This window comes from Schistocerca piceifrons, chromosome 5 (genome assembly GCF_021461385.2).
Source record: "Schistocerca piceifrons isolate TAMUIC-IGC-003096 chromosome 5, iqSchPice1.1, whole genome shotgun sequence".
NCBI lineage: Eukaryota > Metazoa > Arthropoda > Insecta > Orthoptera > Acrididae > Schistocerca > Schistocerca piceifrons.
In genome coordinates, this window is record NC_060142.1 from 234,139,969 (window position 1) to 234,284,147 (window position 144,179).

Here is a 144,179-nt window from a genome sequence, read left to right on the forward strand (position 1 = left end):
AGAAAGTTCCTCTGCGTGACTATCTACTGCTCACCCTTGCAGTCGCTTACGGTGATCTAACTACAAATATCGAGGAAGCCTCCTAGTGCGCTCACCTTATTTTCTCTCTGAGTAAAATTGATGAATAATGCCGAGACTGGTTCTGTATGAAGTTTTCTGTCGACAATTTTCTGAAGGTCGCATTTCCATAATGCACCTCCCCACAGGCCTGTAGACGCAAACACTGGACTTGCGGCGGAGAGGCAGAATTCGTCTGTTGTGCGAAGCGCTTTCCCTCATCGCGGCTGCAACGCACAGCGTAAATATTTCATAAGTCGCTATTTTGCGCGCTCCCATTGTCCCGCCCTCCAGTGCGGGAGGAGACCTGGACAAGGGCTGGATGCCCTTGCCCTTGTCCTTTCCCTTTGTGTACCGGGTCGCTTCTTCGCAGAATTATTCCGTTTTACTGCTTTCGACTTCGTCATCTCCATAAAGTCGTGTTGGTTACCTGTAATTTCCAAAAGAGCGAACAACAGCGTCAAGGTGGAGGGATGAACAGGGCGGGAAATATATATATGGCTCAACCAATCTAAATCACGCTCTCCGTACCCAGGACAATTAATGCAAGTTCTGTTTTGCTCTCTCTGAAGTTCAGCTGCGGTCAAAAACAAAATTTAATTTGAATGCGTGGCATCTGGTTCTATAGAGATACCCTTAGATATTGGAAGATGGAATACGATGTCTTGACAAAAAGTTTGTGATCAAGAAAAAAAAGTGGGAGGAATAATAATAAATAACACAAATTAAATCAGAAGAACTAACCGATAAGGCTGACTAAAGAATTTTTACAGAAAAAAATTCTTTTACAAACATTAAAAATTAACCGAAATTTCTGAAAACAGATATTGGCAAGGTTGAAAATCTTAAAGAATTTGAATACCTTGAGGAGATAATCGAACAAAATGGTGTGGAAAAAACTGCAGTAGAGAACAGGATGCATAAAATGGGAAGAGCATATGGTGTGACTGGAAGTCTTTTACTCAAAGAAAGAAAAGAAAAACATGCCTGTCCGAAAAATCAAAAATAAGGCTTTACAATATAACAGTTACAACATGTCTTTTGATAAAACAGCAAAGTTATATTCCTGCTTATGGACTTCCCTGACCTAATTTCAGTTAAAGTATTTGTAAAGTTGTGATAACTACGTTGAGTTGACGGTAAAGAACTATTTCTTTTAACTGTTTTACAAAAAGACAAAATCTTTTGGAAAATTAACATCGGTAAACCCCATATATGATACTAATTTTTTTCCACTAAGTTTTAATTATTTTGTCTAAGAAAAAAGCGACATTAGAATGTTTCGTACTTCTTTTTCTGGTAGTGAAGTTTTGTCAGTAATAATTGGACTATTATATTTTAAACTTTGTTTTATTTTATAAACTTACCGACCTTCCAGTTTTGCCGTTTTAGTTATATAATGCAAGCAATTACTGGAGATTTAAACTAGGTTGTAAGCGATTTGCTTGATGACTCAATGATCGACTGTCATTAGCGTCATATCGTAAATTATTTTATTTTTTGAAAACTGAATCTGCATCATAATTCAAAGTCCGATTAAGTTTTTGCAAAGTAATTCGCTTTCTGTGAACATTATCTGCGTACACGGTTATACATCATCAGGCACGCCGTTAAGCAACATTGAGCATTTTCGCCTGAATTTAATTGTCATTCAAGCTAGTAAAGGCAATGAACTCCATTTTACTCAGACAGAAAAATAATCAATACTTGCAACATTTTCAATAATGAATGAGAATAATAGTACCTTCTCTTTTTTACCGCCTATGAAGTGAATCCTTTTGTTTGACACTTTATACACATTAGCAAGAAACTTGATCAGCTTCTACGAAAGGAATACTTCACAGTGAACGCGGAATGCCTTTATGCAAGCGAATTTCTAACATTAAACTATAATTTAGACAAATTAGAAACACTATAAAGGCGAGCCATTGGGAAAATATTCGGCCTACAAAAACTATGGAAGGTTGGAAATTACGTAGTAATGATGAAATTAATCGAAATATAGAAAACATATCATAACTAATCAGAAAAATAATACTGGTATTTTTTCGGACATTTGTATCGAATGCAAGACAGTAGATTAAGTAAAAATATCTTCAGATATTTATGGGATAAGAACTCAACAGCGAGTTGGATCCATCAAGTAAAAAACTTTTTATATAGAGGTAGGGTGAAAGCTGACAGAAAAGGCTCTAGGGAAAAAGTACTAAATGTGAAAGCATTCCCAGGCCGAAGAGTGAAAAACACTGGTCTTCCATTGGTCAGAAGAAGAAGGGGAGAAAAAAGATAGTCAACAGATGAAAGAGAACTGGATGTTAAGAAGAGAACAACCAATAACTAACTGAAATTGGCATGTGATCCTTCGTTGGCCCATCCGAGAAGAAAATATGACGGATAAGGTCAAAAAACAACAAATCTCACAAAGGAAACACGGAGACAAAATGGAAAGTAATATTTATGAAAGAACTGAGCAAATAATGTAGGTGTGAAATTTAAAATAGTAGTATGGCAAGAGAATAGCCTACCCCTACTAGTATTGTACTGATCCCTAGAGAAAATTGTTGACCTAAAATTAGATTGTAAGAAAATGAGACAGCTGCAGCCGTCCTTATGTTGTCATTTACTGTCCAGCTACCAATTTCGGCGCTTCGATGCACTATCTTCAGGCCTTAGCAGATGCTGAAGGAGTTATCACGACCCATATATATATATATATATATATATATAACGCATCAGTGACCAACAACTGGTTTACGCAGACTACCTGTGTGGTATCGATAGCCACGATGCCACGGCGTAGGTTGGCACTACGACACCAACAACGACGACAGCGCCCTCTAGCCGGTGCTGTGCTCTAAGAGCTCCGCTCCAGATTCACCCCATTTGATGAAGAGCAGACGACCGGGACACTTCGCACCTCATTGCAAAGTTATGTATTCTTTTTGCTAGAGTAAAGCTGATTTAAATTAATACTGCAATACCGACGTGTAGTACCTTTTCCTGCTCCTACCCACGCGCCGCCTTCCAGGTGGGATACAAAAACCTGTAACTGTGATATCGCCTTTCCAGCCATCAACTGTCAATTGACACCTGATGGTTGGAGAGACGACATCACAGTTACAATATGAGGACGGGTATAGGTATTTCACTTTCTTACAATAGTGAATGGCTGTAGACCCCAGACCTCTCGGCACAAGGATGGACACACAAAAACTTAAAATTAGATTGTCTAACCTTTGTGAATGACACAGGACTAAACAATACTGACGCACAAAAACGACCTTAAAATGTGAAGGAACACGCAGAGAAGACTGGCTACAAATTTCGTAAAAAAACGACATAAGTGATATAAAACAGCACCGAGCGAGCTTAAAATTAGCGATTAAAAGTATTTCGTGTCAAAGAAGTTAAATACTAAGGTGAAAACGGTAAAGAAAAGACGATAAAGAATCCAGATTTAGAAACTACAAAGTGGATTTCAGTTTTCAAAAGATAGCTTTTCTGAAACTGTAAAATACGCCATTATACAACAGTGGTCAATCCAGAAGCACTCAACTCTTCATAGACGCTTACTCTTCAGCCAAACATTAAACCAGCAATTAGAAATAGAAGAAACTAAAATTAAGAGAAAATTCCTAAGACTAAGAATAAACAATGGAATATATGTTGTAAGAGATCCACATTGAGCTATCACTGAGAACTCACACAGATCACTTGTAGGTACAAATATCGAGTATCAAGGTCGGACCGCCGAGATCGATTGGTTAGTGGTCAGTTGGCAGAGAGTAGTCGGTGAGGTTGTGTAGTGGAAAGAGTGAGTGGACGTAGTAGCTGTGTCGCCCTTGCCGCGGATAGACCTTCACTAGACCGACATAATTATACAATTTAGAGAGAAAAATGTATTTTTTTTATTAAAAACGAATATCAGTGTCTGGAACGAACATTGCCACTGTTCGCGTCAACCGCGCCGGACAGTGAATTACAGTGTTGACCCCATGAGGGTATCACGAGAATATCGCACCACGAAGGAATTATGCTAATGGGATGGAAATCGGTAGATGTGATGCACAAGCACAAACAAATGAGTACTATTTCAGAAAAACTGGGTGATTTATTCAAGTGAAAGAGCTTCGCAAATCGAGCAAGTCAATAACGGGTTGGTTCTTTTTCATCCTGAACATGTGTCTCCTGCTTACAAGGCCCTTATGCAAGCAGCTATTGGACTTGGCACTCATTGATAGAGGTTGTTGGAGGTCCTCCTGAGGGATATCCTACCAAATTCTGTCCAATTGGCGCGTTAGATCATCGAAATCCCGAAATGGTTAGAGGGCCCTGCCCATAACGCTTCAAAATTGGGAAGAGTCCAGCGACCTTGCTGGCCGAGGTAGGGTTTGGCAAGCACGCAGACAATCAGTAAAAACTCTTGCCGTGGGCGGACGGTTATTCTGTTGCTGAAATGTAAACCCGGGAAGGCTTTCCGTTAAGAGAAACAAAACGTAGAGTATCGTCGACGTACCGCTGTGTTGTAAGGATGCGGCGGATAGCAACCAAAGGGGTCCTGCTATGAAAAGGAATGGTACCCCAGACCATCACTTCTAGCTGTCGGGCCGTATGGCGGGCAATAGTCACGTTGGTACCCAACCACAGTCTGGGGCGTCTCCAGACACGTCTTCGGCCTGGAATCTCATTAACTGGAGTAGAACTGTCTTCATTAATGAGTCCCCCTTCTAACTGTGCTCCGATGACCAGTGAAGACTTGTCCTCAGACGCCGCAGACAGCGGTAGGAGTCTTTTTGTCTTAGAGTGTAGTTCAGTTTACTTGCCCTGTTTAGAGATTACAGGTAGGTAATCTACAAGACAAAGGGATGACTGTCTCCCATAGTTTCTAAAAAGCATACATTGATTTACGTAGTGCAAGCGGAAAGGTGAATCAAGACAAGTGCAATTTGGTTGAAGACAAGAGCAGCAAGAATTCGTTGAAATAGATGGAATGAGGTTGAGGAGAATTCACCAGTCCAAATGCTTGGGACCTTGGTTTACCAGTGACAACAGTACAGAAATGGGTATCAAGGAAAGACTAGCGGTGGGAATGAAATTCATGAATTTTCTCAGAGAGACACTCAGTTCAAAATCAATGTCGGCAAAACCACTAAAATGAGAATCTATTACAGAGTGATATGTCCAGCAAACATGTGTGGTTCAGAAACCTGGAGCTTGAGTAAACCCGAGAATGAAAAACTATTAATATCTGAAAGCAGAGTAATGAGGGTGGTACGGGGAACGATCCTAGATAAAGGACGATGTAGGAGGAGGAAGAATGAGGGAATCTGTCTCCTCACACAACAACCAACATTTCCACAGAAGCTTAAGAGCAAAAGCATTCCAGCAGACGGGCCATGCAGCTCATATGCCAGACGAAAGATAGGTGACGAAGGCATTTGAGTGGAAACCAAAAACCAGGCGCCCCGTAGGACAACCAAGGCCGTGCTGGATGGACGACCTGGCGAAGGGCCTGACAGCCTTGTGGACTGAATACACTCGGAGGAATCGAGCATAAAACAGAAAGAACTGGAGGCAGTTTGTGGAAGCAGCGAGTGGTCTGCAGGATCTGTGATCGCTGGATATGTATAAGTATGCATTAAACCTAAAAATGACCTTGATTATCATAAAATCTAAATTTTGAATCCAATATTACTACGCTACCAAAGTTTTGTTGGAACATCTCCCGTGCCAAAACCGACCATCTTTACTCATTGGGCACAGTCACAAAAATCAAAAGTTAGGTTGCTTTACATTCTACAAATTTTTGACAATCAGTTAGTCGGTTGTCAAATCTCCAAATAACTAATGTATATATCTACAGGCAAATTCCTACTGTTCCAGATAAACGCATATGCGAAGTAACCAGCTCATGGGAGGCGTAGAAAGAATGTTTTCAAATAGCCTGACCAATCAGATCCAAAATGTTTGAAAAGTAAAATTACTAAGGCCCCGCTAGTACACACAAACGTAAAACGCCTTAAGGAATTAGGATCGCCAAATTTACAGCGGCAATACGCAATCAGAAAAATTACACAAAACGAAGTTTAGAGGAAGAAGTGAGAAGAATCAAACTACACAGGGGAATGGAGCAACGGAAAAACACTCAACCATATGTAAGACTGGAAAGTAAATTACACAAAACGAAGTTTAGAGGAAGAAGTGAGAAGAATCAAACTACACAGGGGAATGGAGCAACGGAAAAATACTCAACCATATGTAAGACTGGAAAGTTACGCAGCTCATACCAAAACTTAAGAAAAGAAACAGGAGTAATCCGTTCAATTACTGGCCCATATCACCGATGTCGATTTACTCGCCAAAGTAGCCGAGAGCGCTAATGCGCTGCTTCCTGGACTTGGCTGGCGCGCTGGCCCCGGTTCGAATCCGTCTGGCAGATTAACGACGACAGCCTGTATGCCAGCCAGCCTGGATGTGGTTTTTAGGCGGTTGTCCACATCCCACTAGGTGAATAACGAGCTGGTCTCCATGTTCCGCCTCAGTTACATGACTCACAGACATTTGAAAATGTTCACACTATTACATGGCTTACACTAGACGCAGACAGTTGGGGTTCACTAATTCCTCCCGGGGGGGACGGGGGTTCGGGGTGGTGGCAGGAAGGGCATCAGGCAGCCCTCTGTAACTGCCAAATAAATAGTAACACGGCTGACCTCGCGTTGAAGCGGAACTAAGGCCCTTAGAAATAAAGAAAGATCACCGATTCGATTTGCAGCAGGATATTGGAACGTATTGCTGTGTTCGAACATTATGAGATGCCTCGAAGAAATTTATTGACACATAGTCATTACGGAATCAGAAAAAGCCGTTCTTGTGAAACAAAACTAGGTCTTTATTCACCCGAAGTAATGAGTGATAGCGACGGGGGATCTCAAATTGAATCCATATTTCTAGACTTCCTGAATGCTTTTGGCACCATTCCTCACAAAAGAATACTAATCAGATTGCGTGCCTCTGGAGTATCGCTTTTTGTGGGACTGGATTCGTGATTTCCTGTCAGAAGGGTCCCATTTCATAGTTTCACCTCGCGTTCGTCAAGGAAGTGTTATAGGTCCTCTGCTGATACTAATCTATATAAACATGTTAGGAGACAGTCTGGGCAGCCCTCTCAGATTGTTTGCAGATGATGCTGTCATTTAACGCCGTGTAAAATCATTTACCGCATTACGTGAGCGGTCGCCTTAACCGCTTTGGCATTCCTTGCACGACTCACGCCAGACCCAGACTTCCGTATTTCGTTGTTCCTACCTCACAACCTTTACTCGTGCACACATTTTGTAATTTCCATTCACAGCAGGATATTTCAATCGAAAGTCGCTGCCTGGTTTTGCCGGATAAATACGATCTTGCAGTATCTGTGTTGTTAAAGACCGATGCAGTGCTCGAGTACAGGTTACGACACAGGAACGACGACACGTAAATTTGCAGAGGGTCATGAGACCTGCACTGATGGCCAAAGCTGTTAAGTCAACCGCTTGCGTAAAGCAAGAAATCCAGGTTCGAGTCCCGGTCGGGTACAAATTTTCATTGTTGTCATTCCCTTACACAGCTGATGGTTGTTCGTATTTGCAACTGTGAATACATTTCATGTACAGATTTTTCTCGTTGCTGCGAGATCTTTTCACGAAATATCAATCACCAAATGTCTCCTCCGAATGTATTTGTCTGTTGTGCTCAAAGAATAGTAACCAACTGTCTTTCTAATGTACTTACTCCGTAGAGAACCGTAATATTTATTTATTCTGCCCTGCAAGATGTTTTCTCAAGAACAGTAAGAATTTCCATATCAAGTCTTTACTATTCTTTTATTTGCTGACTATTAATATTAATAAATTGTTGTTGAAATTTTATATGCTTATCTCTCACCCTACCAGCTCCCTGACGAGTTTTGCTACTTAGGCAGCAAAATAACAGATGATGACAAAGCAGATGGGATATAAACTACAGGCTGGTAAAGCAAGAAAAGTGTTCCTGAAAATGAGGAAAATGTTAGCATCGAATATAAATGTAAGTTCTTGGAAAAGGATAGAGACTGAATCAATGAATTAAAATTAGTGCCACAGCTGTGACCTTTCATTATTGTTTGGAACCTGTATCTCCTACTTACAAGGTGAGACGCCCCGCTAAACCTGCAGGACAGGACAGATAGTTTAAGTTGTGGAAAGGGGCCAAAATAAGCGGCTGTCAGTTACACTCGAACATACAACCTTTTATTTGATCAAACATTACAAGCGCTGAAAAAAGTTTTTGTTTTAAAAAAAGAAATACAGCTTTAGTTTTGGAACTTAATTAGCGACTGAATGCGCCGTACCTTAAGAGCAAGACCACTTTAATTTAGAAACAGCTGAAAGCCAAGAACTTGAAGCTCAACCAAAAACAGAAATTTAAAAGGCAAAGCCTTATCTTAAAACAGTTGCTTAATTAGGCTGAAGGCTCAAAGAATCTGACACTTTAAGAGCAAACAACTTAAATTCAAAATCGGCTGAAGACCCAACACTTAAAACTCAATAGCATTAATTTAAAAAAAAAATGCCAAAGTCTTACATAAAACAGTTCTTAAATTAGGCTAAAGGCCCAAACCATCTGATGCCTTAAGGGCAAAACAACTTTAATCTAAAAATCGGCTAGAAACCATACAAGTATAAACAATAAGAACAAACAAGAAAAGGCAGTACACCCAAGGGCGCTCAGAAGTTCTGAGGGTCGGCCTGGAATTCAAGCACTAACGCTCACTTAGGTGAGATAGGCAGTCGGCCCAACCATCGTCGACCCGACGACAACCCAACCGACTGACAGTCAACGGACCCACCGACAAGATAACCTCCGCTTCACCCGACCAGCACACAACAGGGAGTTCAATGGAACAACACAGAAGGTATTGGCTCCCACAACCAATTACACATTGAGCTGTCAAACCACACACTGTGCTGGACAGTGACAACACGGCGAGGAAAAGACACTGCCTGAATTTACGTCAACGGCCAGGGCAGGTAACCGGAACGTTAACGGCCACAAGGCAGAAGATTCCGCTGGTGCACTTCAATTAAAATAACTAAGTACACTTAAACTCCACCGGAGGGTGGCTAAAATTTGTGAACTTGAAAACACACGTTGTTGCTCGCAGGTATATCCCAACAGCCAACAACGAACTCCAAACGAAACAATGTGAACAGTCGTGACTTGCTGGCAGATTAAGTCAAAACTCAACTTTCATATCCAGGATCGGTGAGCCACGAATCTCGTAGCAATGGGAACAGCACTACACACTCCGGCACTGTATAGAGGCTGTCAGCGGGCCTGGCCAAACTACGCTCCGAGGAGGTTTCCTCGCTGTTCCACGCCAACCGACCAACTGCCCAGGCCCGGAAACGGCGAAAGGACCAAATATACGTCGGCCGATGAGACTACCAACCGAACGACCGACGAACGGTCGTCCCACTCCAATCTGCCTCCGTCGGTCAGTTCATGCGTGTCGCCAGCGGTCGGCGAGCTCTGGCTGTCCGCGCCTCACTGGCGCTCCGTCCCCGGCTTCACTGCTACTGAGTCCCGACTGCACTGCTGGCCCGTCTCCAACCGACTGCCAGACACACGACGACCCGGAAATACTATCGGTCGCTCCAGAGATGGTACGACAGTGCACTTATCGATACGCGCTGCTGCTGCCGCTCACGGGCAAGTAAAGCAGGAAGTTAGTGACGCCAGTGAATGGAATAAGAAAACGAGGCGGCAGTACCGTAATAGAAGATGACAAACAATAAAAAAACGAGAGCCGTGCACGGCTCACAAGGCAGAGATGCCAACTAATATATCACTGAAGATTGTGGCGACCATAGCTGCTCGCACTATCCTAGTCCAATGACCTTAACGTCACTTACACCAGGCAGGATTACCCTATTACATACAATGCCGGGATGCTATTGCAGTGTCGGAGATCCTTGGTAATACGATTTAAGAACGGGAAAATGGGGTGTAGGTGTGAATTGAAGCTTGTGTTAGGGAGGAAATTGGACTATGGTAGTTCATGCAGTGATAATAAACGCAATCCTGTAGTGGTTAGCGCATCTGCCTAACAATTAAAAGACTTCAGTTCAAGTCCCAGCGCCGGCCGGTGTGGCCGTGCGGTTCTAGGCGCTTCAGTCTGGAACCGCGTGACCGCTACGGTCGCAGGTTCGAATCCTGCCTCGGGCATGGATGTGTGTGATGTCCTGACGTTATTTAGGTTTAAGTAGTTCTAAATTCTAGGGGGCTGATGACCACAGATATTGTCCCATAGTGCTCAGAGCCATTTGAACCATTTTCAAGTCCCAGCTGTGGTGCAAATTTTAATTCAATGTCTCAGATTCTATTCTATTTCGAAGATAAAGTCTGAGACTCCCATGTCCCCAGGAAAATGTAATTCCGTAACATCAATAAATTTAACTATTGTGAAGTTTCTTCTGATGACATTTGTCTAGAGTATAGTCCTGCACGGAAGTTAAATGAGGGCGATAAGTTGTTTGAACAAGAAATGAGGGGCCACAGAAGAATGTTCAAGATTATATGGGTAGATGGAATAACTAATGACGAGGTATTGTAAATTGAGGAAAAAAGAAATTATGGCACAACTCGACTAAAAGAAGTTTCGAACTAGAGGAAAGTAAGGGGGGTTCAAAAAATTGCAGAGGGAGGCCAAGACCTGAATACAGTAAGTATGTTCAAGGGGGTGAGGGCTGGAGTAGTTAATTGGAAATTAAAAGACTAGCAGAGAATAGAGATAGTGTGGAGAGCTTCAGCATATCGTCTTTGGACTGAAGATCACATCAAAAGCCAACTCTGACCGGCTTGCCTTTCAGTTTAAGCACATTTCTTGGATACAGCAAAAAGTTTCAATATCGACGTTAACGAGCGCTGTGTCACTAAACTCGCGTTTTCAGTAGCTTTCTAATACCGTTGTATCCTACCTTGAAAACGTACTTGCATCAGTATCCCATACAAGAAAATTGTGCACCACCATGCCTAGTATCATTTACTGAAAACATAGCTCAGATACCTCGAACACCCTACGAAACAGAAAGGATGCAACATTAGGTCTTCCACCATTTGTATGGTACACGAAAGAAAGATCAGAATGAAGACACGTTTTCAAAATCGTTCTAAAAAGTACTATTAATTGATATCAGTATCATATAAAGATGCAATTTTAGGGTTCAAATGGCTCCGAGCACTATGCGACTTAACATCTGAGGTCATCAGTCTAGGGGACCTAGAACTACTTAAACCTAACTAACCTAAGGACATCACACACATCCATGCCCGAGGCAGGATTCGAACCTGGTATAATCATACCAGACTGTAGTGCCTAGAACCGCTCGGCCACACCGGCCGGCTGATTTTAGGGCAGCTGCTATATGGATACAAACAGCGCTGCAGTAGCCGTACGCTGAACACTTCTTTGATGTGACCGAACGCAACCCTCTGCCGAGCAGTCAATACGCGCGCCGCTTTGGTGTCTGCCTTTGCGCTGCTACGGACGCGCCATTGCAAACGGTTGCATTGTTAAGTTTATGGGAGTGCCGTCGGACAGGCGCACGCATACTGCCGCGTGCCTTGTGTTCCCACATGTGCCGCACTACAGTATAATCATACCTTAACGCAGGCTACTGCGGGTACAACTGACTCAGCAGAGGACAGCCCGAACTAGTGTAGCTAGTTCACCGTAGATGGCTGGCACAATTAATGACTTACGTCACAGAGGTGTAAACGGTGGATGTGTGTTCGGCTTCAAAATCTATAATGGAAGCAAAGTATGTAAGAATAATTTCGACCTCATGATTTTCTGAATTATTGACATCTAACATTACAGAATACTTGTAGGACTGGCTCGAATTACACACTGTCTGATCGAAACTGTCCAGATAGCTATCGGTAGATATTAACATGTTTCGTCTTTATGACGGCATGAACTCCATTTGGAACAATTCTAATGAAGTGTCTGAATGTCTGTGGAACAATGGCAGCCGATTCTTCCTCAAGAGACGAAACCAGAGAAGGTAGTGTTGTTGGACGCTGTTGTGTAGAGCAAAGTCGACGGATTAACTCATCCCAAAGAAGGAGATGGAAGAGGAGGCCATTAATGTTTAACATCCTGTCGACAACGAGATCATTAGAGACGAAACACAAGCTCGGATTAGGGAATGATAGGGAAGGAAATCGGCCGTGCCCTTTCAAAGGAACCATCCAGGCATTAGCCTGATGCGATTTAGGGAAATCACGGGGAACCTAAAACAGGGTGGGCGGACGCATGTTTGAACAGTCCCAATGCGAGTCCGGTGTGCTAACCACATCGCCACCTCACTCGGTTCCATTGGTTTCAGGTCGGGTCTCTGGGCAGGCCAGTCCATTTCAGGTATGTTACTGTCCACTAAAAATTGCTTTACAGATGCTGCTTTACGACAGGCACACTGCCACGCTAATGCAAACAATCATCGTCTTTGAACAATTCCTCTACCGTACTCAGTACATGATACTGTAAAACGTGTTCATAATCTTCCGCACAATTTTCTTAGGTGCAATAAGGGGACCTAATCCCAACATCGAAAACGTTCCCCATTCCCATAATGTAACACCACTCCTTCGAACATCACCGTTGGCGCTACTCAAGATTGCAGGTAAGGTTTTTGCCAAACCGTTCCATGGGATTGCTACAGGTATAGCGTGATTCGTCCCTCGGATCACTTGTTCCCAGTCATTCTCTGTCCAGTGGTGTCGCTCTGTGTTCCATAGCATTGACTGCAGAAATGTGTGGCTTATGAGGAGTCGCTCGACCATTGTACCCCATTCTTTGTAACTCCCTACCAACACAATGAAAGAGAAATTTTTAGATCTTAGCTTCTTAGGGGTATTGCATCAAATGCAACGACGACATGTGAAAATTTGTGCGGGACCAGGACTCGAACCCGGATGCTCTGTATCTCAGGAATGGTTGCCTTAACCGCCTCGTCCATCCAAGCACGCCCCCCTCTAGCCCAAATTCCCACATGTCGCACACTGCAGATCATTTATTTTCCGTCCATTATCACCAGTTTGTTCGCAGCTATTCAGACGAGTCCCGCAAGGATTCGGACAAGTGAGTGCATCTATAAATAATATATCACTTCACCGTCAGGGCGCATATATGTATGTATTTGTATGCATGGTGTCTGTTCTTTCCGACACGTCCGAAAGAATAAGCACCACACATACACTGAGCTGGCTAAAGTCATGGGATAGCGTTATGCGCATATACAGATAGTGGAAGTATCCCGTACACTAGGCATAAACGGGCTGTGCGCTGGCGGAGCTGTCATTTGTACTGAGGTGATTCATGTGAAAAGGTTTCCGACTTGATTATTGCCACACGACGGGAATTAACAGTCTCTGAACGCGGAATGGTAGTTCGAGGTAGATGAATGGGACATTGTGTTTCGGCAGTCGTTAGGAAGTTCACAATTCCGAGATCCACTGTGTCCAGAGGGTGCTGAGAATAGCAATTTTCAGTAATTATCTCTCACCAATGACAACGCAGTGACCGCCGGCCTTCACTTAACGATCGAGAGCAGCAAGATTTGGGTAGAGTTGTCAGTGCTAACAGACAAGCAACATCACGTGAAATAACTACCGGGATCAATGTGGGACGTACGAGGAATGCATCCGCTAGGACAGTGTGGAAAAAGTTTGAGTTAATGGGCAATGCCAGCAGACAACCGACTCGAGTGCGTTTGATAACAGCACACATCGTTTGCAGCGCTTCTCCTGGGGTTGTCACCATGTCAGTTGGACCCTAGTCAGCTGGAAAACCATGACCTGGTCGGATGAGTCCCCATTGTAGCTAGTAAGAGCTGATAGTTGGGTTGGAGTGAGGAGCAGATTATCCCCCCCCCCCCCCACCCAACCAAGCCAAGCACCCAAGTATATACTTATATGGATATGTCCGAAAGAACAGGCACCATATGGATGTAAGTATAAAGTTCTGGCAATACCGGCCATGACCTTCCTCTTCTGTGCGGATGCACACATATTACCCGAACTCTTACGGGACTTGGTAAGAATGTCTTCCACGAGTAATGAGTGTGTTGTGTAGGGACACTAGGAATGTAGTGTGTGGACATATCAGGTGAGATTGTGGGTCTCGCGGGAGGCGTGTGCGAGATAGTCCCTGCAGTCGCACTATCCTCTGTGCCCTCGGTGGCTCAGATGGATAGAGTGTCTGCCAGGAGATCCCGGGATCGAGCCCTGTCGGGGCACACATTTTCACCAGTCCCCGTTGATATATTTCAATGCCCGTCAGCAGCTGAAGGTATTAATATATAATTCTAATTTCATGCACCCAAGTTGTCAACAAGGCACTGTGCCAGACGGTGGTGGCTTAATATTAGTATGGGCTGTGTTTACATTTAATGGTCTGGGTCCTCTGGTCCAACTTAACCGATCATTGACGTGAAATGGTTATGTTCGAATGCTTGAAGACCGTTTCAACCATTCACGGACTTCATTTTTATCAATGACAAAACGCCATGTCACTGGACCACAGTCGTTCGCGATTGGTTTGAAGAATATTTTGGACAGTTCGAGCGAATGATTTGACCACGAAGATCGCTCGACATGAATCCCATCGAACATTAATGGAACATAATCGAGAGGACAGTTCGTGCATAAATTGCTCCACTGGAAACTTTCGGTATTGTGGATTTATATAGAAGGCAGCAAGGTTCAGTATTTCTAAAGAGGGCTTCCAACGACTTTTGAGTCCATGCGACGTCGAATTGCTGCAGAACGAGTACACCGGAAAAACTAGGTCCGACGTGATAATTGGATGTAGCCCATGACTTTCGTTACCTCAGTGTATAAACATGGCCCTAAAAACAGTTATTGTGGTAACTTGGCTGCTGGTAGCACTTTTGATCTTACGAGTGATTCCTTCCGTTACTGTAACAAAAAATAGTTAGTCCAGATAGAAAATGGTGTTTATTTTGAGCATGGTAACTTACTTCGATCAACATAGACCATCTTCAGAACAGTAATATCTCCAATGGTAGCGAATGGAATTGTGCGGTGCGGTTGTAAGGGGCTGCAGTTGACGACAGTTGCATCTTTGCACTTGAAACGGGTGTGTGCGTCTACTCCAGGCATTACTAGTGGAGATATTCTTGGTCCATGGAGATTGAAACCGGTTACCATGCTAAATATGAACACCATTTGCGATCTGGACTGACTGTTTTTCGTTACATTTACGACCCAAGATCGCTAACGTTCTAATTATGGCTTCGATTTCTTCGGCTGATTTTTACGATCACTCTCCGTATTGTTCGTCGGTCTCTGCCCGTCAGCAGAAGATGTCTGCCTGGTGTTGGTTTAACCGTGGTTGTTTCTTCACGTTTCCACATCACAATCATATCACCAACCGTCCAGTAGGGCAGCTTTAAAAGAGCTGCACTGTCCCTGATGGATTTGTTACTCAGGTGATATCCAATGACTGGTCCACGTTCGAAGTCGCTGAGCTGTCCTGACCTACTCATTCCGCTGTTATGCTGTTACTGCTTATCTACTAACACCTCCCGCCCGCCTCCGTTATATAGGCGATTACATTTCCTGGGAGCGTAACATCTATAGTCAATTCCACAATATGAATTTGAACAGTTCTCGGGTATCTGACCGGGTAGCGTCGTAATTTATGCACAATATTTCGGCAGACGTACACGCTGCCATCTTCAGGTGGTTCCTGACGAATGTTGTGCTGTTCCTCTCCCCGACCTATATATACTAGCCGTTCCCCCCTCCACCGTTTCTCTCCTGGTGTCTTCGGTGCGGCCGGCGCGGCGACTATTGGAGATGGTGGGGTCTGCAGTCTCCCTGCTGCCGCCGTCGGGGACGGTCCTCGATCTCTGGGACCGCATCTTTCTCAGCAGGCTGAGTGCAGGGTTCCAAGCGTGACTAAGTTGAAGGCCGCTGTCTTTATTAATTAGATTGTCCTGTAATCGGATTTCGATGGCCTCTTTAGTAACGCAGTCCCAGAAGTAGGAAGATTGACAGAGTATTTTTGTTTTTTCATAGTCCATAGTATGGCCAGTCTTTATACAATGGTCAGACACGGCTGAATTAGTGGCCTGGCGTAATTCGGTATGGCGCTTGTGTTCGCGGCACCTCTCTTCTACGGTGCGGACTGTCTCCCCAATGTATGATTTTCCGCACTGACAAGGAATTTGATAAACGCCTGGTTTTCGAAGGCCTAGGTGATCTTTCACTGAACCCAGTAGAGTCAAGGTTTTTGCAGGGGGTCCGAATACACATTTCACATTGTTTTTCCCAGGATTCTACCGATTTTTCTTGAGGTGTTTCCGACAAACGGAATGCACGCCAATGACTTGTGTTCTTCTGTTTCTTCTTCTTGATCTCTTGGCGCAGTCTGGTTCAAATGGTTCAAATGGCTCTGAGAACTATGGGACTTAACATCTGAGGTCATCAGTCCCCTAGAACTTAGAACTATTTAAACCTAACTAACCTAAGGACATCACACACATCCATGCACGAGGCAGGATTCGAACCTGCGACCGTAGCGTACACGCGGTTCCAGACTGAAGCGCCTAGAACCGCACGGCCACCACGGCCGGCGGCGCAGTCTGAGTGCGTGTCTTATTTGCTTCTGGTTGTTCCCATTTTTCCGAAATGTTGTCTCGAGGTGCTGCAGTTCTGCTGGAAGGCTCTACTGATCGCAGATCGATCGTGCCCTGTGAACAAGTGTGCGCAGAACTCCTTCACGCTGGGAGTTGTGGTGGCAACTGAAGGCATTTAGGTACAAATCGGTGTGTGTAGGTTTTCTGTACACATAGTGACCCAGCTTGCCCTCATGTTTCCGTTTCACCAGGACGTCAAGAAACGGTAGGGCACCATCCTGCTCCACCTCCATCGTGAGCTGTATGTTGGAGTGCAGCGAGTTGAGGTGTTCGAGAAATTCATTTAAGCTGTCCTGTCCATGTGGCCAAACAACGAACGTGTCATCCACGTAGCGGAAGAAACAAGATGGTTTTTGTTTGGCTTGTTCTAGTGCCTTCTCCTCGAAATTCTCCATAAAAAAGTTGGCTACAACCGGTGAAAGCGGGCATCCGATGGCGACGCCATCTGTTTGTTCATAATAATTTCCGTCGTACAGGAAGTATGTTGAGGTGAGCACGAACTCGAAGAGCCTTGTTAGGTTGTTGTCGAATTTCATGATTATCAGATCGATGGAGTCTTTCAGTGGTACCCTAGTGAAGAGGGATGTTGGATGTACTGTGCCAGTTGTACAACGATGCCGGTATAAACGGTCACGTGAACATTCACAAACCCATAGACGAGATTCTGAACGTCCACGCATCACAGACGCCCGCCAGGATCGTTTTGTTGTAAGGGCAACAGTTACCACAACACAAACAAGAGAACTTGTGAGCCGAACCGATTATTAGCAATGGGACTACGGACATGCACCCAGGATCGTTTTGTTGTAAGGGCAACAGTTACCACAACACAAACAAGAGAACTTGTGAGCCGAACCGGTTATTAGCAATGGGACTACGGACATGCACATCTCTAGCCCGTCTTCTACTCACGCCACAGGCCTGACGTGCAAGGCTCGACTAGTGCCGATGGAGGATCACCTGGAAGATGGAATGTCTCGCCGTGCTCTTTAGCGACGAAAGCAGATTCTGTCTGCACAGAAGTGGTGGGAGTTTCGGAGTATGACGTAGACCTGGCGAGTGCTGTCTCGTAGAGTGTACATGTGCGATAAGCTACAACTCTCGTTCATCTTTGGTGTTTCTGGAGGGGACGGTAACCAGCGCTTGGTACGTGCAAAATGTTGTTAGACCCGTTCTTTTTCCATTCATGCAACAGGCAGGTGATGTGTTGTTACAACAGGATAATTCTCACCCACCCACTGTCCGTGAAACTCAACGTGCTCCGCAAGACATGCAGCTACTTCACTGGCCAGCACAATCTCTGGACTTCTCTCCAATCTAGCACGTGTGGGATATGATGGGACGAGGAGTGACTCGTGCGACTCGTCAACCAACAACCATTACAGAACTACGTGAACAGGTCGAGCAGACGTGGCATAACGTATCCATGTACAGTATTCGCCTTGATAGACAGGATGCCACAGTCAGTGCCTTCATTGCTGCCTGTTGAGGCTACACCACGTACTGACAGGGGTGTTTCGAGATCGATCGACACCTGGTAACTCAGAACCACTTGTGCTCTTGATTGTGAATGTAATCATTTCATACATTCCATATACGCTGTCACAACAACAAAACTCGAATGAATTGAAAATCTCTGAAACGGTGTACCAATTTTTTTCCAGCAATGTACTTAATTAATACTTGCTGTAGTCTAGACAGTTAAGGATATTATAATCGTACATTAATAAACATTCAGATACAGTGGGCGAACTTATTCCCAAGGTCCATGCACCAATTAAAGTTCTGACCGTGAGCCTACGACGCATGCTCTCTCTATTCTTCCACACTGTTGTGTGATTCTGGCCCTTCCAAAATACACTATTAATAATGAAGAGAGTGTAATATGTGAGCACTTTCGTACGATACAGTTAATTTTATTCCACTTGAAATTCATATAACAAGTCCTTATTGGTACTGATTGCACTCACTCTACAATAACTCTCATTCATTTGCCACGTGCTTGTTTGAGGCTGCCAGTGTTGATTCAGTACTGCACGATAGCCTTTCCTTTACGTAATAATCCCCTCGGTATGAAATGTAAATCTGACTTAAAAATTATTGGTATCGAGCGGTGGTATCGAGATAAAGCCAGACGGCTGTAAATGCCTCACGTTACAGGACGTCGTGGATCTGGACTGGACTGGGATTGACGCCACTCGAGTGGAACAAATTAGTTCCCGCGGCCGGGGTGCGGCTTCCCCGGTCGCACCTTTGATCAGCGCCGCCAACTTGGAGCGATCTTTCCTCGCCTGGAACGGGGCGAAAATTAATTCCCACCCAGCGTCTGACGCAAAGGCCGTGTGCCGCCCTCCACCAAGCCGTGCGAGCGCCCAAAAATATTCCTGGTCTCCTTTCGGGAGCTGCTGTGTTGTGAAATACCTGCGTAACACAGCAGCGATCAGTGGTGGTGGGAGAGGTTGGAGGGGGGGGGGGGGGGGGAATAACTACAGCTCACGCGCCCGGTCCAACGAGCATCAGTCGCGAATACCTTACTTAACTAGCATTAGCAGAGACCAATACGGCTAGCTAGCACTTCACTGCGTGGGCCAAAATTTCGGTATTGCCGACAGATACACACACACACACACACACACACACACACACACAGGTTTCCACTGTAGCTTACGGATCAGTTAATCCCTTCCTCAAGGAGGAAACGTGGATACTTTGCAGAAGGTTAGGCCCCAAGAACTCCACTTGGGGAGTGGTGGAGACCGAGAGAGAGAAGGAAGAGAGAGAGAGAGAGAGAGTGTGAAGGGGGAGAGACATGGGGAGAGAGGTGGTGGAGAGAGAGGGGGAAAGGCAGGGGGAGAGAAGCAGAGGGGGGTGGGGAGAGTGAGAGATGGGAGGGAGGGAGAGATGGTGGGGGTGAGGGAGGAGAGTGTAAGACAGGGGGAAAGAGGAGGGAGGGGAGAAAGAGAGAAGGAGTAGAGTGGTAAAGGATAGGAGTGGTAGAGTGGTAGAGAGGATGAGTAATATAGGAGGGGGGGAGAGAGAGGGATAGTGGGAGAGGGGTAAGGAGAGAGGGGAAGAGAGGGAGAAGGGGATAGGGGGAAAGGGCAGAAGAGGCTGAGAGGGGGAGAGGGGTCAAAGGCGAGAGGGGTGGAGGAGAGGGAGGGCGAGAGTGGTAGAGAAAGGTAAGTGAAAAGCATTAAACAAGTAATGAAGTATTTAACAGGAGGAAAGGTTTGAAATTGTTAATGGAGGGGAACGGGATGAAGTGCACATGCGAGCATTCAAATGTTTCATGTAGATACTGTGGTACCTAGTAGTACCTAGTTCGCTGCTTTAAAAATTGAAAAGTGAGAACAAGTTACTAAAATAGTTCCAACCGCCTATTGAGACATACGCCACGTAAATCGGAAGCAGGCATATGTGAAAGTAAATGGGAAATTTGCTCTAAGTTTTACATTGATCAAACAGGAAGGCTTCCAGTTTAAAGAGCACACAGCGATATGTGACAATAGTCCTTCCGCCTTTGCTGCATATTTAGAGGACTCAGGTGGAACAGTGTTATTTCACATGGCTCTTGGTGTGTCATAAAGCTATGAATTGATTGGTGTATAAATGTGTAATGATGCTCATATAGATGTAATCAACAACTTGTGAAACGATAAGATTTTTGAAACTGGGTAATTAATTATTGTTATAGCCTTAAATATACGTATAAATGAACACGAAATATAAGTGTCTGAGCTCATCCCAAAGGTAATTTAATTAATTGTTATGCAATGTATAGTATTCTGCTTTGGAATTGTGGCAACCATCGGGCCTGAGGACGGCCGAACCGTTCCCCTTGTCGATGCGTTCACGAAACACCTTTTCTACGAGGAGAACAGTGCAGCAGGTCGTCCTGGTGGAAGCGAAGAGAATGGGTGGCGTTTTTTGTTCCGGGAACGCCTTCTTTCCAGGAGGAGGTATACCGCAGACAGAGTTGGGCAGAGGCGTCTGCTGGCAGTGACAATGCGAGGTCGTGTTGCTGTGAACTCTGCAATATATGGTGTATTTTGACTAACTTTGCTGCAATTGATAGCAACAAGTAATGACTAGCTCTTCTGCAAATAAAAGTCGTCCCTACTATATCGTTGCCGTGGGTGCAAGACTTTTCCCGTCATTACTGGATGTGGGGAATGTTGCAACTTATTGTTTCAAGTAAGCTGATCAAGGATAGCCAGTATGGTACTGCGGAAGGCTGACGCCAAATTGTTTTCGAACAGACATCTTGATTCTCATTAGCAGCCACTGTGTTTATGCTACAGCGGGCATACTGATTCTCATTAGTTGCCATCTTATTTTTGCTTAGCGCAAGTGCCGATTCCCATAAGATACCTACAGTGACATAATAATTCCATTCCCATTTGACACAGACTTAGGTATATACATGCAGCAGGAATCGCAAAAAAATTGTTTTTTTGATATTCTCATAATATAAGTACAGTATAAGCAAAGTTGCAGTTATCAAGCATAATTAATAAAAAAAACATAAGTAATAAAAAACTTGTAGCAAATGTTTCGAAGATATTCATGCCGGATAATTGGTCAATTAGACAACTTTTCCATTTGTTCTTTTATGTACTTTTGTTTGTACAGCATTTTTTTCGGAGTAGTTTTATTTTCGCTTCTAATTTTAACGCAAGTTTTAGTTTGAACACCATTTAATTTCCCCGACAGACGGAATATGATTGAAACTGAGCGTTCAGTTCAGAGTGGAACGCCTCACAGCAATTAGTAGTCCGTTCAGAACTACTACTAAAGTCGGTACACGAAATGGGTGGAAAGTCGCTATGTGCAAAAATATTAGTATCAAGTCAATAATCAAAAAGATATCTAGATGTTCCTTGTTAGGCTTGATGGAATTAGGTCCTCGACGAAGCAATCTTCAGTTTGATAGGGAGCAGGAAAGGCATGCCAAAAAAGTTTGACATTGATATTTCTCCTTATTCGAACCAAATCGTGAGCTATGAGAGTGTCAGTATCATCATTAGCTAACTAGAGGCGCATGCGTTTGGAGTGGGGCTCACACAAATTTTCTTCATCCTTTCTCCTGACACTTAACTGACTCTCTGTGCCTGTTTCATATACTAGAGACATCCTTTTCACGATAGTGGTCCATTTGCGAACCGCCAATACAATTTAAGGAATTTAATATTACAAAAGACTTACCTGAAATTGCAATGAAATCCAGACCATTAGCTGCTTACAGGCGTTGATAATTATCAACGGGGACAGTGTACCCCGACCGCGAATCTAACCCAGGATCTCCTGCTTACATGTCCGACGCTCTATCCGAGTGAGCCACCGAGGACACAGAGGACAGTGCGACTGCAGGGACTTACCTCTGGCACGCTCCCCGTGAGATCCACACTTAACAACTTATTGTCGACACACTACATTTGTAGTGCCCCTGCCCACTATACTCATTACTCACGGCAGTCAATCCTCCAATTCTCGTAAGAGTTCCGGCAATGTGAGTGCATCCGTACTGAAGAGGATCATTGGCAGTTAAGCCTTATCTATATGAACATGGTATCTGTTCTTTCGGACATGCCCTCTCCTCGTACACTTGTATCAATCAACGCCAACGACGAGACACTTATGGCAACAGAGTTTCACACAGGGCACTGTCTGCTTACAAGACTGACCTGTTTGTGTGGCTGTGGAAAGGTAAAGCGAGGCACTGCAAGCCGAAAGGTAAGGGAATCAATACGGGTGTTATTGTTCGACGAACTTAACGAAAGTGGGCATCAAGTAGTTTGCTATTCGACCGTAGGGGGACAAAAAATGACAGCAACGCTTTGGACTACACAAGTGAAGAATATGCAGGAGTATCTTACTAGGAACCTCCCCAACGCACCCCCATCAGATTTAGTGGTAAGACGGCCAGGTGGATAGGCAGTCTGAAATTTAACACAAATCAAGCATGAAAAAAGGAAGAAGGTGAACTATGTAAAGCAATCAAAACAGAAACAGTGAATGGCTCAAGCTCAACAAACGCAACATAGAGGGTAATAGTTTTGGCGTCATGCTTAAGTGATAATGGTGTTCGCCTGCGAAGCGGGTACTGAATTCCCTCGCGCCATCTATTTATTTTTTTCACAATTTTATGAACTGTCCGTCTGGTTATCGAAACGTTTGTTCTCTTTCTGTAATCCTGGCAGCTGTCACGGTTATAGAATGTAAGCCACTTCGTAAGAGTACATTAGCATCGCAAGTAAATGTGATTCACAGTGAGAGCAGGCGAGATACCACATAGTCGTTTCACAGAAATGAAAACTACAAATAAACGGATGTGAACTATTTTACAGCAAAGGGATTCAAGAGTCAAAATTTCCAAAGCGGAACGAAACCTCAAAAACGTTGAAAACATATGTCTTGACAGAGCGCAGAGAAACTGGCGATTGTGGAACTGTTGAGTTTATTTGTTGCAGCTTATGTGACAAACTATTACGTTTTCCTCTTTTCCTTGGGAGCGATCACATTCACATGAACACCTAAATCGGGCAAGGAGACATATATCACTCACCAGGAGTTCAAATTATTTCCTATTATATGACACAAGTACTGTCACTAATGCCGTGTACGATACACCAGACGTGTTTTCCATTGGAGGATTACATTGCTTGTCGTCTTGTCATCAAAGATTTGTGGTTCCCATTCGAAGCCATTTCCTTTCGTCTGCTAATAGAGTAGTTGTGCAGAATCAATTTTCATTTTAGGTCCCTTCCTTACGTCTCACTGTTGCAAACGGACGTTACACCAAGGCACAGACACAAATTTGAATACTGCGAACAGCGAAAAAATATAATTAAAGAAAACGAGGCACAAGGTAGCTTTGAATACGGCGTGCCCGCTTTGCAGTCCATCACCGTCACCACTTAATCACGACGCCGTTGCTTCACTGGCCGCTAATATTGCACTTGTTAAGCTTGGACTGTTCACTGTTTCTATTTCGCTTTCTTTTCTCACGTCAGTACACCTTCATGCCGTTTTAATGCTTGATCTATGTTCAGGTTTTGACGGGCGGTCCATTGGGCCGTCGTACCACTAAATCTGAGTCGGGTGCGCAGAGATTCGAGTCCTCCCTCGGGCATGGGTGTGTGTGTTTAGGATAATTTATGTTCAGTAGTGTGTAAGTTTAGGGACTGATGACCTTAGCAGTTAAGTCCCATAAGATTTCACACACATCTGAACATTTTTGGGGTGCGCAGGGGAGTTTCCCTTGTTAACACCACGTCCTCATCTGCACTGCTTCAGGCCAAGACGAGCTACAGACAATGTATCCTCTGGCAATGTCTAGAAGAGCCGGACTTTTTAATTCGACAGGTGTGAGAAGCGTTTTGATTGAATACACCAACTATGAAAATTAGCGAGTGCCTACATTTCACTTCAAGCATCTATTTCATTTATTTTGAATTTTGTCTTAAAACTACTAATTTCTCATATGAAAGTTTCACCAGTAAAAGCGAAGATGGTGGCCAGTATTAATTTAAGAAAATGAGAATTACAAGTATCATGGGACGCATTGTATCAGTCTCTGCTTGACTTTCAGTGACAAATTCATGCACTCAAAATTCAAGATTAAAGAACTTTTAATTAAAGACCATTGTTAAAATCAGTTTAGTTAACAAGTTTCTTAAAGTAACACTTGAATATGAAGTAATTTAATATCTGTAAGTTCCATTCTGATATAACAAACATTAATAACATTAATAAAATATTAAATTCCATAACTGTTCCAAGCCGAACTAACAAGTTGGCTTCTCCCCTACTTGTCACTTCACGAGGTGGCGAGCGTTTATAGCAAGTATAAGGGGCAGACAAGAGAAGACCGGACAGATGGAAAAAAGTAAGTAAACTGTTTACTGTTTTAAAAGTAATCAATATAATTGTTAATACGTTTATCCCAGTGTAGGATGGTCAGTGCCTTCATGAAAAAATGTTTGCGGTTGCCCATGGGGCCTTGACTGTACCCAGACGTGTAACTCTTCGTCCGAAGCAAATCAACGGCATCGAATGACTATCTTAAGGGCTGAAAAAATATGGTAATCGCATGGAGAGATATCGGGACCATATCAAGGGTATGTAAGGGCTTCCCAGTGAAAGTTCTGCAGCATATTCCAAAAAGCTCGGCAACGCATGGGCGGGCATGTTGCTGGAAGGTTACAGCATTCTTATGTCGACTCCTTGGTCGTGTCTTCTTCCTTCTACCCTCAATGCTCACCAACTCATACAAGAAATTCGTTTCCTTTATTAGTACTCACTGTTTAGTTCACTGTTAAAATTCTTTAGGTCGTCCATTGCTAGATGAGTCAACCAGTGTGTTGCTTCCTCCTGCGTATATCTCTCGAAACGACTGTGAAGATAAAGTTAGAGAGATCGGAGCTCACACGGAGGATTACCGGCAATCGTTTTTGCCGAGCACCGTTCGCGACTGGAACAGGAAAGGGAAAGGCGACAGTGATAGACAAAACACCCTCCTCCTCACACCGTGGATAACGGATTATAGATGTAGGTATAGACACTTTAACCTTCCCGTATAAATAAAAAATATATAAAATAATGAAGTGTAACCTTCCCGAACAGAAAATAAAAAAATAAAAAAAATAAAATAAAATTTGGATGATTAAATTCCGACGTATGAAAACTGATAAATCTTATGAAAAACTGACAAATTTTGACGTAAGCAGTGCTACGCTCTGGCCCTGTGAAATCAATCTGAATCTGTACGTGAGAAACAAACTGAAAATTTCTTACCTCGTGATGATGTCGCCGGATAACGCTGTCTGTATATCTGCTCGTAAATGATCCAGCTTAGTGCAATGCTGGTCTATCTTCTAATACTGGATAACATTTGTCTGAGAACTGAATTACTAAAAAAACTAACTTTACTCAGTGACACAGCTGCACAGCTGGTCGTCTGATTACTAAAGGGCACGTGACTATGATCTGACAAAAATTCTGGAATATTTTAATTTAGATAAATGACTGGATCGGGACTAGCAATGACTTAAGGCGAAATTATACTTTTATAGTTGACTGGTAAAAACAATTATATTCTGAAAATTTTTTCCGTTGTTGATAAAGATCTACTATCCACTACACGGTAAAATTGAATACACTCCTGGAAATAGAAAAAAGAACACATTGACACCGGTGTGTCAGACCCACCATACTTGCTCCGGACACTGCGAGAGGGCTGTACAAGCAATGATCACACGCACGGCACAGCGGACACACCAGGAACCGCGGTGTTGGCCGTCGAATGGCGCTAGCTGCGCAGCATTTGTGCACCGCCGCCGTCAGTGTCAGCCAGTTTGCCGTGGCATACGGAGCTCCATCGCAGTCTTTAACACTGGTAGCATGCCGCGACAGCGTGGACGTGAACCGTATGTGCTGTTGACGGACTTTGAGCGAGGACGTACAGTGGGCATGCGGGAGGCCGGGTGGACGTACCGCCGAATTGCTCAACACGTGGGGCGTGAGGTCTCCACAGTACATCGATGTTGTCGCCAGTGGTCGGCGGAAGGTGCACGTGCCCGTCGACCTGGGACCGGACCGCAGCGACACACGGATGCACGCCAAGACCGTAGGATCCTACGCAGTGCCGTAGGGGACCGCACCGCCACTTCCCAGCAAATTAGGGACACTGTTGCTCCTGGGGTATCGGCGAGGACCATTCGCAACCGTCTCCATGAAGCTGGGCTACGGTCCCGCACACCGTTAGGCCGTTTTCCGCTCACGCCCCAACATCGTGCAGCCCGCCTCCAGTGGTGTCGCGACAGGCGTGAATGGAGGGACGAATGGAGACGTGTCGTCTTCAGCGATGAGAGTCGCTTCTGCCTTGGTGCCAATGATGGTCGTATGCGTGTTTGGCGCCGTGCAGGTGAGCGCCACAATCAGGACTGCATACGACCGAGGCACACAGGGCCAACACCCGGCATCATGGTGTGGGGAGCGATCTCCTACACTGGCCGTACACCACTGGTGATCGTCGAGGGGACACTGAATAGTGCACGGTACATCCAAACCGTCATCGAACCCATCGTTCTACCATTCCTAGACCGGCAAGGGAACTTGCTGTTCCATCAGGACAATGCACGTCCGCATGTATCCCGTGCCACCCAACATGCTCTAGAAGGTGTAAGTCAACTACCCTGGCCAGCAAGATCTCCGGATCTGTCCCCCATTGAGCATGTTTGGGACTGGATGAAGCGTCGTCTCACGTGGTCTGCACGTCCAGCACGAACGCTGGTCCAACTGAGGCGCCAGGTGGAAATGGCATGGCAAGCCGTTCCACAGGACTACATCCAGCATCTCTACGATCGTCTCCATGGGAGAATAGCAGCCTGCATTGCTGCGAAAGGTGGATATACACTGTACTAGTGCCGACATTGTGCATGCTCTGTTGCCTGTGTCTATGTGCCTGTAGTTCTGTCAGTGTGATCATGTGATGTATCTGACCCCAGGAATGTGTCAATAAAGTTTCCCCTTCCTGGGACAATGAATTCACGGTGTTCTTATTTCAATTTCCAGGAGTGTATATTACAAATCTGGGTCAACTGGTGCTGACGAATGACAAAAGAAAGGATTGAAACAAACTCGTATTAACATCTCAGACAAGTGACTTAACTATGCGCATGCCAATAAAAATAATAATATTTACTTGACAATCGATGGTTGACTTAATTACACTGTTGATTTTTCATTATATTAACAATTATTCATTTGTTCATCATCATCTCATTCCATGGCATCATTTACCTCTGCGGCTGATCACAATTATTATTCAGTTCCATATAATAAAATTTTACAGTTTGTTCTGCACTGTGACTTTAACAACTACTAACTACAAACTGCGCTGTACCAGCGACAGATTACAACTACACGGTAGCAGCCAGCGACTGCAACTGCGGCAGACTGCTCTGACCTGCGACTCTATTGCAGCTCTCTTTTGATAGGGTCAAAGATATTTTATGTCTCAAGCAGCGCCTGTGAATTGTCGTTCTAGCAAGTGAGCAGTACATCGAGATTACATTTGCTCCAGCAGTGTGGTGAACCCCTTACAAAACGTGCTATAAATAACGTGGGCAAGCAATGGGGCAAATCATTCTGACGACGAAATTAGTTTTACTGCAAGGGACAATCAAATGAAAACGAGACAGATTGGAAGAAAGTAAGTAAACTGTTTATTATTTCAAACGTAACCGCAACTATAACTGTTAATACTCGTTTCAAACTGTGAGGTAAGACGATCAATGCCATCATGAAGAAACGTTTGCAGGGACAACTGTTAACACATTTATCCCACGGTGATGACCTAAGATGTTGAGTCCCATGGTGCTCAGAGCCATTTGAACCATTTATCCCACGGTTACGAGACGCTCATTGCATTAACTATGTTGTATCAAGGTGTGCATCTCTTCTTCTGAAACAAATCGACAGTCACGAGTGTCTTTCTTCAGGGCTTCAGAAACATGGAAATATCATGGTGAGAGATCGGGATTGTGTGGACGGTATGTAAGATCTTCGGAGGGAAAGTTCTGCAGCGTACTCGAAACAACCTTGGCAACATGTGGGCGGGCAATTTCTTACACGTTGCATTGATTAGCTGCAGACGTTTCGCTGCGAAGCCCTTACACATCTCCACAGTCCCGATCCCTCCCCATGCGACTATCATATTTTTGGACCCCTGAAGAAACACATTTGTGGCCGTCGTTTTGCTTCTGACGAAAAGGTGCATGCCTGGATACAGCATAGTTAACGAATTGACCGTCTTGTCACAGTGGGATTAAGTGTTAACAGTTATAGCAATTATTTTTGAAATAATAAACATTATACTTACTTCTTTCCTATGTCTCTGGTTTCCATTTTACTGCCCATTATACAATAATGGAGAGTGGTAGTCTGTCACTTTTAAACTGTTGCTGTGAGCTTGACTTTCTTCATGTCGATAATATTCAGCCAGCCTGCCACAAGAATCTCTGCAAACTTTCGTGTTACGGTGTGACTTGCAGGCGTAACCAGATACGCTCACTCGGGCAGCTTAATTTTTTGGCCCAATTACAAAAATCAGCCTTTCCTTTATAACTTGAGCGTCCTCATCACTTATCATCGTAATATTTATCATAATCATCATCATCATCATCATCATCATCTGTATACGTTTCTGATTAGCGTGCTAAGAACTTGGATGTAAATTTCATCTAGTTATTTTACTTTGCCGTAGTGGAATTTTGAGCTCAGTTGTCATCCTTGTAGAAAATAATAATGAATTAAGTTTGGGTCCGCCTTTTTGCAAGTACACAGTTATTGTTTTGATTTAATACCTAAATGATTCATCACAGTCGTGGCAACCTCAGTGAGCTTTTTTCTTCACCTTTCTGTAATAGATACGTACCGATTACGTTTAGGTTAGGAAGTATGTGACATGGGATTCTGTTGTTGTTTAAATTACACAAGCACTTTGCCTTTTATTGGACGTTGTGTGTAACTTGGCTGTCAACCGAAATCTGTCGCAGCTCTAAATTAGTAAACCAGGTCATCTGGAAACAGAAGGGATGTTAACAAATCGTCTGCTAAAAACATTCAACAGCCTAGATTGCATAAGCATTTCTGTCTTTAACGTAAAATGAACACGTTTCACAACAACAAGATTTGTAAGACCTGAAGATGACAGCAATGTCTGTCGATATAGGTTTCTTAAACAAGAAATTTTTATGCGGTCTAGGCTGCTGAATGTTTTTAGAAAGTTAAACAGATCACTCCTTCGGTATTCTCGAAATTAGAAATTCAAACAAATCGCCTGCAGTTAATTTCTGTTTGTAATCTAACCTATAAAATAAGAATCCCTGTGAAAATCATGGCGTATGCCCCTTTTATGACCTTTGACTTGTACTGAGCTGTGGCTGGTTTGTATTTGTGTGCTCAACGAGTTTCTGTTGTTTTGCGTATTTTGTTATTTTGTGAAATAGGCAAAAATTTTGTGATGCTATAGTATGAAGAACTATTTGCCGTTGTTTGCTATTCATGGCTCACGTTTCGCGTTTTAACAGCGTTTACCTTTGTTTTCTGCTGCTGATTTGTGAATTCTGGGCCTTGTTATGTTGCTGTGACTAGGACACAAGTTTCATTGCACAATTTACGTTTATGATGCGCTTTTTGACAGTCGTTTGTTTTACTGTTTTTGTTTGACGGTTTCAAACTTTGAATTTGTTCCGTTGGCTTTCGTTTTGCTCGAGGTGCGCATGTGCGTGCGTGTGTGCATTCGCACGCCCCCGCGAGTGTTTGTGTGTGTGTTTTATGTTGTGTTGTCTGATAGTTCGTTTAGAGTGGTGAATAGTGTTTTGCTGCATAGTGCTGTTGGCTCACTATGACGTTTGGCGTGTGTGATGGGTTTTTAAATTTGGTAATTTTCTTCTGTTGTTAAAAAAATGATACAGATGATTACTATGATTTAGGATTTGGAGGTCTGTTTCTAGCCATTGTGGGTGGTGAGTGTTTTTAATGAGACAGTCTTCAAATGTGGAATGCGTCCTGTCAATTTACAATGCTCTTAAAAATTTCGAGTATCTTATCCTGAAATTTCTGCTTGTCTGTCCGACGTGTATTGAATCAGTCTTTACACGCTAACTGGTATATACCTGCTTTGTTGAATTTAGCTGTGGTGGTATGGGTATTTTTAAACTTTTCTGCCGTGTTTGCTTATATTATATGTCACACGCACACCTAGTTTTCCGATAATATATGGTTCAAATGGCTCTGAGCACTATGGGACTTAACTTCTGAGGTCATCAGTCCACTAGAACTTTGAACTACTTAAACCTAACTAAGGACGTCACACACATCCATGCCCGAGGCAGGATTCGAACCTGCGACCGTAGCGGTCGCGTGGTTCCAGACTGTAGCGCCTAGAACCGCTCGGCCACCCAGGTCGGCCTGATGATATGTCCTATTCTGAGTGTTATTTTGTAGTTTGTGATTTCTTCATCCTGCGTATTTTCTATTGAGTGGTTGTTACTGGTGTGTTGTGTTGCGATACTGTTCGTGTGTTTGGTGGCAGTTACATTTTTATTTTACGGTTCAATTTGTCAACAATATCTTGATTTTCTGTGGAAACCAGTATGATTATGTTTATTTCTCGTGCGTAGCTATCTTTGTCCATTGGGATTCTGTTAAGTCTGTGCAGGAGGTGTCTGAGGCTGAACTCCTTGTGAGCTGTCATGTGGTTTGGCCAGTGGTGAATAGCTGTGCTGGTTAATGTAGTTTTTATATTTAGAACCGATGTTTGTGGTTTTTGTTTTCTGTTGTAATGTCTAGGAAGTTTACTTTTTTATCTCTCTCAGGTTCAAGGCGAAGTGTATTTCTGGGTAGTTATGGCTACTATATATGTGTAACTGTAGAACCCGGTTATGTGCTTGATCTGCGAAGCAAATTATGGCGTCAACATTGCGGTGCTAATACATTAATTCTTAGTCTTTTATTTTTATTAATACTTCAGAGATTTTGTTTTTAAGGTGATTAAGGAAGATGTTAGCCAGCAGACCACGTGTAGGGACTCCTTCCTAAGAGATGCAGAATTCATCTTTAATTTTGTCCTGTATCTGTATTTGTTGGGGTAATGTTTGTCTGCCTTAGAAGTTTTTCGATGATTTTGATTGTTTTTTGGGTTGATATGTACGTGTACAGTACATTGATGTGATGTAAAATGACAATAGTGTACGTGTGATGGGTATGTACATATCTTCGATTTTGTCTATTAGGTCATTTGTGTTTTCTAAGCTTCTGTTGTTTGTATATGTGTAGTGTTTTTGTAGAATCGTATGCATTTGTATAGCTAAATAATGGGGCTTGTGACTTTTTTCCTTGTGTGTCTGTGTTTCAGAAGAATAAAAGAAAAAAGCCCACCGAGATTACCACAATTGTGATGAAACATATTCGACTATTAAAGCAAAACGATAATTTTTGTACTTGCAAAACGGCGGACTCGTCCTAAATTCGTTATTGTTTTACTTTAAATCATAAACACATAGTCTATGTCTTATTTTCAGTGCACAGGTATCACCCTTTGTGTATTTTTATATTTTGCTACTGTAAAATTGTAAATAATTCTAGCTGGAAAGCGATTGGCCATTTTGAGCTGCCAACCAGGCTAAACCAGAAGAATTTACAAAAAATTAAGAGAGCAGTCAATTTTACTTTTTCCGTGAAACTGCGAAAGAACCACCGTTTACCGTTATGTCATCAGTGTGCTTGACGTTATTGTCGCAACTCTTTACCCTATCGCTGAACGTAACTGTGGGTAGGCTTGTCGTTTAATTAAACCGTAGAAGTGTGTTACCTCCAGTCGAGATACTGAAGTTCTTGCTTAAAATATTGTAGACGTTTGTGTACCATTAGAGATCGCACTAGGAGGAGCTCTATGCTAGTAGGAAATGTAAGTGAATAATAATTGCTGTATTTCTATAGAAGCTGGAGAACCCATAGAAATATGATAAATGACAATATCAATAACATTCTATTGGAAACCCCTCAAGACATTGCAATGACAGAAAAATAATTAAATATACTTTCAAACGCTGTAGAAATAACACCACTGGTCAGAATGACGTCAAATTGCAACGGAATATTATCAGAGAAGGGAGAAAACGTATGGCAGAAGAAAAAAATAGTGTGGAAACTGATCAATAGGTGGCGCTGTATGTGCCAGATACGTAAATGAAAATACCTGTCATGTGTACGACCCAATGAAGTTGGTATAAACACGCCGGGCACACGGCTTTTCCTCGTTTCGCGCCTGCGACGTTCGCCATGATTGTGCTAATGCAGGATCGCGCTCTGCTTGTAAAGTTGTATTACAAGAATGATGACTGTGCACACGTCGCTCTGCAGAAGTTCCGGACACTGAAGGGTTTGAAAAAAGGCGTTGGTCCGACAACTGCCCCGGGTCTGGCAAAAATGATTCGGAAATTCGAAAAGGCGGGCTCTTTTTGTGTGCAACCTGGTAGAGGGAGGAAACGAATTGATTCGACGTCAGTGGGAGCAGTGCTCACGGCAATGCAGGAGGGGACGAGTGGTGGTGTGCAAACGTGAAGGGCATGGAGAATTTCCCGAGTGTTGGACATACCCGTGAGCACGGTGCGTAAAATCCTACGAAATATCATTCTTTGTTATCCATTCAGAATTACCAATGTGCACTAGTTGCTTCCTGTTACCTGCCATCAAGAGAGACCTTTGCTTTAGAATTTCTTGCTCACATGGAAGTGGATAATGATTGGCCGTGGAAAATTTTGTGGACAGACGAAGCCCACTTCCATCTGACAGGATATGTCAATACAGAGAATTGTCGAATGTAGGAATGGAAAATCCACACGCAAATCAACCAGTACCACGTCATCCTGAAAAGGGCACTATGTGGTGCGGGTTTACGGCATAATTTACCATAGGGCCATACTTTTTCGAAGAGACAGGTGATTCGGGTCCTGTCACCTGTACCGTCACTGGTAAGCGCTCTAAGTGTCTTTTGCACAACCACGTCATTGCAGCTCTCCAGAAGCGTAGATGTGTGGTTGGGATCATTTTTATGCAAGATGGCGCACCTCCACACATTGAAAATCCAGTTAAGCAGCTGCTGAAGCGCCATTTCGGAAATGCTAAAATTATCAGCCGCCATTTCCCTATAGCCTGGCCGTCCCGATCATCTGATCTTAATCCGTGTGACTTCTGGCTGTGGGGCTATCTGAAAGATATTCTGTTCAGTGTTCCGATTGGAAACTTAAATGCATTGTGGACACGCATGCGCAACACATTTTGAACGTGACCCCGGAAACACTTAGATCAGTTGTGGAACATTCATACTGAACATGTTTTGCGCCAGTCACACGAAAATTAATAATCCGATTTGATTTTGACTCATGCTTTTATGCAGATTTTGACCTCAGAACAGTTAAAAACCGATTTGATCGATGCTTTTTATGCAGGTTTTGGCCTCACGACAATTAAAAACCAGTTTTTCCCATCCGATGTGGTATGACCTTGTCGTGGCGAATGGGCTTACGTAACTAACAGTATCACACCTGTACACCCATGCACACTGTGTAACACAGTTTGTTTAACGTCAGACGTACACCTTAGGCATTGTTGTATGATTAATTTGTCATTTGTAGTCGACCACTATTAAATGATGATGCTACATTTTGTAACTATTTATTTTTCTTCCGCCATACGTTTTCCCCCTTCTCCGATAATGTTCCGTTGCAATTTGATGTCATTCTGACCAGTGGTGCTATTTATACAGCGGTTTGAAAGTTTAATTTTAATCATAATCACCCTGTATTTGCAATCCCTTGCTTGTAGGAACTGACAACGATACCTTTATGTAATGTACTGGTAATCTTACGTCAATGTATACATGAACTCTTTGTGTAATGCACTGTCATTGCTATTCCAAAATCGCCAAATGGTTTCGAAAGTTCCCAGTAATGATATAAGAAGAAACATGTAGATTTTTATGTCACGTCAGTGAAGAAATCATTAGACACTGCAGGCACAAGTTCGGATTAGACAAGAAAGAAAAACGAAATATGTCATGTCTTTTTCAACGGAACCACCCTATCATTCACCTTATTCGATTTAGGTAAACCATGGAAAACTTATAACGGAACCTCACTTCTCCTGAATGTACATCACTTGCCTTAACTATTGCGCCATCTAATTCAGTCCAAGAAAACAAGGGAAAAAATAAAAACAAATTAAGGGAAACGCAAAGGTTGAAGAGCAGAAGGAAATTAAGAGTACACGGTAATATGAGAGCAATAGAAGTTTCTGAACTAGACAGAAGCATTTATACTTTACAAGAAAATGGCAGAAGGAACCATAAGAATATCATGATGGAGACAGTGGAGATGGTTCAAATGGCTCTAAGCACTATGGGACTTAACATCTGAGGTCAGTAGTACCCTAGACCTAGAACTACTTAAACCTAACTAACCTAAGGACATCACACACATCCATGCTCGAGGCAGGATTCGAACCTGCGACCGTAGCAGCAGCGTGGTTCCAGACTGAAGCGTCTAGAACCGGTCGGCCACAACGGCAGTGGAGAGAAAAGTGGAGGGAGGAAGGAAACCGAATAGTCACTCATATTGCGCAGGCATGTCATACCTTCATTCTGGATGTTACACACCACTGTATCGATTATCAGGGAGACTACTAGAGTCTGAATATTTCCTTAAAGTTTAGTGTTTTTCACCCTGTGAAACAGAAGCTTAATTAAGAGATTGTGAAATCATATGCGTTCCAGGATATTGTCACAGCATGTAGGTAAAAACGAATCGAGATATTCGAAAAAGGAAAAGAGAGAACGACCTTTTGATGATGTATTAATAAAAAAAGTTGATGCAAACAGTGGTTGGAGGAAGGAGAGGAAGAGAGGGTGTACTAAAAAAAAATTAGCTTCCCAAGTAGGCGATAACTGACATCTGGAGCATCTAATTAGTTAGTTACATGTCGTCGGATCGCTATAATAATTCATCGGAATGTAATGGAACGAGTTAATTTGCAGGTTATTACATTGACTATCTGTTAAATCCAGCTGCATAATGACCATTTAGATGAGTTGTAATAGCAAAAATATTATTTGTTTTAATGACAGAAGAAAGCACTATAACAAGTACAAGTAAAATAAAATCCTGTTAAGCAATAGAAAGAGTTACCAAGCAGGTATCCTGATAGCTTAGTTTCAAATTTAGTTTTGCTATCTGACAGGCACTTTGTACCATTACGTAAGTAATCAGAGATTGTGCTTGCAGCATTACACTGAGGTGAAAAAAGTCACGGGATGCCTCCTAATATCGTGTCGGACCTTCTTTTTTCCTGGCGGAGTGCAGCATCTCGACGTGGCATGGACTCAAGTCGTTGGAAGTCCCTTGCAGAAACAATGAGCTATTCTGTCTCTACAGCCGTTCATAACTGCGAACCTGTCGCTGGTGCACGATTTTATGTACTAACTGACCTCTAGATTATGTCCGGTAAATGTTCGACGGGATTCATGTCAGGTGATCTGAACTGTTCCGAATGCTCTTCAAACCAATCGCGAACAACTGTGGCCCGGTGACATGGTGCATCGTCATGGAATATCAAATTCATGAATGGCCGCAAATGATCTCCATCTAGCCGAAAATAACCATTTCCAGTCGATGATCGGTTCAGTTGGACTAAAGGACTCATTCAACGTAAACACAGCCCATTCAATTCTGAAGCCGCCACCAGCTCGCGCATTGACTTATTGACAACTTGGATCCATGGCTACGCGCTCTCTACGCCTCACTCCAACCCTACCATCAGTTCTTAGCAACTGAAATCGGAACTCGTCTGACAGGGACATTGTCCTGCAGTCGTCTAAAGTCCCACCGATAGGTCCACGACCACAGAAGAGGCGGTGCAGGCGATGTTGTGCTGTTAGCAAAGGCATTCTCGTCGGTCGTCTGCTGCCATATAGCCCATTAACCCCAAATTTCGCCGCTCTCTCCTAACGGATACGTACGTCATACGTTCCACAATGATTTCAGTGGTTACTTCACTCAATGTTGCCTGTCTGTTAGCACTGACGACTCTACGCAAACGTCGCTGCTCTCGGTCTCGACCACTGGTTTGTTCTTGGTGAGAGGTAACGCCTGAAATGCGGTATTCTCGGCACAATGTTGACACTGCGGATCTAGGAATAGTGGATTCCTTAACGATTTCCGAAATGGAACATCCCATGCATCTAGCGCCAACTACCATTCCGCGTTCAAAGTCTCTTAATTCCCGTCGTACGGGAGGTCGGAAACCTTTCCAAGTCAATCGCCTGAGTACAAGTGACATCTCTCCCAAAGCACTGCCCTTATGTGCCCCGTAAATGTGTTATTACTACCATCTTTACATGTCCATATCTCTATCCCATGACTTTTGTCACATCGTTTTATTCATCCCATGATGCGCTAAAGTGCGTATTAAAGACGAATAATAAGGGTGTTTTACCTTCAAGTAATGTTTGTTATTATGATGGTATGAATCACAAGAAAAATTTTCATGATTGATGTTGTTGTGGTCTTCAGTCCTGAGACTGGTTTGATGCAGCTCTCCATGCTACTCTATCCTGTGCAAGCTTCTTCATCTCCCAGTACTTACTGCAGCCTACATCCTTCTGAATCTGCTTAGTGTATTCATCTCTTGGTCTCCCTCTACGAGTTTTAACCTCTACGCTGCCCTCCAATACTAAATTGGTGATCCCTCGATGTCTCAGAACATGTCCTACCAACCGATCCCTTCTTCAAGTTGTACCACAAACTTCTCTTCTCCGCAATTATATTCAATACCTCCTCATTAGTTATGTGATCTACCCATGATGTGTCATGATTGTGTGATGATTGATGTGTGATGATTGATGATGTAATTAAAATACTTCATTCCTGAAATTGCTATGTACAAGATGACTGTGGGAAAGCACCATATATTATTTCTGCAGCACACTTTTTTGTAGTTACAAGTTCCTTTTTTAAAGACGAATGAGCAGTGTCATAGTTTCATTCTCAAGAAGGGGAACGGGAAAATAGAACACGTAATTAGGTTTTAGCGTCCCGTCGAAGGCGAGAGCACTACAGGCGGCACAGAACCTTGTGCTGCAAATGACTGGGTATGAAGTGTGCCATCTCGTTTTCACAGGAACGAATCCGTGGCAACCCTATATCCGGACGGCCGGATGGGACTTGAATTACTGATACTTTTCGTTGAATATTAATTACTGCAAGAGATGATGCTGCGTAATATTCATGGTGCTTCAGACCTTCTGTAACGGCACTCTTCTCGAAAACGGTGCGTCCGCTCTTTCTCGGGAGTAATGCGTTTTACGCAACCTATTAAGGAAGAATAGGATAGCGGAATTCTCATTCACCGTCAGAAAATGGCGAATACGACCTCAGCTTCAGAATTTCAGACATGAACATGGGAAAACCTACTAGCACGGTTGCAACGAGCTCTCAAAAGTCAATGTTTTTGTCCTAATTTTTTAAAAAATTTCTCTCCTTTTCGACGATAACATGAAAAGTTCGTCTTAGCAACACGCCATGCCAGAACACCCTAGTCAACCGAAGCGAGTGGGAGCTGTTGACGGCAAATACCGTAAATTGCATCTTCTCGCTGCTACTGCCATTCCTCATGTCAAACGAGGGGCGTTTTGGGGAACATTGCCAAAAGTTTCTGTGGTGGTCTTTAGTTTATGTTGTGCACAGTAAGGACATATTCTAAGGAAGAGGTATTTTTTATTCCCGCAGGAAGTCACCAGCATTACCTGCAAGTAGAGTGAGTTTATGCAGAGAATTATCAAGGTTGTCTGCAGCCGCCACATGTTTTTCAGCGAATGGAGGCACGGTTCCACAAAAGCAATAGTGCCCAAGCACAACCGACCCTTATGGAGACAAATAAGTCAGAAGACGTGTTACAGCGACAATAAATCTTGACCCATATATTTCAGCACAAAACTGTTTTGGGGTGAGCAGAATTACCGTCTTTAGAATTCTAAGTGAAAGCTGATTACGACCGTATCACATCCATGTTCAGCAGGCAAGGAGCGAATACGATTTCCAGGCAGTACTCGCCTTTCCCATCTTGACACTAAATCAAAATCAGAAAATCGCGGTTGTGACACCGGTTTGGTGAAGCCATTTTCAAAAATGAAGGCAAGGTAGATATCCAGAATGCTCACTCGTGATCAGAACAACATTGTCAGAGGCTACACCAGCAAGAGGGCCAGCAAACTGGTACATAAATACTTTGTCTAGAATTTATTTTTTCCGTGAACAGTTAAATAGCGGCAACCACTCTGTATTTGTCCAATGTATACTGTTAGGCTTACTAAAATATATTCCACTAGCAACACCTTTGTTAATGTAGCAGCAGTGTGGGCCTAGGTCTCTACCACATTTTCTTTTGATGACCAAGAGCATATTAAATCACAAATTTTCTGGATCGATGGCGTGGTAGAACAGGGTCAACGACTTGGAATAATGGTTTCTCTTCTTCTTCTTCCTCTTTTTTTCCATGAGTCTACTAACTGGTTTGATGCGGCCCGTCACGAATTCCTCTCCTGTGCCAACCTCTTCATCTCAGAGTAGCATTTGTAGCCTACGTCATCAGTTATTTGCTGCATATATTCCAATCTCTGTCTTCCTCTACAGTTTTTGCCCTCTACGGTTCCCTCTAATAGCATAGAAGTCATTCCCTGATGTGTCAACAGAGGCCCATCATCCTGTTTTCTCCGAACCTGCGCAGAACCTCCTCATTCGTTACCTTATCAGTCCACCTAATTTTCAACTTTCGTCTGTAGCATTACATCTCAAATGCTTCTATTCTCTTCTGTTCAGGTTTTCCCACAGCCCATGCTTCACTACCATACGATTCTCTGCTCCAAACGTACATTCTCAGAAATTTCTTCCTCAAATCAAGGCCTATGTTTGATACTAGTAGAATTCTCTTGGTCAGGAATGCCCTTTTTGCCAGTGCTAGTCCGCTTTCGATGTCCCCCATGCTCCGTCCGTCACTGGTTATTTTGCTGCATAGATAGCAGAATGCCTTAACTTCATCTACTTCGTGACCATCAATCCTGATAAGTTTCTCGCTTTTCTCATTTCTGCCACTTCTCATTACTTTCGTGTTTCTTCGATTTACTCTCAATCCATATTCTGTACTCATTAGACTGTTCATTCCATTCAGCAGATCATGTAATTCTTCTTCTCTTTCTCTCAGGATAGCAATGTCATCAGCGAATCGTATCATTGATATCCTTTCACCTCGAATTTTAATCCGATTCCTGAACCTTTCTTTTATTTCCACGATGTTATTGTACTTGGCCTCCCACGATCGTTATCGGAAACACGGGGTGATTCTCATATCAAACAAGTACAGTGGTGATTAAGGAAAACGCATAACACTGTGAATGCTTTCAGGACAGTTGTGCATAGAGTTGCACTCTGTCGAAACTACGGTCTGGTAGGTTTGGTACTCTACATAAATGACGTTGTAAATGGTAGGATTACCTGTAGTATTGGTAAAGTTGATGGGGAAAGAAACATTAATGAATGATGGAGATAGAAATTGGGAGCCGATGACTTCTTTGTTTTTGTTTGTGTGTTTGGTTGTGTATAGTGCACATAATTAGAACTGAATGTCATTCATTGCTCGTACGTTGTGTATTTTATATCCTCATAGAATATAAATTGCATTTTATAAGTAATAAAAATTAGCTGATAGCGGAACTTCTGCTCTTTGATGTAACCGAAGCAATTACTTTTACTGCAAGTATAGTTTACATGCACAAATACAATAGATCGTTATTCATCATGATCAAAGGAAAGAGTTTCCTGTTATAACAAGTTTATATAAGTTCGATGATATACTGAAACAATGTTGATATATTTTTGTTTTTCCGTTTATTTATCTTACCTTTTTGTTTAGGAAATTTCGTTTTCTATCTCTATATGATAGACCTGTATTGTTTTCCTTATTTTTACTATAACATATCTCTGTTTCACGTTACAAATTAACAATTTTTAAATAAGACCTGAAGTAAGCGTTGACAATTTCAGTTCTGCTAAGAATGTTGTTTATTTGTATGTAACAGACAGGAGAATAACTATGAAGAAGAAAAATGTTCTGTAGGTTACACGGACCTTTATATACCATCACTCAGTTTGTAGACAGTTCACCATTCCAGTTTTTAGAGGGCTCTAGTGAGACCGTGATCGCATGAGTAAGGAAAGCAATCGTTATGACATAACGCCCGATCTGCATGCAACACTGCCAGCGTATAGTTAATGTGGGTTCGAGTCTAACAGATCCAGTCTACCAGGAAAACTGCCATAGTCTACGTTTACTTATTGTAATCTACAGTAACGTACGGTAATTTTTCAATAGTTGTGCAAATACTACCAAGTGGTTCAGCGTTTCCTCATGAAATATCACGATAAAATCTCGCGATAAATGGACAAAAGTGCCCTCGCGCCCTGGTGCAATAATATTGTGGTCGGCTAATACAAATGGCCCGTAACTTCCCCATGCTGCATATCAACAACACAGTAAACACTTAATGAAAAAAAGTCTAGATCAGGTAAGCTTTTGCTGCGTAGTTGAGGTCAATCTTAAAACGTCTGCCAGATCAGGTCCTCCAGCATTTCCATGACGCTCACCCGTGGGTAAATAAAACTGTAACCGGTCGCGCTAATCTTCTTTGTATACGTTCAGTATCCTCTATTTTGTATGTGTCACATATACTGGAGCAGAGTTCTAAGATTGTCACACGATTATTTTGTAAGCAATATCCTGTGAAAACTAATTACAGTAGCTGTGTTTGTGATTCACTTTTTGAAATCGCACACTTAAAATTCTCTTCGATGCAATCGCAGAACCCGTTTCATATATTTAACGGATATCATTGGCCTTTATCAGATGTTGTTTTACTTCCGAAGGTGCCAATGGGAGCCGATATCGGTTAACGATGTAAAATAAGTTTAGATAACGTGGTTGGATATAAGACAACGCTCTATTACAAATTAGCACCAGTCAAGAACGCAAATAATCATTGGTTTAAAAATGATGACAGGTTTCGGCTTTCATACTGGCCATTTTCAGATCTAAAGCACCATGTGGCTGATGTCGGCAGTTCACAGAACAGTTGTGTGATGCCACGACCATTTTTGTGTTACAAAAGGTACTAACTTTCGTGACATCACGAAACAGTTCTGTGAGCGGCCGACTTCAGTCACATGGTGCTTTACATCTGAAGATCGCCATCATAAAGGCCGTAAAAAGTCATTTTTAAACAAATGATTATTTGCTATCTTAACTGTTCCATGAAGTGACGAACGATATAAAACATTTTCTATGAGATAATTAACTGTACAACAGTTGCATTTTCTCAGTATTCTGTCGATGAACAGAAGTCTGTTGACTGATTTACCCACGTCTGAACCTATGTTATTATTTCATTTCATATGCCTACAAACTGTTACACCAAGCAGTTGCATGAGTTCAGTGATTCTAATTGTCACTTATTGATATTTTCGTCAATTTTGCGTTTTATGCGCTGTTCAATATTTTCTATTACCGTCCTGCAAAATGATAGTTTCTTTTCTGGTCAGTGTGATTTATTATTAATAATAAACAGTATTTAAATTGCAGAAGTTAAACACATTATATTCTTATTTCAGCTTTTGTAGGAGATGCACCAGTAACACAAATACACATGTTAGCATATACACGATTTAGCGCTACCATTTTATTGAGATGGTGAGGCCAAATTTGACACATCTTCATATGTTATTGTGGACCTTTTAATGTTTTCTCGGGGGCAGCAACAGCTCTCTCGGATTCTAGATAAACTACTACAGTAGCACATACAGGCTGTTTGACTATTATAGGTACAACCGAATGGGGACGAGTAAAGAACAATGAAACAAGCAAGTAATCCTAATAAAAATAGGTCCGGAAGCCAATGGTTTCTCCAGTATGGCCACATTTCCTACCTGGCGCTCCTAAATTTACTGCAACCGGATATAGACAGTTGGATGATGTTCCTTAGGGTGAAACGATGCATGTGTGGAGCACCGACACATTTTCATGTGGCCATTCGGGAATACGTAGCACGAATATTTGACAACAAGTGTTTCGGTCATGACTCGTAAACACCATGGCCTCTCAGACCTCCGACCTGAAGCCGTCGAAATTTTTTGTGGTGTGGTATTTGAAAGCTCGTATTCCCGATCTGCTTATAGTGCGGATGAACTCCGGGGAGGCATTGTCGATGATTGTCAGTGCATCTGGAACACGCCAGGGAATTCTGAATGCACACAGGCCTCGATGAGGAGACCTGCTGATGCCTGTCTGCATATGAACGGTGACGGTACGGAACGCTTGTTGTAGTGTATACATGCACTTTGGATCCTAGTGACCTTCATGTGTTGTTTATATACTCAATCGTAATATGTCATACCGGGGAAACCGTTGCTTTTCGTCCTATGTTTATTAGGATTGCTAGCTGTACCCAACCACGCATTACTGTCGCTCAGTCTAGCAACCCCGACAAACATTCACATTTGTGGATGTACGTCCTAATCTCCAATCCCCCTTTCTTTGTCGCTCTTCTCCCCTGTCCCTTTCCATCACTTCCTTCCTCTTCTCTTTGTCCTCGTCACCCCACTCTCTCATACATACAAGATCTTCTCCTAACAGACGTCAGGCCCATTTTCTCTGGTGTTTCAGCAGATAACTGCAATTTCGCTTTTGGAATATGTAGCGAGAGTCATCTCAGACAAATACCGATCATAAAGTCTCTCATGCAACCCTCCGTGCTGACAGAAAGCGTCAGTTTGTTTTCTGTTACAAACAAAATGATTTTTAAAGCGGAATTTTACGTGACCATTGCCTTGAGCAAAATGTTTCAGATAAAAGTTGTAGGTGGCAAAGAGGGTCACGCATTGATACTAACGGTTGTGACTTTGAACGTGATTTCCAAGACGATTTGGAGCTTAAAGCCATTTTTAAAAAAATAAGAACCGTAATACTAGATTTAAGATTCGAAAAAAGCGGCAACGTTCAATTAAGGTCAAATAAGCAAATATGTTTTTAGTTTTAAGATTAACTCAGAATAGAGCAAAATACAACGTTAGATACAAATTGGAAGGTGTATAAGGGGTCACGTATCATTGCCAATAACCATGATCTTAAAGGTAATTATCGAAGGTAACTGGAAGGTTCACTTTCGTTTCATGGAAGCCACAGGTTATGTAGTCAGATTTGGAAAGAGCGAAGTTTTAATTAACGTGTTCATTGGCAAAAATAAATACATCATAAAGTGTAAATGTTGTTTTGAATCTTGGGAGACATAACAAACATAAATGAAACGTAGATCATTAATTTACAAGTCGTTGAGTGAATTCCCTTGCCTTTCATTCCACAGGGTACTTTATTGAAAGAGTTCCCGTGCCTTTAACTTTATACCTGGAAACTGACCATTGAGTACGTGCACAAAGTGACCACCATTCCCCCGTCTGTTTCGGGTTCATCCCTACTAGAACTTATTTGATCTTCATTGAACCTTGCCATGATCTTGAATAATGCATCATTAAATACGTAAAATTGGCCACTCTTTTCTAATCCTAAATCAGGTATTACGGTTCCCACTAAAATAATCATTTTAACATCCTAATCATCTTAAAAATGACGGCCATTAGTAGCAATGCGTGACCTTCTTTGCGACCTACAACTTTTGTCGCAAACAGTTTGCTGTATCCATTTCTGTTCCGAGTTATTCCACAGTATGGATTAAAATGGTCTATACACAGTTATATCCTGCGACACGATACCGCGGTTCTGGTGTAAGCCTTTACGGCTAAATAACAATTGTGATTGCAAGATCAAATTTGAAACCTACGTTTTATTTGGTGACAGTACGGCTTACAGCCTTAAGACATGATCCAATAATCTATGATTACTTTATATTGTTTTCCTGCTTTATACACTGACCAGCCAAAACCTTATGACTACCAATTTAACAGTGTTTCGGTTCTGCTTTGGAATACAATACAACAGCGATTCTGCGTGACATGGATACGCAAAGTTCTTGGCAGGTTTCCGGAGGTATGTGGCACCAGGTGTCTAGGCATAGGTCACAAAGACTCTCTCCTCCCAAACAGGCCATGAAGGCTCAACGGTACCGACCAGCCGCTGTGTCATCCTCAACCCATAGGCGTCACTGGATGCAGACATGGAGGGGTATGTGGTCAGCACACTGCTCTCCCAGCTGTATGTCAGTTTCAGAGGCTGCAGCCGCTATTTCTCAATCAAGTAGCTCCTCAGTTTGCCTCACAAGGGCTTAGAGCATCCCGCTTGCCAATAGTGTTCGGCAGACTGGATGGTTACCCATCCAAGTGCTAGCCCACCCCGTCGGCGCTTAACTTCGGTGATCTGACGGGAACCGGTGTTACCACTGCGGCAAGGTCGTTGGCTCATATGTCACAAAGCCGCCCTAAATTCGGTCTGATGGTATCTGGGCACGGAGCTGCTACCCGATTACACCCCAGATGTGTTCTGCAGTGTTCAGGTTAGACGAATTTGTTGACCATGACATCAACGGTGAATTCACTAACATGTTCTTGAATGCAGTGTATCACGATTATGGCCTTGTTACCCTGTTGGAAGATGTAATCACTGGGAGGGAAGACATGAAGGGAGGCAGGTAATCCACAGTAATGTTTACATAGTGTACAGCTGTCATGTTGCCTTCGGTTGCTACCACAGATTTCGTGGAAGTCCACTTGAATGTTCCCATAGTGTAATACTATCCCCATCGGCTGCATTTGTGGCTCGATGCATATTTTGAGTAGCCATTTGTGTGGATGATGGTGTATCTGGACGCGGCCATCAACAGAGTGCAACAACAAACGTGTTGCATCCACTCCCCAACACGTTTCCACTGGTCCACGCTCCAGTCTCGAAGATACCTGCCCACTGCAGTTGCGATTGATAATGTCTTTGTAACAACATCAAAATAACATAGAGGTCGTATGATGCGAAGCTTCAACTTCAACCTTGTGATGTGGACTGTCTGCTTCGAAACCCTTGTGCCTGCATCACCACTGTTGTTAGATCTACCACAGAACGCCGTCTATGTTGCTTTACAAAGCGAGCAACCATTCGATTTCCATGTTGTGTGACACGTTGTGGACGTGCAACACCTTGTCGCCTGTCGTCCTCCTTCAACCACTTTTCGTAGATGTTCACGATAGTAGTGTAGCGGCACCACCGTTTAAGACAGGAAAGTTAGATTCAGTGCAATATTTCTCAGCACACAAGTTACAGCCAGACGCAGGCCTGTTGACAGTGAGTTACGCTGACCAGCTGTTGCGAAGTAGAATGGAAGCCACAGGGCCGTCGAACCACTGAAAAGAGCAAACGCAGGAGTTTGCATGGCGCAAGTTACAAGCAGAAGGGGCCCACTGGCGCAACCTAGGTGTTACGAGTATGTGACATGGAGTGGCGTGTTAGCAAAACAGAGCCGCAGAGCCGTGCATAAATAGGTGCCGGTTTTTTAACGAGGGGGATTCAAGTGTGGCAGCTCTCCTGGACGGTGGTATGTGTCACACCACCGGCTACACACAGCAGCAGATGAGGCACCAGTGTTCCAGCCCACGGCGGGTCGCTGGTTCGACCCTCTGAGGCCAACGTGCGGTCCGTAGCCCGCCAGTGGCGGGCAACTCGACAGTTCGCTACTGCAGGCAGTCTTGTTGGCTCCCAACACACGCCGGAGGCATCCCGAGGTGAGGGCCGCAGATTTGGCTGTCGGTTCGCAGGCACTTATTGTGGCCCGCAATCTTAACCATGATGGGAAGAAGCACGCAGCAGGCCGCCCTGCGGCTCCCAACGAGCAGCACTGAGGCAACAAGGACAAAGACCACTGAGTCGGCTGCTGGCGCTTCCTGACGTAGTCAAAACTCGCGGCTGTACACGGACGGCACGCTGCAGTACGTTGCACGGGGCGCTGTGGTTGCCCTTCCGTGCCAAGCTGTTTTGCAGACAGCGAAGTGGCGTCCTTGGCATTGTGGGACCATGTGATGCAGACAGAGGGGAACACAGCACTGTAGCTGGGAATAATAAAACACTTGAACATCACGGCCGAGTTTCAATAAGGCGCATTCTGAGAGTTTCCATCCACGTGCTACATTCCTACACTGCACGCCAACATCTACATTTGGCAGTGACGGCTACAGTAGCATGAGAGCTTTGTCGTTTCTGAGTTGCTCATTATCTGGCGATGGGCCATAGCAATCTGTCCTTTTTCAGAGTCGCTTATATCAGTGTATTTCCACATCTGCAGCCATCACTCTCGACAGAAAGAATCCTCATCATGTCCCATGCCTGCATTGCCTTCAGGTGAAATTCGAACTCGTAATGAGCAATGGACAAAATGTTTTGGTTCAGCAGTGTAACATATAGTGAATCGGATTACAGGAGCCATGTAAGCATACACGCGAAATAAATTCATGATCCCACAAAGCCTACAAAAACAAAGAACTAAGTACGCCAACAAATCAGAACAGATAACTTACCTTGTCCCTGGCAGGTCAGATCTTCCTGATAGGGCAGTCCTCGAGAGGCATTGAGGTCGATGACTGTTTCACAATTCCAGAATATGCAAAATATCCAACCTGGGTAACTTGCTTTCCGAGAGCTGAGGGTGGGCTAGTGGGAGGCAAGTGACTCACCAGCCATGGGCACCTCCCGCCGCCTCTCCAGGTCTGCCTTGTTGCCCACCAGGATGACGCCACGCGACGCCACGTAGTCGTTCTTCCACAGGAACAGCAGGATGTCCTCGGCTGCCTTGAGCGTCTTGCGGTCCACTACCGAGTATACCACCACGAACACGTCCGGGTTGTACGTCGTGCAGTAGCTCTCCACCTGCAAAGCGACATGTACTACGTTAATAGCTGCACAAGTGTGTCTCTCAGGCGGCTCACAGACAACGCCATATGCTTCGCCGAAGCATGCGGAGTTTCATCACAAAGCAACGGTTCTAATTCGGTTCAGCACTACCTCATAGACAAAACTGAACCCGTCGTACTTAAGGGAACAAAACAGACATGTAATACCAACACTTCATGGCACTTATGATTTTCACTTGCTTATAAATGATGTTTTACCTGAGTGTTGTGCATAATCCGTTAAAATTTAAATTAATTTGTAATTTCTTATTGAATATGGACTTTTATATATCTGTATTGTAACTGTAAAATATTATTTAGTTTATTGACTAGCGTATGCAGTAAATCAAATAGTAATGATAGAATAGGCAAATCTGGAGGGAAGCCCCTCTGTGTTAGTATGGCGAAAGCGCGCCAAAGGAAAATGTGGAAAGCACGAAAGGAGCATATCAACTGAAAACAAAGTACGAACTGGTAGTTAGCCATCTGACCATACACTTACCGTTGTGTGTGCGAGGCTAAAATACCTCGGGTTTCACGGAATTAGAGTCTCAGATGGATGTTGGTTCTGCATTAAAAGACGCGAAACGAAAATTTTCTGGTTCTAGGCGACTAATAGTTGGAAGAAGTCACCTGTGAGTCGTGAGTGAGCCCCTAAAGGATCCTCTTATATGTTAACCTGTTATATGTTTGATCAACATGTCTAAGATCATTAGCTAAATGTATTGAACACTTTCACGAACAGTTATACTGTACAGGGTGATTCAAACAGAAAGAACAGATCTCAGTTTTTTTATTACAGACAAACTATGAAAGACAGAAACGCATTACTCGTGTCATTGTTTAGAGAAAAGTACACTGAATATGAACACCACTGGTTGCTCGAGAAACATCGAAACGGTAGTCCAGTTCATTTGACACACGAATCTATAGGTACCGGTTTACTAAATCGACAGCTTCAGCAATTACATTTCTCAGCTCTTGAAGAGTAGAACAAATTTTTTCAAGCGTCTGTCAACAGCATCGATATACTTGGAGAAATGCTTGATACACACTGTGCTGTCTTACAGTATACGCGAGTCACCTAGTTTCTCACCGAGATATTTGATGAACATTTCACGAATTTTTTCAGAGCAATTCGAGAAACGTTCTTCCTGAATGAAAACGAGTTCTAGATTTCTCGATAACTTGGTAGATCTACTGTTTCTAAAACGCGCTCCTCTCTGGCGGTCCAGACAAATTTTGGCCAATGATCATTATAGCTGCTCTCATATCACTAGATGCCTCACCTACTTAATTAGTTACAAGTCTTTAAGGAGTCTTCGTATCCTGCCAAAATGTATTCTCTCGAAATGCTAGAAAAAGTTTAACTAAAGATATCTTTAGATGCCTGAAGAACTAAAGTACTCGTATATAATGCTCTGCATACAAAGTTTGTTACCCATTACATCACTGAAGAATATACATGCTTGTATGTACTTAACCACAATTTAAGATTTGTTCTTCATGTACACTCATCATTCTATACACCACACATTACGAGGGCGTGAAACCTGTATATTATAACCAAAATAATTTACGTTGTCTAAATAATTTTCTTCATATGTATACACTATCTCATTAGAAGTATCCGGGCACAAATTAATCTATATTAATATGGGGTGGGTCCACCCTTCGTCTGTGTGATGGCTCTGCTGGGGACGCTTTCAATGACGCGCCTGAATATCTATGGATGAATGGAAGCCAGTTCTTCCTCAAGAGCCGAAACCAAATATGCTAGCTATGTTGGACACTGGGGTCTGGAGCGAAATCGTCGTTCTAACTCATCTCAAACATATTAAATTGGTTTGCTGTCATGCTGACGCGAACAGCCATCGTTTCCGAACTATTCCTGTTCTGTACAATACAATAATGAAAAACGCCTCCATACCGTAACGCCACCTCCTCCATACATCACTGTTGCCATTATACAGGGTGGCAGGTAGTATTCTCCAGACATTCGGAAAACCTAAACCACTCCATGGGATTGCCACAGGGCAGTTATCCACAGCTCTGTGGGTTTACTCTTTACACGATCTTCAGTATCGCTTCGTGTTGGTTACATATATGTGTGGCTTATGAGGAGCTGTTCTATCATCGGACCCCATTACTTTTAACCCCACATGCGTAGTTATTGAGCCTACTGGACTGCTAGCAGCACTTTAAAACGAGTTTCCGATATTTCTTACAACCAGTCTCCGCAATGCTCTGCCAGTACATGAGGTCTGCCTGGTTGTTTAGCTGTGGTGGTTCCTTCGCATTTCCACTTCGCAATAACATCACTTACAATTTAAAAAGAACAAAGATGTGCAATAAAGGGATCCTGGAGAAAGGCAACCATGGTGAATAACATGTTTCAGAATGATGGAAATGTCCCTCTTGAATCTGGTACACAGGTGACAACCAGTGATTTGTCTGTGTTCGGAGTTCGAAGCCAATGGACTCTCGTGACCAATCGATTCTGGTGTTCCTTCTCTTCTATTCACTGCACAATACTGCCTGCCTCTTTTTATACTGGCAGACCCGTTTTTCGTGACATCTAGTGATGAATGCCCAATTGAACAAGTGGATACGTTTTAGCAGACGCTGTGCAATGTCACATCAGTGTGTCAGGAAGCGATTCCAATGGCTTGAATGAAAATGCCGAGTTTCAACTAAATTTATATATTTCACAAATTACACCGGAGTATGCAAAATTTAAAGACGTAAGTAACTTCTGCATCATGTGTCACTGTCAAATAACATAGATCGGTGAAACTTTGACCAAACATAGAATGACTGCTACAGTACAGGACAAAAGGGAAGTGAAAGCAATACGCAATGAGATAAACAGAATGATACCTTTATTTAAAGTCAGTGATTACACTGAAGACACTTTGATTTACGATGGTCCACTGGACATTAAAAAAGGTGGGACATGGTTCTTAATAGGGTCTGTGAAATCACCACGCATGGCAGTTCATACTCTCAACGTGTTCCCTCGCTGGCCACAATGTTAGTAAAGAGTTCTTGTAGTACGACGTTGCATTGTTCCACAAATGCGACTGAAAACTGCTGGAGGATCGTTGGTGCACGCTGATATGATGACATGATGCAGTACATCTCCCCAATGAATTCTACTCGAGGCCGATGGGATTTAAGTCAGGGGAAAAGCAGGCCAGTCCATTCGTCGAATATCGCCTTATTCCCCGCAGCCAGAACTGCCGTATTTGGAACCTGTAGACCTCTAGACCGAACCTGTGATGCAGCCGTTACCAAGAGAAGTTTTTTGATAACCAACCCGCAAATTTAGCATCTCAGAGTAATTTTTGAATTAAAAGACCATAATGCATCATTTAAGGCTCATTATTAATTGCATAAAATAGTGCTTAGTTGCCTTTAGGTATCACTTTCAGTGCTGACCGAAGACGGAGTTTCTTGCTAAAGCTCTCAGGGTGGTCGTTTGACATCGCTATGACATCTTGTGTCAGTAACCTGTCAGTTAGTCGCTATCGATCTTGAGACATCTTGTACCTTTCCCGCAGTAACCCCTTATCGCTTAAGGAAAGTCAAAACATTTATGGGTCCCACTTTGGATGACATAAGGTATGGAACAAATCGGCTCTCTACGAAATCCAAGTCACCTCCAAATTTACTGCGAGAATTTTGTTGACCATTCTTTAAAAAGTATTGGAGGTTTTGCCAACTGAAGTGCTACACGTTTGACAGGGCTCCACTGGGAATTTGGCCCAAGGGAGTACGGGAGAATCCTGAATTACTTAATGTCAGCTGTCTACTGAAAAAATGAGCCAACAAGTCGATACAAAATAATTACATCCACGTTTTATACTACCATATGAGTTCTCCATGACAGTTTTAAACAAAGACTTTTTTGTAAATTTTTGTGTTGGTGGTGAGGGCCGTAGGCTCAGCCTACATATCCTGCGGCCACCGTGGCCAGATTGACGCAGCCATACACAAATTCAATTTGTATGTCTTTCTAGGGAAACATTATAACTGTGGTTCGTCGCGAGCATGCTAGTTATTTTGTAAAGCAAGTGGAGATGACACCATTCGGAGTTCTCTGTGCATTGTTTGTGTTGTATAGTGCTTGTTTAGAGTGGTGAATTCGAACGAACATACCGCCAGTTGTGACAGTCGATCTATATTTCTTTTTTTGAGTTTGAGGAAGACTAAATAAGTCGACATTCATTGACATATTGGCGAGGTTTACGAAGAAAACGCGATGAGTAGTTCAGTGGTAAAGAAATGGATCCGAGAGTTCAAGTAAGGACTTGGTCAAGTGCACAACAACGGACGAAGTGGGCGCCCATGTTTGTGCTATGTCCTCCAGAAGAGACAAAGACATCCACAGAAATTGAAATGAGCGTTTGGCGTCGTTGGCCGGGAGGCCCCTTGCGGGGCAGGTCCGGCAGCCTTGGTGTAGGTCTTATTACATTCGACGCCACATTGGTCGACCTACGCGCCGGATGTGGATGAAATGATGATGAAGACAACACAACACCCTGAGCGGAGAAAATCCCCGACCCAGCCGGGAATCGAACCCGGGCCCCTTAGGACGGCAGTCTGTCACGCTGACCATTGAGCTATCGGGGCGGACGACATCCACAGAGAAGTCACCACACGGCAAGATCAGCCTCTAGCGAGGCGCAACAGAGACATAGTCAGACACCACAGAGCAGTGGTGGAAAACTTGATTATACCCATGATCTATTGTTTACTGACAAAACACTGTGTTATCTACCACTTAACATGCTTCTTAAGAGGGAAAACATAAAATTGAAAATCATCCTTTCTAACTACTTATTCATATTCGTGCGAGGACTGCGTCTGAGCATCTTCCGCTAGAATAGCAAAGTCAGGTTTGTAGTTGGAAATTGCCCGCCTTAAAGAATCCATTGTATGAGCGTCTGTCAAGCCAGAACGGTGCATACGTTTTGTTTGTTTTAAGTAGGAAAATTGCTGATTCACACGAATACATTGAACCCAAACACGAATGCAGTTGTTCAACACATTTCTTCTGATCAGTATATTTCTCGTTCGAAACCAGTGCCCAGAAATCTAGACCAAAGAATGAACTTGCTTTTAGAAATTTATCGCAGCGCAGAGTAATAATTTCGTTTTGTTGTATCATGTGGTCCATTTGAAACGTATCTGCAAATTTTTTAGACATTTCATACAAAACGCTATGATCACTTAAACCACTAAACGGACAACTGATGAATTCCACTAACTTCTCAATTATTTTCAAATCACCAAAGCTAATCTCGAAACCTGATACCTCTGGCTTAATTTATGCCGTGTACTTGTCAGGAATGAAATTGTAGGTAGGATGTTTTTCCAAATGATCCTTGATGTTTATAGATTGTTGATTTTTTTTCTTCTCCATGTTAACTATCATAGACGCTGTTTGACTTAGGAAGGCTGCAGTAGAACTCAATATTTCTGCTACTGTTTTATTCTTGCCTTGAAATATCAGGTTTAATGTACGCAGTTTTCCGGTGAAACCTGCTATAAATACTAAATCAAATTGCCAGTCTAAATCACGAAGACGCTGATGATCATCACCTCTTTCTTCAAGAAATTTTATTATATCGTCCAATAGATCTCGAAATCCTTGCAAAATACTTCCTTCAACTCAGCCACCTCACGACAGTGTGCAATGCCCAATCTGATTCCTTCTCATCTGATTGCGGCTTAGAGCTGCCTTTGGAGAGATTTTCCATTTGTGGAATCTAGAAACAACTATCCATTACATGTTTTGTGTTTAGTCTCTTACTAGCCATTACTTGTTGATGAATTATGCACTGATAGCTAATGAAGTTGGGAAAGTGTTCGTCTTTCTGACAAAGAGCAATAAAACCATTATGAATATCTGTCATTGCATGAGCCCATCAGTAGTCACTGATACGAGTTTGTGCAAAGATATCCTAATCTTGCTAATATATGCTTTGAATTTCCTTTTAAGGAAATCGTACTTAGCAATTGTTTCTTCCACAAATCTTCAAAGACCATCCGGATAAAAATAAGTAATTATGCGTTATTAGTGATATCCTTTGACTCTTAGAGTTGTAGCAAAAAAGCAGAGCTATGGATTATATCGCTTCATAGTTGTTCGTTTATGTTCCCGTTCATCGTTTCGATATGACACATCACGGTATCTCGACACAACTGTAAACCATGAATAGTTTTTTTAATTCCATTGTCATTTTTGAAATTCTCGAACAACGAATCTGACACTTCTTCGAAAATTCCCTTGATGTATTCTCCATCGGAAAAAGGTTTGCACTTTAGTACAATTCTGAAACTTACTTGAAAAGAAGCTTCAGTTGCAAGCTTACTTTTCTCAATAGGTCGAGAAAACATGTTTTTTGGACTGTTAATTGCGATTTCAATGCTTGCAATTTACTTTCTTGTTTCGCTGTTTGGTGGAAAGTCTCTCTGATATTTACTATGAATGGTGTTAAAATGTCGCTGTAAATACCCTTGTTGGTAATGCCACGGATGTATTGCATATTCAGCAGCAACAATGTTCTTTCACCATAGTAAATAAGCAGTCCATTTGCCATTCTAGGTGAAAGTGATAAGATTTTGATTTCTTTGGAGCACATTTTTCGAGAAACTACAATAATAAATTTAAAATGTAAGTAACATAATTCGTTTGATAATAAAAGTAGAGATATCCCACCACTAAATGTGCATTAAATTTATTTTCGTAATGTTGGCAAAAATTTAGCGTCTTTACTAAGCGGAAACTTTCTGTTGTTTCGGCAGGTAGTAAAGTATTGTAGCTGCAGTTATCAACTAGATCAGTAGCCTACGGCATTGTGACAATTGCTGTACAAGTTTGTCAAGATTTTGGCTTAAAGTTATAAAATAACGGAGGTTTTTACAAAATTGTGTGCTGTGTGAGATGATTTAGTTATACATATTCCCAGTACTTCCGTAACGAACAATGCAATCCAAATTTATGGTGAAATCTACATCTACATCTACATGGATACTCTGCAAATCACATTTAAGTGCCAGGCAGAGGGTTCATCGAACCACCTTCACAATTCTCTATTATTCCAATCTCGTATAGCGGGCGGAAAGAATGAACACCTATATCTTTCGGTACGCGTTCTGATTTCCATTATTTTATCGTGGTGATCGTTCCTTCCTATGTATGTGATGTTAACAAAATATTTTCGCATTCCGAGGAGATCTCTAAACCGTCCGAAATCATTCCGTTTGACTTAGTACATGGGTAATTCGCTTGATCCACCGAGTAAAATAATATTGAAAATATTATCTTACTTCATTTGAAGTTCGTTCAGCGTTTCTCTTCAACCACTTTTCCATAGCGTATGAGGCGCGATGCAGAGTCTAATCCTGATTTACATCGGTAGTCGTTGAGGTAACTCCGCTAGTCCCTGTCGTCAACTGATGGTTTGACACCAGTCCCACACCCGCATTCCACTCGCTTCCCGCCTATTTTCATCGCGTGCCGACAACGAAAGAGAGCTACGTGACGGAGCGATGACTGAAAAATGATACAACATTATGCGCACAGCAGTTGGTGATTACGTTGCGCAGTGTGTTATACGTATTTGTTACATATAACTGTTATTATTAAGTATATTAAACTTTCATGGTTTTTTGCCTTGCCACGATCGACAGGACTAACAGCCGCGATCGAGCGGTCTATCGCGATCGACTGTTTGGCCACCCTTGCTATAGAGGGTGCACGCTACACGTTAGTGTCATGCTTCCGTCTTTCGTCACCCAGATATTTCCGAGGTGGATATCCATCTGTTAAACTCGGATATAAGAGAACGCACGGCTCTACTCAGAGAGTCTATCGACTGTTAGTTCCACAGTGTCAGCACCGTTCATCAGGACTTAGGTCCCTGCCCAGAAGACACCAACTAGACATTCTAATTGTTCCTCGGATTCAGGAGTAGGCCAAAGATCAAAGACTGATCAGTGTAAATGAACATTTAACTATATTGTCACTCATCATCTTCACACTCAAGTTACGCAATGTATAGTTTCTCTTAATAAATCATTTTTAATTGTTTGTAATCTGTGTTGTCATAATTTTTGCCGTAATTGTCTTAAATCTATTCGGTGCTGTTACGAAGGAGTACAGTTCTAGCGTGTAACCTACCTACCACAATAGCAGCAACTACTTTCGGTCGTACAAGGTTGTCTTCCTGCCACAGTGCATGTCGGTGCATTTATCTAGTCAAGAGTGTCTGATGAGTACAGCAGTTTGCTTAATGAAGAACTGGTTCTGGCAGCTGATCTAGAAAAGAAAAAAAAACATTTGTTTAACTAAGAACTTTCTGCAAATTTCAAGGTCACTTCTTAATCAAAGCCGGCCGTTGTGGCGCTTCAGTCCGGAACCACGCGGCTGCTACGCTCGCAGGGCATGGATGTGTGTGATGTCCTTAGGTTAGTGAGGTTTAAGCAGTTCTAAGTCTAGGGGACTGATCACCTCAGATTGGGTGCCTGAAGTTCTCCCAGGGCAATAAAAAAAGCAGCGGCTCGGCAGTGCACTTGACTTCTTGACAGGTTAAAATAAAGATGGTTGCGCTTTTCTGAGCAAGATAGGGATTCGGTATGAAACTGACATTCAGTGGAATGGAGATAGTGGAATGGAGGCGATGGACTGGAGGCAATGGAATGGAGTCATCTAGCAAATCTTGACCCTCTGGAAAAGTCACGTGCGCAGTCTTTTGGGACAGACACAGAATTTTTTACCACTAGCTGGAAGAATAAATGCAAATGTTAGATGCTTATGAATCTCCGTCACGCAAAACAGAAGAAGCACCTCGAAAAGCTCAGAAACGGTACTATTTGGATTAATGGAAATGCCCTTTCTCTCTCTGCCGAACAAACCACAACGCTTACAGGATTTTGGCTGGAGTTAGGCTGACCAACTTTTGTACATTTCTGACGTCTCCCATTTGTTTTTCAGCCTGAAAACTTACATGGTCGTCAAAAATTCAACAACGATGACGAGCTAAAAGATCACGTTACGACACGGTTGACAATACGGGCGGAAACTTTCTCCGAGGAAAGTGCAGAGAAACTTGGGGTTCGTTATGAAAAGGGCCTGCAAAATGGAGAGAGGTGTGTAGAAAGAGCGCTTAGCATTTGTAGATTTTCCACAATAAAAAGTTCTTCCGTATCTAACAGTGAGCCGTGGTAAAATTTGCTATTTTGAAGAGCGCGCCGCAGTGCGTCGTGTAAAGCAGTCGCCTTCCGTTTCTGGCGGTGGCGCCGCTGTGGCAATCGCAGCTTTGGTGTCTCCCTCTGGTGGGAAAGGGGAAAGTTGCCTGTTCACGTGCATTTAAGGGGTGCTATGAGCTCGGCAGGAATGACCTTCTACATGTCAGTGATTTTTACCTCCATTTTCTCCCCTTACTCTGTTTTATGTTCCCCTTTTTTTACCTCCTTATGTATGTATTATTTTATTCTTGTTTTAGTTGTCATGTCACTCGGCTGAAGAGCGGCGGATTGTGCTGCTGACAGCCCTCCCCTGCCCATATGGGGCAGGGGCATGAAATCACAATAAAGGAAAAAAAAAAAAAAAAAAAAAAAACTCGGCAGGAGGTCAGTTGGTGAGTCTGTCAGTCTCGGCGAGTCTGGTCAGTTGGTCAGCCGGGTCAGTGTGAGGCAGTCAGTGTCTGTCTGTCGTCCGGAGTGCTAGTATGGCTGTCGTTTGGATCAAACTTTAAAGACAGAAACAGAGAGTCTTGCCACTCCACCAGTAACAGAACTGAGTAAGTGGTCGCCCGGTCGGGGATGTGTTCCTGCATCTGAGTCTGCGCGTTAGGCCGCCATTCTGCTCGAGTTGTTTGGGCAACGGTCATTGGCGGTTGGATCGGTCGGTTGGTCGGTCGCACAGTGAGACACAAGATGACTGGTCCGCCTTGAGCGTCGGCGCATGTGAGGTCGCCACGTGAGTCCAGTGGGCCGCGCCGTATAGAAACGGGTAGTGGCTTCGCAGTTGATATGAGAGCAACAGGAGTCAAACCACGACATCGGGCTGGCCGGGGCGAGCTGCGACGCCGTGACATGGGAGATCGGCGCGCCTTCCTGTGTCCGTTGAAGCGGCTGGCAGCGGACGGTTCGGGAGAGCGCTTTGCGCGTGCTGCGCCAGGTCTTCGCCAGACGTCGCAGTTTATTAAAAGTTAAGTGATTCGTGATATGTTGTTTCATTACTTGTTAAATTCTGCTTGTTTTCTTGGTTAGTCTCTCGTCCCCAGCTTGCTCGTCTGTCTCTCGTCCGCATTTGTTAGGCAGTTTGTCTGTCGGTCTGCCATACGTTAATAGCTGCCTCTGTCATGTTTGTCGGATTAGGTGTTAAGGAATTTATTGCTTAAGGTGTAAAGGCCGAATTCCTGAAATAAGTTTTTGTCTTGCCTATCATCTTGCGAGGTGGTATATGTGTAATGTAGAGCATGTCGGTACATTTTATGTAAAACTGCATTTCATGGATTTTATTTAAATGGTCTTTTTAGTATATAAAGTTGCCACCCTTCCACCGTAAGAGTTCTTTTAAAAACAAGTTGCACTTTCGGTGGCAAATAATGTTTGTGTTTTGTACCGTTTCCATCCCTCTTACGGGGTGCATAGTTTATGTGTTTGTGTGAGTTGCGGCCGGCCGGAGTGGCCGAGCGGTTCTAGGCGCTACAGTGTGGAATCGCGCGACCGCTACGGTCGCAGGTTCGAATCCTGCCTGGGGCATGGATGTGTGTGATGTCCTTAGGTTAGTTAGGTTTAAGTAGTTGTAAGTTCTAGGGGACTGATGACTTCAGCAGTTAAGTCCCATAGTGCTCAGAGCCATTTGAACCATTTTTTGATGTGAGTTGTTAAAATTTTTAGTTTAAAGTAATTTGGTGTGTTGCAGATTTGCACCAGTGTAGTATTTCAGAGGTTGTTGTGAGCGGTCGTGACTACGGCCGTGTTACAAGGCAGCGGCAAGGTTCTCAGCCCGAAAGCTCATGCTATAAAAAAAAAGTTATTTCTGCCTATGAATAATTGTAGTTTGATATTTACAGGGTGCTTTCTGATTGTAAATTTAAATCTGTTAAAAAAAAGGCTTTTAGGAATAAAATTTCCATTTATTGAAAAAAAATTTAATTTGTATCATCGGTTGCCCATTGGCAACTACTTACACGATCACATAGTGTGATTAAATGTGTTAATATTGTTGATGAATAAAGTAAATTCTTAAGAGAAGGTTTTGAAAGTAAATTCACGGTTCAAACACTCGATTTGCTTTTATTACGAAATGAAACTTACTGTCTTGACGAGCCTTTTATCACACAATTAAATCGACTGGGCGCCTCGAGCCTTGTAGAGAGCTGGAGTAAAAGGTCACCCGTCTTTTCCCGTCGCGGTCTCGGCGATACTGCAGGTGAGCCGGCCGCGGTGGCTGGTGGTTTCCCGCCGGAGTTGGCAGGCCCTCGGTGCGCTGCGGTCCTCCACTCTTCGGCAAACAGCGCCGGCCTGATCCGCCACGCGCCCTTTTCCTCCTGCGCTCGCCGCAGCCGTCGCGACCCGGCCCTTTGACGGTCCTCCCACCGGCGCGCGTCGGCGTATTTGTATAGCAAATACGTTAGGGCGTGGCCCTCATCCCGTTAATGTCCCGCAGCCCTGCGGCGGCGACGTGTACGGACCGCCGCCGGCGAAAGGGTCGCGCGAGTCGATCGAATGAATTCTTTACCAGCAGCTGCAAGCAGTGGGTCGGCGTCTTGGCGCGTCTACCTTACCTCTACCTTACCGGCGATCTTTCAGTTTACTTTTCTTGTTTCTCCTGACCTTTGAGCATCGCCGAGACAAGATTACGAATGTAGTACCTTGCAGTACGGAATCTGGGATCGAGCTGCTTTCATCAGGAGCGTAAATCGTAACTTCTTAATGCCCGGCGCATTATACATCTCCGGCCACTATATGGGTGAACTTCCAGGGTCCGCAGGTAATGCCCCACGCATTCATGGCATCCGTTTCCTTGTCATGAACCTCTCCAGTATCAATGGAGTAAGCAGGTTTTTGGCTCTATTTTGGAGCATAAACGTTTTCATTAACCTTTTCACTGATAAATGTATTTATTAATTGTGCTTCATTTAATTGTCATTTCGGTTATGCTACGAGTGTTGGTGAATGTGTTTGAATGGGTACCTAACAGCATTATTTTCTTTCTTTCAACCAAAGTCAGAACATTTTACTGAAAAGTACTAACACTTCGTTTTCTCTTCTCTCGGTAGAAAGATCCATGTTGTATGCGACGCAAGAGACTCCTAACGGCCACCAAGTGAACCATCTTCTCAAGATTTGGTTCGAGACTGAATTACTATTTAATAAGCGCGTATTTCAATGTATAAATAAAATTACCTTTGTCTAATAATAAACAATTGCGAAAAAGAAAATAAAGTATCTAAGACGTGTTGTTTATAAGCGAAATCCACCACTGTAGTTACCAGTAAAAATTATTTTGTTTGTAGAGGAGGAAGTTTAATTTCAGCTCACTTGACTTCGTCTACTTTTCTAAAAAGCTGGTGTTATGCTCATAGCTGTTTTGTGAGATACTGGAGAGTGAACTTACTGACTGAATTATTCAGAACCAGGAGTTGAATAGAGATTTTGTGTGATCTGTTGGAATTGTCCTTAAATGAAAATGTGGCCGGCGAACCTTATCTTAATTTAAATGATTTGTCTATAATACAGACGAGTCAATAAATGCTCACAATTTTCATTCCCAGTGGAAACTTTACGTGAAATACTCTAAAATTATTAATTTTGAAGTAATGTATGGCTCCTTGGCGATTTTTGTCATTACATTTGCACTTGGTCAAAACAGCCGCTATTTTATCGAGTTTCTCATTGTGAGTGTTCTCAACAAAGTTGTAAGAAGTAGCCAAGACCGAGGTCCAGACATAACAATCCTGTAAAGAAAAGATTCGTAGAGATTATAAATTTATTTGTTCTATTCTGTGAGATCTATCACATTATACATTGTTTATTACCAGATTTAACTTTCTCAATGTTTCGAAACTTAAGAGATTTTGAATTCCTCGTACAGCTTCCTCTAAACCTTCTGAGGCTAAATATAACAATACCTGCAAGATTAAGAAAACTAAAGATTACATTTTTACAAATAAATTGTAAATATCTCAACAATTTATTTAGGGTATTTCATTTTTTCTCATTAAGGTTCGCATTTTCACAAATGTTGACTACTGAAGGCAGTTGCATTTCGAAGGCGAATTAGTATTACGTTACTATGACGAGTGCAGATCTGTATGGTGAATACAGCGACATTTCAGAATTGCCATTGTACCAAGAAATTGCGATTCATGGCAGCTCGATGATGTTTGGAAGTGAGAAGGTGCTTGGCGCTTCCTTTCCAACTACAGTGCGTTTCAGTAATGGATGACTTGTTCTTGACATTGACCAGCCAGTTCCACTACATATTAGTAACTGGTTCATACATGATATTCATATCGGATCTCCAGCCGGAACATAATGCCATCTTGAGTCGGTATTTCGGCTGTCCATCTGACCACCATCTTCAGATGAGTAAGCCGTCGCACTAATTGCGGTGAGTTCAGAAACTTAAGCCCACTAACTCCGGCATGTTCAGAAACTTAAGCCTAGAAACGGAAAGACAGTAAAACTGAGTATTTTTCTTCCAATTCTAGCTTGGGCATAAACGAGTTAAAGGTCTGTGTATGTATTAAAATATTCCTAGAAAGGGAGAGAGCGTAAAGTACCTGCGTGTGAATGCTGTTCTGTCTCAAGTTCAGCAGAAGAGATCACACGATGCTTTCTACACACGATGTAGTACTCGTCACACCTCTCGATCAAAACCGCAAAACGGAACAGAACTACACGTCACCTTTGTTCTCACCGATGCCACTCTGACATTATCGAAAAGCTGGTGCTCATTATTTTATATCTGTTTGGACGGCATGTTTGCGTATGCGATTTTTTTTTATTTATTTTTTGCGTTATCAGTATTCTGACTAGTTACATCCAGCTCTGCCGGCCGCGGTGGCCGTGCGGTTCTAGGCACTTCAGTCCGGAACAGCGCGACTGCTACGGTCGCAGGTTCGAATCCTGCCTCGGGCATGGATGTGTGTGATGTCCTTAGGTTAGTTAGGTTTAAGTGGTTCTAAGTTCTAGGGGACTTATGACCACAGATGTTAAGTCCCATAGTGCTCAGAGCCATTTGAACCATTTGAACATCCAGCTCTTCACGATTCTTCTCCTTTGCCAGCCAGTTCAGAGTAGCACTTACACTCAACGTTATGTTATTTGTTGCCCATACCCCAATCACTGTCTTCCGCTACACCTCTTTGTCTCGACGGTGCCCACTACTGCCTTGAAAATTACTCCCTGACGTTGTCCTGTCACCCTGTCCCTTCTTCCAATCGGTGTTTTCCATATCGTCCTGGGGAGAACCTCCTCATTCCTTATCACTCCACTTAGCTTTAAGCATCCTCTGTAATACCACTTACGCTTCGATTCTGTTCTTTACCGTTTTCCCCATATTTCAATAAAATTCTCTGTCCCCAGACGTACATTCTGAGAAATTTATTTCTCAAATTAAGGCTTAATTTTGAAACTGGTAGACTTCTTATTGCGATGGATGCACTCCTGGTGTAAACCAATGCCTAAATCGATTTCAGCTTCATTATGTTGGTCTCAACATTAGATTACTCACTTCCATCTGTATTACACGTGTATTAGACTTACAATGAACGTATGCATAGTATGCATTTTGATATGAATTCTATGGCTAAATCAACAGGAAAAATGAAAAAAGTGTGTTTATACAGTAGCACACGATAAATCCTATTATTCGTTCACTCATGACAATAAAACGCAGCTGTGATGTTGACGTATAATAACGAACTATTTTATATTCCGGGCAACTGCAGCTGTTGATAGGCATGGTGTTGGAAAGAATTCCGCTAGCAGCTGGTAAAATTGTTGTTTATTAAAACATAATCGGTTTCGCAGCCTAAAGCCGCATCATCAGCTGAAATCTACACGGTAAAAAAGAAAGTATAGCGTCATCACGTTTTGCGGATATTAAAATTAATAAAGAAATTTTAATATATACTCACAACGTGAAAATATCATAGGCACACACATCGCTCCTGGTCAAAATTTACTATTCAGAGAATATCGTCAATACTACGAAGAAAACGTGCTCCATTCTTTAAAATTTGCCTGCATCTAAAAAGAAAATATTTTGTGGTGAACGGGAGCTAAAAGTTTATAATAAGAGGCCAGATTGGCGATAAAAAAATTGTCACAGCTAACAGGATTATTCGCGGCTCTATACAGATTACAATGTGGAAAGTACCAGGTGGCAGTGTCTTAGCAGTGGCATAGCAGGGCAGCTCGGTGCAGGGTAATGAAAAAGCGGCCAGCAAGAACAACAGAGAGAGGCTAGCCGGCAAGCGGATAGGAAGCTATCCATACGGACAGTGTGACGTCATATACTCATGACTAAGAGAGATGGATCGCTACCTTTACAAGCGACGATAATACAGAGTTTTATTACTCACTAACACCAAATCCTACGAACAATCAAAGTTAGCCAGAATGCTATGGTGCTTTAATTCCAATTTACTATTCAACACGCATTGTGCTTTTTCGTTTTTGTATCTAAATATTTCTACCTCCTCTAGTATATTCAAAATATGACTTTTTTCTTTTTTAAGAAGTATTTTTAATTTTTCTAAAGGGATTGTGATGCAGTGCCTCTCATCTCGCAAGTGCGCTGTTAACGCCGATCATGGGTTATTTAATTTAAGGTATTCAAGAATCGCTTGATGTTGACTACAGAAATGTTTATTTTTGGCTCCTTATGCACAGACATTGTACTAGCTGGACTGGCAGTAGCACTTTCTAACCCGCGAGTGATTTCTTCCGCTGAGTTAGTGCGATTTTTATGAGAACCTTCCGCAGTGCTGGACTGTCCCTGTGTGTCGGTACAGGAGGTCTGTCTGGCCTTGGTTCAGCTGTGGATATTTCTTCGCGTTTCCGCTTCACAGCCCATCACCAACAACCAACTTGGACGGCTTTAAAATGTTCAAATGTGTATGAAATCTTATGGGACTTAACTGCTAAGGTCATCAGTCCCTAAGCTTACACACTACTTAACCTAAATTATCCTAAGGACAAACACACACCCCTGCCCGAGGGAGGACTCGAACCTCCGCCGGGACCAGCCGCACAGCCCATGACTGCAGCGCCTCAGACCGCTCGGCTAATCCCGCACGGCTACAACTTCCACCTACTTCTGTACATAGTCGCTGCTCTGACTTCCACATTTGTCGTGGTGATGCACCAACTTTCCAGTGCCCTCGTCACAGAAGGCAGTCACATGTGCTTTCCGCCAATTCTCTACGCTGGTCTACAGCTCGTTGTCTGTGACAAAACGTTGTCTTCAAAGCCAGCGGTTCATGTGAGCAGAGATAAAACGCAGAGAGACCCAATTACGGGCTGTATTGTGGGTGACCAAACTTTTCCCACCCAAAAAAGTGCAGGGGCATCTTCATTGCCCCTATTTGTGTGCCGCCGAGAATTTTCGTGAAGAAGAAAACGCATGACAGGTATCTTATTTGGGCTGCATGCCATCAGGCAAAATCTCTAACACTCGGCGGGTGACACTGTTTTCTACGCATCTTTAAGTTCTCTCTGTGCGCTCAGAATTGAAAAAAGTGACGTGACGCGATCTACAGGCATAACAGAGACACTGCCCAAGACATCTGTGGAAAGCTTCATCTGATTTACACTGTAGATTCCATGTCGCGCCCGATCGGACCTTACTTTCCGAACAGCCCTCTCATGACGGGAGTAGGATTCGCCATGAATATGAAAGTAGGTCAGAGACTGAGTTACCTTGAACAATTCATTGATAAGATTCAAATCGTCAGAATCGACAGCAATCGAATGCCAGCAACAATGAAGCACACATGCCGACGACACAAGTAGAAAATGGAGATACTGGAAAGTATATGAGTGGACTGAACATGTAATTCAGTATGTAAAGACAGACGAATTTCTAATAATCATGGCTGACTGGAATCCTGTAGCAGGGAAACGAATAGAAGACAGAGCTATGGCAGAATGTGGGCTCGGTATTAGGAGTGAAAGAGGAGAAAGACTGAGTTCTGTAGTAAATTTCTACTAGTACTAGCGAATACACTGAGCATGAATTACAAGAGGAAGATATATACTTGGCCTTGAGATGTGGCAACATTCCAGTTGGATTATAACACGGTCAGACACTTTCCGTAATCAGATATTCGATTATACGGTGTACTCAGGAGCAAATACAGACTCAGATGACAATCCAGTAATGATGAAGAGTTTGAGACAGCCTTCCAAAAATTCAGTGTAGAAAGAAGTGGGGCACTGAAGTAATGAGGAATTATGTACGTTTGAATTTCTCTACAGCTGTAGATACTACGTTAAAGAATACCACAGTAGGCAGATCACGAGAAGAGGAATGGGTTTCTCTAAATAGGGCCATAACAGAAATCAGAGAGACAAATATAGGTACAAGGAAGATAAATACGAAGAAACCTTGGGTATCAGAAGATATTCTTCAACTGATTGAAGAAAGAAGTAGGTACAGAAATGTAAAAAAAAAAAAAAAATACAGCATAAGTGTCATGTGTGACTTCGTACACAACAGTAAGTGGGCTACAGTGTGGTGCGCAGCTGTCGTTGTGGGGAAGATTGACAGGAGCAGGAATAATTAACGCACAAATTATTCCCATATATTTAGGATTTACTTAACTTCTATTTATCTAAATCTACATCTACATATATGCTCCGCTAGCCACCAAGCGGTGTGTGGCGGAGGGCACAATTCACGCCAAAGTCATATTTCCCCCCCTCTGTTCCACTCGCGGATCGACCGAAGGAAAAACGACTGTCTGAACGCGTCAGTTCGAGCTCTAATTTCCCTTATCCTTGAATGGTGATCATTGCGCGATTTGAAAGTTGGTGGTGATAATATATCATCATCGGTGATGATCGGAATTCGGAATTTAGTGAGCAGCCCCTTCCGTTTAGTGCGCAGTAGTGTGTCCCACTTCAAACTTTCTATGAGATTTGTAACGCTCTCGTGATGGCTAAATGTACCAGTCGCGAAACTTGTCGCTCTTCTTCGGACTTTCTCAATCTCTTGAATTAGACAAAACTGGTAAGATTCCCATACAGACGCACAATACTCTAAGACTGGACCAACTAACGTATTCTCCAAGTGTACAATGACCCGTTACAATATGTAGAGTCCAGGTAATACGATAGCAACGGGGATGAGGCTTTCTGAACTAAAGCATGAACGATGATGTTGGAGCCGTGACTGGGCATCATTTGTGTGGCATCACATAGTGAAAAGGCTTCATGCGCGAGTGGGGTTTGTGGCTGCTGCTGGCCATCCTATATCTCGGGGGCAGAGGATGCTCATGGTTTGGAGCCGCTGGAGGTGAAGCTCAGCGGGCGCACACTATTGAATCTGTCAGATCTTGCGCGACTCCTGTCGACGTCTAACAGAAACCTGCAATGTTGTTGCCAACTTTAAGACACGTGTGGGGTGCTATCAATTCGTGGTGCCACAATAAGTTACTCAGGAATGAAATAAATAAGAAATGTCGAGGGAATCCAAGAAGAAATAGCTGTAGGAAAAATTTGAAAAAATCGAACGAGAAATAGTTGTCGGAAAGACCAGTTAACCTTAAGTGAAATTAAACGCCGTCAACATTAGGATTACGAGTGGAATTCCGTTGTTAAACGCAAAAGTGAGAATGGATAGGTTCACTATTGCTTTGGAAGACTAAAGATCAAATAGGATGCGAGGCACAGATAGAATTTCTTCAAAGTTTTAAAAATCGTTACGGGTTTGGCAACCAAACAACAGTTCCGCTTGGTCTGTAGAGTCTATGGGACATACTATCAGATTTTCCGAAAAATATCACCTGCACAATCCTGAAGACAGCTAGGGTAGGTAAATTGGTGAACTGTCGAACAATCACGTTAACAGCTCGTAATCCAAGTCGCTGGTACGAATAATACACAGTAGAACGGAAAAGAAAATTGCGGTTCTGATAGATGACTATTAGTTTGGCTTTCGAAAAGGTTAGAGCACCAGAATGACATTTTTGATTTTGCACTTGATAATGGAAGTAAGACATAAGATTTAGGGTTCGTCAACACAGAAAAAGCGTTTTGCGATCTAAAATGATATAACATTTGTCAAAATTCTCTGGAAAATATGTGTAAGCTATAGGGAAAGTTGGGTAATATACAATATGTACAAGCGTCAAGAGGGAAAAATAAGAATCGAAGACCAAAAACGAAATACTCGGATTAGAAAAATGTGTAAAACAGGGACGCAGCACAGTCTTGTACTCCTACAAAAATAGACACTAACTTGAGGAAGAAATTGCTGAGAATGTGTTCTTGGGTGCCTTGGAAATGAATCGTGTACTCTGGGAAAATTGGAAAAGAAGAGAAACGAAACAGTTAAGATGTGCTACTCCAGAAGAATATTGAAAATTAGGTGAACTGGTAATGTAAGAAATGATGAGATTCTCAGCCGGATCGGCGAGAAGTGTAACATGTGGAATATATTAACAAGAAGAACAGTTAGAATGACAGGACATGGGTTAAGACATCAAGGAGTAGCTTCCTTGTACTTGAAGGAACTGAGAAGGGTAAAAAATGTAAGGGAATCCATAGATTGGAAAGTATCGAACAAATAATTCAGACTATATGGTAAGAACCTTAAAGCTAAAATTGTGAGAGAAATTGAGGAAGTACAAGAACAGATTGGTTTCCGGGCGGGTTGATCTTATATTGATAATATCTGCTTCATTAAACAGTTGACTGTCAGTGAGAATGACACATTACTTGGAGACACACATGGTTTATGTAGATTTACATAAGACATATTACACCGTATCACTTCCTAGGCTGTGGGAAGCAATACAGGGAGAGTCACCTAACATTACCGCTGGATATATTTCGTAAACAACATCAAATACTGACGAATCGATTCCACAGACCGAACGTGAGGAGAGGGGCTAGTGTAATTGGTTAATACAAACCATAAAAAATGCACGGAAGTATGTTTTTTAACACAAACCTACGTTTTTTTTAAAATGGAACCCCGTTAGCTTTGTTAGCACATCTGAACATATAAACAAATACGTAATCAGTGCCTTTTGTTTCACTGTAAAATGTTAATTACATCCGGAGATATTGTAACCTAAAGTTGACGCTTGAGTACCACTCCTCCGCTGTTCGATCGTGTGTATCGGAGAGCACCGAATTACGTAGGGATCCAAAGGGAACGGTGATGGACCTTAGGTACAGAAGAGACTGGAACAGCACATTACGTCCACATGCTAATACCTTTTTATTGGTCTTTTTCACTGACGCACATGTACATTACCATGAGGGGTGAGGTACACGTACACACGTGGTTTCCGTTTTCAATTACGGAGTGGAATAGAGTGTGTCCCGACATGTCAGGCCAATAGACGTTCAATGTGGGGTACGTTAAAGGAGAATGTGTACCGTGATGTGCCTACAACCCCAGAGGATATGAAACAACGTATTGTGGCAGCCTGCGGCGACATTACACCAGATGTACTGCGGCGTGTACGACATTCATTACGCCAGAGATTGCAATTGTGTGCAGCAAATGATGGCCACCACATTGAACATCTATTGGCATGACATGTCGCGACACACTCTATTCCACTCCGTAATTGAAAACGGAAACCACGTATGTACGTGTACCTCACCCCTCATGGTAACGTACATGTGCGTCAGTGAAAAAGACCAATAAAAAGGTGTTAGCATGTGGACGTAATGTGATGTTCCAGTCTCTTCTGTACCTATGGACCATCACCGTTGCCTTTGGATCCCTACGTAATTCGGTGCTCTCCGATAGACACGATCGAACAGCGGAGGAGTGGTACTCAAGCGCCAACTTTAGGTTACAATACCTCCGGATGTAATTAACATTTTACAATGCAACAAACGGCACTGATTACGTATTTGTTTATACGTTCAGATGTGCTAACATAACTAACGTGGTTCCATTTTAAAAAACGTAGGTTTGTGTTAAAAAACATACTTCCGTGCATTTTTTTTGGTTTGTATTAAACAATTACACTAGCTCCTCTCCTCACGTTCGGTCTGTGGAATCGGTTCGTCAATATTTGATGTGGTTTACGAAATATATCCAGCGGTAACGTTAGGTGACTCACCCTGTATATAAATGTACAATCCGTTAAAAAGCTGTTTTCAGATGTTATTTGTTGTGTTAAATTTGGGAAGTTAGTATCACACGAATTTAAGGTTAGCAGACGAGTGAGACCACTACCATATTTAAAATGTTTTTGAACGAAGCATCGGAAAAACTAGAAGAGGAAATGAAAAATGGGGTTTGGAATAAATAATGGTAGCCTGGTGTTTCTAAGTTTCGCTGAGGATCATTTTCGCCCAGGACGGATGAATATGTGTTAGCTTAAAGAAGAATATAAGCAGTGAGGTACGAAAATAAATTTTAGGGCTGAATTCTTGGTTTTCAGGATAGGAAGCGATCTTACTATGGATGTCTATCGTAATGTGTAGACGATCATATACAGATTTTGGGACAATCATTTCTGACATAAGTGGAAGCTAGGAGGAAATAAAATCACAGATTAGGAAAGGGCAAAAGTGGCAATTAATCAGCTACGCTACATTATTTGGAATAAAAGTGCGTTAAAAATTCAGAAAGGAAGAAATACATAACTATAGTTGCAAGCATGCATGCTGAGTTGTGGAAAGTCTCCAGCATCAATGAGAAGAAATTATAGGCAAACATAATAGAGTTCTGGTGCAAAGTTGTGAAGTGAAAAGGAGAGACAAAATAAGAAATAGAATTACGAGAACAAATGAGAGTTACCAACGATATTGTAGACTCAACTGTAAACAAACGCCTTTCATGGTGTGGACATCTTAAAAGAATGCCAGAGAGTATATATTCTTCTAGAATAAGGCACTTGAGACCCCCACGGCATGGAGAAAGAGGAAGAATATGGCTACATTGGAAAGGAGGAGTGAGGCGTACGATGCAGGACAGAGCCGTGCTAGAAGATGACTGGCTAGATAGTTGTTGTTGTTGTTGTGGTCTTCAGTCCTGAGACTGGTTTGATGCAGCTCTCCATGATAATCTATCCTGTGCAAGCTCCTTCATATCCCAGTACCTACTGCAACCTACATCCTTCTGAATCTGCTTAGTGTATTCATCTCTTGGTCTCCCTCTATGATTTTTACCCTCCGCGCTGCCCTCCAATGCTAAATTTGTGATCCCTTGATGCCTCAGAACATGTCCTACCAACCGATCCCTTCTTCTAGTCAAGTTGTGCCATAAACTTCTCTTCTCCCCAATCCTATTCAATACCTCCTCATTAGTTACGTGATCTACCCACCTAATCTTCAGCATTCTTCTGTAGCACCACATTTCGAAAGTTTCTATTCTCTTCTTGTCTAAACTATTTATTGTCCATGTTTCACTTCACACATGGCTACGCTCCATACAAATACTTTCACAAACGACTTCCTGACACTTAAATCTATACTCGATGTTAACAAATTTCTCTTCTTCAGAAACGCTTTCCTTGCCATTGCCAGTCTACATTTTATATCCTCTCCGACCATCATCAGTTATTTTGCTCCCCAAATAGCAAAACTCCTTTATACTTTAAGTGTCTCATTTCCTAATCTAATTCCCTCAGCATCACCCGACTTAATTCGACTACATTCCAGAATCCTCGTTTTACTTTTGTTGATGTTCATCTTATATCCTCCTTTCAAGACACTGTCCATTCCGTTTAACTGCTCTTCCAAGTCCTTTGCTGTCTCTGACAGAATTACAATGTCATCGGCGAACCTCGAAGTTTTTATTTCTTCTCCCTGGATTTTAATACCTACGCCAAATTTTTCTTTTGTTTCCTTCACTGCTTGCTCAATATACAGATTGAATAACATCGGGGAGAGGCTACAACCCTGTCTCACTCCCTTCCCAACCACTGCTTCCCTTTCATGTCCCTCGACTCTTATAACTGCCATCTGGTTTCTGTACAAATTGTAAATAGCCTTTCGCTCTCTGTATTTTACCCCTGCCACCTTTAGAATTTGATAGAGAGTATTCCAGTCAACAATGTCAAAAGCTTTCTCTAAGTCTACAAATGCTAGAAACGTAGGTTTGACTTTCCTTAATCTTTCTTCTAAGATAAGTCGTAAGGTCAGTATTGCCTCACATGTTCCAACATTTCTACGGAATCCAAACTGATCATCCCCGACGTCGGCTTCTACCAGTTTTTCCATTCGTCTGTAAAGAATTCGCGTTAGTATTTTGCAGCTGTGGCTTATTAAACTGATAGTTCGGTAATTTTCACATCTGTCAACACCTGCTTTCTTTGGGATTGGAATTATTATATTCTTCTTGAAGTCTGAGGGTATTTCGCCTGTCTCGTACATCTTGCTCACCAGACGGTAGAATTTTGTCAGGACTGGCTCTCCCAAGGTCGTCAGTAGTTCTAATGGAATGTTGTCTACTCCCGGGGCCTTGTTTCGACTCAGGTCTTTCAGTGCTCTGTCAAACTCTTCACGCAGTATCGTATCTCCCATTTCATCTTCATCTACATCCTCTTCCATTTCCATAATATTGTCCTCAAGTTCATCGCCCTTGTATAGACCCTCTATATACTCCTTCCACCTTTCTGCTTTCCCCTCTTTGCTTAGAACTGGGTTTCCATCTGTGCTCTTGATATTCATACAAGTGGCTCTCTTTTCTCCAAAGGTCTCCTTAATTTTCCTGTAGGCTGTATCTATCTTACCCCTAGTGAGATAAGCCTCTACATCCTTACATTAATCCTCTAGCCATGCCTGCTTAGCCATTTTGCACTTCCTGTCTATCTCATTTTTGAGACGTTTGTATTCCTTTTTGCCTGCTTCATTTACTGCATTTTTATATTTTCTCCTTTCGTCAATTATATTCAATATTTCTTCTGTTACCCAAGGATTTCTACTAGCCCTCGTCTTTTTACCTACTTGATCCTCTGCTGCCTTCACTACTTCATCCCTCAGAGCTACCCATTCGTCTTCTACTGTATTTCTTTCCCCCATTCCTGTCAATTGTTCCCTTATGCTCTCCCTGAAACTCTGTACAACCTCTGGTTTAGTCAGTTTATCCAGGTCCCATCTCCTTAAATTCCCACATTTTGCAATTTCTTCAGTTTTAATCTACAATTCATAACCAATAGATTGTGGTCAGAGTCCACATCTGCCCCCGGAAATGTCCTACAATTTAAAACCTGGTTCTTGATTCTCTGTCTTACCATTATATAATCTATCTGATACCTTTCAGTATCTCCAGGATTCTTCCATGTATACAACCTTCTTTTATGATTCTTGAACCAAGTGTTAGCTATGATTAAGTTATGCTCTGTGCAAAATTCTACCAGACGGCTTCCTCTTTCATTTCTTAGCCCCAATCCATATTCACCTACTATGTTTTCTTCTCTCCCTTTTCCTACTGTCGAATTCCAGTCACCCATGACTATTAAATTTTCGTCTCCCTTCACTACCTGAATAATTTCTTTTATCTCATCATACATTTCATCAATTTCTTCGTCATCTGCAGAGCTAGTTGGCATATAAACTTGTACTACTGTGGTAGGCATGGGCTTCGTGTCTATCTTGGCCACTATAATACGATCACTGTGCTGTTTGTAGTAGCTTACCCGCACTCCTATTTTTTTATTCATTATTAAACCTACTCCTGCATTACCCCTATTTGATTTTGTATTTATAGCCCTGTATTCACCTGACCAGAAGTCTTGTTCCTCCTGCCACCGAACTTCACTAATTCCCACTATATCTAAGTTTAACCTATCCATTTCCCTTTTTAAATTTTCTAACCTACCTGCCCGATTAAGGGATCTGGCACTCCACCCTCCGATCCGTAGAATGCCAGTTTTCTTTCTCCTGATAACGACGTCCTCCTTAGTAGTCCCCGCCCAGAGATCCGAATGGGGGACTATTTTACCTCCGGAATATTTTATCGAAGAGGACGCCATCATCATTTAACCATACAGTAAAGCTGCATGCCCTCGGGAAAAATTACGGCTGTAGTTTCCCCTTGTTTTCAGCCGTTCGCAGTACCACAACAGCAAGGCCGTTTTGGTTAGTGTTAAAAGGCCAGATCAGTCAATCATCCAGACTGTTGCCCCTGCAACTACTGAAAAGGCTGCTGCCCCTCTTCAGGAACCACACGTTTGTCTGGCCTCTCAACAGATACCCCTCCGTTGTGGTTGCACATACGGTATGCCTATCTGTATCGTTGAGGCACGCAAGCCTCCCCACCAACGGCAAGGTACATGGTTCATGGGGGGAGGGGCTATATAGAAGGAAGTGGAAACTTGGATATGAGAGACGTCACTTCATATAGAAAACTCGAAGAAGTAAGATGAATAAATGACTGAGGACGTTGGCCGAAAGTGCCAATCTGAGATGAAGAGGTTGGCACAAGAGAAGAAGTCGTGGTGAACCGCATCAAACTCATTAGAGGATTGATGACTTCAAAAAAAAAAAATTTGCTAACTTTGCTGTCCTCCTCTCATTGAATATCCCATGAATTCGTGACAGCCGGCCGGTGTGGCGGAGCGGTTCTAGGCGCTTCAGTCTGGAACCGCGCGACCGATACGGTCGCAGGTTCGAATCCTGCCTCGGGCATGGATGTGTGTGATGTCCTTAGATTAGTTAGGTTTAAGTAGTTCTAAGTTCTAGGGGACTGATGACCTCAGCAGTTAAGCCCCATAGTTCACAGAGCCATTTGAAAATTTGTCACAAGTTCGTGACAAGCTAGCATGTAGGATGGACACTGTTACTTCATCTCGCTGAAACTATCCAAACTGCCGTTCATCATCCGCTGTTTAGATGCTGTTTCGACTTTGACCACCCTGCACCAGCCCACGTTCGCTCGTTTGGGCGTGTCCTCGCCGCTGGCACTGTATGTTGTAGGATCGCCTGTGTTCGATTTGAAATTCCTACCAAAATGACTCCGACTGTCATTACACGATCTCGTACTACTTTCACCGTTTCCACACTAACAGTTTTTGCTTTACACGAAGCACAGACTCAGAGGCTAAAGCTGAGGACATTTACCATGACATTCTTCAGGAAACAACCTCCTCACTGCTCTAGGGTAACCACGGCAAACGGGATGTTTACATGGAGGCCCTATTCGAATCCGTGCTGAAAGAGACCAAGGTTTCTTTTTTTTTTTTTTTTTTTTTTTTTTATCAGCACGTAAGCCGTATTGTGCAGTTCATCGAATTTTGTCACCCGAGCAGTGTAGAATACATTTTCTATAATTTTTAGTTGTATTCACGTTTTTGGCTATTTGTACATTAAAACAGGAATGAACAAGAGAAGAAACTAGGACAAGTCTCAGATAATGTGGGAAGAAAAACACGTACCTGAGACACGATTGAGATTATATGAAACCAGGAGGAGGAGGAGATTAGTGTTTACCGTCCCGTCGACAGCGAGGTCATTAGAGACGGAGCACAAGCTCGGATTAGGGAAGGATGGGGAAGGAAATCGGCCGTGCCCTTTCGAAGGAACCATCCCGGCGTTTGCCTGGAGTGATCTAGGGAACTCACGGAAAACCTAAATGAGGATGGCCGGACGCGGGATTGAACCGTCGTCCTCCCGAATGTGAGTCCAGTGTGCTAACCACTGCGCCATCTCACTCGGTTATATATGAAACTAAAGATTTTCCTACTTCGATGTGTAGCACTGAGTCACGGGTCACATTTAAACGACAACAACGTAGAATTGTGGCTGCAGAAATCAGATTTCTCAGAGCTGTGAAAGGATATCTCCAAACTAAAAAATAAAATCTATGAAAACACAACAAAATGAAATGAACAAACAGGATGATTAGCTTAAGATTACTTCTCAAAATCATAAGAGACAAACATAAAGAGAGAAGAGGATTGAGGAAATTATGGATATTGCAACAGGCAAATGCCTAATGCGTGAAGTGTACTAGGAGCGGATGCAGATGAAGGGCATGGAAGTTTTGAAACTGGTTGCGTGGTTTTAAAGCATTACAGAATTGCTGACTTAGTTTTGGCTGCTCATTTAACATTTTATGTCACCTGGCTTCTACAGGAGTGACGGATGACGAGTCCCTGACACTAAACGCCGGCCGCGGTGGTCTAGCGGTTCTAGGCGCGCAGTCCTGAACCGCGCGACTGCTACGGTCGCAGGTTCGAATCCTGCCTCGGGCATGGATGTGTGTGATGTCCTTAGGTTAGTTAGGTTTAAGTAGTTCTAAGTTCTAGGGGACTGATGACCACAGATGTTAAGTCCCATTGTGCTCAGAACCATTTGAACCATTTGAACCTGACACTAAACCATTGTTCATCCAATAACGCTACTCTTTTCGTCCCGTCAATGCGACTTTGCTCTCAATACATAATGAATGACGGCGTGGGACGTGTCTGGGGTATCTACACAATAGACGACCATCGCCTGCGTCCATTTACTGCACTGTGATATCAGATTTGCATGCGGAAACAATGTGTGAGGCAGAGATCACAATAATGTTCCTGTCTATTTCAATATAAGGTGTCTCGTAGCCTCTGTAGCATTACCAGGCTGAGTTTGAACTTTTTTCGAGGATTAGACACTCTTTTTGACAATTTGTGTTTACACACACACACACACACACACACACACACACACACACACACACACACACACAAACACACAAACACACAAACACACACACACACACACACACACACACACACACACACACACACACACACACACACACGTACGCACGCTTCCGCACGTAATTATTCTTGAAATCGGACATGCTGTTTTTACAGAATGAAAGTACGCAGATGTCTCACCAAATTTACCTACAGAACGTTCCAAATAATAATGGAAATGTTGGTTAATAATAGCACCCTTACATTTCTTAACTGGTTTAATGCACTTTTCTTTATGAAACTTATAGCTAATGTTTGATCCAGAATGGCATTTACAGTATTGTGCCAGGTAAAATAGTTTGTAAGCTCTTTTCATTCCATATTAAGAACTTTGTTCCAGCCGGTACAACATGTACTGATGCATTTGCCATATTAATTGGGCACGTCTGTGTGTGTCTGTATTTAAGTCTGTGTTTACTTATGAATAGTTTCCAACATTTTTCACATTTTTTCGCGCTGACAATCCCTACAAAATGATGAGACGAAAGTTGCTCACACCTTACTACTTTTTCGCCATTTATGCAGTAAAATTACATGAGGTTTACCGTTATAATTTATTTCTTCTTTACCACTAACTTTAATCGTGACATATTTTACAGACGGTAAGCATTTATACCAGTGAATCTAAGCGCAAAATTATATCATTGTACAATACATATTTCAGGAGACATGACGTCATAAACAATGAGACGCGTGAAACACTGCCACATCGTGCACGACGTTTAAATTTGTTACTTCCTTGCTGCTAACTAAATTCGCAGTGAATTCCGCAGACAATATATACATATATACTTAGAAATTATATCATTGTACTACACATAGTTTAGGAGGTATGACGTTATATACACGAAGCACAAGGCCAGACGCTGCGTGGTACGGACATGGACGCACAGTTGCAAATGAATTCATGGGCAACGCCGGGTAGAACTGCTAAATTAACGTCGTGCGACTAGGGCCTCCCGTCCGGTAGACCGTTAACCGGGTGCAAGTCTTTCGATTTGACACCACTTCGGTGACTTGCCCGTCGATGGGGATGAAATGATGATGATTAGGACAACACAACACCCAGTCCCTGAGCGGAGAAAATCTCCGACCCAGCTGGGAATCAAACCCGGTCCCTTAGAATTGATATTCTGTCGCACTGACCACTCAGCTACTGGGGACGGACGTTTCTCTGTTAGTGTTTATAAAAAATCGCTAATTGCTATATCCTGGGGCTTAGGCCTTACAGCATCACATCGAGGTCTGCCGGGTTGCCTAACCAACAAAGGTCTACAATTTGTAAATAACGTTTAGGGGATGGCTTGCGGATGGCTTCAAGCGGATTGGCGGCGTCAACATTGCCACCGGTGCGCTAAAGTCACCGCACTATTTTTCTTATGCTTATCATGTGCCCATGTGTGAGTGTAACACGTAACCTTCCCCCCAGTGGCTATTTAGTACGCCCCACAGCTGCAAGCCAGCTAGTTCCGGTTGCAGAGCCCGTTACACTCCTCTTCAGCGAGTTACCTCCGAGTTCATATAGCAGCCAAGCTGTGGTTATGGATAGCCATCGATCGACCGTGGAGCTTTCAGCACTGACAAGTGATTGTGTTGGACTTTGCGTCCAAACGATACTTTAATATTCTTAGTTTGGTTTTGTGTCCAAGTAATCATCTTTCTCTCCTTTTGGGACTTAAACCTCTTTGATTGGACCTTGTGTCAAAAGTGACGATTGGATTCTATAGATTGGCCCTTGCACCGTCATCGTCATTAATGGACGCCGATAAAAGTTTCCCATTTAACATGCAGGAATACACGATATGAACTGTGTGCTAGCCGATGATAATATGCAGAAGAAAGCCAGCGTGTGGATATGGAAAAGGCTGACTCTAAAGTAGGAAGAAGACTGCCTAAGCAGACTGTTCTACTGTTTTCTCTTTGATGAAGTATCAGCTTTTTAAAAAGATTCTTGTATATTTTGATTGGTTACGAGAGATTGCTCTCGAAATGTGGGTTCCTGTTGCGAATTTTGTGTGACTGAGCCAAATTTGAATATTTTCGTAACCACGCGCTCACCTCCAGCTAAAATGGAAATTTATTAAATGAAGAAATTTACAATTAAATTTACTTAATATTTGTATAGAATAAAACTCATATTCCTGTTACAGTGATCAACAATTACACCGTACGGAAAACACAGAACGAATTGCTCTGTGACGAGTGGATTGCTAGTACAAAAGACAAAGAGTAAATGTTCGATTATCATCTTTATTTGTAAAGCGACGTGTAAAGGGAGATACAGCACAAAGAACTATATGGATTAGATTTACAATGCAGCTGTCTGAGAGATTTCTTAAATTCTAGAATGTATCCCGTACAGACAGAAACTTCTCAGCCAGTTGCACTGGAAAGACAAAGATGAATTTTAGTGCTCAGAGTCACTCCATCGAAAAGTGCAGTGACCTATAATATACGTCCTCAGAAGATCTCAGAATTGGGCTGTCGGCAGGTACGGCAATACACCACGAGGTGATGCAAAGTCTGGTGGACCACCGATACAGAACTTACTTGTACATTACTTCCTAATTTACTAAAATTTATATAAATTTAATTTTCTTGTATCGTGCAAAGAATGCTAGAAAATCTATGAGTCATTAATGCACATTTGTTGTCAGATTTTGTCTGTGCCAGTGTATCCCTAACGTCAAGAGTGACAATGAGCGCCATTTTCGCAGCTTTAATTGTCAAACAAACGCACCATCTGCAAAGTTTATCCTGCAAGTGAAGTAGTCGTCGTTAACTAAATTTTATTTATGGTCAGTTCTAACTAAATTAATATTAATAATAAAACAAAGAAAAAAGTTTTACTTTACTGGAACCAACAAAGCAAATTTACAGTGGAATTCAGAGATAAATGAATGCAAATGGAGTGTACACAGTTCGGTATACATATTACGCTTCGAAAAATAAACACAACATCATGGAACTTTCTGAGCGGGGAGCACTACGCTTGAAGCCTAAAGCATTTAGTCAGATTTCAGTGTTTAGAAGTCTAATAGGGAATTTATCGGCGCGTTTACATATTTAGTCTTCTAAGACAGACGCCAGAATTTTAAAACGCAACACAAGTTGCAAGTAAATCAGTTATGAGTAAACAGATAATATAAACAGCCTCTATCGTTTTTCCCTTAAGTTAGTTTAAATATTGCAGGTAGAAGGAAAACAAGGACTGGAAGGAAACAAGATTTTTGTGGAGAAATAGCTCACACAGACAAAAATAGGAAAGGAAATCGGAGTTGTATATTTGATGGAACCGTCACTTAACATGCTTTAATTAACAGGGGAAAATCAAAATGACAGTTGCTGTAATGGCCTTGGCTTTCACTGAGGATAGCCGTGGGCGCCTGTGTTGCATCTCTCGTTCATTTTTAGTTACTGTTCTTTAGCATATCTGATGCAGCCGTCACCTGACTTGCTTTAATCAACAGAGGAAAATCAACACGAAGATGGCTGTAATTACCTTGTCTATCACTGTGGTTAGCCGTATCCGTTTATGGTGGATTTCTCGATCATTTTTAGTAACGGTTCACCTGCTGAAGTATATGCGACATCCTCTTCTTTTTTCTGTGTTATTGATCAAGTGTAGTGTTTGACTTTACCTAAAGCCAGACACGAGTTCTCGAGTATGCTTCAGTCGATTAAACTCCGTCTGGATTACGAGAGGGCCGACCGAGCGAGGTGGCGCAGTGGTTAGCACACTGGACTCGCATTCGGGAGGACGACGGTTCAATCCCGCGTCCGGCCATCCTGATTTAGGTTTTCCGTGATTTCCCTAAATCGCTCCAGGCAAATGCCGGGATGGTTCCTTTGAAAGGGCACGGCCGACTTCCTTCCCCGTCCTTCCCTAATCCAATGAGACCGATGACCTCGCTGTCTGGTCTTCCCCAAACAACCCAACCCCAACGAGAGGGCCTGTTGACTAGTTACCTTCATGGGGGAGTGGCTCATTACAGCATGAAATACGGTTTTGTAACTTGTTAAGAAAATAAATCTGAGTACAGGAAATAGAATCTAAGAGCTCTGCCTTGTAGAATACTATTCCACTTATTGTAAATAATAGACAGTTCATATATAGTTATTGAGCCGTGGCGGCTCGGTTTGTTGGCCTAATGGGGAGCGAAGAAATGTTACGTTGACGATGTAGTTCTGGCAGCAAACAGTGAAGACCATGTTAGTAGCTACATGGTCTGTTATTTTAAGAGACTGGTTTTACTGAAGTGAAAAGCCCTTGATTCTAGGGCCCTTAATTTTTAAATATGGACATTTAGATCGTTGCTGATACATGCCATGTGTAGACAGCTTTACTGACTGGTTGCTAATGAGAAGTTTGTTTGTCCTTCTGAGTAAGGTTTAAATCTGTTGAAACCATGGTAAAGGTTATTTGAAAACCATCATTTATGGCAACTGGTTGGCTGTCTATTCTGTAACGGTTGCTGTTGTGCAGCCATGTTCAAAATATTTTTATAATGTGTTATATGACTGGTTTTGTACAGTGCGCCCAAGGATCTCGGCAGGGTACAGTACCTGTTATTATCTCATTTTATCTGCGTAAGTTACTAACTTTTGGTTTGTTTTAACAAACACATAGTATAATAATTTGTAATTTGCTGTAATGATACCTACTTCTGGTTCCTTATAGTTATAACTAATGATGGCACAATTATACTAGCATCTGTTTCTGTTTGTTAAACAATGTCCGTATTTTTGTACATTGAAATAATTGAGGAATTCTTTTCATGTACGTTATATTTCCACTGTACTCTTCTTAGTTACACTGAGATATCTACTATGATGCACTAAGAATATAGAGTTCGGCTTTTTTTGTGCTTGAAGTCCGTAAAGTGACTATGGGAGACGTTTCCATATTTTTTATTGTGCTTTGCGGTGCAATGGTTACTAATTATTTGTCACGTTGTATGGTTAACCTTCGGTAAGGCCTATTGTTCTATAGATATGTTTATTCCTTATTTGCCAGTTGTGAGGATATAGACAGTAAAATTGTTTTACTTTGACTCTAATGACTTTAGGTCATACAGTCATTTTCTACTGATCATATCTGTTCTTGTTTCCACCAGCCTGAGATGATGTAAAGTGTTGTTTCACTGTTGAAGGCTTAAACAAATATGTATATTTTGTTTTACAGCATTACAAATGACTTGGTAGTGTTTTGGTATCGTCACTTTACTACCGTTTCTAGCCCAGGTTTCGTTTAATTCGAATATCTGTTTTTATTTGTATTTTTTAGTATTGACTTGCCCCGCAGGTTTGTTAAAGAACTTGCAACTGAAGCGTGGTGGCAGCTCCTTATAGATTCTTCCCTATCTTCCGTAGTTCAAATGGTTGAAATGGCTCTGAGCACTGTGGGACTTAACATCTGAGGTCATCAGTTCCCTAGAACATAGAACTACTTAAACCTAACCAACCAAAGGACGTCACACACATCCATGCCCGAGGCAGGATTCGAACCTGCGACCGTAGCGGTCGCGCGGTTCCGGACTGAAGCGCCTAGAACCGCTCGGCTACAAAAGCCGGCTCTTCCGTATTCGTAAGACTTTATGGCTCCACATTTCCCTGTGTATCGATTCTCCTTGTGAAGCAACATCTCTGGCGTTGCATCGAGGAGGCGACAGAACACGGAGGAACCAATACAACCAGGGCAAGCGAACAGCTGGGTACGGCGAACCAGGACGACCAGCGGTCCACACTACCAGCGGCAGCTACACTATGTGATCAAAAGTATCCGGACACACCCAAATCCATACTTTTTTATATTAAGTGCACTGTGCTGCCATCTGCTGCCACGTTCTCCATATCAGCGACCTCAGTAGTCATTAGACATCGTGAGAAAGCAGGATGAGGCGCTCCGCAGAATTCACGGAATTCGAATGTGGTCAGGTGACTGGGTGTCTCTTGTGTCATACCTCCGTATGCGATATTTCCACACTCCTAAACATACCTAATCCACTGTTTCCGATGTGATAGTGAATTGGAAACGTGAAGAGACACGTACAGCACAAAAACCTACAGGCCGACCTCGTCTGTTGACTGACAAGGATCGCCGACAGTTGAAGAGGGTCCTAATGTGTTATAGGCAGACATCTATCCAGACCATCGCACAGGAATTCCAACGTGCATCAGGATCCACTGAAAGTACTATGACAGTTAGGCAGGAGGTGAGAAAACTTGGATTTCATGGTCGAGCGGCTGCTCATAAGCCACACATCACTCCGGTATATGCCAAACGACATGGAAGAACGTCGTATGGAGTGACGAATCACGGCGCACAATGTGCCGATCCGATGGCACGGTGTGGCTATGGCGAATGTCGGTGAACTTCATCTGCCAGCGTGTGAAGTGGCAACAGTAAAATTCGGAGGCGGTGGTGTTATGGTCGTGTTTTTTAAGGAGGGGGCTTGCATCGTTTGTTGTTTTGGGTGGCACTATCACAGCACAGGCCTACATTGATTTTTTAAGCACCTTCTTGCTTCCCAATTCGGCGATGGCGATTGCATCTTTGAACACGATCGAACACTGTTCATAATGCATGGCCTGTGGCGTAGTGGTTACGCGGCAATAACATCCCTGTAATGGACTGGCCTGCACAGAGTCCTGACCTGAATCCTACAGAACATGTTTGGGATGTTTTGGAACGCCGACCTAATGCCAGGCCTCACCGACCGACATCGATACCTCTCCTTAGTGCAGCACTCCATGAAGAATGGGCTGTCATTCCCCAAGAAACCCTCCAGCACCTAATTGAACGCATGCCTGCGAGAGTGGAATCTGTCATCAAAGCTAAGAATGGGCCAACACAATACTGAATTCCAGCATTACCGGTGGAGGGCGCCACGAACTTTTAAGCCATTTTCAGCCAGGTGTCCGAATACTTTTGATCACGTAGTAAGTATTTTTCGGGTGCTTGTTTGGTTCACAGTTTCTCGCCTGCTGCAATATTTTGGGAGACGGCATCCTGTTGTATGAATTCGATTCGTCTTGACATCAGTTGGTTTGTGATTCAGGCGATTAAATATTGTATGCGACTGGATACTTAATGCTGCCCTGATAATATTCAACTTGCACCGCCTTTGGCGCCTTTCATAGTCAGTGGTCGCACTACGAGAGCTTCTAGCTTCACTTGGTCTTGGTGGCTTCCTGAAGGGCTGAAGTTAATGTGATTATCGATTGAGCTCTCTCTTTCTGTTTATTGGTACTTTTTATTAATAACTTGTGTTTGCCTTTCAGTGATTCTCTATGGGTGGTTTTCTGTGTTATTTATTGCATGTGTAATCTGGTCGCTTAACTCTAGTTACAGTGGCCGAAGGCAGTTACTTAACTAATGTCATTTATCTTTCTATTGTATTGGTTATTACTTTGAGGGTTGCTGTGTTTTATTTAAATGCTGGTGGCCACCATTTTTTGAAATAGCGTTTTTAATTGAAGTTTAGTCCTTAACAATTTTGTGGTGTAAGAGGTTTCTTATGGATGGCTACGTGAAATTCTGATTATACTGAAATGTTTATTTAGCCATATGGACACCTGAGTCTAAAGTCATTTAAATTTACTAGTTGTGTTTTCTGCTGATGGATATTTTAGGAGCACTGAAGCCACTAGCCGCTATAGTGCTGCTACATCGTGCCACCATTAGGGCGTCACACTGAACCTGTGTGACACAGGCCGCCCCAAGGCAGTAATCACGGTTTTTGATGACTGGAGTCACTGGCAAATAACTTAAGTTCAGATTGATTTTGCATTCCTAATACTGCATGCACAGGCAGCATTGGTGTCAACGCTTCCATTTAGGTCCTCATGGAGCACAGTGCTTCGATGTTATTAATCAACATGTTGTGAGAATCACACTATTTTTTATACTTTACGTTACGAACGTAAAGGACAGAGATTAACACCAAAAAAATTTTGTTCACAGCTGATGCCAGCTAAGTGCAGCTACAGAGTCGAATGTGCGCCCTGGCAGTAGTAGTTTCTTTTTCTAAACAGAATTTGGTTAAGTCTTTGTTCTCACTTGCATCTACATCTACATCTATATCTACATGATTACTCTGCAATTTACATTTAAGTGCTTGGCAGAGGGTTCATCGAACCACAATCATACTATCTCCCCACCATTCCACTCCCGAAAAGCGCGCGGGGAAAACGAACACCTAAACCTTTCTGTTCGAGCTCTCATTTCTCTTATTTTATTTTGATGATCATTCCTACCTATGCAGGTTGGGCTCAACAAAAATATTTTCGCATTCGCAAGAGAAAGTTGGTGACTGAAATTTCGTAAATAGATCTCGCCGCGACAAAAAACGTCTTTGCTTTAGTGACTTCCATCCTAACTCGCGTATCATACCTGCCACACTTTCTCCCCTATTACGTGATAATACAAAACGAGCTGCCCTTTTTTGCACCCTTTTGATGTCCTCCGTCAATCCCACCTGGTAAGGATCCCACACCGCGCAGCAATATTCTAACAGAGGACGAGCGAGTGTAGTGTAAGCTGTCTCTTTAGTGGACTTGTTACATATTCTAAGTGTCCTGCCAATGAAACACAACCTTTGGCTCGCCTTCCCCACAATATTATCTATGTGGTCTTTCCAATTGAAGTTGTTCGTAATTTTAACACCGAGGTACTTAGTTGAATTGACAGCCTTGAGAATTGTACTATTTATCGAGTAATCGAATTCCAACGGATTTGTTTTGGAACTCTTGTGGATCACCTCACACTTTTCGTTATTTAGCGTCAACTGCCACCTGCCACACCATACAGCAATCTTTTCTAAATCGCTTTGCAACTGATACTGGTCTTCGGATGTCCTTACTTGACGGTAAATTACAGCATCATCTGCGAACAACCTAAGAGATCTGCTCAGATTGTCGCCCAGGTCATTTATACAGATCAGGAACAGCAGAGGTCCCAGGACGCTTCCCTGGGGAACATCTGATATCACTTCAGTTTTACTCGATGATTTGCCGTCTATTACTACGAACTGCGACCTTCCTGACAGGAAATCACGAATCCAGTCGCACAACTGAGACGATACCCCACAGGCCCGCAGCTTGATTAGAAGTCGCTTGTGAGGAACGGTGTCAAAAGCTTTCCGGAAATCTACAAATACGGAATCAACTTGAGATCCCCTGTCGATGGCGGCCATTACTTCGTACGAATAAAGAGCTAGCTGCGTTGCACAAGAATGATGTTTTCTGAAACCATGCTGATTACGTATCAATAGATCGTTCCCTTCGAGGTGATCCATAATGTTTGAATACACTACATGCTCCAAAACCCTACTGCAAACCGACGTCAATGATATAGGTCTGTAGTTCGATGGATTACTCCTACTACCCTTCTCAAACACTGGTACGACCTGCGCAATTTTCCAATCTGTAGGTACAGATCTATCGGTGAGCGAGCGGTTGTATATGATTGCTAAGTAGGGAGCTATTGTATCAGCGTAATCTGAAAGGAACCTAATCGGTATACAGTCTGGACCTGAAGACTTGCCCGTATCAAGCGATTTGAGTTGCTTCGCAACCCCTAAGGTATCTACTTCTAAGAAACTCATGCTAGCAGCTGTTCGTGTTTCAAATTCTGGAATATTCCATTCGTCTTCCCTGGTGAAGGAATTTCGGAAAACTGCGTTCAATAACTCCGTTTTAGCGGCACAGTCGTCGGTAACAGTGCCATCGGCACTGCGCAGCGAAGGTATTGACTGAGTCTTGCCGTTTGTGTGCTTTACATACGACCAGAATTTCTTCGGATTTTCTACCAAATTTCGAGACAATATTTCGTTGTGGAACCTATTAAAGGCATCTCGCATTGAAGTCCGAGCCAAATTTCGCGCGTCTGTAAATTTTAGCCAATCTTCGGGATTTCGCGTTCTTCTGAATTTCGCATGCTTTTTCCGTTGCCTCTGCAACAGCGTTCGGACCTGTTTTGTGTACCATGGGGGATCAGTTCCATCTCTTACCAGTTTATAAGGCATGAATCTCTCAATTGCTGTTGCTACTATATCTCTGAATTTGAGCCACATCTTGTCTACATTTGGGTAGTCAGTTCGGAAGGAATGGAGATTGTCTCTTAGGAAGGCTTCTAGTGACACTTGATCCGATTTTTTAAATAAAATTATTTTGTGTTTGTTTCTGGTGGATTTGGAAGAAACGGTACTGAGCCTAGCTACAACGACCTTGTGATCATTAATCCCTGTGTCAGTCATGATGCTCTCTATTAGCTCTGGATTGTTTGTGGCTAAGAGGTCAAGTGTGTTTTCGCAACCATTTACAATTCGCGTGGGTTCGTGGACTAACTGCTCGAAATAATTTTCAGAGAAAGCATTTAGGACAATCTTGGAAGATGTTTTCTGCCTACAACCAGTTTTGAACAAGTATTTTTGCAAACATATCGGGGGAAGGTTGAAGTCCCCACCAACTATAACCGTATGAGCGGGGTATTTATTTGTTACGAGACTCAAATTTTCTCTGAACTGTTCAGCAACTATACTATCGGAGTCTGGGGGTCGGTAGAAGGAGCCAATTACTAACTTAGTTCGGCTGTTAAGTATAACCTCCACCCATACAAATTCGCACGGGGTATCTACTTCGACTTCACTACAAGATAAACCACTACTGACAGACACAAACACTCCACCATCAATTCTGCCTAATCTATCTTTCCTGAGACTTCGTAAAAATTTCTGCAGAACTTATTTCAGGCTTTAGCCAGCTTTCTGTACCTATAACGATTTCAGCTTCTGTGCTTTCTATTAGCGCTTGAAGCTCAGGGACTTTCCCAGCACAACTACAACAATATACAACTACAATTCCGACTGTTCCTTGATCCAAGCACGTCCTGTATTTGCCATGCACCCCTTGAGATTGCAGCCCACCCCGTACTTTCCCGAGGCCTTCTAACCTAAAAAACCGCCCAGTCCACGCCACACAGCCTCCGCTACCCGTGTAGCCGCCAGCTGAGTGTAGTGAACTCCTGACCTATTCAGCGGAACCCGAAACCCCACCACCCTGTGGCGCAAGTCAAGGAATCTGCATCCTGCCGGCCTCGGTGGCCGTGCGGTTCTGGCGCTGCAGTCCGGAACCGCGGGACTGCTACGGTCGCAGGTTCGAATCCTGCCTCGGGCATGGGTGTGTGTGATGTCCTTAGGTTAGTTAGGTTTAAGTAGTTCTAAGTTCTAGGGGACTTATGACCTAAGATGTTGAGTCGCATAGTGCTCAGAGCCATTTGAACCATTTTTGAATCTGCAGCCAACACGGTCGAAAAACCGTCTGAGCCTCTGATTCAAACCCACCACCCGGCTCTGCACCTAAGGTCCGCAGTCAGTTCTGTCAGCGGTGCTGCGGATGGAGAGCTCTGCCTTCATCTCGTAAGCAAGACCGGCAGCCTTCTGGAAATATGTGTACAGTATGTGTATTTAACCTTGTTGTCTAGTATCATCTAATTTATTTTCAGTGATTACGTAGTTTTAGTGCGTTTGCATTGTGTAAACTGACTTTTTAAAGAAACGTCACGCCGCTGACAGCCGTAGTGTCGCATGATTCAGTTTGAATTTTGTGACCGTTATGTACAGTACTTGAATAGTCAGCAGAAGCGCAGCTGCGGAATTCATTGGAGGTCCCAACAGCTGCAGCAGCAGTTGCTGTTGTATACGATATTTAGTTTAGTCTTTGTCTCCCGTGCTTCTGGGAAACAAAGGATAATAACAACATATTTAACTGTGAAGATTTTCAGGGGTTTGCAGCCGGGTTCCATCGTCCTGACGACAACACGATATTTCAGCGGACCATCTGGCCGCCATCTTCAGGTGAGATTGAGTGCACAATCACGCCGGAACTGAAGGGATCTCATTTTTTTCCTTTATTGTTATTTTCATACCTAAAACAATCAGATAGGCTGTCAGCGGCATGCTACACCGTTCTTCAGCCATAGTGTTGACAATAACAGAACACAGAATGGAGAATCAGAATGAACATAGTGACGGGCAAAAAATAGTGGTCACAGATACACAAAAAACACGGAGCCATTCACACTCGACGATAACGACACTGAAAACACGTTGACACGGCGCACATAACACTGATGAATCCGACTGCACAAGTGAACGCAGAAGCGTGACGGCGGACACTAAAACACAAAACGACGTCACGCACACGTGAAACTGATGGCTATGATCTCCGGCGCGCGAAAGTCCACAGATCATGTACGAGTCTGGGGACCTGCCAAGGGGGAGGAAAGAGGAGTGGGAGGGAGAGGGGTGAGCAAGAATGCCAATGATGGAGGAGACGGAGGAAAAACGGAGGAAGGGCTGGAGGGAAAGCCCGGGGAAGGAGTGGGGAGAAATGGAGGAGGGCGGGAAGGAGGGGGAGAGAAGGGAGGGAGGGTGCCCAAAGGAGCAAACACAGGAAGAGGGAGGGAGGATCAAAGATGGTAGGAGGGGTAGATGGAGGGGAGGAGAACATCATCAGGGTGGGGAGCTGGCGGAAGCCACCTTGGGAGAGGGTATGGAGGGTGGAGAGATGGAGACCTGGCGGGACATGGGAATACAGGCGCGGCAGCGGGTGGGGGTGGGAGAGGAGGGGTGAGACAAGCGGGTGGGGAGGATCGAGTTTACAGGAGGTGTACAGGATCTGAATCCTTTCAAGGAAAAGGAGGAGGTGGGGGAACGGAATGAGGTCATACAGGATCCGCATGGGGGAGGGGAGATGGATGCGATAGGCGAGGCGGAGAGCATGGCGTTCAAGGATCTGAAGGGGGCGGAGATTCAGGCTGGATGGGCGTAACAAAGGATAGAGCGGATGAGGGATTTATAGGTGTGGAGTATGGTGGAGGGATCCAGACCCCACGTATGGCCGGAGAGGAGCTTGAGGAGACAGAGTCAGAAGCGTGCCTTGGCTTGGATTGTCCGGAGATTGGGGGGGGGGGTCCAGGAGAGGCGACAGTCGAGGGTGGCGCCAAGGTACTTAAGGGTGGGAGTGAGGGCGATAGGACGGCCATAGATGGTGAGATAGAAATCAAGGAGGCGGAAGGAAGGGGTGGTTTTGCCTACAGCGATCGCCTGGGTTTTGGAGGGATTGACCTTGAGCAACCACTGGTTGCACCAAGCGGTGAACCGGTCAAGATGGGATTGGAGAAGGTGTTGGGAGCGCTGCAGGGTGGGTGCAAGGGCAGGGAAGGCGGTGTCATCGGCAAACTGGAGAAGGTGGACGGGGGGTGACGGCGGCGGCATGTCCACCGCATATAAAAGGTACAGAAGGGGGGAGAGGACGGAGGCTTGGGGCACACTGGCGGAGGGAAAAAAGGTGTAGGAGTCCGTGTTATGGATGGTGACGTAGGAAGGGCGGTAGGAGAGAAAGGAGACGATCAGACGGACGTAGTTAATGGGAAGGGCGAAGGTTTGGAGCTTGAAGAGGAGACCGGAATGCCACACGCGGTAATAGGCACGTTCGAGGTCCAGGGAGAGGAACTTTGCGGAGCGACGGGAATTGAGCTGTTCGGAAAGGAGATGAGTGAGATGGAGGAGAAGGTCGTCGGAAGAGAAGGAATAGACCTCAGATTCGGCGGCTCCTTTATACCGCGGATACTGGCCGTTGCGCGTGCGCGAGCAACGTAAGAGCTGCCCTCTGTGAGGCGAAGAATTGCAGCAGCACCAGCGGTGAAAACTGTCAATAGCGAGGAATCGCAAAATTAAAATGCCCTTCGTGGGAAGTATTTCTTCGAAAATTTCAAGAATCCTCAGGAAATATGATATTAAAAGCGTTCTTATGCCTTTGGCGAAAACTAGATCCCTTCTTGGATCGGTTATAGATGATTTGGGACTGAGGAAGCCTGGGCTATACAAGATTCCCTGTCACTGCGGAAAGGCCTACATTGGACAGACTGTTCGTACAGTTCAAGATCGATCTGTGGAACATCAACGGCATACACGTCTGCTGCAGCCGGAAAAATCAGCCGTTGCTGAACATTGTCTTAATGAAGGGCACAATATGTCGTATAATGAGACGCAAATTATTGCCTCGGCTTCCCGTTACTGGGATTGCGTATTGAAAGAATCAATTGAAATACGTCTGTCTGATGATATTATTAATAGAGATAAAAGTTTCCCTTTAAGTAAGACGTGGAATCCTATTTTGTCACGGATAAAATAGCAACGGTCTGGTTTCCGACCGGCTGCATTTTAATTTTGCGATTCCTCGCTATTGACAGTTTCCACCGCTGGCGCTGCTGCAATTCGTCGCCTCACAGAGGGCAGCTCTTCCGTTGCTCGCGCACGCGCAACGGCCAGTATCCGCGGTATAAAGGAGCCGCCGAATCTGATGTCTCTTCTGTTCTGGCGTGGTTGTGCACTCAATCTCACCTGAAGATGGTGACCAGATGGTCCGCCGAAATATCGTGTTGTCGTTAGGACGATGGAACCCGGCTGCAAACCCGTGAACATCATCAGTATTTGATACGCCGGGAAAATCTACGTTATCACAACATATTTAACTGTGCTGACTAGCATGATGTCAGGAAGAATTCCGCTAACCACTGGTTAAATTGTTGTTTATTAAAACAAAACTCGTTTCGGTGTCTAAATGTGCAACAACGTTAAAAGATCATAGGCATATCCAGCGCTCCTAGTTAAAACAGTAATGCCTACGATCTTTTAACGGTGTTGCACCTGATGATACGGCTTTAGGCCGCGAAACCGGTTGTGATTCAATAAACAACAATTTTATCAGCTGTTAATGGAGCTCCTCCTAAATCATGCCTTTCAACAGATGCGACTGCCTGGAATATAAAATATTTTGTGTTGACTGGTGCCGATTAACTTTTTCTGAGCGTTTCCATATTTTTCGAGTAGCAGTGTCGCATGAGCTGACCTTGTAGTGATAACTAAAAGCATGGTAGCAGTAGTACTTGGACTGCACCTAGCGACTACATGAGTTTGTGTTATACTATTTGTTGTTTTGACCGCTTTCCGTCAGATCATCGAAGTTAAGCGCTTTCGGGCTTGCCTAGCACTTGGATGGGTTACCGTCCGGGTCTGCCGAGTCCTGTTGTCAAGTGGGGTGCACTCAGCTGCCCGTGTGAGAAAGCATCCTGTGACACCTAGGGGCTGAGGACGACATGGCGGCCGGTCCGTACCGTTGGGCATTCCAGACAGTTTGGAAGGTGTTCGTTTGTTTTGTTTTATTTGTTGTATTGACGATCATAGGATGGATGATGTCAGCACCAGATATGTATGTATGCAGGAGAAATTAGCCTTGTCTGGAAACAGGTGGAAGCTACGTTAGATACAATCGACAAGCTTCAAGCCGCTGCTCTGGAGTGCGGTAGCGTTAAGAACCCCGAGACAAATGCTCTGGTATCTTTGGTGCCTACGGAGTCGCCTGGGACCCTTGAGGTCGCAGCGCCCTCCGACTCGCTCCCCCTAGCCGGTCGACACAAACCTGACGGTGAATGGCGAACAGTACAGTGGCGGGGTCAGGAATCTCTGGGCGTAAGTTGAAAGTGGAACCTGCGACACGCACCGATGCCAACTTACGCCTTAAAAAGAGGTTTGACAGTTATTCGGAGTTCCATTGTTAGCCAGATCTTTGAGCCGCTTAGAGAAATAGAGGTCATGATAGGAAGGAAGGCAAGCGTTCACTCCGCTTGTCGGATTGGGGGCAGGGGGGGGGGGGGGGGACATTTGCAGGTTGCGTTCGAGCGCACCGGCTGCACCCGAGTGCAAGTAGTGGCTCACGTCTGCACGAATGACGCCTGGACTTACAGACCATCGTCGGTTCCTACAAGCAGCTGTCTGCTTTGGTAAAGACAGGTAGCGCCCAGCAGACAGCATGCCTGACACTCAGTCGATTCTGTAATGAGGATTTCTCGATCTCTACTACTATCGGGTGGAGAATTGTAGCACATTTTTTAACAGGTAAGGTGTGCACTAGACCCAGGAAACGTCCACGATTGCAGAGTGAGTTTGATGAGCACATGTGGGTTTTTTAGGACGGAGAAATCCCTCCGTTGACCAGGTACGATATGTTCTAATTTCAGAGAAGAATATCAGCCTTTCTACTTAAAGAGAGAGTAGCATTTGTCACGGAGAAAGAAAACATTAGTGTAGTATTAGATAACTGCAGGAGCGTCCATGGAAAGGTCCCAGAAGTAATCTTGTAGATACGGCAATACTGCGCACATCGTAATAGAGGCAGAAATATGGCTGAAACCAGAAATAGATAGCAATGAAGCGATGGTAGAGTTGTGTTTATAGTTGTAGAAAATACAATTATCTCTAGTGACCTTAGTAGAAATTCCGAATGCGAAATCATTTGGGTGAAGGTAAGTGTTATAGGTGGGTCAAACATAAAAGGGTACTTTTATAGACCCCTGTCTCAGCAGCAGTAGTGGCAGAACGTTTTAATGAAAACCTGGAGAAAGATGCGTATAAATTTCTTGGCCATGTAGTAGTATTAGATGGAGACTTCAACTTATCAGCTACAGACTGGAAGATTCAACTAATAGGGCAGGTACCAAGGACAGGGAATCGTATGAAATCGTTCCAAACGCTTTATCCAAAAATTACCTTGACGATTTAATGAGAGAGCCGACTCGTGAAGCTAACATCTTAGGTCTCCTGATTACAAACAGGCCAGAGATTTTCGATTCAATGGATTACACATCATATCGTCACATATCAAAAGCGACGCTGTTTTAATAGATGTTCAGAGATTAATTCGAAATACTGCATACCTTGATGAAGCTGTTAGTGGATTAATCACATCTTCAGATGTGTTCAAACCAGCTGTGTGAAATTTGTAATTTTTGCAAGACCTTGGACGTAATAAATTATTATACTAGTGTATAACGTTTAAAATTCACGTACTTCCATTTGAAAATAAGATAATTTTTAAAAGGCCAGTGAGGTATTGCAACCGAAGCACGTGGTCAAAACACCTAGTTTTACTTAAAGGGCAAAGTTTTCATTTCTGTTTATTAATTAAAACATCGATAAAGATACACCAATAACTCTAGTAATACTTAAACAGAATTCAATTTCAGTCCCATACTCCTCTGATCAACCTGAGTCGTTTGAAGTACATCGAAATTACATTCTGTTTGATGTTTGATCTGGCATTTCTCTAGTGATTTTTGCGTTTGTTTGTTTTTAGCACTTCCATCAGTCGTCGACTAGGTTCAATGAATGGGTGAACAAGATCTGCATGCGAACAAGACTTCGAATGCCGTTCAGATGCATTAAATTATCCACATGATTGGCCATCATAATAACTTCAAATTGATACGATAAGGCACTTCGCAGTTCTGACATAGAGATTGCCTGATGCCATGGGAATTACGTCACAAACTAATAGAATAAAAGAAGACACCATAGACGGGCAACAGCTGTGAGAGTCTTGACACGATATCAACAGCTGCAGCAGGTAGACGCTTTGGCAACTATAGGAATAAGATGCGGATGTTTTGCTTTTGTTTAGCGTGAAGGTGGTAACACTGATGTAGCGAAGTACAGGGTTGGTTGGGTTGTTGTGGGGGAGAAGACCAGACAGCGAGGTCATCGGTCTCACCGGATTAGGGAAGGGCGGGGAAGGAAATCGGCGGTGCAATTTAGGGAAATCACGGAAAACATAAATCAGGATGGCCGGACGTGTGATTGAACCGTCGTCCTCCCGAATGCGAGTCCAGTGAGCTAACGACTGCGCCACGAAGTACAGGGAGTAGGCAAAAATATAGAAAGGCTAAACCAACAGCGCCTAATAGGGTGCTGGAAAACCGCTGGCATTCAAAATGGCTTCCAGTAGTCTCGGAATGGATAGATACAGAGCCTGTGTGTTCGAAACGGTTACTTTTACTATTTTTTCTGCAAAATAATGACAAGTTGAGGTAACAATAATGGAGATGCATAGCAACCACGCAGCCTTCTCTCCGAATTAGATCACAAGGGCTCAATGGTATTGAGATCTGGTGACTGTGGTGCGACAATTCATCCTCATGCTTACGAAACCAGTCCTGGGCGATGCGAGCTTTTCGAACAGGGGCTCTGGAACATAGCATCGCCATTGGTAAACAAACATTACACCATGAGATGCATCTGATCAGCCAATACGGCCACATAATTCTTGGCAGTAATGTGACTTTGCACAGTAACTGCGGAGCCCCTGGAATACCACGGTATGTCTATACAATGCATCTCACTTGTGCTGTGGTGTATTCATTGATGCCAAATAAACAAATATTACGGAAGGTTTTTGTTAGTTATTTGTAGAATGAGAAACACCTCAAACGAAAAATGAAGCCATAGACCTGCAACCCTGTAGACCATTTTGCTTAGGCGATGGTCAACAGCAAGTATCAAGTTAAAAAATTGCATAACACTAGTACCACAGGAAACCATAATTGGCAAGATAATGTGGTAACTAATGTTAAAGCACGTATGACATGTCATACATCTTTGAAATTTTCCCGCTGTTAATGATGCTTCAGAACAGAAACAGGCAGCAAAATAAAATAACATTACTACAGACAGCACAGTGGTACACATTTTTTTAAAAACCTGTGTAACCAGCAAGAATGTGACAAGTACTTCCACTGGATTTGTGAATGTGGGAATTTGCATTATTAGTGTGGTCTTGCATTAACGCCATTTCAATTAAACAACCATAGATCTCAATATCTTACCCTTTTATTAAGTGCACTTAAAAATCAGTCTTTAACATTGTTAACTAGCATTATATAAATATGTAACATAAAGAACTTAAATATGAGTGAAAGAGTAAATTAAAATTTTGACTACTTTGGAAATTTTACAAGAAAGATTTTTTACGTTTTATTTATCTGGTCACGAGGCCCTATTGGATATAAGAGATATTGGCTGTACTGTACTAACGTATGCTGTATTTCATGAAAATATCAAATGCGCTTCCACTCAGACTCTGTGAGCTTCACCCTCCTCTTCCCGCCTAGGTATCGCGTTAACATGGATGCATAATGCAGTATCACAACGCGAGAGACGACGAAGCATGTATCTGAGCCTACTACGAGCCAACAGGTGGCTGCCGGGAGCACGGTGGGATGCGCGGGCTGTTATTTTATTCAGGGAGGTTGCTCGCGGCAGACATCGACTCCTATTACGACACGATGCGGGCGGCAACGTGCGGGACCAGCAGACAAGTGGAATCACTGGACTCTGTAGTGCCAGTCAGCTGCACATTTTCGAATAAGTACACTACACATCGATCAATAACTACGGGGGCTGGAATGCCATAGCATCTACACTGCCGCTATGACCAAACCATCTCCCCTCCGCAGTTCCTCCAGTAGGTTGATAACATCGTTTTCTTAGACCTCTACGCTACACTCTAGGAATCCGAAGGGTCCCTCAAAATCCACGTTGACCTGTTTGCTTCCCAGTGTAACCAATAATCAAAAGCTGCGCAGAGTAAACACTTCCAAAATCCAGACAACCACCCGCTGCTTCCGCTCTTATCACATGTACCTCGCCATCTATGACAATGCAACCCTACTCAAATGGCTCTGAGCACTATGGGACTTAACATCTGAGGCCATGAGTCCCATAGAACTTAGAACTAATTAAGTCTAACTAACTTAAGGACATCACACACATCCCTGCCCGAGGCAGGATTCGAACCTGCGACAGTAGCAGTCGCGCGGTTCCGGACTGAAGCACCTAGAACCACTCGGCCACCGCGGTCGGCTCCAACCCTACTAAACAACACACTAAAATACACTCCTGGAAATGGAAAAAAGAACACATTGACACCGGTGTGTCAGACCCACCATACTTGCTTCGGACACTGCGACAGGGCTGTATAAGCAATGATCACACGCACAGCACAGCGGACACACCAGGAACCGCGGTGTTGGCCGTCGAATGGCGCTTGCTGCGCAGCATTTGTGCACCGCCGCCGTCAGTGTCAGCCAGTTTGCCGTGGCATACGGAGCTCCATCGCAGTCTTTAACACTGGTAGCATGCCGCGACAGCGTGGACGTGAACCGTATGTGCAGTTGACGGACTTTGAGCGAGGGCGTATAGCGGGCATGCGGGAGGCCGGGTGGACGTACCGCCGAATTGCTCAACACGTGGGGCGTGAGGTCTCCACAGTACATCGATGTTGTCGCCAGTGGTCGGCGGAAGGTGCACGTGCCCGTCGACCTGGGACCGGACCGCAGCGACGCACGGATGCACGCCATGACCGTAGGATCCTACGCAGTGCCGTAGGGGACCGCACCGCCACTTCCCAGCAAATTAGGGACACTGTTGCTCCTGGGGTATCGGCGAGGACCATTCGCAACCGTCTCCATGAAGCTGGGCTACGGTCCCGCACACCGTTAGGCCGTCTTCCGCTCACGCCCCAACATCGTGCAGCCCGCCTCCAGTGGTGTCGCGACAGGCGTGAATGGAGGGACGAATGGAGACGTGTCGTCTTCAGCGATGAGAGTCGCTTCTGCCTTGGTGCCAATGATGGTCGTATGCGTGTTTGGCGCCGTGCGGGTGAGCGCCACAATCAGGACTGCATACGACCGAGGCACACAGGGCCAACACCCGGCATCATGGTGTGGGGAGCGATCTCCTACACTGGCCGTACACCACTGGTGATCGTCGAGGGGACACTGAATAGTGCATGGTACATCCAAACCGTCATCGAACCCATCGTTCTGCCATTCCTAGACCGGCAAGGGAACTTGCTGTTCCAACAGGACAATGCACGTCCGCATGTATCCCGTGCCACCCAACGTGCTCTAGAAGGTGTAAGTCAACTACCCTGGCCAGCAAGATCTCCGGATCTGTCCCCCATTGAGCATGTTTGGGACTGGATGAAGCGTCGTCTCACGCGGTCTGCACGTCCAGCACGAACGCTGGTCCAACTGAGGCGCCAGGTGGAAATGGCATGGCAAGCCGTTCCACAGGACTACATCCAGCATCTCTACGATCGTCTCCATGGGAGAATAGCAGCCTGCATTGCTGCGAAAGGTGGATATACACTGTACTAGTGCCGACATTGTGCATGCTCTGTTGCCTGTGTCTATGTGCCTGTGGTTCTGTCAGTGTGATCATGTGATGTATCTGACACCAGGAATGTGTCAATAAAGTTTCCCCTTCCTGGGACAATGAATTCTCGGTGTTCTTATTTCAATTTCCAGGAGTGTATCTGAGACTAACACAGTACCAGCAACTAAAATGTAAACCCCACCCGCTAACAGTCCAACAGAAAGGCCACAATGGACAAAAACTATGAAACTAAACACTGGACGAACTTGGAGATTATAAAGGGTGAATCACCTAACGTTACCGCTGGATATATTTCGTAAACCACATCAAATACTGACGAACCGATTCCACAGACCGAACGTGAGGAGAGGGGCTAGCGTAATTGTTTAATACAAACCAAACAAAAATGCACGGAAGTATGTTTTTTAACACAAACCTACGTTTTTTTAAATGGAACCCCGTTAGTTTTGTTAGCACATCTGAACATATAAACAAATACGTAATCAGTGCCGTTTGTTGCATTGTAAAATGTTAATTACATCCGGAGATATTGTAACCTAAAGTTGACGCTTGAAACATTGTCCTCACTTCATTGCAGGGGCCCAAACAGCTGCAACATACATCGCGTTTCTACAGAATGATCTGCCAACGTTGCTCGAAAATGTCCCACTGGAAACGCGTCGACGTATGTGGTATCAGCATGATGGTGCACCTGCACATTCCGCAATTAACACTAGGCTGACCCTTGACAGGATGTTCGACGGGCGTTTCATAGGACTTGGAGGACGCATAGATTAGCCAGCCCGTTCTCCTGATCTTACACCTCTGGACTTCTTTCTGTGGAGTACGTTAAATGTGTACCGTGATGTGCCTACAACCCGAGAGGATATGAAACAACGTATTGTGGCAGCCTGCGGCGACATTACACCAAATGTACTGCGGCTTGTACGACATTCATTACGCCAGAGATTGCAATTGTGTGCAGCAAATGATGGCCACCACATTGAACATCTATTGTCATGACATGTCGGGACACACTCTATTCCACTCCGTAATTGAAAACGGAAACCACGTGTGTACGAGTACCTCACCCCTCATGGTAACGTACATGCGCGTCAGTCAAAAAGACCAATAAAAAGGTGTTAGCATGTGGACGTAATGTGCTGTTCCCGTCTCTTCTGTACCTATGGACCATCACCGTTGCCTTTGGATCCCTACGTAATTCGGTGCTCTCCGATACATACGATCGAACAGCGGAGGAGTGGTACTCAAGCGTCAACTTTAGGTTACAATATCTCCGGATGTAATTAACATTTTACAATGCAACAAACGGCACTGATTACGTATTTGTTTATATGTTCAGATGTACTAACAAAACTAACGGGGTTCCATTTAAAAAAAACGTAAGTTTGTGTTAAAAAACATACTTCCGTGCATTTTTTTATGGTTTGTATTAACCAATTACACTAGCCCCTCTCCTCACGTTCGGTCTGTGGAATCGATTCGTCAGTATTTGATGTTGTTTACGAAATATATCCCTAAAATACTTTGATACAATGTCATCTCCTGCTTTAATGTTGCATAGCTATCGTCTCCAAAGAACTTCTATCCAATCCATCCAATCCTTTCACCACCATACACCTTGCCTCGTTTTACGTACCTTTTTCCTTCTCCCAAATGGTTCCTGTACCGTATCACCAACTTATCGCCTGTACTCATGCACATTTGACACCGCTGTACATCCTACACTACAGGCAACTGGAGTCCAGCAGTGCTATTGACTCCCATTATATCTCAATCCTGGCATGCTGCCGCACCTATACGAACACATTCCATCAACTCTACAACTGGAGACTCTCTATATCATTTCCCAGCGATACTTCAGACACCACTCATCCCCAGACAATAAGATCCACCTCAATATTTATCCTTGCTATGAACTATAATTCTTTCCCACGTATCACATTCTGCATCAGGGCTCATCCTTCCCCCTTCCATCTTTCTCTATCCCTCTAACTCCTTATTGTTCGTCCCTGTTTTTCCACAATTCACAATGAACCCAAAAACTTCCTCCATCTCCATAGATACTACCCAACCGTCCCCAGTGCTTATCGCCACATCACCAGGTGCGAACAGGACGAGCGCACTCAGTGTTCCGTGCAAGCTTAATTATGTGTATAGACAATTCATCCATTCCAGGCATCCCGGATCTCGACGAGTTTTGCCTGTTTTCGACAGTGGTACTTGCAAGATATCGCCCCCAGGGATTTGGAGACTTTTCAGAATGTTTTAATTTCAAGTTGCAGCCGCAAAGCAATTGAAAAAAATAAATATTTTTTCGTATGATATAATTACAAATTAACACTTTTTTCATTTTTTCGCGTTAGTTGTTCTGTGAAACTTTTCTTCTCGCGAAATTTCATGATTTTACATCAGGAAGAAGTACCGCATATGTTTTAACGAGTAAGTTCGCGAGTATCAAAGTATATGACGTAAATGGCCATATCTTTTGACTGCATCGACTCAGAAGCTAACGATCAGTCATCGAAAGGGATCATAGACCTTAGTATGTGACATAAATTTCAACTTGATACGTCTGTCCGTTCATTACAGAAAGGATTTAGAACAGTCGAGCAGACAGACAACGAAGTGATCCTAAAGGGGTTCCGTTCTTACGGATTGTGTTACGGAACCCTAACAATTTTTCTCAGTGAGATCCACCTACCTTTTCGTGGAAGTGCAGTGCGTATTTAATAGATAGTCACACGTATTAAGTATATTTTTATTACTCGTTTTTAGTTTTTAAACGACAAAGATTGGTCAGGCGCATTTTCTCTGCTGGTTCGGCGGGTATTTGCAGTTTCAGTTTTGTGATGAGTAACTGGTGTCATCCCAGACAAACACTGCCCATCACGTCTTCCATGTGACGCCCATTGCCGACGGAATGGGTCGATTTGTTTCCCATTACGAAGAAAATGATTTTTAAAGCGGAATTGTACGTCCCTACTCGTCACAGCTGCCATCTCTGGCGAATGCGATATTATAAGTTCCGTGTGTTTAAGCATTTAGTGTTCTTTTAAGTGGGCCATAATTTTAAATTGGTACACGTGTTTCAAATAAAATAGTTATGAGTAGTTTCCATTATTTGTCCCTAACTTTGGTTTAAATATTGCAAGTAGAAGGAAAACAGAGGAAAGACGGGAACAAGATTTTTCCGGTCCCATGACGTGGTTAATGTTGACACCATTCCTTTTAATTTCACTGAAGGTTGTTTTGACATTTTGCACGGTGACCAGTCTTCCTGCGCCCATTTCCTTTACGATTTATTCAGAATTTTCCTGCAGCCATTTCGTCTTTCATTACTTAAGGGGAGGTTTACTATCTTTTGGTTCAAGAAATCGATTTAAAAACAAAAATGTATACTTGGATCCATAAAAGTGTTTAGAATCCACCCCTGAAACGGTTTTCTCGAATACGGAACGGAAATGTTTGTTATTCGCGGTTGAAGAAAAAAAATGCACCTGCCTGAAATCGGCCTTTTTCATGCACCAGCTTTTTCGGGAATTTCGACGTTGTAGCCGCGAAAAATTATTCTATGTGCTTGCTCATGACTAAAACTGATAAAGTGATCAAGGAGCTTACGACGTACTACGGCTTGGCAATCCGACGGCATTCCAATTCGTTGGAACAGATGAAGAAGGCAATTTGGGCAACGTATTTCCACAAGTGTTCGACGGATGACCACTCACAACACCAAAATTGTCCGGCTGGGGAAAGTAGTTGGTGCAAGTGGCGCAATTGGACGAATATCAACACGACCAGCCGCTCTCAAAAGTTCATAAAGTGATTCATCCTATCTACTAAGCCCTTTCAGAGGACGAGTTATTGTACCAGTGCTTGGGAGGAAACACACAAAATTCAAATGACAGTTTGAACGCGTGTGTTTGGAAGTTAGCTCCCAAGAATTTGCATTCTGGTGCAAAGACTGTGAATATAGGGACTTTCCTGGCACTGAACAGCTTCAACGAAGAGTATTCAGCAATTCTAAAGACCATGACAACGATGGGCGTCACCCTGGGACTCTATTCGACGCAGTTCTCCAAGCATTCGGACGACCACCGGATTCAAGTGGCCGAAAACCGCTTGTCACCGGCCGTAGAAGCGACTCTGGAGCAGCGCAGGATGGCCCAGATCGAGCAGAACGCCCTCTGTGAGGAAGAGGAAGGACTAGTTTATGGACCCGGAATAGCAGATTGAACGTAAGTTGCGTAACATTGCATTTATATGTAGTCAAAACTTCAAACGCGTTTTTCTGGAAATGACTTTTTTTATCGCGCGGTATGGTAACTTCAAATCTACTGAACCGATTGGCTTGATTCTTTGTTTCCAACGAAGCTAACTAAATTAGCTAGGAGTTGTACCACTTTTATTCCGATCCATCAACTATAAATAGTTTTACTTGGCCGACCAAGTCGAAAAATCGATGAAAAAAACCCATTTTTTCAAATGGCCGCCATTTTGTTTCCTACGGTAAAAATAACTTAAGCGAGGTACCGCTTCTAAAGAATCTTATACACTTCGCTAACGTCAACTCAAATTTGATTTGAGACTAGCCAGCTGACCTGTGACATACCGAGCGTGGAGGTCTACATCGAAATTTCGTTTCGTTCCGACTGCACTTTCGCCTTTAGTCATCGACATTTCCGGTCGAAATCTATAATACTTCCCGAGAAAAAAATTCTCAAAGAACATGCTTTTTTCGGGCCAAAGATAGTAAACCTCCCCTTAATTTTCCTCAACAGTTTTGTTCTTTGTTCTTCCGTCGAACATTCGAAATGTTCCTTTTGTTAAAAAAAAGTTTCTTTGCAGTTACTTTCATTGTACCTACACTACTGGCCATTAAAATTGCTACACCACGAAGATGACGTGCAACAGACGCGAAATTTAACCGACAGGAAGAAGATGCTGTGATACGCAAATGATTAGCTTTTCAGAGCATTCACACAAGGTTGGAACCGGTGGCGACACCTACAACGTGCTGACATGAGGAAAGTTTCTAACCGATTTGTTGTACACCAACAGCAGTTGACCGGCGTTGTCTGGTGAAACGTTTTTGTGATGCCTCGTGTAAGGAGGAGAAATGCGTACCATCACGTTTCCGACTTTGATAAAGGTCGGATTGTACCATATCGCGATTGCGGTTTATCGTATCGCGACATTGCCGCTCGCGTTGGTCGAGATCCAATGACTTAGCAGAATATGGAATCGGTGGGTTCGGGAAGGTATTACGGAACGCCGTGCTGGATCCCAACGGCCTCGTATCACTAGCAGTCGAGATGACAGGCATCTTATCCGCATGGCTGTAACGGATCGTGCAGCCACGTCTCGATCCCTGAGTCAACAAATGGGGACGTTTGCAAGACAACAACCATCTGCACGAACAGTTCGACGACGTTTGCAGTACCATGGACTATCAGCTCGGAGACCATGGCTGCGGTTACCCTTGACGCTGCATCACAGACAGGAGCGCCTGCGATGGTGTTGTCAACGACGAACCTGGGTGCACGAATGGCAAAAAGTAATTTTTTCGGATGAATCCAGGTCTGTTTACAGCATCATGATGGTCGCATCCGTGTTTGGCGACATCGCGGTGAACGCACATTGGAAGCGTGTATTCGTCATCGCCATACTAACGTATCAACTGGCGTGATGGTATGGGTTGCCATTGGTTACACGTCTCGGTCACCTCTTGTTCGCACTGACGGCACTTTGAACAGTGGACGTTACATTTCAGATGTGTTACGTCCCGTGGCTCTACTCTTCATTCGATCCCTGCGAAACCCTATATTTCAGCAGGATAATGCACGACCGCTTGTTGCAGGCCCTGTACGGGCCTTTCTGTGTACAGAAAATGTTCGACTGCTGCTCTGGCCAGCACATTCTCCAGATCTCTCACCAACTGCAAACGTCCGGTCAGTGGTGACCGAGCAACTGGCTCGTCACAATACGCCAGTCAGTACTCTTGATGAACTGTGGCATCGTGTTGAAACTGCATGGGCAGCTGTACTTGTACACGGCATCCAAGCTCTGTTTGACTCAATGCCCAGGCGTATCAGGGCCGTTATTACGGCCAGAGGTGGTTGTTCTGGGTACTGATTTCTCAGGATCTATGTCCCCAAATTGCGTGAAAATGTAATCACATGTCAGTTCTAGTACAATATATTTGTCCAATGAATACCCGTTTATCATCTGCATTTCTTCTTGGTGTAGCAATTGTAATGGCCAGTAGTGTATTTTTGTCTATCCTACTTCTGCGATTGCCCTTTTTATGATGTCCAATTCTGCTTCTGCAGCAGACTGCCGAGATGACGAGGCTTGAACAGGTTAGACATAGCGAGGAGAGCTGCTTCAGACCAGTCTTCGGAGGGAAGAGCACATCTACAACAGCCGTGCTGAGGTGCGCGGCGGGCGGTTGCCTTGCACGGTGCGGACCTGAGGCGCCACGGCAGGCATTATCGGTGGAGCAGCGGCGGCTGTCGGCCGGCAGACAGCGAGTGTCGGTCGCGGGACGTGCCCCCGGGCGACAATCGATTGGCAGGGAAGACGCCGTCCGTGTCCCTAGTGGCTCTCAGCCGCAGGCCGCGCACCTCCCCTCACTGACCTACTGCTACAAGCTGCAAGCCTGTCAGCCGATTACACGGCTAAGCGGCTTTACCGACCGTGGAGTTCTCGATTCTTTTGTAGGTGCCGCGGATGTAGATAATGCATAAGCTGAAAGAAGAAACAGCGAATGTCGTCTTTGAAATTAAAAATTAGTCCATTAGCTTGCCACTCCGAAAAAGAAGAAAAAGATACATAGAACCTGACAAAAGGTTAAAAGACATTAGAATTACGTGCAAGGTGATACAGCTGCCCCTATCGCTGGGGTTTATGCAACCAGCACCATTCGTATAACACGTACAAGATTTTCATATTCTTAGCTCACTATGCCCAAACTGATAGTCCCACAGAAAACATGAACAGGGGCCGGCCGGAGTGGCCGAGCGGTTCTAGGCGCTACAGTCTGGAACCGCGCGACCGCTACGGTCGCAGGTTCGAATCCTGCATCGGGCATGGATGTGTGTGATGTCCTTAGGTTAGTTAGGTTTAAGTAGTTCTAAGTTCTAGGGGACTGATGACCTCAGAAGTTAAGTCCCATAGTGCTCAGAGCCATTTGAACCATTTTTTTGAACATGAACAGGACCTGTTTCTACGAAATTTAATGTACTTAAAATTTTTACTCGGATACATGTTTGCTAGACGCCGTAGTTTTCGAATTATTCAAGAAAAAAAAACGTAGAAAAGTAACTTTCAGACGGGTTTTTCGAAAACTGCGGGCTCTGGCGAAAACGTATCCCTGTACAAAATTTAACTATATTAATTTTCTTCCAAAATGGTCCTGTTCATTTTTCCTCCAGGACTAATAATTTGTAGCGAGCAGGATAATCTAAAAATATCACGCGTGGTGTTTGAAGACATTGCAGGTTTCATAAAACCGATAAGTAGGGGCTGCTGAATCACCCTGTGTAACAACTAGCGGTTGGGGTGGGGGGGGGGGAGGGGGGGTTTAAGAAAATGTTAAAAATCTCTGGCTTTCTTCCAAAAAATTGGGTGAGAACTAAAATTCATAAAATAAGGGAACAAGTTTAATAATTTGCTGCAGTAATGTAGTAGAATAATTAACAAGGTAAACTAAATAAAAAAAGGTAAAAACAAAAAAAACAAAAAATAAACATTCCTATACATATCATGTGCATAGCCAGTCTTAAGCCTGGAGACAAATGAAGGGATGTACTTAGTACAAAACTACAGCTAAAATTTTGTGGTAGGGAACACCACGTAGGCATCACTGGTCGCAAAGCCCACTGTAGAAAAGCTGGCGAGACAGATTCCACAAGTATTACTTTGCTCAAAAGGGGCGCTCCGGTAGGCACTGTTTACAGCTTTAAAAAATTAGATGTAATTTGATAATCGATTTTCGATTACCGTTTGCAACAGCTATCAAAGAACTTTTTGACCCCAAGCTAAATTGATAATACGTAAATTCTATTTTTTTAAAACGTAAGTCATGTTTACAACAACAGCGCAACATTACTGATTGCTTGCTGATTCCACAGATGCGATACAATCGTTCTGAAGTTGTATTTTAGAATTTCTGTAAGAAATCCATATTTCCAATGTTGAGACAACTGAAGTCCATGATCCCGTAGTTTGCTATCATGAATTAAGGATCTATATATAACGTCTAATGATCATAATAGGATCATAGGTTTCATGAGAGATCTATTTGTTTGGCTTATTCCAAAACTGTATCACTCATTAACAAAGGAAGCTCAAATGAAAATTCAGTTAAAATACTGTTTTCATAAGTAACGTTCATTCAGTTACTGCTAGAGAACAAAATATTATATTCTATACATACAGCTGTAACACAAAGTGAATTAATAAAAACAAAATATAAATTATAATATTAAATTCTCCATAACTTCGAAAATATAACACACTCGAAAACTAAGCCCAGTTTTAGAATCAGCACAAAAATTCTTGGAAGATGAAATATTTTACGCCTCATTTCACAGTCATATATGGAATACAGAAAGGAAAATCTCCTCTAAACTAAAACTAATATGAACTGAAATAGTGCTGGGCATCGGGCCTTAATTCTACTATGGGGTGCCGGCCGTTGTGGTCGAGCGGTTCTAGACGCTTCAGTCTGGAACCGCGCGACCGCTATGGTCGCAGGTTCGAATCCTGCCTCGGGCATGGATGTGTGTACTGTCCTTATGTTAGTTAGGTTTAAGAAGTTCTAAGTTCTAGGGGACTGATGACCTCAGAATTTAAGTCCCATAGTGCTCAGAGCCCATTTCTACTATGGAGTACTTATTTTTGTAACCTTATATACCTTAAACTTGTGGGGAGAGGCATACCGATAAACAGATATTTGAGAGACCCCCGAAGGCAGTTCATACACAGACGGAAAGAAAAAATCGCAACAGCAGGAAGGAGTTGTGCGACATTCAAAATGTTCAAATGTGTGTGAAATCTTATGGGACTTAACTGATAAGGTCATCAGTCCCTAAGCTTACACACTGCTTAACCTAAATTATCCTAAGGACAAACACACACATCCATGTCCGAGGGAGGACTCGAACCTCCGCCGGGACCAGCTGCACAGTCCATGACTGCAGCGCCTAAGACCGCTCGGCTAATCCCGCGCGGCTGTGCGACGTTAACGAAAGTTGATAGGCGTGTTTTTAAATCTGAAAGGTGACGTCCATTCAAATTTCATGCGAGACACATAAGACTGGCGCTAGTAGATTTGCTTTAAGTATGCTCTATAACGGTCGTGAACGTCAGTCACCTTTGAGACTAGACGTGGTGAGCCGATGTTAGTCAAGAATACCTTTAAGGCAACAAAAAGGCCATTATCAACGTCTCACCCGTTTGAACGAGGTCATCTATTAGGGCCACGAGAAGCTGGATGTTCCTTCTGCGATACTGCAGAAGTTATGGCAGGAATGTAGCCACTGTACACGATTGCTGGCAGCGGTGTTAATGAGAACGTACTGTCGCAAGAACACCAAGCACTGGATGAAGGCGTGGCACTACCTAGAGAGAAGACCATCGTGTTCGGTGTATGGATCTGGCGAATCGAACTGCATCTGCAGCAACAGTTAGAGCTGCAGTTGGCACCACAATATACAACGAACTGTTACAAATCAGTTACTACAAGGACAGCTCCGAACCAGACGCCCTGTAGATTGCATTCCACTGACTCCGAGTCACCGCCATTAGCGACTTCAGTGGGTTGGAGGACAGGTTAGAAGTCTGTTGTTTTTTCTGATGAGATGTGGTTTTGCCCTGGTGCCAGTGAGGGCTGTGTGTTTGTTAGGAGGACAGTCGAGTGCCTGCAACCAACCTGTCTGAGTGCTGGACACACTGGACTACACCTGGAATTATGGTGAGTGCCGCAATTTTATGACAACGGGAGCACTTTCGTGGTTATTCCACGCAGCCCATGTGCAAATTTGTATTTTAGTCTGGTGATTCGACCTGCTGTGCTGCCATTTATGAGCAGCATTCGAGGGGGCGCTTTGTGAAAGGATAACGCTGGCCCAAGTACCGCTGTTTCAATTCAACACGCGTTACAGAGTACCGACATGTTGCCTTGGCCTGCTCGGGCACCAGATCTGTTTCCTATCGAGCAGAATGGGACATCATTGGACGGCAACCCCATCGTCAGCCGCAAACAGCATTAACCGCTCTTGTATTGAGCGCTCAAGTGCAACAGACATGGAACTCCATCCCACAAACTGATATCCAGCACCTGTACAACACAATGCATATACGTTTGCAAGCTTTCATTCAACATTCTGCCGGTAACACCGGTGATTAATGTGCTAACATTTCACTTTTACAATGACATATCTCACACTTACGTTAACCTGTCATCACTCAATGTTAATTACTTAAATACGTTACCTAGACAAATATATTCCCGAAATTTGATTATTCTACATCAACCATTCCTTGGAGTTCCGATTTTTTTCCGTCAATGTAGTGAGTTGATGTCGAAGTATGCCGTTAAGGCCGTCAGTACTTGTGTTTCTGTGAGCGCCTTCCAAATGTAAGTTCTCCACGGGGGGAAAACATGGCCGATGGCTGTTGTTATTCTGAACTTCTATTCTAATGTGTGCTTACGAAATAAAGATCGTGGTATGAATACGTGGTTGTCATTTCTTAAAATTTACATAGCTTAAATGAACTTTACGATCAGGCTTCTGAAATCGTGTTTGGGGACTGAATAGTGTCAATAATTTAACTCAGAAGTTGATGGATAACAAGTTTTTTGGTGTGTGGTTTGACACTTCCAACAAAGGTAATCAAAAGTGTTACCCTTTTTGTGTAAGTTACTTTGATGTGCAAGCAGGCGTGTCCCACAGAACATACCGCCTAGAGCACACAAGAATATGTCAGTGAATGTTAGGTATCACCACTGCACGTGTTGTTGATGACTGTTCTGAAGTCGTAGCTAGGTGACGTCTTGTAGTCAAGACATTCAGAAGTGATTCAATTTATCAGACGTTTATAGTTGTGAAGACAAGTTATTTCGGGCCAGGAAGATGATGTGAGAAACAAGGAAGGGACGCTAGGTCAAGTTTTGTTCGGCACAAAATTTCTTGATAGGCGCTCTGGACAAAAACATTTAACTTCTTTAAAGAACGTACGAGTGTACAGGATAGTAACGCTGTCCAAACTAGTAGAGAAATTCCGGAGTAATTCATAGCTTTAGTAGCGAGGAGCAATTAATTGACAACTCTCCTTCAGAGCTGGATAAAATATTTTTAATTAATCACCTACTCCACAACCTAAAACGGTAAGATACCTTTACGAATTTCAACGTCTACACGGTGGGAAAAGAATGGGAAATTTTGGAACGTGTTGTGGTCACACCACGAGGTAGGTGTCACGGAATGACATATACAATGCTACTAGCACTGTCTTGCCATTTATTAAATGACAACTTACTGAACACTTGTGCGAATTCAACTTATTTGACAAACATTAGTCTGACTTTCATAAACACCGCAGCACAAACACTGCACTAATTAAGGTAAACGGTGTCTTGAAATATGCCATTGACAATCGTGACACCACAACACTAACAGCACTAGACTTCAGCACAGGTTTTGATACTGACAACTTTGGCATATTGCTCAGGAAAATACGACAGCTAAATTTCTCAGACTGAAGTGCTACTTGAAAAACAGACAGCAATTTGTAGTCTGTGGGAATGAAAAATTGTCTAGGCTTTAGTCTTAAGCCCACTTTTGTTTTCCTTGTATGTCAATGAAATTTCCTTTGTTTTGTCTTTCTGTGAACATCTTTTCTATGGCGACGACCTACAGCTCTACCCGAGTGTCAGACCTGAAGGTGTCAGTAATTCTATTGTCCAGATGAATGAAGATCTGTCTTCAGTGGTAACTTGGATGAAAAACTTGAGTGTTAAAGGAAATGCAAAAAGGTCGTAAGTATGTTAGTAGCCTGTAAGAATTTAATAACTTCAGAATTCTGTGATCAATTTCCTCCCATTTCAGTCTACGGTAATACAGTCCAGCATCAGAAAGCAGAGAAGAAAGTGGATGTAACTGAGGCAGAGAATACTGTCGCCAAGTGCCGGAAGACTTCCGCTTGCCTCGATGTCCTCAAAAAGATTCGAAACATGTTTGGACAGGATATGAAAGGTCAACTCGTGCAGTCACTCTTTCTATCGAATCTTCGCTATTGTGATATAATTCAACATGTCACGGGTAGTGAAATACAAGACGGTTAGAATTAGCCATAAACGCTTGTATGGGTTACATCTGCAAAATTCGTCGGCATGACCACGTCAGTGCTTCATACGTCCGGTTAGGGTGGCTGCTGCCCGACAAATTACGACACTACCACGCGCTGTGTCTACTTAACCGGCTCCTCAGGGCGCTAGCACCCCAATAACAAGCAACAGAAATTAAGTTCCTGTCACGTCATCATACGCGAAACAAGGTTTCATTTATCTAGTATTCTAGTTAAGTCCATTCATAATACAAGAAGTTTTAAAAGTAACATAAACAGTTTCGACCATAAGAAGCCTTTATTTTTGTGGTTACCGACTTCGGTTAGTTTCTGACCATCTTCAGATCTCATACTGTGATGGTAGGCGTTAGCACTCCACGAACGTCAACTGCTCAGCAGTTCGTAACGCATGCTCCATTTTCCGCCACCGTGTACAGTCATGGTGTGAGGTCTGAAGATGGTCAGTAACTGACCGATACCGGTAACCACAAAAATAAAGATTTCTTGCGGTCGAGACTGTTTATATTAATTTTGAAGTACTAAAAAACCGCTGTTCTCCTCGAAAAATGTTCTCAAAAATGAATAATGCAAGAACTTCTGAAAATCTTTCGCTCTCGTTGCTGTCCGCCTCTGGAACAGCTACTTCGACCCTGCGCTTTTCGCACAATTTCAGGTCCTTCTACTTTTAAGAAGAAGTTTAAGCACTTCTTCTAACACACTCATAAAATTAAAGTACTTGGCCAGCTTTTACTCTCCCAAATATCAAAGCCAGTGCTCCTATCTTTCTCCTTTCCTTTCTTTATGAGACATTCCATCTTTTCTTCCCTTAAGATATACCGCAAACTGTGGATGAAGAGCAACAAGCAGATTCCATATTCCTATATTTCCGAAAAGCGTTTGACTCGGTACCCCTCAACAGACTGTTAAAAGACTTCTGAGGTAATACAACCTAGTGTGTTGTTCACTACGGTGAGGCTTTTGTCAGGAGTGCGCCATGGAATAGTGATAGGACCGCTGTTATCATTTATGTACACGAATGATCGGCTGACAAGGGGGGCAGCAATTTGAGGTTTTTTGCTGATGATGCTGTGCCGTACTGGAAGGTGGCGAAGACGAGCGACTGCAAGAGGATACAAGATGACTTAAACAAAGTTTCTAGTTGGTGTGATGAATGGCGGCAGGCTCTAAATGTAGGAAAATTTAATTTAATGCGGATGAGTGGAATAAACAACCTTGTAATGTTCGGATACAGCATTAGTACTGTACCGCGTGACACAGTCACGTCATTCAAATATCTGCGTGTAACTTCGGTTTATTGGGAAAGCGTGGTTCATCTGTAAAGGAGACCACATGTAGAACACTGGTACAACTTACTCTTGAGTATTGTTCGAGTATTTCGGATTCGCACTAGGTCGGATTCCAGGAAGCAATTCAGAGGCGGACTGCTAGATTTGTTACCGATGGGTTCAAATGGTTCAAATGGCTCTGAGCACTATGCGACTTAACTTCTGAGGTCATCAGTCGCCTAGAACTTAGAACTAATTAAACCTAACTAACCTAAGGACATCACACACATCCATGCCCGAGGCAGGATTCGAACCTGTGACCGTTGCGGTCGGTCGGTTCCAGACTGTAGCGCCCAGAACCGCACGGCCACTCCGGTCGGTTCCGATGGGTTCGAGCAACATGAAGAGTTGCGGAGATGATACGGTAATTCAAATGGGGTTCCCTCTAGGGAAGGCGACCGTTGTTTTCGAGGAACACTACTGAGAAAATTTGGAGAACTAGATTTTGAAGCTGACTGCAGAACGATCTTACTGAAACCAACAAACATTTCATGTAAAGACCACGAAGGTAAGAGAAACCAGGGTTCATACGGAGGGATATAGAGAGCCGTTTTCCCTTCGCTCTGTCAGCGAATGGAACAGGAAAGGAAACGAGTAGTAGCGGTTCAAGGTTCCCTCCGCCATGCACCGTATGTATGCAGTGCAGATGTAGATGTATCACTTTCCTCTTTCCCTCCCTCCATCACACCAGTCTCTGTGCCCATCGCTAATAGCAATCATGATTAAAAACCTACCTTACTGTAATCTCTAGATGTTGTTTTATTTATCGTTTACAAATATAAACAATGTTTATGCCTTTTTTATATGCAGTATTGTAATTTTTGTTTGCTAAATATACTATAGCATGATTACTATAATACACGCGATGTAACATATGTAGAACACCTGTTTAGATGTAAGGACGGGGGCCTGATGGCACTAATTTTAGCAGGTTAATTAAATAAATAAATAATCTTAGCGGGAAGGTTAGTGTTGTCTGTTGCCCTAGTCAACCAAAACGTGAGTGTGGTCGTATCGCAAGCCGTAAGTTGTTAAAATCAACGTCAAAATGAGCCTCAGAAATATTTGAGTGTGTCACTGTACAAACATAGGTACAGAAAGTGGCTTTTGAAAGAAGCAGATGAATATTCGTGTCTTATATAATAATAAGTGAAGGAAATTAGGATTTATTGTCCCGCCTGTAACGATGTTATTAGATACAGAACAAAAGCTTGATTTGCGGCGGATGGCGAATGAAACCAACCCTGCACTTCAAATAACATCCCGGGAATCGCTTTAACGCTTTTGATAAATCAGGGCAAACATATTGGGTTGGTGCATAAGTTCGTAGTGTTTCTTCGAAAGTTTAAACGCAACAGATGCACTCAACAAAGTTTTTAGTCATCAATAATATATTCTCCTTCACTATTTACAACATTCTGCCAACGCTGGGGTAACTTCTCGATTCCGCGACTGTAGAAATCACGTGCTTTTGAGGCGAAGTACTCGTCAAGACATGTTCGTAGAGCATTTTCATACGGGAAGGAATTTCCTTGAAGGTTTTTCGATAGAGAGTGGAAAATGTTAAAATATGACGGCGCAAGATCAGGTGAATAAGGTGGGTGCAGAGTGACTTCCCATGCCAACTCCTATACAGCTTTTCTTGGCAGTGTAGCATAATGCAGGCGGGCATTATCGTGGAGTAGAATCACTTCACGCAGTCTTGCTGGTCGTTGTTCTTGGATTGCGTCTGCAAGACGACTCAATTTTTGACAGTAGACGTCAGCAGTGGTTGTTACACCTCAAGGAAGCAATTCGCAGTACACCACACGGTCGCTGCCCCACAGATGCATATGGTTATCATTTGTGGATGCACGCAGGTCTTTGTACAGGGCATTGCTTCTTTGTTTGGGCTCAATCATCCCTTTCTTTTCCTTACGTTAGCATAAAGACACACTTCTCGTCACCAGCAACGATACAGAGTAGGAATAGTCGGTGCTGTTCACGAACCACCTGCTGATTTTTGTGATTTTGGCTTAGCGCATACGATAGCCATAAACCCGATTTTAGAATCTTCCCCATTGCATCCAAATGTCGCAAAATGATGGAATGATCACAACTCATCATATTTTCCAGTTCCCGAGTACAGTGGCGTGGAACACTGCGGATTAATGCCTTTAAACGATCTTGTCAAACCCCGAAGGTTCTCCTGAATACGGCGCAAATGCTCCTAGCTGCCTCCGCTGGTGTCATCCCAGTGTTGAACCCAAATAGAGGAATATGTCGGAAACGTTCCAAATTCTCCACTTGGCACTCCATTTTCTAGCGTCTACAGCGCCATTCACTACCTCCAAGTGACAGAATGACAATATGTAAACTCAAATAGCAACGGTGAACTAAAAATGGGAAATGGCAATCGATGAATAAATCCATAGCAACCAGGACACCAACATACCCAACAAAAACGCTACGAACCTATGCAACAGCCTAATCAATCTGCATATTAAACCGGGGAACTGACACTCCGTCCTTTCGAGTAAGAATGTAGTGTATTACGACTGAGACACCTCGCTTGGGTCTTAATTAAAGGCATTGTATTTTACAGCACTTACCGACATCTCTGAGGCTGGGTGGTCGACGATTTCAAGTTCGGCTTCGCGTCCATCCAGCATCACGGACACCGTCTTCTGGCCGAACTCCTCATCTGCAACAAGTAGAAAAGTCATCAGCTGCAGTTCACCATACTTGTTCCACATAATGGCTGCCGTTAATTTTTCATAAACCCGAAACCAGAATTTTGCCGTTTATCTGAAACACACATTAGATTTCATTCCACACGTTAAGAGCTCAACACTAATGTGACTTCGATACCAGTCCACTCTGAGAAAGAAACATTTCAGCTTGGATCAAAAAATTAAAAAAAAGTATATATATGTGGTGTCTGTTCTTTCGGACATGTCCGAAAGTTCAGACAACAGTTAAGACAAAAAGGAATTACAAACATTATCTGCGATCATCATTGAGTTAAATCAGTGGGGTAAGTTGAAACTGGTGCGGGACCGTGATCTAAACCCGGGTCTCCTGCTCACTAGGCAGATGCTCTGACCCCAAGCCATCAGCACACGGTGGTCATCGCAACTTCTTGGACTACCCCAGCGCGCCTCCCGTCACACTCAAATTCTCAACTTATTAAGACGCTACCAATTTACCGGTTATTGTCATTACTCGCAGCATTTCGCCGATTCCTATAAGAGTTCGAACTTTCCCCATCGATTTAAATCAATGCCCGTTCGCAGCCAATGTCTGCAATTCCTTCGTGTCTTTACAAGTTAGTGTCCAAATTCAGTCCCTAGATTGCTTTCCTTTATTCTCGTCATATTGAAGTAAAGGAAAGCTACATAGAGACTGAATTTGGACATTTTTCCATTAAACTGCCAATTCAAGTTCACTTGAAAATTCGGTGTGCAACTGACTTGAAATGTAGAAGAAGACTTCTAACGTTGTTTAAATTGACTGGGGACAGCCTGCAACTGAGTACAAATGATTGTACTTTCCGGCCTCAGTGCTTTGAGATCGAAAAGATGAAGTTGTTGGGTCTGGATATTACAGAGGAGAAATCCTCCTATCGGACCACAAAAAATACAAGTATGTTCTTGTTTATTTAAAGGCTCTAACTGAAAAGTGAAGTACCAGCTTTTTTCTTTCCCTGCTGCAGGAGGGCATGTAACGCATATGAAAAGAAATATCTTGGTCAGCAAAATTTAGATAATTTACCTACCTCAAACCGAATTCACGTGCATAAAACCTTTGGATGTGCTTCAGTATTGCAACATGCGGTTCTCAGATGATAACGGAGACACTTTACAGGATGTTTGTCCGTGCTACGTCACTTCATAAACTACGTTTTCGCCTCACAGCTGGTTTTCCGCGGCTATTTCACTTGTACAAGCAGGGTAACTTTGAACCTCTGTATTTTGGAAAAAGACATGAGGAAAATTTTCAAGACTGTTCAGGATCGGGATCTTAGGAGTACGTCATATAAATTATAGCCATTTTCTGTGCATAGCCGTCTTGGAATCCATGGCTGGGTTTTAGAAAAAAAGTTCTTGGGCGTTTCCCGATAACGGGCAAAAGTTTTTGGAAACGAGGAGATGGAGCTCCTACACAAATGCTTAGAGAATATCCGTTAAAATTTCAGAAAGTTACTGCAGTTGTTTATTATTTAGATTTCGCCTCATGCAGGATTTTACGTGTAGAGTTAGGGTAAGTTTAAACGTCTTTATCTTGGAATCGGATAAAGCCATCAAGAAACTTTTCAAGGTCGTTCGGGATAGGAGTCTTAAGATTATATCGTAAATATTTCAGCCATTTTCTGTGCATAACCGTCATGGAATTCTCGGCTCGACTTTGGCCTGTTGGTGAGGCGAATGTGTAGTAAAACAAAGATTTTTGTGGGGTTTTACGAGGAACCGCCCATGAAATGATGTCGTCTCCACAAGTCCGATCAGTCCCACCATAGACCATATCATGTGCAAAAATAACCAACCGATTTGCTCAGTTTGCCTAAGCAGTAGAGTAATGGTTATACTTTGACCCTGTAGTGTAGAATAGTGACATTAAGGCAATCCTTCTGTTGGCTATGCTAATCATCCCTAGTGCAAGAGCTATACAGAATATTCGACCATCACTTTCTATCACCAACAGAAATCTAGGTAAGGGCGTTGGAAGAATCCTGTTCTCATGCGCGGCGTTTTGGGAGATACTGGTACACACGCTGTCGCATACATACCGACGTCCAACTAGAAAAGTTCCCATGTTATCTGCGCCATCCATTATAGCAATATACAGACAGAACGCGGTACGTTTTCGAGTTTTCGTTCGAGTTGAAGGTTTTATGCACAATATTTCGGTAACTAACGCAGTTTCCTTTTTCAGTTGGGGTTATACATCTCTGTGGTGTAGATTCAAACAAGAAATTTTTGGGCCGTTTTAGAACCCTCGGTTCATTTCCGTCAAATCTCAGGCAGCGAGGAGAGAAGCAAATGAGTTCCCTATTGAGGGTATTACGTACTGAGTAGAAATAGACAGTTCTGGAATCTGCCGATAATCAGCGGGAAGCTACGTCTAACTTTGGTTGGAACCGGAGAATTAGAATTATTTTTGTGAAGGTGAGTCAAAAAGTATTTGCACAATATTTTTCTAATGTGTTACAACAACAGTTAAAAATTTGCAATAGCGTCATTTTTAGTGTTCCCTACCTCAGTCGGTATAAACAGAACCCTTATAGGATCACTTTGTTGTCCGTCTGTGTATCTTTCTGTCTGTCTGGCCGACTATTAAAAAACCCTTTTTCTTAGGAACGGATAGACGCATCAAGTTGAAATTTGCGTTTCATACCGAGGTCAAAGGTTCCTTGGTGATGTAAAAAATGGAATCTTTTAAGTAAATGCAATCAAAAGTTGCGGCCATTTGTGTCACATATTTTACGTGGTGTCGCCACCACACACTGCTGCATTTATTTCACTCTTGACACCTGCTTCAGACCATCCATACGGGGGACAAAGTTTTCTGTTGGGTCAATAACAAGCCTCACAACTAGTAATCTGGTGTCGTCACTAAGACGACTGACCAAGCTCATTATACCACTCACGGCAAATGAGGCCCAAAGACGGCACCAAAACCATCTTCGGTTTCGTTACTATTGTGATCCTGTCGTAGATTTTCGTTTTCACAAACGCTGCCTGCAACCCAAACTGCTGCCCTCGAACAGTCTCTACTGGTCCGCTGACTTTTGCCGCAGACGACTCTGCCATAAGAGGTCGACTCTGTTCGCGGGAGCCGCCGTTCACAGCTACATCTGTCACGGACATCGAATCTCACCAGCTGTTCAGCCCTTGGCTTCCTCAACAGCGGCAATACTGCACACACTTGCGGAATTGGAAGGACATCCTACCTCCAGTATTTTGATGGATGAAGCCAGTGATTCATCAGGCGAATGTCGGGAGGCGTGTTGGTTGCCTTCGCGCCACAACCAATTCCATCAGCAGCGCCACGGCACAGACCTCCCCCACACTGTGCGACGATGAGGCTCTGTATTTTTTATGAGGGGGAGGGCGGGGAGGAATCGATGGTGTCTTCGTCTAACGCACACTGCACGCCGTTCACATCTCGGCGTGAGTCGATGGATTGAAACCTCCCACCAGCGCACCTTCGCAGAATTACGTTATGAGTGGCGGATGGCTCGGGACTCATATATTTGGGGTTCTTGTACTGTTTTCCTTTTGCGTGCTAAGATCGATGTAGTCATCATGTCCATCTCCAAATAGTGTAATTTCTTCCGGTTGAACACGAGTTAGTATCAGATGCATCCCTGGCCCTTCCTGCAGACTTTGCCAGTAAGTATTGGTTTGTTACAAGTGAATACTGTGCAGATTCTGTGATACAATTTGTCTCTCAATTTTTGGTTTGAAGTGGGGGTTCAATTCCCGGCTGGGTCGGGGATTTTCTCCGCTCAGAGACTAGGTATTGTGTGGTCTTCATCAACATTTCATCCCCATCCGGAGCGCAGGTCGCCCAATATGGCGTCGAATGTAATAAGACCTGCACCAAGGCGGCCGGACCTGCCCCGTAAGGGGCCTCCCGGCCAATGACGCCAAACGCTCATTTCCATTAATTTTCGTAGTTAAATAAATCCCTTAATTCCTCTGCTACACTCGACGGAAAGAAAGCCGACGCTCCACGATCGAATTATCTGAATGAGACAGAAATCGGTAGATATGATGTACATGTAAAGACAAATAATGATTACACTTTCAGAAAAATTGGATGATTTATTTGAGAAAAAGAGCTTGACAAGTTGAGCGTCAGTAACATACTGATCCACCTCTGGCCCTTAGCATTGACTGACAGAGTTCTTGGATGTCCTCCTGAAGGATATCGTACCAAATTCTGTCCAATTGGCGCTTTATATCCTCAAAAGCCCTTGCTGGTTGAAGGCCCTGCACATAATGCTCCAAAGGTTCTTAATCGGGTAGAGTTCCGGCTTCCTTGATAACAAGGTAGGTTTTGACACGAACGAAGAGAAGCAGAGGCTCTTGCTGCGTGCGGGCGGTCAGTATTTTGCTAAAATGTAAGCTCAGGATGGGTTACCATGGAGGATTCATCACTGAAGACAATCAACTCCAATGAGATTCCAGGCCGAAGAAGTGTCTGGGGATACCAACCTGACTGTCGCAGTCATGCGTACCGAAAATCTAGAGTGATGGTCTGGGGTGCCATTTCTTTTCGTAGCAGAAGCTCTTTGGTTGTCATTCGCGCACCCTTACAGCACAGCGGTACGTCGACGGTATATTCTGCACCCTGTTTCGGTCCCCTTCATGATAAGGTATCTTTGGGCTACATTTCAGTAAGATAATGCCCGCCCTCAGATGGCGGGTGTTTGTACTGCTTGTCTTCGTGATTGCCAAACCCTGCCGTACTGTATATTCTACACCCTCTTTAGCAGCCCTCATGACAAGGTATCTTCGACTTACATTTCAGCAAGATAACGCCCGCCATCACATGACGAGTGTTTCTATTGCGTGTATTCGTGCTTGCCAAACCCCGCCTTGGCCAGCAAGCTCTAAGATCTCACCACAGCAGAGAACGTTTGGAGCATTGTGGACTGGGCCTTCCAATCAGCTCAGGATTTTGACGATTTAAAGCGTTAACCGCTCGGGATAATATCCAACAACTCTGTCAATTAATACCAAGCCGAATAACTTCTTGCATAAGGGCCATAGGTGGACTAACGCGTTATTCACAAGCTCAATTTGTGAAACTCTTTCTCTTGAATAAATCATCTAGCTTTTCTCCAACTGTACTCATTTGTTTGTCTATAAATGTGCATCACATCTACCGATTTCGCGCCATTCGGGTAATTCCTTCATTGTGCGTCGTTCTATTTTGACTTAGAGTGTAGTAATTCTGGCAAGGCTCACACTCGCGACTCATTTGTCAGGATCATTAATTCCCCAGTCTTTGCAGCTGCGAACAGTTGGTCAAATTACGTCTCAGTCTGAGTCAGAGTGGTCCACGTGCGGATCGAGAGGGTTCACAATTCACTAACACCTTGTACCCTGATCCAGGATGATAACAGCCGACTTCACAGGGCTGTGTGCTTACATCCTTGATTGACGAACACACTGGCACCACGTCGCACTTCGTTCGACTCACCAGATTACTGAATATTCATCCTGTCTATTAATGTTTGCGACTACTTGTAACAGCAATCAGCATTCCCACAATTTGGTATCTCTGCGGGGTCTAATCAATGAGTTGCTTCATCTGAATACGCCGTACCAGAAGAAACGTCTGGACTTCTTTTCTCAGCGAATTATCACTACTAGAAGTGTTGTTAAACGCTGTTATTGTATTGTCTCTTTTTATCCAGTGTGTTTACGTGTATAGCGTAGGAATAGATTGGAAAAAAGACTAAAGGACATCTCCGAACGTTATTACGGCTTGTGTTTGTAGACGTGCCAATCCCTTGAAAGTAAGTTTCATGAAATTCTGGGGGCGCCAATGAGTAGAATTTGAAAATAAACGTATGAAGTACTTGTTCACATTTTTGTGTCTCACAAGGCACTTAAAAGAATTGCAGCAGATGTATAGCTTGTAGGCCGGCTAATTCTCTTCCAATTCGCTGGGCAATCAGAAATAAAGTGCCCTGTTTCACAATCGTGACGGCTGTTGCTCGTAAAGCATCGGGAAAGAGCTTACAGAGGCGCGTGTTTACGATGTAGACAAGCAGACGTAACAACGTAATAACATGTTAACCTCTGTCGCTCAAAAGCATGCGTCACAGGAGCCGTGGCTGTAAACAACCGACTTCCCGGCGCTTTGATCAGGGCAGAGGCACGGTCCAGCTGCGCTTACAAAAGAGCTAGTCAACTTCACACGCGCTGCAGCAGCAAGTATTTCTGAACGCAGTGATCTCTCCGGCTATGTTTATTACTCGCAATGTATTAACTCCGCGAACAAAACACTCGCCTAACAATACATTTTCCCGTTTTCGGCCCTTTCCTACCATAATGAATTACATTGTGATATTTCTCAAATTTCTTGCTTTTCGTCTTTACACTGTGACGGGCTTCACGCATATCACGCATTCCCGAAGATGATATACGCTATATGATCAAAAGTATCCGAACACCTGGCTGAAAATGACTTACAAGTTGGTGGCGCCCTCCATCGGTAATGCTGGATTGAGTATGGTGTTGGCCCACCCTTAGCCTTGATGACAGCTTCCACTCTGGCAGGCATACGTTCAATCAGGTGCTGGAAGGTTTCTTGGGGAATGGCAACTCATTCTTCACCGAGTGCTGCATTGAGGAGAGGTATCGATGTCGGTCGGTGGGGCCTGGCACGAAGTCGGCATTTCAAAACATCCCAAAGGTGTTATATAGGAATCAGGTCAGGACTCTGTGCAGGCCAGTCAATTACAGAGATGTTATTGTCGTGTAACCACTCCGCCAGAGGCCGTGCATTATGAACAGGCGCTCGATCGTGTTGAAAGATGGTCTTCAACAGTGAGAAGCTAGAAGGTGTTTAAAACATCAATGTAGGCCTATGCTGTGATAGTGCCACGCAAAACAACAAACTGTGCAAGCCCCCTCCATGAAAAACACGACCATAACACCACAGCATCCGAATTTTACTGTTGGCACCACAGACGCTGGCAGATGACGTTCACCGACATTCGCCATACCCACACCCTGCCATCGGATCGCCACATTGTGTATCGTGATTCGTCACTCCACACAATGTTTTTACACTGTTCATTCGTCTAATGTTTACTCTCCTTACACCAAGCGAGGCGTCGTTTGGCGTTTACAGGCGTGATGTGTGGCTTATGAGCAGCCGCTCGATCATGATATCCAAGTTTTCTCAACTCCCACCTGTCATAGTATTTGCAATGGATTCTGATGCAGTTTGGAATTCCTGTGTGATGGCCTGGATAGATGTCTGCCTATTACACATTACGACCCTCTTAAACTGTCGGCGGTCTCTGTCAGTCAACAGATGAGGTCGGCCTGTACGCTTTTTTGCTGTTCGCGTCCCTTCACGTTTCCACTTCACTATCACATCGTAAACAGTGGACCTAGAGATTTTTAGGAACGTGGAAATCTCGCGTACAGACGTATGACAAAAGTGACACCAAATCACCTGAGAACGTCCGTGAGTTCCACGGATCACCCCATTCTGCTCTCTCACGACATCTAATGGCTACTGAGGTCGCTGATATGGAGTACCAGGCAGCACAATGGACCTAGAATGAAAAACGTATGTTTTTGGAGGTGTCCGTATACTTTTGATCACATAGTGTATGCTTCAGCCGAGGGCCTTACAATGAAATGAAAGCTTTTCGACTTACGTCTAACAATAATATCCAAGCTAAGTCGCAAATGAATCACAGATCTTTCCCATGAGGTGTTCATTTCATATCCTCCCTTCGTCTCTCTCTATCCATCTCTTTCCCTCTCCTCCATTTCCTCCCACCCTCCTCCCCGCTCCAAGCTCGTACTCGACCTCTTCATCCAACTTCATCTCTTCACTCGTCTTTCACTCACACTCACATTCACTCACGCCCTGACTCTCTCTTTCTCTCGCTGTCTCCCTCGCTGTGTGTGTGTGTGTGTGTGTGTGTGTGTGCGTGCGTGCGTGCGTGCGTGCGTGCGTGAGTGTTCGCGTATATATTCTAAAATCAAAAGTCTCGTATTGTTAAAGCTGATGGTGTCAATTTCACCTGCTGCACCTGGTTCGAGTTTCGAACACGTGCCATACCTAACTTAACCGTGTGTCTGTTTCAGTGTGGTACATTTTGTCATTTTTCATGCCTGACCTAGGAGTGAAATAACAGATACCACCTAGGATGCTATGGTACTTTGTAAAAACTCATTCACATTGTTGTTTAGTAAATTTTTAGATAATACAACAAAGACATTCGCCATGTTAAAACTACTATTCATAGTCCGGAAATTTTTAGCTCTAATGTTCATGGCCACTTTATGCCTCCCGCACCACTTCCTAATATAGCACATAAGCACGATGAATAAGACTGTGGGATGTCCATAAATATAAGTATGTTGTTTTTCCATTGTCTCGTAAAAATATTTGGTAACACCTTCCGTATGTCAGACATGAAATTATTTGTGAATCATCATTTTTTTTCGTTGCGTATAAACTGGTCCATTTGATTTGGGGCGTGCAGCCACTGGCACTCTATTTCTTGAATTGATACTTCGGGCGTTCACCTTCCTTTCGCCTTCTGAGTGAGGTGAAAGGCTGACGTTACAGCACTGCATTTAAAACATGAAAGCAGCGTCGGTGTGCTTTTGGCCATTAAAAACACAGGGGGCCAGAGATGTTGTTCGGTGGCGAAGAGTTTTGTATGAACTGAGTCTGTGATTAGACGATCGATCCATATATGTTATACTGTAGCGACTTCCTTACGAAGTGATCAAATATACCGTCGGATTCCATGCTTTACCTAATATTTATTCATCAGCCCGCAATGAATGAGTTCTTAGGGTAGGCGCAGGTACTTGATGGTAAATTGGATTTGCCTGGGAAGGAAATTGCTCTGGCTGGCCTAAGTTATTAAATGACGAATCAAAACACTCGAAAGGCTACTGTACGAGCAAATCCGTCACGAAACTATCCGTCGAGAACCGGTACCAGTGTTGTCAGAGCTATGCTTCTACATCTACATCACATCTACATTTACATCTGCATCTGCTTCTTTATTACGTAAGCCATTACACAGTGTGTGGCGTACGGTATTTTGTTACACTATGACTTTCCCCTCTTCTTGTTCCAGCCGCGAATGGTTTACGGTAAGAAAGTTTGCTGGTAAGGTTCCTTGCGCTTCCAGTGATCAGTCTGGAGTCGTGTAAACAGACAATAGTGTGTCTTTCTGCCTATTTATGCATAATACGATGCATTTGTTTATCTTGAGAGTCAATTTCCACTCCCTGCACCAAGTGTTGATCCTCTGAAGATCTTCCTGCATTTGGCTGCAATTGCGTTCAGATTAATATGCATACAATAGCATCATCTGCAAAAAGCAGCTTCTCCCAGGAACCACAGTGGGTGGGAACTATCGACTTCGCTGACAAAAGAACGATGCCAAGTATCCATAACAGCGTTTTCCACGAAGTATTTTTATCACAGCAACAGTCTGAAATAGGACTTATTCTGTGTCAGCAGGATGAAAAATCCTGCATCAGATATTCACCTTGCTTTAGGTAGAAGAAAAACGAAATTTCACTATGGGTGTACAGAGTTCGTGAAAAATTCAAGAAACACTTTTTACACGTGATTAGTTACTTGGGTGGTGTGTTCAGAACATCAGTAACGGCAGTGCAGCATTTATCTTCAAACTGAACTTCACCAACATACTACTCGTGACGGAAATGACAATACCGACGCGATGGAGGAACAGTCTACGAAGTTTCTGGATCAGAAATTCAAATATAATTTTAGAATTTCTCTTCCGTTCTTGTTTTACATGTAATAAATTCTCCTAACTGCTTACGGCAACCTATTATTATGCGTATCTGACAAAATGAGACAATCGCAAATAGACTACCGTAAACAATCGAAGAAACGAGTCACATGTTAGCAAAAAGTAGTAAAAAAGAATCACACTTAAAATGTATTCTCTACATTTCCTCCCGTTCTTTATTTCATGAACGTCAGTAAGCAGTAAAGACCTACAGTAGTTGGAAAACATTGTGGTACTGGATTTCCTCTGATAACTGGTTTCCGCTTGAGAAATGTCCTGGTGGAGACACTCTCCATTTTAGTCACCAACGGCGGCAAGATTATCCAGAAGTAAGCCCAAATTATTATTCAACAAATAACTTTAAGTGACATGTTACATCCTATAAGGTGACGTGATCTCAGTAGTTACACTACTGGTCATTAAAATTGCTACACCACGAAGACGACGTGCTACAGACGCGAAATTTAACCGACAGGAAGAAGATGCTGTGATATGCAAAGGATTAGCTTTTCAGAGCATTCACACAAGGTTGGCGCCGGTGGCGACACCTACAACGTGCTGACATGAGGAAAGCTTCCAACCGATTTCTTATACACAAACAGCAGTGGACCGGCGTTGCCTGGTGAAACGTTGTTGTGATGCCTCGTGTAAGTAGGAGAAATGCGTACCATCACGTTTCCGACTTTGATGAAGGTCGGATTGTAGCCTATCGCGATTGCGGTTTATCGTACCGCGACATTGCTGCTCGCGTTGGTCGAGATCCAATGACTGTTAGCAGAATTTGGAATCAGTGGGTTCAGGAAGATAATACGGAACGCCGTGCTGGATCCCAACGGTGTCGTATCACTAGCAGTCGAGGTGACAGACATCCGCATGGCTGTAACGGATCGTGCAGCCACGCCTCGATCCCTGAGTCAACAGATGGGGACGTTTGAAAGGCAACAACCATCTGCACGAACAGTTCGACGACGTTTGCAGCAGCATGGACTATCAGCTCGGAGACCATGGCTGCGGTTACCCTGCAGAAAGCAGCGCCTGCGATGGTGCACTCGACGACGAACCTGGGTGCATGAACGGCAAAACATCATTTTTTTCGGATGAATCCATGTTCTGTTTACAACATCATGATGGTCGCATCCGTGTTTGGCGACATCGCGGTGCACGCACATTCGAAGCGTGTATTCGTTATCGCCATACTGGCGTTTCACCCGGCGTGACGGTATGGGGTTCCATTGGTTACACGTCTCGGTCATTTCTTGTTCGCATTGACGGCACTTTGAACAGTGGACGTTACATTTCAGATATGTTACGTCCCGTGGCTCTACCCTTGATTCGATCCCTGCGAAACCCTACATTTCAGCAGGATAATGCACGACCGCATGTTGCAGGTCCTGTACGGGCCTTTCTGTATACAGAAAATGTTCGACTGCTGCTCTGGCCAGCACATTCTCCAGATCTCTCACCAACTGCAAACGTGCGGTCAATGGTGACCGAGCAACTGGCTCGTTACAATACGCCAGTCACTACTCTTGATGAACTGTGGTATCGTGTTGAAGCTGAATTGGCAGCTGTACTTGTACACGGCATCCAAGCTCTGTTTGACTCAATGCCCAGGCGTATCAGGGCCGTTATTATGGCCAGAGGTGGTTGTTCTGCGTAGTGATTTCTCAGGATCTATGCACCCAAACTGCGTGAAAATGTAATCACATGTCAGTTCTAGTATAATATATTTGTGCAATGAATACCTGTTTATCATCTGCATTTCTTCTTGGTGTAGTTGTGAAAGTGTCCAGTCTTTCAACATCACTCTACAATTCAAAGAACTATCCTTCAGGCGTTAAGCTGCTGTCCTACGAATGTTCCTTCCTATATCTTAGGTTCTCTGAACCTTGGATGCTTCTGTACGTGAGTCCAAGTGAAGTTTTATTTACGGCTCCCTCAAAGTTTCTGAGGAGACGTGGTTTAGTGTGCAGTGATGGTGAATACACATTTTTGGGATCAACATGAGGATTGTTCACCACATTCTTCTGTCCAGGCAGTAGTTTATTCCCAGCAGGCCATTTTCCCCATAATAGTGTTTCTTTCTGTTTCTGCTGTCCTAAGCGTTTTATGTAACCGAGCTGTATGAGTGAAGGAGAACTGCAATTACCTTGAGATGTCCACATAAAAGCCATTTGTATTTCCAATACTAGATAACTACGAGTAGAAGTTTAGAGTTCTTATACGTCTCCTTCAGAACAACTGCATGAGCGATCAGAAATTAAGTAAACTCGTGACCATTAAGAAGAAATACTGCTTCAGACTAGCTTTGCTGGAGTCTATGAACAAGCGCCAGTCATGTTAACTGAAATCACGGCCAAGAATATCCCAAAGGACTAGATATAATGACAAAAAAGCATGCCGCCTTACTTGGAGAAATATTCAGAAAAAATAGCATTGCGCTCACGATAAATATTTCTATCGCAAAGAAGAAGATTCCGTCGTTACTTTCCCGAATTTGAAGGCTTAGATTTAAATTACGAACAAAATCGTTGATATCCTCTTGAGACAAAAAATGTGACTCGTATGATTCACAGTGGCATTCTTTCGGATGTTCGCCTCTGTATTCTTCACTAATTGTCAACTGTCAGGAGCCTCTGGGTAGACAATCCTTTACTGCGAAGTATAGGAATTATAGCAGATGTCAAATAAGAATATTCCACAGTTTTAGTTTCCGGCGCTATTCATTTTTGTCAGACAAAAATAACAATCTGTTGTGTAGGCTGTTTCTCTCTCCAAATCGTGGGAACAGCAAAGGACGTGTGACGTGGACTTTTTAACTTAAGAGAAATGTATTACTTATGTATGGAGCACCTCCTTTTCCTGATCGGACAGCTTACATTCGAGATACAGTTCTAGTACCTATTTACAATAGGATTACGTTTCCGTTTTTGCGATTTAGAATTAAGCTCTCCATAGGTGTAAGGCTTGTCATGGTCAAGTTTGTGGAAAAAGCTATCTTAATTTTGAAAATAATATTTATTATGTCTTGATAATGGAATCAGACAAGGATAACCCATTTAGACTAATCAGGAAATCATCTTGGCATTTAAAACAGACAGAAAAACACTGTTCGTAAACTTTTCTAACTATAAGAAACAGTCAAATAAAAATAGACAGTTGGAAAAAAATAAGTAAACTGTTTGTTATTTCGAAGGTAATCTCCATAACTGTTAATACATTTATCTCACTGAGACATGATATGGTCAATAGCTTGATTGAAATATGTTTGCGGTTGCCAACGGAACCATGATTGTACCGAGGCGCACAATTTTCGTCCACAGCAAATCGACGGCCACGAAGGTGTTTCTTCTGGGCTCCAAACATATTGATATCGCATGGGGAGAGAACAGTACTTTATGGAGGACGAGTGAGGGCTTCCTTCCCATCGAAACTTCTGCAACGTAGTCGAAACAGCCCTGGCAACAGGTGGGCGACCATTTTGTTGCCAGGTTGTTCATCTTTTTCTATCACGCCAGCAGACAAGTCCTCCCCCTCACAGAAGCCTTCAAAGTACTCTTGCCGCCTACCCGCGGTGTCGCCTGCATGTAACAGTCGAATTCCCATTGCACTTTTAATAATACCGCCCTCGCTTTTAATTTTATAGAAGATTGTTTTGATTTTTCTATGTGCTGAGTCACTCCATCTGACAGTCCTTTTTCGATTTTTCACATTTTTCATGCAACCATTTCGCCTTAGGTTCTCTGCATTTCCTGCTTGTCTCATTACTAAGTGACCTTTATTTCTGTATTCCCGAATTTACCTGAGGATTTTTGTGCCTCTTCTTCCGTCGATCCACTGAAATATTTCTTTTGTTGCCCGTGGTCTATGGATAATGTCTTTGACTAGTAATCAAAGCGCTCTCGGTCCCACCACTCCCTATATTTTGAATAACAATCATCAGCAATGGCGGCCGAAGACTTCAAGCATAAGAAGTGACCCTCGCTCTGTCAACGGCTTTGCAAAGAGAGTACAGGAACGGATTGAGTTTCACGGTACTCTCTTGATCTCTGGTGAGTGAAGCTGCTCTAAAAGGCGAAAGAACCAGCAATGGTGAACGGTATGGGGATGCAGAAGGCAATGGAAATCACTGCATTAAAGACACATAATATGTATGCGTGCCTCAGCGATACAGATAGCCGTAACGTAGGTGCAACCACAACGTAGGGGTATCTGTTGAGAGGACAGACAAACGTGTGGTTCCTGAAGAGGGGCAGCAGCATTTTCAGTAGTTGCAGAGGCAACAGTCTGGATGATTGACTGATCTGGCCTTGTAACACTAACCGAAACGGCCGTGCTGTGCTGGTACTGCGAACGGCTGAACGCAAGGGGAAACTACAGCCGTATTTTTTCCCGAGGGCACACAGCTTTACTGTATGGTTAAATGATGATGGTGTCCTCTTGGGTAAAATATTTCGGAGGTAAAAGAATCCTCATACGGATCTCTGGGCGGGGACTACTCAGGAGGACGTTGTTATCAGGAGAAAGAAAACTAGCATTCTATGGGTCGGAGCGTGGAATGTCAGATCCCTTAATCGGGCAGGTAGGTTAGAAAATTTAAAAAGGGAAATGCATAGGTTAAAGTTAGATATAGTGGGAATTAGTGCGGTGGCAGGAGGAACAAGACTTCTGGTCAGGTGAATAAAGGGTTATAAATACAAAATCAAATAGGGGTAATGCAGGAGTAGGTTTAATAATGAATAAAAAATAGGAATGCGGGTAAGCTACTGCAAACAGCATAGTGAACGCATTATTGTGGCCAAGATAGACACGAAGCCCACACCTACCACAGTAGTACAAGTTTATATACCGACGAGCTCCGCAGATGACGAAGAGATTGATTAAATGTATGATGAGATAAAAGAAATCATTCAGATAGTGAAGGGAGACGAAAATTTAAAAGTCATGGGTGACTGGAATTCGATAGTAGGAAAAGGAAGAGAAGGAAACGTAGTAGGTGAATATGGATTGGGGGTAAGGAATGAAAGAGGAAGCCGCGTGGTAGAATTTTGCATATAGCAACACTTGGTTGAAAAATCATAAAAGAAGGTTTTATACATGGAAGAAGCCTGGAGATACTGAAAGGTTTCAGGTAGATTATATAATGGTAGGACAGAGATTTAGAAACCAGGTTTTAAATTGTAAGACATTTCCAGGGGCAGATGTGGACTCTGACCACAATCTACTGGTTATGAACTGTAGATTAAAACTGAAGAAACTGCAAAGAGGCGGGAATTTAATGAGATGGGACCTGGATAAACTGACAGAACCAGAGAATGTAGAGAGTTTCAGGGAAAGCATGGATAGAATGTCTGGACGCTGGACAAGAAACCACTGAAACTTCGACGGTGACGCATTCTTTTCTCATGATCTGGTTCTTGGTTTCTTCCAATGTTTGCACCATGTGCATCCTGTATGGTCACGATGCCTGTATCTTTGCAGCTCTGTGACATGTGCCTACTGAAATGATTTTCTCTTGGCCCAATCGATGCAACGATTCCCTTGAAGAATTCTCCAACATTATCAATAACTCCTGCACTCTGTGATGGTCTACGTTTGCCACTGCACTGTTTAGAACAGCAGTTGTCTCCAGCTTACAGTCGATAAAATTGTTGTCATTGTTGGAACACGGCACACACTGAGTTGTCTCCGGAATGTCTATTGTGTTGTAACCAATCAGTCTGTCTTCCGGTATGTTTTCACAATAAAACCCGCCGTGGAAGTGTGTACTTCAAGCTTCTGTAAGCTAAAGACTGCGAAAAAATCACTGATTTGCTCGTTATTGTCACCATGCCCGAACTACACACTTATAAATTTCACAAACCTCGACCGTCGGTGCTACGAACGAACTAACACGAGCGATCAATTGCTGCATTTTACCGGACAACGGACCTCATACGCAGAAACAATAATTAACTTGCCAACAAAGGACGATACTCTTATTTTTCTCAGAACTACTGAGACCATTAAAACAACTTTCCCATTTTTACGAGCCGTCGGACGGAAATTAACTCTTTGATGTAGTCCAGGTTTATATGAATCGCCCTTTATAATAAACTGTTTTCTAGTAAAAAATTTGTATTCTGTAAATGACGTTAAGATCGCTGCGTCCTTCCTAACGATATTAGGCTTCACATCGATGTATTTACTCTCTCCAGATGTATTTTGCACGGTTTTTCTTAGGTGCTTCCTTTGTGTTGCGACACCCTTCTAAGGAAGGCCAGCCATGACTGCATCTTGTTTGTGAAGCACGGAGCGGCGGGTGAAGTGTTGAACGCGGACGGCGTAGGGCGGCAGCATTGTGACAGATGAGGCCAAGTCGCCAATGGTAAGACACGTACCCAAACAATGGATGGTTCCCAGGTAATGTCTATGTAACACTTTATTAGCGTAACACATAAAAGCCAAGTTCAGTATAATACAGATTCTGATAAACACAACTAAAGAAACCTCCTGATTTTGTGTGAGTGTGACGAAACCAATGTCCGTAGTGATGTATGTGTCGACAGTAACTACTAACTACAGGTTCACAGTCGAAATTCCACAGCGGAATACGAGTCCAGTGAAGCTAAGTGTGGCACGGCCAGCAATGGTGGAGGCGAAGACTTGGCGCGTAAAGTCTGCCTTCTCGATGTGGCTGCTGTTGAGTATCATCCGTGGTTGCTCCGGTGTTCAGAGACTGAGCTCGGCTGAGTGTTGGCACCAGATTATGGCCAATGGCAGTTCGGTGACAGTCGTGACGGATAGACTGTTGAGAGAGTGTAAGCTGCCTGCTAGCGGTCGTGCAGCGACTTAAATAACCATCAGGCGGAGAAATACCTGAGAGGTGTTGAGTAAGCGCATGTCTTGCAGATGTAGCACAGTGCGGTGATTGCAGCGCCACTATCGTCGATGCATGCATTGCTGTCGGGCGAGGCTAGCGCCCCTGGTGGCGCCTGTTGGAGACTACCGTGTCAACAAGGGTACTATTGTTTACCGAGAGTAAAGTTCCCAAACACACTGTATACTAGAGTAGTTCGGCGCGTTTGCTGTTCCCGGAGGAGAAGTGTTTGTGGCACAGGAGAACGATTACCCGCTAGTCGCTGGTGTTGTGCCGGAAGCAGAAGTGCCCGGCGAGACATCCTACGTAGCAGGTTTACATAATCATGCGATCTAAAGATAGCGGTGGTGAAATATAAGTTAATCACGCAGGGCTGTTCGAAATCAATATGGCGATGGCAAACTGTTATAAATATTTAATGTACATCGACAAGAATGACAGAGAATGAGTGAGAAAGATCACACAATTTAAACAGTTTGTAAGTGTTCTGTGCAATACTTCTTAGGCACACGCACACACACACACACACACACACACACACACACATACACACACACGACATGTAATCGATAATCCATCCCACGCCATTTAATAATTTGTGCACCCATCGAAGCAAGTGCGATAGAAATGTGATTTTGAGTTATGGAACTGTTTTCGGCACGATCTTCCACTTAATCCCATGAAAGTCGTACTTGGTTCAACTGGATTTTTAAATTGTTGAAGCGAAATTCGTTTCATTCAAGCTCTAGAGAGGCCTTTCACATTTATTGTTATGTATACAGGATCTACATTAAGTTAAATTTAATTAAACTGGTTTTGCTGAATGAGTTACCACAGCAGACGGAGCGAGTGTACTGCAGATGACCCAGTGTGAAATCTTTCGTTTTAAATAGAGCCTTCGGTTGCATGGACAAAACCCTGCTTAAATTCCGGAAATATTTCCTGGAGGAAGTCTAGGCCAATGGAGACCGCAATGAAAGGCAGTAGGGGAGGGAGGAGTAAAAAAAGATAAAAAATGGTCTTGTGATGTAGTGCGCGCTTGGAAACCGAAAACTGGGGCCACGGAATATTTCAATCTTACGTTAACCTATGTCTTAGCTTTCACTTACGTGATAATTCGCCAGAAATGACACGTCATTCCAGTTCAAAGAGGAAATCTCCTCTCCCTGGTAGTATTTCTGGAGTAGAGGAGAGACACTACAGTAACCCAAGTGGACCCTATTGAAACACTTGCACCAGGACTCTCAGCAACACGTAATCCTTATTATTATTTTATAAGAAAGCCGATTGGTGTTAGGTCTGGACACCTACCTGGCCAAGAGCGGGACACAGGGTCGCCATTATCCAGCACGTCCGATTCAACGATTTGTAAGATGTTAATCTAAAAGGAAAAGCGAACCGCTATACTCCCATATGTGTGTGCTCCTTTCTTGCTCATAGATGTTATACATTGAGTCTGTATCAACATAGCCATCAGCCAGTGATCAAAATTGTGTCGATAAATTTTACTGTAACAGTTAAGTGAAGGGAAATGGACTGTTCAATTTTTTGTGCTGACATAGCATTTCCATTGACTTTGCAACTATTTAGAGGCGAATCTTTGTTAAAATACTAACGAAATGGGGTTCATTTTATATACTTGTGCAGTTAGTCACTATACGGTGGATAAAATATAAATATCAGCAACCTTCAGTGAGTCATGCCGATATACAGTACATGCGAACGCTGTACTGAACCCTGTATTCGAATGTTGTTATATTTAACCATGCCACTTATGTGAAAGACTGCTTCGTCCCTGGATGTGCAGCAAATGTTTTTTACTCCAGAGCTTCCAGCAACCCTGCAGCGTAATTTGAACGTTTGAGGTAAAATTCTTGCTTCAGTTTTTGTAAACTTTAAATTACGTACGGCTCAATTATCAGCTTCGTCTGGAGATCACGCAGAACTGTTATTTGTAGATTTTATGGCTTGGAATTTATGGCTCCCTGATGGACAACGTTCAAACGAAAGGCGAAGTCGCTGCCCTTCAGCAACGATAAAAATGTAGATTTACGTATCCTGTAATTCTTATCAATAAGTCTCATGCATTAAGTAGTCAAAGCCGTTTCTAGTAGCTATATTTATTTTGATTTTTGCTATCTTCTTCTTCTTCTTCTTCTCCTCCTCCTCCTCCTTCTCTCACTCCAACGTAAGGCCTGGGGCCTGTTCCGGTCTATCTCTTCCTCGGTTTTCCCACAATTGTCTTGCCGCACGGTATATAATCCTTTTGATACTTTAGGAAGTCTTTATGGCGACATAACAAGTACGTGTTCTCTCCATTTTTCTTTGTTTCGGATTGCCTTTTGTGTTACTGGTTGCATCTCTTTATTCTTCTCTTATTTCTTCATTTTTATTTTGTCTTCCCTAGTGCGACATTTTACAGATTTTGGGAATTTCGTTTTTGATGCTTGTAGTTTCCATAAATCTTTATTTGCTCAACGTCAAACTTTCTGCCTTATTTCCGAAGGGCGTTCAATAAGTAATGCAACGCACTTTTTTCTAGACCAATTTCGGTTGAAAATATGCGTAATTTGTTGTGGGATATTAAGAAATGTTCCCGCTTCAGCCCCTGAGGTTTCATGAGGTTTCGACAGATGGCGGCGCTATACGTAGCCTATAAAAAAGGGTCTTTAATGTAGATGTGCACTGAAGCGCGATAACAACGGTGAAGCCACTGATGACAGTGCCACTAACACGGTTTTCCGAAACTCCTTAAGGAAAGAAGACGAAGCAAATATTCCTCAATTCCAATCAAGAACAACTGCCAAGATGAGAAACATAGAAGCAGATATCCTCGGTGTAGCAAAGCAGCTAAAATCACTTAATAAAGGCAAGGCTTCTGGTCCAGATTTTATACCAGTCAGGTTCCTCTCAGAGTATGCTGATATAATAGCTCCATATTTAGCAACTGTATACAACCACTCTCTCACAGAAAGATCCGTACTTAAAGACTGGAAAATTGCTGAAGTCACACCAATACCCAGAAAGGGAAGTAAGAGTAATCCGTTGAATTACAGGCCCATGTCACTAACGTCGATTTGCAGTAGGGCTTTGGAACATATACTGTATTCGAACATTATGAAGTACCTCGAAGTAAACGATTTATAAACACATAGTCAGGACGGTTTCAGAAGATATCGTTCTTGTGAAACACAACTAGCTCTTTATACTCATGAAGTAATGAGTGCTATCGACAGGACATGTCAAATTGATTCCATATTTTTATATTTCCAGAAGGCTTTCGACCCCCGTTCCTCACAAGCGTATTCTAACCAAACTGCGTATTTATGGAATATCGCTTCAGTTGTGCGACTGGACTCGTGATTTCCTGTCTGAAAGGTCACAGTTCGTAGTAATAGACGGAAAATCATCAAGTAAAACAGAAGTAATATCCGACGTTCTCCAAGGAAGTGTTATAGGCCCTCTATTGTTGCTGATCTATATTAAAGATGTAAGAGACAATCTTAGTAGCCGTCTTAGATTGTTTGCAGAAAATTCTGTCATTTACCGCCTTGTAGAGTCATCAAATGACCAAAAGGAATTGCAAAATGATTTAGATAAGATATCTGTATGGCGCGAAAAGTGGCAATTGACCCTGAAAAAAGAAAAGTGTGAAGTTATTCACATGAGTACTGAAAGAAATCCACTAAATTTCGTTTACGCGATAACTCACACAAGTCTGAAGGCTTTAAATTCAACTAAATACTTAGGGATTACAATTACAAATAACCTAAACTGGAACTAAACACAGATAATGTTGTGCGTAGAGCAAACCAAAGACTGCGAGTCATTGGCAGAACACTTGGAAGGTGCAACAGGTCTATTAAAGAGACTGCTTACACCACGCTTGTCCGCCCTATCCTGGAGTACTGCTGTGCGCTGTGGGATCCGCTTCAGGTAGGACTGGCGGTTGAGAGCGGAAAAGTACAAACAAGGGCGGCTAAATTGAGGAGATAGTGCCACAGACATGATACATGAATTGGAGTGGCCATCATTAAAACAAAGGCGTTTTTCGTAGCGACGGAATCTTCTCATGAAATTTCAATCACCAGTTTTCTCCTCCGATTGCAAAATCATTCTTTCGACACCCACCATATATATAGGGAGAAATTATCATCGCGATAAAGTAAGAGAAATCAGGTCTCGCACAGAAAAATTTAAGTGCTCGTTTACCCTTTGACAGTCACTTTATTGTGAATAGCAGAGTAATCATGTAGATGTAGATGTGACAGGTGACACGTACGGAAGCATCCTGTCTGATCACCTGCATCCATTCGTGTCCATTGTGCTTCAGGTGGACTCGGGCAATGCCAGCAGGACAATACGACGCCTCACATGTCCAGGAACACTCTTCTGAGTTTAAACATTTCCGCTGGTCACCAAACTGCCCAGACGTGAACGTTATTGGTCATATCTGGGGTTCCTCACGACGTGCTGTTCAGAAGAGATCTCTAAACCCCCACGTTCTCTTACGGAACGATGGACAGCCTGCAGGATTCATGGTGTCAGTTCCTTCCAGCATTACTTCAGACATTAGTCGAGTATATGCCACGTCGTGTTGGGGCGCTTCTGCGTACTCGCGAGGGCCCTACACGATATTAGGCAGGTGTACTAGTTTCTTTGGCTCTTCCGTATATTTCAGGCAGAGAGCTGTCATTGAGTTTCTTTTGGTGGAAAACCAGGGCATCACAGATATTCATAGGTTCTTGCAGAATTTTTACGGAGATCTGACAGTGAACGAAAGCACGGTGAGTCGTTCGGCGACACGTTTGTCATCACCGCAACAAAGTTCGTGCAAACCTGTGCAATATCCCGCGTACCGGACGGCCGTACACAGCCTAAGAAAACAGAAAAAATGCTTCAGTGTCTTCGTTCCATGACAATGCAAGGCCTCACAAACCTTCATGGGACTGTTTTTTTTTTCATACACCCTACAGCCCTTGTTGCACCTTGAAGCAGTAGGTGGATGATGGGGTGGTAAGTGATGCTCAATACGTTGGCTCCAACGTCGAGCGGCAGCATGGTACCATGCGGGTATACAGGCCCTCCCAGTGAGGTAGCTTACTGCCGTCGCATTTAACGGAGATTATGTTGAAAAATACAGTTTTGTAGCCAGAAGAGTGGGGAATAATATGGTGTATTGGAATTCTGAATAAAATCAAATTGCTTTCAGAAGAAACAGTCATAACTTCACAAAATCTCAGTTATGTCTCTTAAGTGTTCTCCTTATTGTGCCACATATATGCTGGTGAGTATTAATTTTTTTTTAATATCCGTATACTTGTTCTATCGGTTTGTTATTGAGGACAATTTTTGTTCGTTCTGAGTGAATAAGAACGGGTTTGGTTCTGTTTACAGATAGACTGTAGCTTAGATTTCTCATTTAGTTTATATTATGGCCTTTGTAATTTATGTTCGCTGTCTTGTACGACAACTAGATCGTCTGTCAACGGCCGTGCCGGCCGCTGTGTTCGAGCGGTTCTAAGCGCTTCAGTCCGGAACCACACGGCTGCTACGGTCTCAGGTTCGAATCATGTCTCGGGCATGGATGTGTGTGATGTCCTTAGGTTAGTTAGGTTTGAGTACTTGGAAGTCTAGGGGACTGATGACCTCAGATGTTAAGTCCCATAGTGCTTAGAGCCATTTGAACCATTTTTGTCAACGGCCGTCCGAGGTGGATACACCGGTTCTCATCAGATCACTGAAGTTACGTACCGTCTGGCTAGACCAGTCCTTGTATGGGTGACTGTCCGAATACGCCCTGCGCTGTTGACAATTTCCTTTGCCTTTACGACAGAGGGGACAGGAAGGGTGGTAGTTAAAGTCCTCTTTGCACCAGTGTCCTGGATTAAATTCCAGTGTCTCATGAAGTGAGGGCGTGGGACTCTCTGGATGGTATATAATAAAATGTAACACATACACCCGTCCGTACGATGTCATTTAGTATATGGCTACCAGTTTCGGTACTTCAGTGCACAATCTTCAAGTCTTAGCTGAAGCTGAGGTGGTTAACTCCATCCTTATACACGATTCACCAGTGGCCAACATTTGTTGTTCTCCAAATCATCAGTTATCAAATTTAGTTGATAGTTGATGGTTGGAGCCAACGTCTTGCTGCATCAAAAACTTCATCATCCACGTACGCTTCCCCTGAAGTGCATCCTTCATTGGGCCAAACAGATGGAAGTCGGAAGGTGCAACCATCAACTACTAGCTTCGATTAATAGTCGATGGTTGGAGAGACAAAATCGCTATCACGGTAGTCTGCGGAAAGCAGTTATAGATGTTGGAGAGACAACATCGCTATCACGGTAGTCTGCTGAAACCGGTTATAGATGTTGGCCACTGATGCATCATGATACGGATTGAGTTAACACCCTCAGCGTCAGCTAGGGCCTGAAGATGGTGCACTGAAGCACCGAGACTGGTAGCCATATAATAAAAGACATCGTAAGGACGGCCGAATGTATTTCATTTTATTACATAAGTGAACGGCCGAGGTCCCTCACACCTCCAATCACAAGGATGGACATACAAAAACATTCGATGTTGATCCGTCCGTCGTATGGGGGTAAGTTAATCTTGGCGGCCCCCTTGCTACATTTCGACAGGAGTAGGCCGAGTGCCGCCACCGGGTTTCACTCCCTCCCATCTCTCATCCTCTCCAACACGAACATGACACTAAACTATGCACACACCATTACAAAAAAATGGTTCAAATGGCTCTAAGCACTATGGGACTTAGCATCTGAGGTCATCAGTCCCCTAGACTTAGAACTTCTTAAACCTAACTAGCCTAAGGGCATCACGCAGATCCATGCCCGAGGCAGGACTCGAACCTGCGACCGTAGCAGCAGCGTTGTTCTGGACTAAAGCGCCTAGAACCGCTCGGCCACAGCGGCCGGCCACACCATTACAGCCTGCTACACTTAAAGGATACACTTCTCCATACAGCCCTTATACTTCGCAAAGGAAAGGTGCCTTTGGGCGCGAAAGACAGGAAAAATCTTTCCAGTTAGGCCGCCTGAACCTGTCCTTCCAGATTTCCCAGCCGTACGATGTTACCTTACTTTACTTACTTGATCAACCGCGAATTACATCGTCTTTACATGTTTGTTCCTCCTAATATATATGCCTGATGGTTTTCTAGTTCCTTTCCTTGTGATGTATAATCTGTAAGCAGCTGGCGTTAGTTTACGCGAATGTCCCTGCTGCTCCAGCTGCAGAGCCAAAGTGCCCCTCGGTACGCTACACGACAGGCAGGGCCACTCGGCGTTCGACCGGCAGCCAATCGATGAGGGCCGTTAGGTGGTGAGCCCGGGGCCGCCACCTGTTGCCGGGGGCCAGCCACGCCTACTCACACTCCCACACCTGCGCCCACGCCTCCACCTACACAGGGCGTGCTTCCCGGGCCACGCACAACCAGCTCACACGGCCGGCACATCGACGTCTGCACTCCGCAAGCCACGGCAGGGCGTGTGATGGAGGGGACACGCACTAGCTGATCAAAGGTAAACGGACACCTCTGTGTGATTTCGAAATGATCACTAGATGTCACGAGACGCGGACCAGCCAGTATAAAAGGAGACGGAGTGGTTGTAGGAAGCAGAGAAGCGGTAACAGCAGAGGAGGGCTCATTGACGTCGACGTGGTATTCCACTGGATGCCACCTAAGAAATCTATAAGGGTATTTCAGTTCTTCTAAAAATGCCCATGTCGACTGTCGGTGATGCGACTGTGAAGTTCAAATGTGAAGGGACAACCACAATCAAACGGAGACCAGGCAGCCCTAACACGTTGACGGATAGGGACTGTTGTGTATTGTGGAAGTCTGTTGCGAAATATCGCATAAAATCGGCGGAAGCAATTGCTCGTGAGTTTCAAAATGTTACCAGTACTCCAGCTAGCACAATGTGCGAGTAAACCATGGGGTACAATAGTCGAGCAGCTCCTCATAAGTCACACATAGCTGCAGTTGTAGTCACCCTAAGCGAATCTTGAGGTGGTGCAAAGAGAGAAATCACTGGAATGAAACTTCCTGACAGATTAAAACTGTGTGCCGGAAGAAGACTCGAACTCGGAACCTTTGCCTTTCGCGGGCAAGTGCTATACCACCTGAGCTACCCGAGCACGACTCACGACCCGTCACCACAGCTTCAGTTCTCTCAGTACCTCGTCTCATTCTGGACTTCACTGGACTTCGGATAACTGGGAACGACAGACGTGGAGCGATGAACAACGCTATACCCTTTGCCAGCTTCGTGAAAGAGTTAGGGTGACGTTACCTGCCATCATGTGTAGTGCGAACATTGATGTAGAGAGGAGGTTTTAAGGTAGTGGGTGTTTTTCGTGGTTATGTTGTGATCACCACATTGCACTTCAGAAAATGCTTAATTTGGAAGTACACGACCACACTTTGCAGCACTGTGTACAGTAGACTAACAGTTCGGAGACGATGCTTGTTTGCATCAGCATGGCTGTGCACCTTGTCATAATGCACCTGACCCTAATGGAACACTTTTGGAACGTAAACGTTGACATCGCTCCAGACTGGAGCGTTCAACATTATGCCTTCCCTGACTTGGCTATCGAGGAAGAATGGGCTTCCACCCGACAACAGACATTCAAACACATGCACGCATCCCGCATTAATGACCACTAATATGATCCCAAATACATTTTATCAGAGAGGATATTGCGGAGACATGGCTTAGCCACAGCCTGGGGGATGTTTTCAGAATGAGATTTTCACTCTGCAGCGGAGTGTGCGCAGATATGAAACTTCCTGGCAGATTAAAATTGCGTGCAGGACCGAAAGTCGAACTCGGGACCTTTGCCTTTCGCGGGACTTGTTTGTTTGGAAGGTAGGAGACGAGGTACTGGCAGAATTGGAGCTGTGAGGACGGTGCGTGAGTCGTGCTTGAGTAGCTCAGTTGGTGCCGGCACGGTAGCTCAGCGTGTTCGGTCAGAGGGTTTAGTTACCCTCTGTAACAAAAAGAAAACTGAGTGAACGAATCAACCATCAACCTGAACAGGCGTCATCGGACGTCCGCCACGAACAAATTCAACGAACAATCTAGAAAAAAAAGAAAAAAATGTTAGTAGAGCACTTGCCCGCGAAAGGCAAAGGTCCTGAGTTCGAGTCTCGGTTCGGCACACAGTTTTAATCTGCCAGGAAGTTTCATATACGCCTGTCCGTCCTGTTTTAGAATACTGCCGCACGGTGTGGGATCCTTACCAGATAGGACTGATGGAGTACATCGAAGAAGATCAAAGAAAGGCTGCACGTTTTGTATTATTGCGAAATATGGGAGAGGGTGTCACAGAAATAATACAGGCTGGATATCATTAAAAGAAAGGCGTTTGTCGTTGCGACGGAATTTTCTCACGAAATTCCAATCACCAACTTTCTCCTCCGAATGCGAAAATATTTTTTTGACACTGACCTACGTAGGGAGAAACGATCACCACGATAAAATAAGGGAAATCAGAGCTCGTACGGAAAGATATAGGTGTTCATTCTTGCCGCGTTCTATACGAGATTGGAATAATAGAGAATTGTGAAGGTGGTTTGATGAACCCTCTGCCAGGCACTTAAATGTGATTTTCAGAGTATCCATGTAGATGTAGATGTGTCCTGGGACTACAATATCAGTCTACAACTACGTCTACATTATTACTCTACAGTTCAGACTTTGCTGTTTGGCAGAGAGTGCTTACAACCAGTTTCAAACTATTTCAGTACCTTTACACTCAGCAACAGTACGTTGAGAAAATGAACGCCTATATCTCCGATTTCTCTTGTTTTATTCAGTTTTATTAGGATTTCACCGGTTTTAGGTGGAAGTCAACAATATACACTCCTGGAAATGGAAAAAAGAACACATTGACACCGGTGTGTCAGACCCACCATACTTGCTCCGGACACTGCGAGAGGGCTGTACAAGCAATGATCACACGCACGGCACAGCGGACACACCAGGAACCGCGGTGTTGGCCGTCGAATGGCGCTAGCTGCGCAGCATTTGTGCACCGCCGCCGTCAGTGTCAGCCAGTTTGCCGTGGCATACGGAGCTCCATCGCAGTCTTTAACACTGGTAGCATGCCGCGACAGCGTGGACGTGAACCGTATGTGCAGTTGACGGACTTTGAGCGAGGGCGTACAGTGGGCATGCGGGAGGCCGGGTGGACGTACCGCCGAATTGCTCAACACGTGGGGCGTGAGGTCTCCACAGTACATCGATGTTGTCGCCAGTGGTCGGCGGAAGGTGCACGTGCCCGTCGACCTGGGACCGGACCGCAGCGACGCACGGATGCACGCCAAGACCGTAGGATCCTACTCAGTGCCGTAGGGGACCGCACCGCCACTTCCCAGCAAATTAGGGACACTGTTGTTCCTGGGGTATCGGCGAGGACCATTCGCAACCGTCTCCATGAAGCTGGGCTACGGTCCCGCACACCGTTAGGCCGTCTTCCGCTCACGCCCCAACATCGTGCAGCCCGCCTCCAGTGGTGTCGCGACAGGCGTGAATGGAGGGACGAATGGAGACGTGTCGTCTTCAGCGATGAGAGTCGCTTCTGCCTTGGTGCCAATGATGGTCGTATGCGTGTTTGGCGCCGTGCAGGTGAGCGCCACAATCAGGACTGCATACGACCGAGGCACACAGGGCCAACACCCGGCATCATGGTGTGGGGAGCGATCTCCTACACTGGCCGTACACCACTGGTGATCGTCGAGGGGACACTGAATAGTGCACGGTACATCCAAACCGTCATCGAACCCATCGTTCTACCATTCCTAGACTGGCAAGGGAACTTGCTGTTCCAACAGGACAATGCACGTCCGCATGTATCCCGTGCCACCCAACGTGCTCTAGAAGGTGTAAGTCAACTACCCTGGCCAGCAAGATCTCCGGATCTGTCCCCCATTGAGCATGTTTGGGACTGGATGAAGCGTCGTCTCACGCGGTCTGCACGTCCAGCACGAACGCTGGTCCAACTGAGGCGCCAGGTGGAAATGGCATGGCAAGCCGTTCCACAGGACTACATCCAGCATCTCTACGATCGTCTCCATGGGAGAATAGCAGCCTGCATTGCTGCGAAAGGTGGATATACACTGTACTAGTGCCGACATTGTGCATGCTCTGTTGCCTGTGTCTATGTGCCTGTAGTTCTGTCAGTGTGATCATGTGATGTATCTGACCCCAGGAATGTGTCAATAAAGTTTCCCCTTCCTGGGACAATGAATTCACGGTGTTCTTATTTCAATTTCCAGGAGTGTATTTTGGCTTTCGGGGGAGAATGTTTGAAATTTCATGAAATGATCTCGCTGCATCGAAAGACTTTATAACTCGCTTATCATATCCGTGACACTCTCTAACCTATTCCGTGAGAAATCAAAAAGAGCGGTCCTTCTCTGAAATATTTAGATGTCCTCCGTCAATCCTGTTTGGTGACGGTTCCATAACGTGAAGCAATGCTCCAGAAGAGGATGGACAAACAGTCTCTTTAGTTGATTCATTGGACTACTAAAGCTTCTGCCGTTAATAGGCAGTCTTTGATTCACCTTCCCTAAAGATTTTCTGTATGATGGTTCCAGTTTAAGTTGTCAATAAATGTAGTCTCTAGGTAATTAGTTGAATCGATAGTCTTTCAATTTGTGTTATCGTGTAACAGAAATTTAACAGAATTTGTTTCAGTACTTACGTGGAGGACATCAACCTTTTTATTAGTGAGAGTCAATTGTCACGCATCACACCATGCAGAAATCTTTGCTAAGTCATTTTGCCATCCGATTTGATCGTATGCTGAATGTACTAGACGGTAACCGAACACAATCTAAGAGGGCTGCTGAGATTGTCTTCTAAATCAATTAAGTAGACAGAGAACAGCAGAGGATCTTTAACATTTCCTCGGGGAACCCCAAATATCACTTTAGTTCCACTAGATGACTTGTTGGTGCCCAGAAGTACGATCTTCCTGACAGGAAGTCACGAATATAGTCGATATTTCACGGGCACGCCATTTGATAAGCATCATGTAAGGAATGGGCTCAAAAGCCTTCTGCAAATCTAAAAATAAGCAATGAACTTGAAATCCTCTGACGACAGTCACAGTAGGAACCAGTCAACTCAAACGAACACCTGGGTTTAACAATTACTGGGAATTTGGTTCAAATGGCTCTGAGAACTATGGGACTTAACTTCTAAGGTCATCAGTCCCCTAGAACTTAGAACTACTTAAACCTAACTAACCTAAGGACATCACACACATCCATGCCCGAGGCAGGATTCGAACCTGTGACCGTAGCTGTCACGCGGTTCCGGACTGTAGCGCCTAGAACCGCTCGGCCACCCAGGCTGCCACTGGGAATATGAAATGCAATGATTAGACAGGCTCAGTTCTGTGTAAAGCAAGTGTTAGACTTCGGTTTATCGTTAGGATACTTGGAAAGTATAATCATTAAAGAGGGATTGGTTACAGATACTCCTCTGACTGATCCTATAAAATTACCAAAGAATGTGGGACTGAATTGGTATACTGAACGTATATAAAGAAAGGCAGTACCAATTGCTACAGGTTTGACCGACCCACAGGAAAACGTCACGGAGACGCTGAAACAACCAAGCTGGAGAAACACTTGAATATTGTCATCAATTTATCGTTGATAGATTAGTTACGAAGTTTCAAGAACCAACGTCTGATGATGAATCCTGTAACGTATTGCTCCTTTAGGAATAATGAAAGCACAGTTACGCTAATTACATTGCGCACAGCGACGTTAAAGCAGTAATTATTTTCCGCGCTACAACAGTAAGAAAACCCAATACAAGCAACAGTGGGAAGCATCTTCTGCCATGCACTTCACAGTAGTTTGAAGAGTGTAGGTGTAGATCTACTTATATGGCCAGCCTCCTCCCTCTTCCTATTCCACTGGTAGAAGTTATGTGCAAAGTAATATTTTGGTATCCCGGTCACTGTGCGGTGGTGCTTGAATCGGAGGTTCCCGGTTCGAATCCACACACACACACACACACACATTGTAGTAGAAAACAGTGGTAGTCAACACGGTCCCTATTACTCACTAGTGTCGTCCCAACTTTCACAGTGGGTGGTACGAGACAACGAGACAGGGGTTTTAAGAATATTTTCATTAAGTTTTCGTAAAACGATTTGGTAAGTAATTATTATTATATGCTTTAACTTGTTGCAATTCTGCTTTATAAATTTTATAAGTTCAAGCTACTTTCCTCCTTTATAAATTATCATTACAGTGTGTGGTTAGAATATTTTACTACTTACAGAGACACAAACGAAGCGATAGGTTGACTGACATTGGAATAAATTACTCTGGTTTAAAACATTAAAGAATGCTACACCTAATTCACAGTCTTTTACATTTATTTTAAAGAAGAATTTTACTTCTGGGTCCGCAGATAATGAACTGACTCTAAGAGGAAAAAAAAAAGCCACGACGCACGAAGAAGGAAGTACCCGAATGGGACGGAAACTGTGATGTACACGTACAGACAAATAAACTATTACAATTTAAAAAAAAATATATTTATTCAAGAGAAATAACTTCACAAACTGGGCAACTCAATATCGCATTCGACCATTTCTGGCTCTTATGTAAGCAATTATTCGGCTTGGAACTAAGAGAATTGCTGGATGTCATCCTGAGGGATACAGAGCCAAATTCTGTCCAACTGGCGCGGTAGATCGTCAAAATCCCAAGCTTGTTTGAAGGGCCCTATCCATAATGTTCCAAACGTTCTCAGTTGGGGAGAGATCTGGCGACCTTGATGACGAAGGTAGGATTTAGAAAGTACAAAGAGAAGCGCTAGAAACTCTTGCCTTGTAGGTGCGGGCATTATCTTGTTGAAATGTAAACTCAGGATGGCTTACCATGAAGGGAAGCAAAATGGGGCGCAGAATACCGTGCACGTACCGCTGTGCTGTAAGGCTACCGCGGATTGACAAACCGCGGATTGACAAACTACAGGGTCCTGGTATGTAAAGAAATGGCACCACCACTCCAAGTTGTCGAGCCATTTGGCGTGCGGCAGTTTGGTTGGAATCCCACTGTTGTTTGGAGCGACTCCAGACACGTCTTCGCTGGTAACTGGGGCTCAGTTCCAAGCGGGACTCATCACTGTCAACAAATTCCAGGCCGAGGACGTGTTTGGAGACGCACCAGATAGCGATCGGATACGGACCTGACTGTCGACTGCCATACGGCCCCACAGCCAGCAGTGTTGGTGTGGAGTATCATTTCATTTTATAGCTGACCCATTTGATCGGAGGCTCCTTTACAGCACAGAGGTTGTTGTCGATATTGTACGCTCCTTTTTGTTGCCCTTCATGACAACCCATCGTGAGCTTACGTTTCGGAAATATAATACCCGTCCGCACACGACGTGTGTTTCTACTGGTTGGTCGTGTTTGCCAAACCCATCTTGGCTACTGAGGCCCGGGATCTCTGCCCAATTGTGAACGTTTGGAGCCTTATGGGCAGGGCCCTCTAACCGGCTCGAACTTACGACCATCTAATGCTCCAACTGGACAGAATTACACAATATCTGTCTACCTTCTCACATTATCAAACAACACAGACATGACACCACACAATACAGACACAACCGCTACAGTCACATAAACAGATACGTAAGACACAACTCTTACCTCTCGTGATATAGCAGCATTGTGTGCGT

General features: G+C 43.6%; 1 protein-coding gene across 1 annotated transcript; it reads right to left on the bottom strand.

Annotated features, from left to right (window-relative positions):
- Positions 1-38,143: 38,143 nt before the first annotated feature.
- LOC124798910 (GTP-binding protein REM 1-like) lies at positions 38,144-112,776 on the bottom strand. Its single transcript, XM_047262441.1, has 4 exons — positions 112,633-112,776; positions 47,138-47,330; positions 46,982-47,044; positions 38,144-38,172 (listed from the first exon to the last, which is right to left on the bottom strand). Exons 1-4 carry the CDS (start codon positions 112,774-112,776, stop codon positions 38,144-38,146), a joined length of 429 nt encoding a protein of 142 aa, XP_047118397.1.
- Positions 112,777-144,179: the final 31,403 nt, after the last annotated feature.

Excerpts from the sequence above, each read along its gene's own strand:
- LOC124798910 (XM_047262441.1), bottom strand. The coding sequence starts at position 112,776 with ATGTGGAACAAGTATGGTGAACTGCAGCTGATGACTTTTCTACTTGTT. Across the intron at positions 47,045-47,137 it reads GCGGGAGGTGCCCATGGCTG|TCATCGACCTCAATGCCTCT; the intron begins GTGAGTCACTTG and ends ATTGTGAAACAG. Across the intron at positions 38,173-46,981 it reads TCTGACCTGCCAGGGACAAG|GTAATGCTGGTGACTTCCTG; the intron begins GTAAGTTATCTG and ends CTCTACTTGCAG.